The 121,896-nt window shown below is 43.1% G+C and overlaps 1 protein-coding gene and 1 long non-coding RNA gene across 3 annotated transcripts; one reads left to right on the top strand and one right to left on the bottom strand.

The window, feature by feature from the left end:
* Positions 1–4,431: 4,431 nt before the first annotated feature.
* Positions 4,432–83,200, bottom strand: ITGA6 (integrin subunit alpha 6). Of its 2 annotated transcripts, XM_045480209.1 has the most exons (26): positions 82,793–83,200; positions 44,437–44,561; positions 42,930–43,009; positions 41,241–41,496; positions 38,910–39,041; positions 35,586–35,796; positions 34,669–34,862; positions 34,430–34,518; positions 33,613–33,731; positions 30,665–30,763; positions 29,914–29,975; positions 25,707–25,867; positions 25,174–25,317; positions 23,449–23,564; positions 23,132–23,321; positions 22,960–23,043; positions 22,783–22,862; positions 22,556–22,633; positions 22,367–22,469; positions 20,887–21,060; positions 19,035–19,133; positions 18,824–18,934; positions 18,626–18,724; positions 11,974–12,099; positions 8,649–8,778; positions 6,413–6,523 (listed from the first exon to the last, which is right to left on the bottom strand). In XM_045480209.1, exons 1-25 carry the CDS (start codon positions 82,972–82,974, stop codon positions 8,671–8,673), a joined length of 3,222 nt encoding a protein of 1,073 aa, XP_045336165.1. In that variant the 5' UTR covers positions 82,975–83,200; the 3' UTR covers positions 6,413–6,523; positions 8,649–8,670. The 2 variants fall into 2 exon arrangements, with proteins under 2 accessions (XP_045336164.1, XP_045336165.1); XM_045480208.1 differs by lacking the exon at positions 8,649–8,778 and having other exon boundaries at positions 4,432–6,523.
* On the top strand, positions 5,607–7,108 carry LOC123599081. The gene is made up of 2 exons (XR_006712960.1): positions 5,607–5,718; positions 6,416–7,108. It is a non-coding gene; the product is annotated as an uncharacterized LOC123599081 (long non-coding RNA).
* Positions 83,201–121,896: the final 38,696 nt, after the last annotated feature.

The raw sequence follows: 121,896 nt of genomic DNA, 5'->3' as shown, positions 1-121,896 counted from the left end.
AGGTTGAGAATGACTATTCTAAATTTTCCGGGAATGGGGTTGGTTCTGAAGGCAAGTTCTACCCACATAGGATCAGGTACTCCTCTTATGTCAACCATTGATATCTTAATGCAAGATTTTAAATTCTGTTACTTCTATAAAGTGAGTTCATCTGTGTTTGACAGCACCATCTGTTGTTTTATCTAAACATTTTTCTTTCTTAGAATCTTTTAAGTATTGCAGTATTTTATTACACTACTGGTAAGAGTTAAAAGAAAGGGAAAGAACACAAATTGATTCCTACTGAAAGCATCCATTACATTATTTTACTCTTTGGGAATAACTTTTTCACAAATTCTGATTATGATTTTTGGTCTATTCTATACAAGATCTGGTAAGTAATATCATTATGTAGACAAAAGGCAGTGGATTTTATATTTAAAATTATAAATTAGCTATCATGCCATCCAACCACTTTTTTGATTAAGTATTAGTTATCATATGGTAAATTCCACAAGAACAAGAATCGAGTCTGTGTTACTTCTATATCTCTATCGCCTTCCATAGACGTTGGCCTGTAATAGGTACTTTAACAGGTTCTTTATGACTATTGAATATCAAAATAAATGAATTATAATAGCTTCACATGACGAAGAAACCCAAACTATTGCATACTTCTACCCAAAAATGACTGTAAAAGAAATCATATTTTTGTTAAGATCCTCTCCCATTCTTAGAGGTCAGATAAAAGGTATGGGGAGGACTGTGGTAATGATAGAGGATTTGTGTGTGCGTGTGTGTGATTTTTTTTTTAAATCAAGGTATAGTTAACACATGGTGTTAGTTACAGGTATACAACATAGTAGACAAGTCTATACATTATGCTGTGCTCATCACAAGTATAGATGCCATCTGTCACCATAAAATGCTATTACAGTATTAATGACTGTATTACCTGTGCTGTACCTTTCATCCCTGTGACTTACACATTCCATAACAGAAAGCCTCCATCTCCCACTCCCCTTCACCCATTTTCTTGTTTCCTCCCCACACCCCCTTTCCCTCTGGCAACCACCAATTCTCTGTGGTCATCTGTCTCTGCTTTGCTTTGTTTTTTATATTCCACATATAAGTGAAATTATATGGCATCTGTCTTTCTCTGACTTACTTCACTTAGCATAATGTGCTCTAGGTCCACCCATGTTGTCACAAATGGCAAGATCTCATTTTTTTTATGACTAATATTCCACAGAACGTAAATACCGCATCTTCTTTATCCATTCTTCTATCAGTGGACACTGAGGTTGCTTCCATATCTTGGCTATTGTAAATAATGCTGCAGTAAACATAGGGGTGTCTGTGTCTTTTTAAATTAGTATTTTTTTCTTTGAGTAAATACCCAGTAATGGAATTACTGAATCATATGGTATTTCTAATTTGAGGAACCTCCATACTATTTTTCACAGTGGCTGCACCAATTCACATTCCCACCAATAGCACATGAGGGTTCCCTTTTCTCCACATCCCCACCAACACTTAATTGTTTCTTGTGTTTTTGATACTAGCCATTCTGACAGGTGTGATAGGTGTGAGGTGATATCTGATTATGATTTGATTTGGATTTCCCTGATATTTAGTGATGTTAAGCATCTTTTCATGTATCTGTTAGCCACGTGTGTCTTGTTTGGAAAAGTGTATTTAGGTCCTCTACTCATTTTTAATTGGATTATTTCTATTTTTGGTGTCAAGTTGTAGAAGTTCTTTATATATTTTGTATATAATCCCCTTATTGGATGTTTCATTTGCAAATATCTTCTCCCATTCAACAGGTTGCCTTTTCCTTTTGTCGGTTCCTTCACTATGCAAATGCTTTTGACCTTGGCATAGTCCCAATAGTTTATTTTTGCTTTTGTTTCCCTTGCCTGAGAAAACCTGGCCAGAAGAATGTTGCTAACTAAGGCTGATGTCAAAGAGATTATTACCTAGGTTTTCTTCTAGGAGTTATGATTTCATGTCTCCCATTTAGGTCTTTAATCCATTTTGAGTTTTTGTGTATGAACTAGTGTAAGAAACTAGTTTTCCCAGCACCATTTATTAAGACTATCTTTTCCCTATTGTATATTTCTGCTTCCTTTGTCATAAACTGATTGGCTTTATTTCTAGGCTCTCTCTTTTGTTTCATTGACATAGGTCTTTTTTTGTGCTTGTACCATAGTGTTATGATTATTATAGATTTGTAGTATATCTGGGATACATCCCTTTAGCTCTGTTCTTCTTTCTCAAGATTGCTTTGGTTTGCCATCTGTTGTTTTAGGTAAGCTTCCTATAAGAGGTCTCATTTGTATGTGTATCCCCAGAGTCTATTACCATCCTTAGAAGTTTTACTTCCAACTGGAAGAAACCGTTAAACGACATCTATCTCCATTTCACAATGAGCGGGTGTTAGCATAATATTCACTTAAATCTTTATTCTACTGGTTATTGGTGAATTCAATGCTTATCCGCTAAGCTCTGGATAACAAAAGAAGTAATGTCATCCCGATAGTTTGAGACTTTTTTGTGAATGTTCTAGAAGAATGAATAGTAGGAAATTTTATCTGATCTCTGCTAACATGGGTCTGTTGCTGCCCATTTGCATGCAACAGACAGCCTGAGAGATGGCATCAGAAGGGCAGAGACTGATGCCCATGAGCTCCACTGACTTATAAAATTTGCACTTGACTCCTTTACTCCAGGGTCTTCATTAACCATTCCCTGGCTGGTTATATACTTTGTGGCACCTTCTCCACCCTCACACTGTGCTAGACCAGTTTTCTCACTCTGATTTGTGTTTTATAATTCACTTATTCTTGGAGGATTTAACCATGAATCCTTTCACAACTGTCCCTCTAGATAGGTCTGTTGTTATCGCCTTTGCACACCTGGCCTCAGCCACTGGTACTCAGCACTCAGTGCTCCCCATTCTAACAGCTGGGCCTTTCAGAGTCAGCAAAACCTTTTTTTTTTTTTTTTTAAGAGAAAGAAAGAGAAAGAAAACATTTGCCATTTGACCAGAAGCAGGAACTACTAGAGGAACAGAGGCCTACTAGCTTTTTTTTGCGATAGCTACTGTTTTGAAATCATTCTGAAGTTCATTTTCTTCATCTCTTTGAACCTTGCCTTCTCCTTGGTGGTTGAGCCACGACTGGACCCTACCCTTAGGTGTTATAGAATTGCCTGTAATCATTTACTTTATGCTACCCCACCTGATCACAACTTTCATACATTCCTGTTTTCTTAGCCTTCAGGCTGTATTCATGTGGAACCCAGCCACCTATAGCATTTCACTCTTTTCTTCAAAACAAAACAATCTGTTAATCCCAGTCTGTCTTCCCACATTGTCCTTTCATAGGTTAGTGTACCGGAGATCACTTCTCAATAAGATATTTTCATTTAGAGTAGAAGGCTTGGTCTTATCCTTACTCCCCTGGTCTGGACAATTTAAAGCATTCCCACTTACATCTCAGTAGTCTCAACCCCAAGGGCATGACCCAGCGTGTGGTTGTGGCAAGTAATCTGTAACCAACAACAAAACGTCAGTGTTTGTAAATGGATCCCATTACTCTACAACTGTCATTTCTAGGCATTCCTGTATGATTTTTTAAGAGGGAGAGAAAGGGGTAGAATCCCTGGCGTCCTATAAAGCATTGGCATGATGTCCAGTGCAAGTCATTTATGCCATCACCCTAGCCAGGCCACAGCTACTGACACTCTGAGTGATTACACACTGTAGTAATTAATCTGGGCGGATCCTTGGGACTGTGAATAAGAGGTTCACAGCCACTGGTCTGTCATTAAAAACTACCACATTTCTTTGGGTGGTAATACCTGTCTGATCTTCAGAGAACTAAGACTACAATTCACTATATAATACCAAATGGAAAACTATTAATTTACTAGACAGTATATTTTGCATTGGAAAATTATTCAGGCCAGTGCATGCTGTGTTATCTGAGCACTACATACATGCCTTATTTTTATTTATTAGATTGTGATAAACCAGCTAGAAAAGTTCATAAAATTGCTTAAATCTAAACAAAATCCTTTGGTGAAGAAAATATTTTCAGACTGGTCAATTCTGCCAGATCAGTCCTTGGTGATCAGTAATGACACATGTCACATCCAAAATACCTTCTAAGAAGAAAGCAACTTTGCCCTAAGAACTTTTACTCTTCATTCCATGGTATCATTGCTAAACGACATCTCTCAACTTGTAGGCATCTTGAATAAACCATCTTTAAGATCATTTTCTTTTGACATCAACTGAACAGTAGAGCCCAAAGGAAAAAAAGAAAACCTTCAATCATATAAAATAAAAACCTCAAATACTTCAGTTTGGCTCCATGGAATAAAAAAAATCAGGTTATAATTTTAGAGTTTGTTTCACATATATAATGTGGTGTTACTAAGCAATGAACACTTTCATAAAAAATTTATTTCACACTTTTATACAAATATCCACAGGTATTTTCTAATCATGAAATAATTTTACAGTGCTAGTTAGTATTAAAATGTATCAAATGCAAACAGACCAGTGACTTGACTTGAGATGACATTTTTAACAATAAACACCACTACATTCTTGTTTCATTGTTGTTGAACCACCCTTCCACCTCCTCCCTCCCTTTTATTCATTTTTTTTTTTATAACAAAGGTCTGTAACACTCAAAATACCAGCTTCTTAGCAACCTAGAAAGACAGTGCATTAGGTTACAAGTTACCTAAGGAAGAAATTGAGATTTCAAACACTGGTATGACCGATTTTAGAGAAATTTTTGTAAACAAAGTATCATTTGTAAAACTGTCTTTGTGAATGAAAATCCCAAAGTACAACAAGAGTATCTTAAGGGCATACGATTTCTGAAAAGAAAAAAAAAAAAGCTCCACAGCAAAAATGGCACATATAGCTGTATTTTGTTCTTTTGAAAGATTGAGACACTGCTTATACTATATGCAAACAAATTAGCACCTGCTTGCTATTATTCCCCATATAACAACATTTTGAATTTTTTTTTTAAATCAGCTTTACTATCTATTCAATCTCTGTTGAATGTATAAAAATGCCACTTCATTCTTATAATTAAGCCATTTAAAATTGTGGTTAGTGCAGTCCCAAAGTAATTTGGGGGAATACAGATTAGGGGAGGAAACAAAGTTAAAGACAGAACATTGACTCACTGTTTCCAACATTTAAAAACTTAAAAGCCATGATGTTCTGACTTTTGGTATCAGATACTCAGTAGTCTCACGCTGGATCAGTCTGGATCTGCCAGAGGCACCCACCATTTCTTTCAAGTCCTGATTATACAATACTTGCAGTAAGGACTAAACTGCACTGAAGTTCAGCAAACGAACACATTATTTCCAAGGGTTCCTGAAAGTTACAGCACAAAATGCAGGACACATCACACAGGGCTCCAAACTCAGAAATATCCACTGTGTGGTAAGGATTAAACCTCTATGGTTAATTCCTATTTCTTAAACATTTTGGGTCTGGAGGAAGGCGTGTGAGGGCTGTCATGAAGGGAGATGCAGTAGGAACTTTATAAGGAATGTTGTTGTTGTTGTTGTTTTGCAGTAAATCCAAACCAGTGACAATCCAGGTTCTAATTCTGATGGTTTAATCCAACTGGAAGAGAATCTTTGGCCTGTCAATGACAAAATGGTTTATAAAGAAGAAAAAATAAATACCATATACAAGTAAGTATAACTAGCATTCAAGTCTGTTGCACCTGTGTGTTTTAGTGAAAAGGAAGCATGAAACCTGTATGTTATCTAGTGTGAGTATTCACACATCTAGGAAATGGGAAAAGATGGCAGGATGGCAACATCACCTATTGCACATTTAAGAATAGCACTTTAAATCGAAATACAACTCCCCCGACGGCATAGTCTTGTGATGAGGGACAGTTAACTTGCGAGTTCTCAAGTCCTATGGGAACAATGTGTGCAGAGGCAGCGCCAGGTTAGGACCAGTCTGTTAGCGCCGAGACGGGGAGCCCTCTTCAGCTAGGCTAAGCGGGAAGATGTCACGTGAGCGCCACCCGGCGGTCCCTGTCCCGGCACGTGTAAGTCAGCCACACCAAAACAACAAAGGCAACCCGGAAAGTTAAATTAAGGCAGTGAAAGAAAAATCCATTCCAACAGTCTTAAATTTGGCCGTGCAAAACCGGAGCCTCAGGCTACATGACCACGTCCACAGTTGAAACTGCTCAGTTCGTACTGTGTGTAGTCTGTCTGAAGTTAATATTCCAGGGATGGAGCAGCCTTTCAAGTCCGTTTCGATTTGAGTTGGGAGGGGGAGGGTGCAGTTTGGGAACTGTGAAGCTTTTTCTGGCCCCCTTTAAGAGTAGCTTTCATTTTCATTCCACCTTGTGATCCACTGTTTTTTTTCAAGGGTATCATTATATTTTTCATCTTTGATCTCCCGCTCTTCCTTCCGGATCCTCACAGCATGGTATCGGGGAACGCTATCATCGTACCTAGAGCGTTTAAAGAATCCGCACTGACCAAGGGGAAAGAGAAACAGAAACAAACTAAGTATCTCAAGAAAAGCAAATGCACAAAATGGGAATGTCTAAGCTTTCTGTTCAGCTACGCCTACCTTTGGATGAAGGGGAAAAAATAAACATGGTTTCTTTTAAGAAGGAACTAGTAGGTCCAAAAGACATACCAGCAGTGGGGATAAACAGAAGAGAAGACAGCTGTAACATTGGAAGAAAAGTCCGTTTTTCCATTGTGTCTCTACTAAGAGTTATGGAAAAATGCTTCCATTTTTTATAATCACAATATTATATGTTAAAGATCGAATTTTCAGGTTAAAAAGATTGGTCTTTAAAAATGATATTCTAATAAAGGCCATAAACCAAAGATTATTCATACCCCTTTCCCACTAACAAAATGGAATCAGATCACAAATATTTTACAAGTTACTATTTAAATATGCCAGTGTTCAAATGGGCCAATTTAAGAATCTTCTCTCCTCCAAGGCTCAGCACATATCTCTCATTAGCTACCAGGCAATTTACACTGCCTGGATTTCCTGTTGTGCTTATAAATTGTTTCATTAATAAATCATGTAGTAACTGTGTCCTGTAATAAAATCAATTGTGTACCACAAAGAACTTGAGGACAGTAGCACTACATTGAATTTCCGAGCACCCCTGATTTTTTTGGCAAAGGAAATTTAACACTTAAATTATTAATGAATGTATATTTTATTCATTTTTTAAAAATATTCAATCTAATCGAAAGTAGATTTTTATTGAGAACATATGAGGAAGTTTTTTACTCAAACTGAATTTTTAAAATGAATAAAATATACGTTTAATGAAACAGATGTGTTTTCAATTTAAAAATGCAGATAGAGGGAAGATGAGGAAGACAGTTGGAAGGGTCAATTTGTATCACGTAACAGGAATGGAACATTTAGATGTTATAAAAGTGTCAGAGGGCAAAGTAAAATTATATCCAGGCATCACTAAATCAATAGGAAAAATTGACCAAGACATTTTGTTCTAAGGCCATTTCTACATTGGCCTCCATAATTATTCTGTGCAAAAAGCCAAAATACCTATCAGTGACAAAATGTGGCTCTTCATTTAGACAAAGGAGGAAATCAAGGGTGGTATGTAAAACTGAAATGGAAATGCTGGGGTTCATCATGACAATGCCATGGAGAGGGATTAGGGATTATGGAGTAATTCTATCCTCTCATGCCCAGAGAAATGGAAAAAGGAATTATCACCAATTCCTGTTTCCATGGATCTACACACAAGAGAAGCAAAATACATGAACTTAAAATCAACCAAGAACCAAAGTTGAATAAAATCTCTAGGAACATGAAACAAGATCAAACTCCATTACAACAACATTGAAATAGTAACTGTCCAGATCATTTCTATATTAGAATTTTGCATAATGAAGGTCACTTTAGTATAGAACCATCTTCTGAAATTGGCCATCATGTCCACCATGTCAACAACAGTCATAGTTTGTTGTAATGGTCTTTGACCTGTAGTAGATAAGCAGGAAAAGGAAGTTGCATGCTTAGCTAGCATAAAACAATTTCTGAGCAACAATAAAAGCATTCCAAGCCTTCCCCCATCACTTTATAGCAAGATCAAAAAAGACAGTGAGAAAGCCTTCTCTTCAGGAGAAACACAATGTTTCCAACATGCAACAGGTTAATTAGGCAGTCAACACAAGCTTCTATCTCTGGGAAATTCCAAAATGGACAAGAAACCGGTCACGATTTCTTATTCATCTTTGAAATTCCAAGTGGGATGCTAGGTACTGGATTGACAACACATGGCAAACTGGGCTACTGTGGAGGGCTAATGCCTCCTTTTGTGTGTACATAGATTACAATCTTCTTCATTGCTGTGGGTGATGTTTGACAACAACACAGAATAACTCACCTGCAACAAAAGATTCTTTGTGCATTTCTAAAAAATAAAAAAACCCTGAGCTTTCAAGTGAAATAGAATAAATCCAAGCAAGGCAAGCCAGTGTGGACATTTGGAAACATCTGTTAATGGGACACACACAGCAAGCTGTTGCTCTTAAAGTTAGCCACCACAACCATAGCACGTCCCACAGCTAGCAATTAAAAAACATTGATCAATTACCAATTACAGAAGTAGATCAATACTATGCATCAGAAGTAAGCCTCTCTTTATCAGATGGCTGAGCATGGATCTCAGCCTTGTGATATGTGGCATCATAATGATCTTTCTTATTTCTCTTGAAGAAACCACACTATAAGGAAGCAAGGTATTTAGTCAGTTTTACAGTTTTGTATATAAGAGCTAAACAAAAGCAAATCTCAGATGTTAACCTGTTTTCTATTTATAGCTTGTTTATTTACAAAGAGACCATGATGGATCAGCCAAAACTGGACAGCCACCGCACTATGTTACACGGACAGCGACCAAACCAACTCGATTCTCATGGGTCTCTGGTCAAATACTTAGATGACATTACTCAGCTGATTTTTGTATTTGTAACAGAAATCCTGAGGACAAAAATCATTGTAACGATTATGAATATGAACTCTAAAACAGGCAAAAGATTGACTTTTGCGTTTTACTTAGACAAAGGTTAAGGAAGTTCTCTAAAATTTAGCACAAATCCAAATAAAAAAAGATGCTGCATTTTTCTGCCTTTCCCAGTAACTCGTATGGAACAAATGCCATCTACTTGAGGCCTTTGGATTTGTGGGTAAATCACAATATAAATTTGAGTTTACCATCATGAAAGAATGATTGCTGTCGTTTTCCCAAATTCTGAACCACTATGAAACCCTTAAGTGGTAGGAACCTATGTTCTTCAGGTTAAGTCACTCTAAATGAACACAGAAGTGTAATTCCACTTTCTACTATAATTTCCTTCATTCAATGATGGAGAAATTCTTTGGTCTACTTGTTCATAAGGCTATGGAACTGCCCTTTGAAACATAGCTTGGTCAAATAAACCTGCCCTCCTGGAAAACTGTGCTTCCTAGCCTGGCAACTCATGAAAGTAAAAATCTAGGTCTGTTTTGTATAGCATGCTAACTACTAAGTACATGAGAGTATTCAAATTTAAATGAAAAATACCTCCATCGCACCAGCCACATTCCAAGTGCTCAGTAGTCACCTGTGTCTCATGACTACACATTGCATAGTGCAGCTGCAGAACACTTCCATTATCACAGGGCGTTTTATGGGCAGCATGGATCTAAACTGTCTATCCTGGTGTTTACTTCTGACTCTCTCCATTTAATATAGTGAACACACCCAGCCAACTTTCAGTCACACATGCCAGGCAACAGGGTGGGGAGAAGGAATGAGCCAGGAACCCAAAGTCCTGGTCCTGCCTGCAGTTTGGCAACATTCTTAATATCCACAGGCATGAGCATCCTTGTTGGCACAATTAAAGCGAGTGGACCAGCCTCAAGGACTTTTTGTCTTTACCTTCCAACAAAACCCTATGTAATATCCTGGAATTTAAAGCAGATATCAGAACTACTCTGGTTGAAGTGGGGATATTTGCACTAACTCCCCTGCCTCACTTCATCTTGGCACCTATGTGGATGTGCAAAACTCACTTTAAAGGCCACTGAACTAGAGTCCTCTCTGGCCCTCCAGTTCTAGGATTTTAACACATAAAAACAAATAGTTCACTTTCAGAAAGAAGAGTATCCGTAAAGTAATAAAAATGATCTTCATGGAGGGGACATAGAGGTTGTCTGAGTTGCACTTTCGAGTTCTGGATACTTTAGAGCTACAAACAACCCATGAGATCACACAGTCCAATGTACGTACTAAAGAGCTAAAACAAACCAGTGCCCTGGGGAGATGAAATGATTTGCCTAAAATTATATAGCTTGGGTTTCTTAACTCTCAACCCACTGCTATGTCTCACCCTCATTAAAGACTGCCAATAAGACCTGCTCTGAAAAAGACTGTCTTTGTGACCTCCTCCCAAGAGTACACGAAGGCCATCCTCAGATATCAAACCTCAAATTCAGTTTTTGATACCAAAATAGCTTCCAGAGCATCTCCTGTGGCTGGCTGTGCTGACCAGAGAAACCTACTGCCTAAAGTGAACATCAGAGGTAGGATTGGCTAATGTCCAATTCAAGGAGGAGTCTTGGCATGAACAATCACGAAGCTTCAATCACACATTTGGAGGACACCAGAAAGTTATCTCACACTAGGAAAAGGAAGTTACTTGGAAAAATAAAACAAAAAAGAAATGTCCAATATTTGAAAGTGACAATATCCTGACTCCTTGTCAATTATACTTGGATCCAAGGGAAGGATATAGATGGTTTGGTCCTGGAGATTGTTGGTAGAGGTTCATAATCATTTGCCCAAAATCCCGTGGACCAGAATTTTTCTGGAAACCCAGAAATTTTGGCATCTTAGAAAAGTAACATGCTGCATACATAATGCCACTGTAATCTAGACATTAGTTTCACAGAACTGCTAAATAAAGGATAAAGGGTATATACTGCCTCTCTTCACATGTCGTCTTGTTCCCAAATAAGTCGTTACAAATTTTCAGAGTTTTTTTGCAATTTGTAATTGTCGATAAGGGACTATGAGCCTCCCTTACTCACTTAGAATCGTCTAAAATCTATAGGTCATAATCTTTGGCAACGAAAGTATGCATCCATCCCACACACATATTTTTGTAATGTAGACTATTTACTGGAGAAATCAAGGGGAAGATACTAAACTTAATTTGCGGGACCAAATTCTCATGAAGAACATCAAATTAAACCCAGATCTTCCTCATGTTTGATAGAGGCTATGAGGACTCCCTTGCAATGGAGTTATTAATTTCATGTTTTTAATGTTTATTTATTTATTTTGAGAGAGAGAGGGAGAGAGAGAGAATCCCAAGCAGGCTCTGTACTGTCAGTGCTGAGCCTGACACAGGGCTTGGTCTCACGAACTGTGAGATCAAGACCTGAGCTGAAATCCAGTGTCGGATGCTTAACTGAGCCACCCAGGTACCCCAATTTCATGCTTTTCTATTTCTAATCTGGCTGCAACTGTAAGTAAGCGCCGTTTATTCACAGAAGTTGAAATTAACAAGGATACACGTTCAGGTTAATGGGATATCCAACAATTTGGTTTAGATTCCTAATTTAAGATGAAGAAAACGCTGAAGTAGTAAAACTTTTAAATTGTTACTTTCCGAACAGCTAAATTATGTGAAAAGCACCAAGATTTTTTTTTATTTAGGAAGCTCCTCATAATGTACAAATGACATACCTTTAAATCTAAGGTGCTTGGTAGATATACAGGTTTCACTGTAAAATTCTCAAGGTTGCTCTATGTTGGCAAAGCTTTATAATAAAATGTTGGGGAAAGGGAAGCATTACAAAGAAATGTACAGACCATCAGTGTAAATTCACTGTTTTCAAAAAACATTAAAACTCAAATGCCAGCCAGGACTTACCTTCCAGAGTAAAAACACTAGGAGAGCAAGCATCAAAATCCCAGCAAGTATAGCCACTAGGATGATCCACCAGGGTACTCCTGAATATTGAGCTACGGTCTTTGAGGGAAACACAGTCACACGAACCTATGGGGCACAAAAGCAAGCACCACTGTAAGTGGGGTTCATAGTTCTAATTCTGTTCCAGACACATTTTGAACAATACAGCCTAATTAGATGCCTTTGATCTAATTGATATGTTTTCTCAGAACCTGGAAAATGCTGGACTGTGTTTTGACAAAGTTTTTTTTTTTTTTTTGCTAACCCCTCTTTTTAAAACTTTTATATTGAATCAAAGTAGAGAAAATTGTATAATAAACCATTTATTCATCACCAAGTTTCAACACTCATCAATACACAGCCAATCTTGTTTCATCTGTATAGTCTGGTATCTTTTTGAGAATGATCACCTTCTCTTTTCATTTTCACTAATGGAAATAGAAGGGCCCAAAATGGCTAATATAGGCCATAATTAGCCTATATTCCTCAGATTTAAAAAAAAATGTTTATATATTTATTTTGAGAGAATGAGCAGGGGAGGGACAGAGAGAGATGAAGAGAGAGAATCCCAAGCAGGCTCCACACCGTCAGCGTGGAGCCTGATGCGGGGCTTGAGCTCATGAACCTTGAGATTATGACCTGAGCCAAAATCAAGAGTTGGACACTGAAGTGACTGAGCCATCCAGGCACCCCATTCCTCACTCAGATTTGAAAGATGATGTGAAATATGGAGCTGCATTGCTGATACATTTTAACTTTTCGTTAGGATGTCCAACTAAGGACCCTAATACACAGTAAGGTTTCCTGCAATGGCCTTGTACGTGTGTTCTACAATAATATATTTGGACAAAGTAAGCCCTGGGTTTGTTCTTAGAGGGCTTAGAGCTGTAAGCTGCAGCTGGTGAGAAGCCTAAACTCTAACCATCTGATAGTTGGCAAATACCAATTAAACAGAAATAGTGTCTATTCAGAAACCTAAGAAGTTGCTTACAGCAATTTGCAACAACTCAGTTATGTGCGTTTAGGATTCAGGTGGATTTCTGTGAAACCAGGAGACTATTTTTCCAAGCACGTAAAAGACCTGGTGATAGCTACAAACAGGATTTTGTAAACGGATTAGAGAGCTTCCAGTTGGGTTTCTGATATTTCTGAATTACAAGAATGTAAGGTGAAGGGTAAAGAAAAAGTGTGAGTACTTGGCTTCTGAGAAGTGTTTTCAGTCAAGTACTCTGTATTAGTATCGAATTCCTGATGCTGCCTAAAAGTGCTTCTATGTCTGTCTACATTGTGCTTCCGTACTTACGTGATTCTCTTTTTAAAAGAAAACCTCTTCACTAAAATACTTCTTTCTACTTATAATAGAAAGTAGCTTCTCAGCCTCATTTACAGAATATACTTTAAAGCAAGAGAATTGCTTTTCCTTGAACATTTAAGAGGAAAGAAGTCTGTTTTCAGCCTGTTACACCAACTCTGACACCTCTCCCAGCTACTGTGTTTCCTGTTATGCTCTCAGTGAGGTTTCTCTCAAACTGCCAGACAACTGTGGGGGTGGGGGGCGGCCCTTTGTTCAATCCTCCCTACCTTCCATCCCCCTTCGGAAAGGCATCCCAGCTGTAAGCTAAAACCACCCCTGATTACTGGGTCTAACACAGGCGTATCCATTTAGTGGGAAGAAAGAATGGTGAGAGACCAGTGATGAAATAGCGTACTCGATGTGACTGGTAAGCCTGCCTACTCTAAACCAAAACAAACAAAAAAAATTAGCCTATGCTGGTCTCATTTACTTGGGGGCCAGATGACAACCTGGAAGGACCATCCTCATTTTTAAGAATAAGTTCTGATAGGGGCGCCTGGGTGGCGCAGTCAGTTAAGCGTCCGACTTCAGCCAGGTCACGATCTCGTGGTCCGTGAGTTCGAGCCCCGCGTCGGGCTCTGGGCTGATGGCTCAGAGTCTGGAGCCTGTTTCCGGTTCTGTGTCTCCCTCTCTCTCTGCCCCTCCCCCGTTCATGCTCTGTCTCTCTCTGTCCCAAAAATAAATAAACGTTGAAAAAAAAAATTAAAAAAAAAAAAATAAATAAAAAAAAAAGAATAAGTTCTGATAAATCTGGAAGTGGAGAGTGGAGACTGGTCCGTGGCAGGGGACCCAGCCCCACAATCGCACTGGGTATCAGAGTGCCTTTTAAATGGCTGATAATAGGGGAAACCACTCCTATAAATGGCAGCAATCCAACAGTATAAGAGCTGAACAAGGTAATTTTTGATTTGGTGGGGGTGGAGTGTACATCCTGCTGAGAGGTCTAGCCCCGAGTCTGACTACCATTCAAACCAGATTTTGGAGCCTTTCAGAAACTGTGAAACAACTCAGCGTCAAAGACTGAAGACTGAAGCCAGGGGCAGGGCTACACTTGTAAAGGGCAGATGTGCTCTGCAAACCCAGGCTGTGTGTAAGGCCACACTGCAGTCCAGGAAGGTGAGAGAGGCGAGTCAGCAAGACTTTGTTTTTTCCCATAAACTTTCACCTAAATTTTGTTTTGTTTTTAAGACAGTCATTCTCCAGCTGGGACTGGGAATCAAGGGGGAGCTGACCTCAGAACTGGGGAAGGGGAGACCAGACGTGAGCTGTGACCTCCAGAACTCTGGAAAGCCTGGTCAGATCTTGCCATAGCAGCTATTATTGATGGACAGTGACAGGTTAAGGGGAGTGGAAATTACTCCAACTCCAAAAACAATTGGGGGAGGGGGGGGTTGTTCTTTAAAATCTAGGCATTTGCACATTTCACATATGCATGTGAAGATGAGGCTTGAGCTCTGCTGACGCATTAAATTCCATCATGAGTGAGCAGTGCTTAGACCCCATTTGCCTGCTCACTGCCAGAATGGTTCCCCTGAATCACTCTCTGACATAGTACTCTCTATTCTTAGAACATCAATGTAAGAAATCACATGAAGGGATTTTCATATCTTTCACAAAACTCTCTATTAAAGACATCATCACCTTTCATGCGCGTTCCTCATATCAGAAACCCATCTTGTAAAAGGATCCAGATCTCATATTCTCTGAATTTAAAGCCAAAAGAAGAAAATCACATTCCCCTGAATAACGATATGCCTTTTACCTATTTTCGGCAACGAGGAAGCAGATACTCTTTTCCAATTTCCTTAGGAATGAAGTGGGGGATATATAAATACAACCAATAAACAATCTCTTCCTTCCTTGACTTAATTCAACAATTATCTCCTGGTTCACAGTCCCCTAGACCATGAAATTCTTAACAGTCAACACTGTATCTTATTCAACTTTGCTTCTCTTGCATTTGTTCAGGGAAGGCACGTAGTGTGTGTGCACAATAAGTACTTGTTAACTGGATGGATTTAATTGATGCTAAAATGTAACCACTTTATCTGGTTCAATTAGGTGACCAGCTCTCTGACTTTATTATAACAATGTGCTAAAATGTATTGAGAAGCAAACAGAACACTCTTAAAATTGGTTGGGTTATAAGGAAACTAAAAGGTGTTTTTTGTTTTTTTGTTTTTCTTCCTTTTCTTTCCTTCTAGCCAGGACTAGAGTGAAAGCAAGGAGAAGTTTTAATATGAAGACCAAAAGACAAGACTGAATTACTCAACCTCCTTTGCTTCTATCTCCAAAGAAAAATGATCTTCAGGCTAGAAAGGACAGATGGACTAAGATAAAGGTGAAACTGAAACCCACAATAAGTGAGGGAATAAAGAGAAAGGCATCCTGACACTTGAATTAAGCTCACATCTTTAGGCCCAGGAAAAGTACACCTAAATACTAAAGAAAATACTAAAGAAACATGTAGATGGATATCTGAGCTGCTGTATTTCAGAAATCAGAGTCAATAGAAGAGGTACCAGAAGACTAGAGAGAAGAAAATGTCTCCATTTTCAAAAGAAATGCACTCTAGATACAAAACAGTAATACATTCACAAATCCACCCATTATTAAATAACCAAGGAGGGTCACAGCAGACTCCACTTCCCATTAGCATGCACGAGTTCTCCAAGCCCTTACATGAAATGCCCCAGAGAACCGCACTTTCATTTGTGACCCAGCCACTAGACTGGGTACCAGCACCCTGGTCCCATCATCTTCCAGAAAACAAGAGCACTTGATGGGGGCCTGTGAGCCCAAGGTCTGGTCTCACGTCACATGGCGGTCCTGTGACCTGAGGGAGAGACAACCTTCCTTGGCTTGTTTTCTCATGGGAATCTGATATCTGGAGACTTACTGGGAAGCAGGCGTTACAGAGTCAAAGAATAGGAGCCCTGAAACCAGAGACTTACAGGTTTCAACTCAGGATCCCAACTGTGCCTGCTTCCTTTTTGGTAAAATGGGTAAGTCTACCTTGTCATTCTTCTGAGGTTTAAATGACTGTACATAGGTAAAATGTCTAGTAAGTTGTAGACATTTTATTAATGCTTTATGATGTTTATCCATCCCCTCTAAAGTGTTTCTTCTTTTTCCAGCTCTAAAAACTCAGTGATTCTCAGGGTTACTGTTGTTTGTTTGTTTTTTTAAGTGTTTATTTATTTTGAGAGAAGAGTGCACACAAGCAGGAGTGGGAAGGAGAGAGAGGAGCGAGATTCCCAAGCAGTCTCTGCACTGTCAGCACAGAGCCCACGGCAGTGCTCGAACTCCCAAACCAGCAGATTATGACCTGAGCCGAAACCAAAAGGCAGACGCTTACCAACTGAGCCACCCAGGTGCCCCTCAGGCTTACTGATTTAAAGTTCTAGCAAGCTATCGCAGCTGCCTCCAGTCAGGGTAGAGAAGGGCTTCTCAGGAAGGTTATGGCTCCACTGACCGTCCTCTATGATGCCTTATTGATAAGAGGCAGAAAGGTGGGCTGGAATAACATGCAAAGATAATCTAGGGCCAGGGTGACGTATGTCCTCGTGAGCCTAGGACAGTCCTAATTTATATCCCTTGTCCCAGCATCCTGCCCAGTTTAGCATTTGCCCCAGACAAAAAGACAAATGTGTTCTAGTTTGGATGATAGGTTTTAACAGCTAAAAATCACTGTATTCAGAAACTAGTGCTCAGGAGAGCTCACTGCTGGCTCAAAGGACTGAAGCCAAAACACTTCTATAGGCACATCAGTAGATCAGTTTAAGAACAGTAAGTCACAATCTTTTTCTCCAGTCTCTTGTAAAACATCCTGGTCTATGACATGCAGTCACTGTATCTTGAGAGCATGACAGAAGCCCCTGTGGGCTACAGACCCCCACAAGAAACCCTTTCCAGTGTGCCCCCGAAGCCACTGCTCCCAGTCCCGTGAAGCATTTTTCTCAATTGCCTGGGTGAGGCCAGAGAAGGCATGCCTCTCAGCTTTGAAAAAGATAAAACCTTGCAGGCATAGAACACTACCAGGGCAAATGATCAAGACTCAGAACTACTCTGTGAACTGAAATGACAGACCACAAGCAAATCACATAAAACGTAAGGACACATTTAAAGGCATGCATTTAGGGGCGTCTGGGGGGCTCCGCCAGTTAAGCTTCTGACTTCGGCTCAGGTCACGATCTCGCACTTGGTAGGTTTGAGCCCCACGTCAGGCTCTGTGCTAACAGCTCAGAGCCTGCAGCCGGCTTTAGACTCTGTGTCTCCCTCTCTCTCTGCCCCTAACCCACTCTGCCTCTGTCTCTCAAAAATAAATAAACGTTAAAAAATATTAAAAGGTATACATTTAGATTTTTAAAAATTGCTCAAGGACAGGATATGGGAGCTATAGCTTGACAGCACATTCTTTTGAAAACACCGGGAAGTTTCAGCAGAACACAAACCGTAGCCGCTAGAAGTGCAAACACAGTCTCCCATGTTCACCATAAGACCAAGTTTTAGGCTGACAGAAGCGTGGGGCCGAGGTGTCTGGAGTTCGGGGCCTCAGGGTGAGGCGAACCAGGCAGACAGCAGGTCCACACTCTGCCCATGTGGGAGTCACACTGCCGGACCAGCGCCAACCCAGGAGGAGAGGGCCTGGCATGACGGGTAACTGAAGAGGTGGATGCTTCGCTCTGAACGGAAGGAAAGGCATGTCCAAGGGGCATCTACGTTTCCTTCAGTTATTCCAAAGGCTGCTACGTGGCTAAGAGAGAGGGCTCATTTGGGACTTGTGCCAAGGTGCATAACCAGGGACCGATTTTATAAGATTCACCTCTGGATTCACATGTAACGAGATCTTTTCCAATAACTGCAGCTGGCCACACGTGCCATGAGCTGCTCCATAAAGTGGTGGTGACCATCAGCGGGGACACTCCCAGCGATGACTACGGCATCAGGGATGGTCTAAGACTTGGGGTTTCTACAGAGGTGGGAGGTGCACCCATTCTTTCACGGGGCTAATAGCTCTCCAGTCTGCCACGTGCACTGCAGAACTAGATGACCCCAGAGGTACTTCTTTTTCCAATGATTCTATTAAAATACAGCTTGGGGTGGCAGCACCTTAAAGCATCATCTGACTTCTCCTGAAGGAGGGGTCACGGTGCTGTGAGCGAAATGAGTGCCACGGTAGCATGTCCTCAGGCTGGGGCACAGGGCAGAGACAGAGTGATTTTCTCCGAGTTCAGGCAAGACAGGGGGACCTCTCACCTGAGTGCCTGCGTGTGGCAGTTTGATATTCTCAGCAGCGGCAGCGACATCAATGGAAGCCCGGACGAGAATGTCCAGGTAGTTCATTTTGGAATATTCCTGTTTGGAGACAAAGTTAGCAAATGCATTAAGGAAGTGAGAGATGTCCTAAGAAACAACAAATGACTTGCAGGGGACAGCCTCACGGCAGGACCAAACCTCTAGAAACGTGCTGTTCCATAACCTCGAGCGAAGGACAACAGAGGCCTTGCTGTCCAGCCCTCGCAGCGGACAGCTTATGTTCACACAGTTCACGTTCATGCTGCAATTCTGGACAGGACATAAGAGGGGCAGTTAAAATCCAACAGTACAGGGAAGACCTTCCCGCCACCATCTGTCAAACAGTCCCGGCTCTTGAAAAAATACTTACAAGGGTCTGATATTTTCTTTCAGCAAATAAAGAAAATTTTCTGCCATCATCTGTCTGTTTTTCAGCAATTTCCCGTTTCCTTCTTGAGTTGTAAGACTCCTGAAAAGAAATTATATCCAAACTAGTTCTACTTAATGTAATTCTTTGTCCCTAGCATACAAACCCTTGAGCCCTCCCTCCCAAATAACGCCAAATTCACGTAATCAGCAATTAACGTCTGCCCGTCTCCTGTCATCAAAGGCACAGAAATAATTTAAGTGTAAAGTCCACAAATGTTCCGATCTCATTGCGAGTTTATTGACTAAGGTCCTTTATTCCCACTCTGACTTCAAAACTCAGGCAAAGAAAGAGGCTTTCAATGTTCTTCTGTCTCCTCACCAGACTGAGTACCCTGAGTTCAGGCATCAGATTTCATTGCTTTATCTTTAGCACCCAGCTCAGTAACTAATGTATGGTACAAAATCAGCACATCTTGAATAAATAAATGACACTGAAGAACAAGGAAAAAAGCAAAAGAACTAGTCAGTGACTTATTCAAAGTAGAGTACTGAAAAGTAAGCCATGTAAGAATTCTGTTTCAAAATAGCATTTTCCTTAAGACAGGATTGAGAGTAATGGGCCATCTTGGGTTTCCTTTTTTTTTTTTTTTTTAATTTTATTTTAGAGAGAGAGTGATCTGGGGAGAGGGACACAGAGGGAGAGAGACAGAATCTTAAGCAGGTTCCACTCTCAGCACACAGCCCAACATGAGGCTCGATCTCACAACCCTAGGATCATGACCTGAGACAAAATCAAGAGTCAGACGCTCAACTAACTCAACCACCCAGGCACCCCCGGACCATCTTGTTTTTCAAAGTTGATGAACAGAGGATACTTCTATAAGCCACCAACTGTTAACACTAGTCATACCTGAGTCACTCTACAACTTAAAAGAAACAGACATGCAATAACAAAGCAGATCCTCCAACTGGAGCATAGATGATAAACCCGTTATATGCACCAGTACTGTGCAGTTAAGAACACAGGCTCTGAAAACAGGCGGAGCTGAGCTTGAATGCAGAATCTGCCTCTTAACTGCCGAGCTGATTCTTAAAACGTTAATCTCTCTGAACCTCAGTTTCCTCATCTATGAAGTGGTAGGGATAAGGAAAATACCTTAAAGGCCTATCAAGGGAATGAAATGAGAAAAAGCAAATAAAATGCTTAGCACAGTGTCTGAGACACAATAAAGACTCGACTAAGTATTCACTATTTTAAAAAATAAGAGGGGTGCCTGGGTGGCTCAGTCGGCTGAGCGGCCGACTTCAGCTCAGGTCATGATCTCGCTGTCCGTGAGTTCGAGCCCCGCGTCGGGCTCTGTGCTGACAGCTCAGAGCCTGGAGCCCGTTTCGGATTCTGTGTCTCCCTCTCTCTGACCCTCCCCCATTCATGCTCTGTCTGTCTCAAAAATAAATAAACATTAAAAAAAAAAAAAAAATAAGAATGAAAGCTCTGAAGGTCACTTGCTAAGGTGCCAATATCCTTTGTAATGAGTTTGGTTCTCCCGGGAGTTAACACTGGCTGGCCAGCCCCCAGAAGCATATCCTAGTTCTCTTTATAGGTCATGCTGGGCTGTAAAACTCCAGGAAGCGTCATTTCCTTCAACAAGTGCTGAATGACCCTGCCATACGATCACTAATCAGCAGCAACCCTCAGCCTGACTTGGATACTCAACTGTAACAGAGAAACTGACACCAGAGAAAAAGTCAACATGCCACTATGTCAGTTTCCTAAGGAAAAAGATGATTTTCCCCTCAAAGGTTAGCTTCTCTATTTACACCGATGGAGACAGGAGATAAATCCATCAACATACCTTTAGTTTCAGGGAGTTTATTTCACTTTGCGGCTCACAAGCTATCTTTTCCAAGCCTTTGGATTCTACTTTCACCAAATAAAGCAACCATTTGCCATTGCTAATTTCTTTTGGCCACTGGATATTCAAGGTTGCTGTGCCGAGGTTTTTAAGAGGTTTACCCAAGTTAATAACCTGTTAGAAAATAATACGTATTATATATCTCAGTGTAATTCTCTCAACATAAAATTAAGTAGCAGCTCCTGTTGCCAAGGGGAAAAAAAAAAAAAAAAAAAAAAACCCAAAATATCTGGCATAATCCTACAGTGAAAGTATAGGCTCCAAAAATTGAGACTACCGATATGGGGTCCAAAAACAGAGAATGATGCCTAAAAAAGGTAAAGAGAAATGATTGCTCATTCCCACCCAGGAACTAGCGTGTGCAACAGCATCTGTGGTGTAGATACGCCACACCCTCAACACACTCGGGAAGTCACCAATAACCTGCTTCTGGGAAGCCCCTCCCACTGTAAACATGAAGCAGGCTCTGTCCTCTACTACCCAGGAGAGGCTTGGGTAGCAACGCAGAGTCTGAGTAAAAACCATTATGACAGCCGCGAATCAGGAGTCCGAGCTGGGGACACAGTAACTTCCTGCAGCAGAAGCCGAAAGAGGCACGAGCTCTCTTTGTCTGTGCGCGGGGACGGCTGCGGAGCCCAGAGACGCGGCTCTCAGCCACCCCTGCGCAGGCATCATCACGGCCACCGCCACCGCCACCACCTGTCACAGCTGTGTCTATGATGCTGAGACACACACACACACAACAGAATTCAACCCCTTCATCCTGCTGGGGACAGGGGTGGGCACATTTTTGCCATCTCAGTCCCAAATCCACGGATGAGGTATGAGCCACCTCTGTCCTACGCGTTTCTGTTCATCCAACCAGACTTAGAGGCACTGTGTGACTCCTATTTTGAAATGCTTCAGAGCAATCGGTAGTCTTCCTCTCTGGCACTGGGCTTGTGAAATGTTAGGGAACATTAGCCACACACAGTAAGAAAGATATCCTTATGGTGGAGGAAGAAATGAGTCATAACACATTCTAAAGCCAGATATGAAGTACTTTGAGATTTTTGTTTTACAGACAGACTCTGGGGAGGGGCGAGGTGTTCCTTGGTCTCTACACCACTTACACATTAAAACTCTCTAAGAGGAAAATGGCCAAACTGAACTGGATTTTGAAAGTCCTATGTTGAATAGACGGTTGTGTTCTTCATTGTGGAGAATAAAACTTTTACCGTAAGCCAGTCTGTTGCTTAAAAATTGGTGAACTCACTTTTAACTGAGCATTTATCATCCTTATTTACTAATATTGCTTAATATTGATATTACATACTAAAATCCATATCCACATTTATTAAAATTACATCACATATCACCATATATAGTATATGTTAGCTTTTAGTATATATAATACGGAAGACCAACTGCTTCAACTCACCCTGAACTCATACTCTATTAAACTTCCCACCTCATCTTCAGATTTCATAGCTTGCTCACCAACAACTGTTCCTCCAAAATACACCTGGGAAGGTTTAGCAACTCTGTTAAATTAAAAAACACCAGTTTTAGCAGGATTGTAAACGGTTCTTTTAAACACTGATTTGTTATGCTAAACACAAACACTTACCCAGAGACCGATAAAAGCAGTTCAATAACCACTTTTGCTGTAGCTGTAATTGAAGCCAAATTATCTTGATTGCTTGTTCTGAAAATGAAAAGGAAACAATAGGGTTTCATTTTAACCGTCAGTTTTCTCATTACAATTACACTTCTTTTAGGAGTTCGAGCAGAGCTGGTTCTTTGGCTGTGTTTTCATGAAATAATTCTGAATGGAAAGGTTGAAGAAACGCTTACGTTTCCAGCTTCAGATTAATATCCAGATCTGTGGTGTCAAAGGTAACCTCAGTTGTACTTAAAATCAAATAAAAAGTCACCTAAACAAATAGAAAGAGATGTTACCAGAGATCAAGCATGTCAACGCTGTAATGGCACGTAGAACAGTACAATACAGTATGTAAAGGCATCACCTACACTGGAATTTCTTTTAAAAGGATTTCCAAGTTCACAGTCTGCTTGTGAGCCGTTCTGATTGGCAACACAACTCAACTGTTTCTCCTGTAACAAAAAAACACGAGATCACAATGCATTCACTTGCTGCACAGCTCTGGGTGTTTCCTCCTCACAGCTCTCCAAAAACACTTACAGGGAAAGCCCTCAATTCTCTGTAGGCCGAGTAAGTCAGAGTGTCCGGAAAAGTTGCAATGAGTTTAGCTTCATGAGCATCATCGCCGTCTTTTGTGGGGTTCCTTGGATTGGAAGGGCTGTTTGTCACTGTGATTTCTAAAGCAATGTCCTTCTGGTCTTTTAGAACTAGTTCTGGGACACCTTTTTGACTATTAAAAAAACAATGCAAAAAAAAAAAAAACACAAAAAACAAGAAAAATGACAGAGCCCTCAGTACATTTTCAGTAACCCACTGCAAAGCAGTCATTTTTGCTAGGATGACAGAGCGATTCTTACATTGGTAAATAAGAAAATTTGTCTTGATTTCCTTCCCGGGTACAAAATTTATATTCTAGTTTAAGGTTGCTGTTACATACATTGTCGGCTCCACATCCCTCTTTTAAGAAGTGCACCTGTAGGAAAACAAAACCATTGTAATTTATGCCATTTAGGACCTTCAACAGTGACTGGCTGTTTCCACACAGTCCTTTCCCTGTGTGACAGTTACCACAGCACAAGCTTCAAAGGTACTTTGCCATGCGTCCAACGCCCACACTGTACTTTAACAGAACCACGCTTTAAGAACACTTTGGCCATGGCATTGAGGTGTAGTAAAGAGCGTGAGCCCTGCAGCCACACAGGTCCATGTTCAATCCTGGCTCTGCCACTCACTTAGCCATGTGGCTTGGGGGAATTCACTTAACCTTTCAGAGGCTAAGTTTCACCTTAGGTAATATGGGGATACCACCACCCTACTTGCTAGGGATACTGTAAGAATTACCAACAATAATGATGATGCTAACACATGACTACATATTTTAACTCAATCCTCACAACAGACTTAGGAGGATATTGTTACGGGCTCCACTGTACAAATGAGGAAGCAGAGTTTAAGATCAGGAAAGCAAATGGTACAGTGCCTACGGGTGCTCAAGAATCACACTGATAAACAGGAAAACAGCCTCCCTGCCTGTTATGTTTAACTGGACTACAGAGCTAGGAATAGACACAAGAAACATTCACGTGATGATAACATCCAAAGTCTACGAAAAAGTATACGATAGTGTAAGGAACCACACTTTGTGACAATGAAGACTGGCAACGTGTAGACTGAAGCAGGTCTCCCTGCTGAAAGGCTTCACCCGTGGGCCACCAGAACCAAGAGCCTCAGAGTGGATGCTCCAGCACCAACTGGATTATGACAGCAAGTGCACAATGACAGACCAAGATGCCACAGCTCTCCAGCCTAACCCTGTATGGCCACTACCATAAGCCCTAACAAGTAGACCCCACCTCATATGAAGCATCGGCAAGCCACGTTAATTTTTCTTCCCAAGATTACATAGGCTAGGCTACATTAGCCACTAGATGACTATTTTATGGCTAATCTTTTTCTGCCTTGCTGAATTGTTATATGCCTTGACTTTTTTTGAGTTTATTTATTTTTTGAGAAAGAGAGAGAGACAGAACACGTGCATGTGCGAGCAAGCTCAGGGGGAGGGGCGGAGACAGAGGGAGACGGAGAATCCCAAGCAGGCTCAACAGGGCTCGAACCCATGAACCGTGAGATCAATGACTGGAGTGGAAACCAAGAGACGCTTAACCAACTGAGCCACCCAGGTGCCCCTGTGGTGCTTGATTTTAATGTTCAGACTAACAAGTTTGTTTTCTACATTTTAGTGTTCTCAATGGTAAAATGCAATGTATTTTTCTTTGTACATACGGCTACAAGAGAAACTTGAAGTGAGAGTAAGTTCTGCCAATTATAGTCTCAGTAAGTTCCAGTGGCCAAAAATTATTCAGAACAATACTCTGGTTCCAAATTGTATTCCGTATGTTTCTATTCTCACTATTAATTTGGGAAACAAATCTCAACCAAACTGTGCATATATTAAAAAGCTTTACTTAATACAAAGGAATAGATTTTAAAGCAAATCACTAGTCATACTGCCTTCAAAGACATGTGATGTAACATAATAACACGGCAAAAGCTTTGGCCATACAAAAATCAGAAAGACTTACATCTCTATGAACTGTCTTGGGTTCGTTTGAATTCAGAATCGGAAGAATTTCTGGAAGTGAATTCACTCTCCTCCGTGTGGTTGGCTCCTGGATCTCTACTGAAGCAGTTATGGGAATGGGGCGTAGTTTATCTCTGATATTTTCCTGAAAAGTATGCAGAGTTAAGCATGGTGTCAATGCTCCTGGGCAAACAATGATTTCCTTTTTTATTATTTTTTAATTTTGTTATTATTTTTTAAAGAGGGAGAGAGCACAAGTAGGGAAGGGGCAGAGAGAGAGGAAGACACAGAATCCGAAGCAGGCTCCAGGCTCTGAGCTGTCAGCACAGAGCCCAGTGTGGGGTCGAACCCACGAATCATGAGATCTCTACCTGAGCTGAAGTTGGACACTTCACCAGCTGAGCCCTAAGCACCCGCAATGCTTTCTTTCGTACTGAATAATAAGCCGCTGGCATAAATTTCAGAAATCTACATATGCCACCATAAGACCCAACTTCTGTCCTAACAGCAGACGTGACTGTCTGTGGGCCTCACCTGCAGCCAGAGGGTCTCCTCCATGCACGCACTCTGCTTCTGCCTGTTCAGAGTTAGCTCTTGAGTATACTTGGGCTCAGAGCCTTGGTTTCGAAACTGAACTCTTGATGACAGCCCAGATTTTCTTCTCTCCTTTTCCGCCTCAAGTGTACCCAAAATGGCTAGATAAAATGAACAAAATCATATGAACTTTAAGTGCATCCACGTACAGTTCAGCCAGAAGTATGGGGAGTTCCCTTTTGCGTTTAGTTCCTTGCAGAAGAATACTTTTCCCATTGCCCTTGGGGCTCTTCATATTTCCTGATAATGTACATTTTGACTGATTTATGGTGTTTCAAATCAAGCTGTCCTTTCCTGCCCACTGCTGTTAACAGTTTATCTGAAGTTACATTTCCACTGAGCCACCTGGGGGAGCTCGAGAATAAGTCAAAACCTCTGAGCAGCATCCAAGGATTTCCGGCTAAATTTCAACAACTCCTAGAGAACTAAAGATAATGGGGGATCCAACACTCCTTAAAGGCAGACACTGATTCCCATTCAGCTGTCTGTTGCTTATGTGGGTCCATGTCTGCATATTAACAAAAGGTCTCTGAACCAGGTCTCCTCAGGTCTGTTGGGAATTCAGAATCTCAAGCCCCAGCCAGACCTAGTTAACCAGAATCTACATTTTAACAGGACCATCAGATGGTTCTTATACATGTTAAAGTTTAAGATGCACTTGATAAAATGTTGACCAAATGGGAATAATCGATATTAGAGAAGTCTTTTAATAGGAGACTTTTCACTTAAAAGAATTAAAAGATAAAACATATTCCTTTTAGAAGCTAGAGGGCCCAGCTACTGTATCTCCCACAACCAAAGTTTCCAACCTCCTCGAAGGCACATCCTGTTCCTGATTATCTGTACCAATGGAGCTCAGAGGGCAAGCCAGGATTTGGACGATCAAAATCTCATTTCTTGACCTCAGAATGCATTCTCTGCTGGTTTGCTGGATGTAGCTACTGTGTTTCTTTATGGGACAATATTGAAATAACTTACATTCGTTCATTAATCACTCACTAACCATCAGGAGGGGAAGAAAACCAAAGTGTGTACAGGGCCACAGAAGGCAGCCTCAAGAAAAGAAAAGAAAACAAAACAAAACTAAACTTCTCCAGAAAATGTAGAAAATGAACCACCCATGTTCTAATATTCATGCTGGAGTTCAGAAGAGGCCTCAAAGAACATCTATTTTAATACCCTTTTCTTGCAGATGAAGAAACGGGACGCCCCCAGAGGTAGGAGACTGGCCCAGGATCATACAGTGAGGGACAGAGGCAGCTCCAGCTTCTAAGTCTCTGTCACAAACACACAAGACAACTGCTTGATGAAGGCCTCTTAGATGTCCAGGTTCCCACTTCCTCTAGGCCTCTGCTTCAGTCACTCTCTTCTTCTGCCAGCTGGACCCCTCCCTCTCCACTTCCCCCCGACTGCCTGGCTAACTCGACTCCTCCTTCAGATCTCAGCGTGGACATCAGTTCCTCCAGGAAGACTTTCCCGGCCTCTCCAGGGGGATCCGACAGTATTCTATTTCCCCAGCCAGTGCACTTAGCTACTGTGCTGTGATCGCCCGACCGTCTTCCCCAGGCAAAAGCGTAGACAGGGACCACATCGGTCTGCCCGCCACTGTGTTCCCCAGCAACAGGACAACACCTGATGTAAGTATGATTTTTAGAACAGACGAACAGAAGCGGGAGTGACTGGCACAACACCAACATGCACACCAATGCACACACAGGCATGTGCACAAACAACGTGACGTTATTCTTATGCCGAAACAATAGCCAGTCGGATGTGTGAGACCAAAATTTAGAGACACTGACACTTTCAATAGTAATTTCTGCCAAATGGAATGCGCCTCCATTTTAGCCTTGTAGCCTTGACACCATCCATTTATCAATGACCTGTTAACTTCACAATGAACCAGATGAAGGCTCACATGCTGAGTGCCCCTCACAGCAAAAGTAGGGGAGGGTGTGGGTGCATTAAAACCGTTTATCTACCAGGCCCACTCTAACCTTCCCTAACCCTCCAGACAGTTCACATCATCTTAAAATCCTTGCAGGCCACCTTTGCTGACCTTTTGAGGGGCAAGCCAAGTAGAATACTCATTAAGGCTCAATTATAAATATCTGTATGTATGGAACACCGCATCTGAGGACTATGGAGTTAAAACAGCCTGATCAAACAATAAGCTCACATTCTCAGACACTGGGAACAGATTTGAGATATATCAACTCATATAGCTTTGTGGAAGTTCTATTTGATTTAGAATTACAGGAAGTACAGGAAATGAAAAACAGGGTCCCTCTAAATGTCTTCACAGAAAAAAGTTCTATCCATATTAGGCCGTCGGTAAACACCTGGCTAATGGAGTTGTTCATAAACACTTGGTTAATGGAGTAGTTGCTGAATATGAATTGCATACCCAGGGCATCAAATGCTGCACGAAAGCTAGAATGAAGTTCGTGACTGTATAGAAATGTTTGATGTGGGAGGAGATGGGGAGTTCTTGAGGAGGTTTCACGTCTGTGGTCAGAGATGTATGGGAAAATGACTGACTGACTGAGAAAGATGTCTCCCGATTTCCTCTCCTCCTCTAGTCAGAGAATTGCAATTTCTCCTGGTCTCTCTAGTCTACTCCAAACCCAGAGGTAAAATGCCTGTTATCCAAACAGACAAGTGGTGAGGTACTGCATTTGGGTAAAAATAACACAAAAGATACTGAAAGGATGACGGGGTGTGAGAGACCATAGAAGATGTTTTCTTCTCAGCGGGCGCCAAGCAAAGAATCGTTTCCAGTACTGAATAAAATACCAGCCACGTCAAAAGGCAAAGGGCACAGGCTATGACACAGCCACACCAAGCACACTTCAGGCAAGGTCTGCAGATCCCAGCGAGAGAGGCTATGGCGGCAGACAGCCCAGAAGAGGGGCCTACAGAGATCAGGGAGGTAAAGAAACTGCCTGAGGATGGCTCAAAATATGGAAAGACGGAGGCTTAACATACAAAAAGGGGGCCTATGACAATGTGAGCTGGGTGGAGACAGACATGTTTGCCAAATCCTGGGACATCGTAAGGGATATACCGTTAATAAAGAAACGGAGTAATACTTTAGGTAACAAGGAGGAAACTTAAGAAAGCTCATTAGCTCCAGTAAAAAATGAACGCCACCCTGTCCCTTCAGAAAGCTGCCCCTGGTAGCATGCTACGCCCTCACCGCAGGCCTCGGGGACTACCGCCTGACCCAGGATGGAGGTCACCGTCACTCTTTGTACCTGCTCTTTGGGAAATGGTTTTCTTCCAATTCCCGTGCACCCGTCTTGCCTCTGGAGCTGCAGCAGGTGGCTTACACCTGAAAACTCATGGCTGTTACTAAAACATAGCACAGAAGGCTTTGGTGACGAGCACTCCTGTTAGAGTACCATTAGCCTTGTCTAATCCTGGGGCAGAAATCCTGTTTGGATTGTAGGGAAAGGGAGCAGAATAATACCTTATAAATGACAAGCAGCTTTCACCACAGCATCTCCTTTGCTGTCACCACAATCCTCTGTAGTAATTCTATTACAGGCATTTTTCTTACTGACAGGAAAATGCAAACTCAAATATTAAGAGACTTGCTCTGTGCGGCACGGTCGGCCAGCCTCGGAGCTGGAACCAGGAGCAGAGCCCAGGGCTCTGAATTCTCATGACCGGCCTTCCAGCCTTGCAGGAATCTGCACTCAGGGACACAGCGTGGGTGTTCCAGGCCGTGGAGGCCTCCGGGAGGGGACAAAGGAGTGAAAAGAGGCTAAGGCGGCAATTCTGTGCAACGCTCAGGCTGTGGCTCTCACTCTTCTCTAACCACCCCCCACCACCTCACAGCCACAAAACCAATTTTCCACATGGCTCTTCAAAGGCAGAAATGGAGGAAACAGTTGTGGTAGCAAATGACTGCTCTCCCAAGGCATCCTGTCCTAAACCATCTGCTCTGGAAAATCCAAATGAGGACCAAATGGAGTGTTATTCCCTCCTGATTAAAGAGAAGACAACAGATACGCTGAATTCCGTAAACACGAATTTATGAACCCAGCTTGGCCACTGCAGTTTTTATTTTTCCGTTATTTATGCAGAACTTTCACCCTGGCAGATAGAAAATACAGAATTTTTAAATGTACTGGGTACTCACATATCGAAGGATTGTAACCTGTGGGTTTGGCAGTATATTCAAAACAGGCCTTCACCTGGAGGCTGTATAAAATCAAACACATATTCCTTAAAAGATCCATTACTACAGCAGAAAAAAACTCCATGTTCCCCAACTCTCAAATACCCCACTGCCCACCGATGAGTAAAATGTTATATATTCACTTGAGAATCCCTGTCCCCTTTGCCCATTTCTGTCTACCCTTGCCTATGGCTCCCCAGGGCAATCGGGTCATCATAAAGCAGGGCTGTGAAACTGAGGAGGTCATGGGCACCTGGGTGGCTCAGTCGGTTAAGCGTCCGACTCTTAATTTTGGCTCAGGTCATATCTCACAGTTCGTGAGATCAAGCCCCACATCAGGTTCAGCTTGGGATTGTTTCTCTCCCTCTCTGCCTCTCCCCTGCTCATGCTCACTCTTAAAATTAAGAAACTTAAAAAAACAAAAAACAGGGGCGCCTGGGTGGCGCAGTCGGTTAAGCGTCCGACTTCAGCCAGGTCACGATCTTGCGGTCCGTGAGTTCGAGCCCCGCGTCGGGCTCTGGGCTGATGGCTCAGAGCCTGGAGCCTGTTTCCGATTCTGTGTCTCCCTCTCTCTCTGCCCCTCCCCCGTTCATGCTCTGTCTCTCTCTGTCCCAAAAATAAATAAACGTTGAAAAAAAAAACCAAAAAACAAAAAACAAAAAACAAAAACACAACACTAAGGAGGTTACATACACAAAGCCAAAGCTCTCACCATATCCCACTAGGTGCCCCACAGAACATTTTCTGGCGGAGATCAATCGTGTTCGGTGTTACGGTGAGGGTTTTCTGAATATTAATCACAGGCCGGGACCTGAAAACAAAGGAATAAAAAAACACAGGCTTAGCCTTTTGCTACCTTGAGTGGGAGATGAATTTACATGCTATCGGCTGCCTACAACATCTTAAAAACCAGAGGGGGGGAAAAATGTTCCCCACTGCCAAAGAAAATAACAGACACCATTGAAAACCTGATGACACAATTTTTTTTTAAGTTTTAAATATAACATTTTATAATTATAAAATGTTTTATAGTTTTAGCAGAGTTTTTAAATGGTAAGTAATATGTGTGATATGTAAAAGTTCTAGAATTTTCAGGTAAGTGTTAGGTCTCTGTCCCCATCCAAACCCCCAAGTGGCCCGGTATGTATGTCCTTCCAGAAACCTATTTGGTCTTTGTGTTTCTGTTAAAAATATTACCTAAAGTTAAATATAGAAACATACATATGCTTTTCTTCAATGGGAACTTTACTTGCTTCTTGTTCTGAATGTTGCTTTTTCTAACATTTCAGAGGCCTTCTCCCATCTATCCATAGATCTAGTTTACGGTTTCTCGCAGCTGGTGGTGTTGCTCTGTCCCCACACAACATCATTTATTTAACCAGTCCCTAATGGGTAGACATTTGATGCTGTTTTTGGGCTTCCGGCTCTGACAAACATCCTTGTACCTGCTTCTCGGCACACGTTTGAATTTACCTGTAGGATAAACTCCTAGTGGAACTTCTGAGTCAAAGAATACGGACATGTTTTAAATTTGCCAAAATACGTTCAAAAAGGTTAAAACCCCATATACACCCAACACCTGGGATGCAATCAGGGTTTCGACATACATGAATTGTATTATTACAGGCAATCCTTAGCTCTCGGATACCCATCCTAAAACATTTGCCCTTCCTTGCTCCCATCCCCAGCCTCAAGCCTTTGTCCTCTTGCCACCAGAATGGATCACAACTTTTCTGCCCCAACAGTATCTCTGTAAGCAGAAACTTCAAGCCCTTTGCCTTTTTTCTGCCCTGCCTTAACCCCGACCTCGCAAATGCTCAAGAAGCTGTAATCCCACACCTTTGGTCCTTCTCACCATATGAAAACATCCTTGCTCTGCCTTCCATCTTCCCCCCTACTCCCCACAGCCAGTGGGGTCACCCCCAGCCCACGTCCTGAGCTCTGCCGCAGGTACGAGAAATCCAACTAGACGGTGGCTGGGAGTGTAAGTGGATGGGGAGACAGACCCCTCACACTTCCATCACTCCTCAGCCAGAACTCAGAATGGGTTCCATGGTTTTATTACCACATGGATCCAGTTAGACTGACTTCGGCAGTCTTCTGGTAACCTAGCCGTCTTGGGTAAGATGTTTGATAAGCATTCCAAATCCCTTACAGATAACTGGAACTTCTGGACTCCATCTATCGGTAGGCTAGAAAAGGCATGAGAACATTCGTGGGCAAGGTGGAAGCCTATATAAAAGGACAAATGCTGCCCACATTCTCATTTGTAGATTTCCTTTTATCTCAATTATTTACCTTTCTATTGTTATTTCAGACAGCTGCTGGTTTCTAAGATGCCAGATATATTTCTAATTAAATTCTAGATATATTTCTAGATATATTTCTAATTAAAGTTTTGAGAGCATATTTAAGAGACAAAAATCCACAGAATCTTATAACCAATTGCTACAGATGCAAGAGTATTTCATGTATGATAGTATTAAAGCTTTAATGTGACATAAATATCAGAAGGATATATTTTAACATACCTTCTGCCTAAAACATTTTTATTTTTTAAAGTTTATTTATTTATTTTGTAATGTTTATTATTTATTTTTGAGAGAGAGAGAAAGAGCATGAGCAGGGGAAGGGCAGAGAGAGAGGGAGACACAGAATCTGAAGCAGGCTCCAGGCTCTGAGCTGTCAGCCCAGAGCCCGACGCGGGACTCGAACTCACGGACCGCAAGATCGTGACCTGGCTGAAGTCGGACGCTTAACCGACTGCGCCACCCAGGCGCCCCCAAAATAAATGATTTTTAATGCTGATTCCCAGCAGTGAAAAGGGGGACTCAAGCAAAGGTGATGGGCAAACTACTGTAGCCCTTCTGGAGGTCATTTTGGTGAATCTGAATCCAAAGTCTGAAAACACATATGCCCTTTGACTTTTGAAATTCACTTTTAGGAATTTATCATAAGGAAATAATTCAGGACATGAACAAAAGTCAAGATTTTACCAGCTTTGTGTATCATCAAAAACAAACCTGGAAAGCAACATAAATATCCAATGACAGTATGGCAGTTCTTAACTAAATTAGGACCCAGCCATGTGACGCCTTATAGGCAGCCATAAACTTCATTTCAGAAAAGTGCTCAACGAAAGGGGAAAAAACACCTGTACGTTATAAACTCACTTACATGGAAGAAGTCCACTAATGCATTACAAACTGACAAAAGCAGGTTATAAAACAATATGTACGTTATGATCTCGGTTTTGTTAAATATACATGTATGTTCATAGCAAACAAAGGACTAAAAGGATGTAAACCAAGATTTTGGAGCTTACTAATGGGTATTAAATACAGGGGATGCTTATTTCCTCCCTTATAAGCTTTGTCCTGTCAAATTTTATGTTTCAGTTTTTACCAAAAAATAAGGTTTTAAAAATATTTATGAAGTAGAATTTTCACCAATTCTGACTTTTTCCTCAATTCAAAATTAGCAAGATTTTACAAAGCATGTTTTGTCACATTGTTATACCACTGTCAAAAGAAAAATCTTCAAAATTCATACAAGCTTTTGACTCTGAAATTCAGGTATTACAATTTTCAATTAAAAGGGTCAAAATCTGAGTGTAACCAGATTACTGAACATGCTTCACTGAAGTCAGAGATCGCATACCTGAACACAGTTACTGAGTCTGAGAGTGAACCAACAGCAACATCAGGGTAGGAATTTCTATCAAGGTCCATATTTCCGGCAATTGAATATCCAAAATAAGGTGTTTTACCCTCAAGAATCTGAAATGAACAAGGCATCAGGATGAACGACTGGCCCACCAAAACGAGCTTCTCTGTGCTTTCAAAAAGCCACATGGTTTCTTTTAAACTGAAGTTCAAGAGTTCGCTTATAAATGATACTAAATTATAAATGAGTTATAACTAAGTCTACATGTTATCCAACACTTCATATATTTTATTTCATAGAAGTCATCTGATTTACATTATATCTCAAAGGTTTTGAGACAAGTTTTGATGAGCTTCTTTACTATATACCAAACAAACCTCTCTGCCTGCCCTCCAAATGTCTTATCCTTCTCAAAAGCAATTTTTAATTTTTGGAGTCTCAAGTCTCCATGTAATCACAATCATCTATTTCACTTGCCCCATTTTTACCTCCATTTAGTATGCTGCTAAAGGAAAGATATCCTATTTCCATCTATTTGTGCTGTCCCGGCAAAATCATCTTTTCCTTTGTATTACTTCAACTCCTAATTTATCTAAGAAATTTTACAATTTAAATAAGCACATCTACATCATTGCATTTGTATCTATTTCCAAGCTATCTTCTAATAGTACATTTTTTAACTACAAAATTCACACTATTATAGATTTGTAAATAAAACATGAGTAGCGCGAAAATGCACATAAACCCAAATGCCCTATTACAAGGCAAAAAGCTAAGACCCTTATTGTAGAAATCCAGGCTGTCTGGTTACCTGTGTTGGCTTGGTGTTTATTCCGTTCGGGGACCCGTGATAGATAAAAACCTTTCCCAGATCATCATAGGGAGCTCCAACGGCAATATCTGTTGAGGACATCACATTTCAACAAACGCTACATTTTAAAAATGTTCCAATACAACATTTCAAAATAAGATGCCATAAGCACTCATCATCTTAGACAATCAAATAATCTACCTATGAGCAGCATAACTGTTTCGCAATCTATTACCTACCTTGGTAGCCATCTTGATTAATGTCACCAATATTTTTTACTGCAATGCCAAACATGGAATCTTTGGTCCCATTGAGACGAATTGGCTTCACATTATTCCACCTGCCTTGCTGGTTAATGTAAACATACACCGCACCTCCGACCTCTCCATCTCTATCAAAATACTGTGGGGCTCCAATAACTATATCTTGCCACCTAAAAATACAACGAGGGATAAAACAAACATCAGCTAAAATACCAGCAAGCCCACAGAGAATACCTCCAGCCCAGGTATTAGGGACACAGAGATAGGATGTGGAAAGGGTCTCAAATCTGGAATTCATTTCTCATCAATTAAAACATTTTAAGGTATTTTTATGTAATGTTTAGGTAACATACTGTTTAGGCATGTAAATGTTTACGCTTAGGTAAAACATTTTACATGGTAGCCCGTAATAAATGCCCAAAGAACCTGAAGACAGTCCCCAAGTTAGAACGAGCGTGCACAGAGACTCCCCTCCACCCACCACCCGAAATGGCACCACCAGCCATAACTATTACTCTGTCCCCAATCCAATCCCTACTTTCAAAAGGACATCCTAGATGCTCTGACAGCCCCTGAAGAAATCACAGAAGAACGATGTAGGTGTCATTTTTCAAGTTAACTTTTCTCCCCCCAAATTTTAATTCTCACAGACCCAAAACGTGAGTTTTGATCTGAAAACTGAAAACTGAAATGTAATCCTACACCATGGGGAGGGCAATGAAGGTCTGCTGCCAAAATACAAGTGACGAAGATGTGACAGGATAGTAAAAACCTGGCAGCAAAAACACTCTTTGGAATCCACTAACCTGAAAGGACGGCTCTTCTCAAGACCTAAAGAAGCCAAAGAACCAACGATTTCTTGGCAAGCGTAAAATAATCTAAGACCCTCTTACCCATCTTTGTTAAGGTCCACCACTGCCACGTCATAGCCGAATGACGATGCCAGACCCTCCCCGTCGAAAATGTGCTCAGGGAGAAGATGTGCAGACTTCATGTCTCTTTTCAGCAAAACCACAGCTCCACTGTGGTTGGCTCTTGGAGCACCGGACACGAAAGTGAGCTCATCTTTAGAAACAATACCTTTTCCTGAGTCCAAAGAAAAGCCTAGAAACACAAAATAACAGTTCACATCACCCCGTATTTCAGGAGGTATCTACCATTGGTAACTCCATCACTACCTTTTCCTCTGGCTTCCAACCCTCTCCTTCTGAGCCTCTCTACCAGCTTATCACATTTACAATGCGAAAGAGTTACAGAGGTAAGAGGTCTGACTCAAGTACAAAGAAGTAGGCTATTTCATTGCTCTCTCAGGAAATATATTAAGACTTTTAAAGGAAACCACCTATGCTATTTAACATCTGTGTAACTTGAATCATGAAGCATTCATGCATCTGAAGAAGCTGCTCAAACCCCATTTTAATACTGGAACTGTGGGCCAAAGGAGGTCAAGCTAGATACTAAATTATCACGGGAAAGGATACACAGAGATACAACCAGACACAGCATACCTGAGTGCATGTTATAGGGCTCTGCTATAATATAATGATTAGTAATCTCCTTGGTAATCAGGCAAGAACAAATGCTAACGTCATTCGTATACCACAGGCAACATTTCAGTGTTTTGAACCAACTTGATTCTTGGACACAAACATGCAAACAAGACCATGACCATGAGATATAGTATTTGAGAACCCAGTATAAACAATAGAGGTGAGCAAGCTGTCATTGATGACAATTACATACTCGTTCGGAGGACAGAACATGTGAGACACCTGATTATAAAGCATCAGGTAGGATGTCAGATAACAGACTGAGATCTGGTAGCAAGTGAGTTTGTAAACGCCTCCATCAAAATCACTTGCATTAAGCAAATCTTGCTATGTAAAGGTGAGGCAGATGCAGAATGGTGTAAGCTCCCCCTTTTTAGTGGGATTTATAAAAAGCTTCACCACTACTGTTGTAGTTCTCAAATTGTGAAGTTTGAGTGGCAAAATACAATGAGCTCCAAGTTTAGAAAAAGGTGATGTAACCGAATCCAGCTCTGAAAACCATCCGGGAGCAGAGCCTCAACAGTGGCATGATCTCATGTGTGTGCTCCACTGAAAGGAAATAAAAAATAAAAAGATGGATGCTCTGTATGGATCAAAAAAAATTTCTTAAATGACCATGACCAAGAGAATTTATTTGTCATCTCAGAGGTCACAAACCTAGGTAGCTATTCATCATCACATCAGGGGACACGTTGGACGGCTCCCTGGGAGGCTGTGTTTTGTAAACAAACTGATCAGGATCTGCGTAGGAAACGCTGGTCAAAAACAGCAGGCCTGGACACGTGCACGGAACGGAAGAGATTGAAGGGAAAAGCAATTACGCTCTGTAAGAGGCACGAGAGCTTCGGCTGCTCCAGCAGGACGATGAGGCCACCAGGCCACCACCGCATCTAGCAAGCCACCCTCTTTGCCAGCTTCCTGAACCCCAAGCTGATCATTTTATTCCTTAAAACCACAGACTCGTTGAAATGACAGAGGCACAGACAGCACGGACAACAAAACATGTTAACGACACAAACTTGACTGTTTCCCCCGCCAGACACCCACATTGGAGGAAATCCATTCATCAAAGTGGCAAATGTGCTTAATAAAAAGTGCTGAATCCTTTCAGATGCTCCAATAGCATCTATGTTTACAAAATCCATGGGCATCTATCTTAAAGACTAGACCACTGGTTTCTTGACCATGAAGTCAAATTTTCATTTACAATTAAATACTTCTCTCTCTCTCTCAAAAATAAACATTAAAAAATTAAAATTAAGTACGTCTCGTCACAAATAACCCCTAAGTAACACGCTTGATTGGACAGCACATATATTCGAATAAAATATGGGTTTGTTGACAGTATTTATCCCGAAAAACCGTATTTAATATCGAGACTGCAAGCGGCACCTGCATTCTTTCCTGTCCTGCGAAGCCATGGACGCGGTGGCACTCAGGCAATCCAGCCGCTTCCCACCCTGACCCTGTCACTTCCATGAAACTTTCTCTCCTAGGCTGAGGGATCAGTAACTGTGTGACCTTGGACTAAGAAATTAATCTTCCTAAGATACACTTTTCTCATCATCAAAAGAGGGATGATCATACTTATTTTATAATGTTTTTGGGAAGGTCAAGTAAGACCTGTAAAGTAGTAAATACAGCACATGACTTAGAGCACATGAACCACACTTAACAATGGTAAATTTAATTTTGCTCTGCTCTCTTGTATGCTTTCACATCAAATTTTTAATTTGGGGGCAGGAGGGAATGTCTGAAAAGTTGTTTTTTTCTCCTAAATTAACAGGATCATTCATGTATATGTACAGAATTAGGCCATCTTAAGCATCTGTTTACTAACACATCGATAACAACTATTCTTTGTGTTTACTTATCTTCCATTGTTCCAGTAACATCTCTAGCACAGGGGGACTTTAAAAAAAAAATAGGTTACTATTTAGGTTTAGGAGATTTTTTTACATTTTTTTCAAGAAATGTGCAGTAATTATTCTTTATGTCAACTCATACCAAGAATTAAAGCTTTTAAAAGCCTTTGTGTAATTACCATAATGCACACGAATGATTTAGGACGCCCATTAGTAATGCAGACAAGCCTGAGGAGTTAGGGAACTGGCACTTAGACACGATCTGGGTGTCCTCCAGCAGTCCTGCCCAGCTTCCGCTGGAAAGCTGCCGTGCCACCCACCAGGGGCCCCGTGACATGGGGGCCCCGATCCAGAAGCCGGGCCAACCCTGGAAGATCGACAGTCACAAAGGAAGGACGCGGAGGTTCTGACCCGCCACTGCAGAGTAACTTCATAAACGGAGCTCTCAAGAGTATCTCTAGAAAGAGGATACGGCTCAGCTGACTGCTAACATCCATGCATTTTTTTCCCCGCTGCATGAACAGCCTGTTTCAGGTTACAGAGGCCGATGCTAGCCCAAGAGATGGGCTTGAATGCAAGAGGTTTCCCATCTTGAGGGAGCCCAGGTCAGAAGGGAAGGGTCCCAGGCACCAGTCAGGTTACCTCAGGATCACCAAAGCTTAAACCCGACTGCCCATCAGAGCAGCCACAGGCCCCTGGTCCCGCCTGGCCCGTCCTCAGCCTCCAAGTCCAGGTCCAGGGAGGGCGCTGTCACACTGAGGCATCTGAAAAGACAGGCACGCCAAGCTACGCTCATTCCTACCTAAGTAACTGTTAGCAGGAACAGGAACTAGACTTTCGTCATGGTCAGTCTCTCCACCAACTTCGTAAGGCCCATCTTCAAAGATGTTCATGTCAAAAAAAGTGTTATTCTTTTGCTCTACGCGAACAATGCCTACAGGAATGAAATGGCAAAAAAAAAAAAAAAACAAAACAAAACAAAACAACAACAACAAAAAACAATGAAGATGAAAACAAAATCAAAGAGATGGTTCCTAATAAACATGCCTCATGTTATCACAGTCAGTATAGGAAGAAAAGTCTAGAGGAAGAAAAGGCAAAGCAAAGGGGGCTTTTGAGGTTATTAAAGTTTAAAAAATCATGTTTGTGTGAATTTTTACAAAGAAATTTGTTCTAGTTATTAAAAAAAAATGCACCATGCATTTTTAGGAATTATCTTTATAATGCCACCAACTAGATGGAAAATGGAATGTTTACTTAACTAAACCTACAGAAAATAACTTTTTAAAAGCTATAGGAGCCTGATGTAGCAATCCTATACCAATTTACCTACTTTACTATAGTGTAAAAGTGACATGTTTTGATTCTTTCTCCAAATCACTTTCATGTGATGGACGAGACTGGATTTCATCTTTCTAAAATTTTCACAATTAGCAATTAAGAATTAAGAAGATTTCATATAGTAAACCTATTACATGACTTTTTAAAAATGGTAACATTTCAGGCCACCTGGATGGCTCAGTCAATTGAGCATCTGACTCTTGATTTTGGCTTGGGTCATGATCCCAGGGTCGTAGAATCAAGCCCCTCATCAGGCTCTGTGCTGAGCGTGGAGGCTCCTTGAGATTCTCCCTCTCTCCCTCTGCCCCTCCCCTGCTCGCATGTGCTCTAAAATTAAACAAATAAATAAATAACGTTTTAAGTCAGGGTTTATAAAGCATATAAGACATGTTTCCCATAAATATATATATATATATATATATATATATATACATATATATATATATATACACACACACACACACACACATAATTGGTGGGTGTTTTTGTTATTTTACTATGTATGGCATCTCTTCTTGCTACAACAGAACTAATTCTAAATTCAATGTGTTATTTTCATTAGGTCAGTATAACCTTACAAATACCGTCATGTTGGGGGTGGGGAGGCCAAAGGAGATTACTCCCAAAGGTTAACATGGATGATATAAAGAGGAAGGTGTCCTCGAGGATTATTTCTAATAGGAATTCGAACTTGAGCAGGGAGCAGGGGGGGGTGGGGTGGCATCTGGGTGGTTCTATAGGTTAAGCATCTGACTTTGGCTCAGGTCATGATCTCGAGGTTCATGAGTATGAGTCCTGCCTCAGGTTCTGTGTTGACAGCTCAGAGCCTGGAGCCTGCTTCAGATTCTGTGTCTTCCTTTCTCTCTGCCTCTCCCCAGCTCACACATTGTCTCTCTCTCAAAAATAAATAAAAACATCTAAAAAAATTTTTTTAAAAAGGAATTCAAACTTGGGAGGTTTTTAAATGCATCTCCTAAGTGTTTCCTAACTTAGTGAAAATGTTATAACATAGGATTTATTTTAATAAAAAGAAGTCTTATGTCTAAATCATATACATTTTTCTTCATTATGCATTAGAGTTAATTGTCCTTTGTAACATACTTGTTTTCTATGCCTGCCTAATTTCTTCAGAGAAGTTAAACTTTATATAGGAGCTGACCAGGTTCATCCAGTCAAAACTGAGGACCGTTCTCCCTTCCCTCCCTCCCTCCGTCTCCTTTTACCTATATCACAATCATCATTAAACGATACCACTAAACAACTTTCCTGTAAATTATCTAAAATTATCATCTCAAAATTCCCCTAGTTCATCTACCCTTCTAACTTTTCTGCTTTATTAGTAAAACACAGCCTTTTAAGATAATATATAATGAAAGATATATCTGTATTAATACACTGTTACTTATATAGGACACCAATTATTTTGTTTTCAGATCACAACCTTAAAATGCAATGTTTACTAATATTAAAACATAAAACTTTTACCTTCAAGAAACAGGAAAACACAAACAGAAAAAAAAAGCCCACTAATGCTAATTATTATATTCTTACAGAAAAAGGCTAACTGCTTGTATTAATATAAATTGCTGAGAGAAGGAAAAAAATATCTTCAAACATTTCCACCACTGTTTCTGAAATCATATAATTGAGAGATTATAAGATCCTACCTTACCTCTATAATACACAAGTGTCTTGTAACACATTTGGTTTCAATTTAAAATGTTCTCAATCATGGTGCATACAGAACTTACGTAGTCAGTCTAATCTCTATTGCTATAAATACATGTCCTACCTTTCCAGTTGTAAGTGCCTGGGGCTCCAAACACAATGTAATGAAAGTCTTTCGTGAAAGTAGCTGCAACTCCTTGCTGGCAAGAACCAAATTTTTCATGGCCTCTCAATCGGCCATCGCAGAAACTCCAGTCTCCTCCATCCATGTCATCCTCAATCCTGAGATTCTGACTCAGGACGTAACACCTTCCAAAGATGTCGCGGGATTCCTGCTTTGTATTGACGTGTTGCCTTTTTTCATATCGGTGAGCACATGTCTGCAAACAGATGGAATGAAGCAGCCCATTCATTTCCACAAAACTTAGGTTTATTATGGACAATTTTATGAATTTGTAATAAAGAGGGATTAATTCTAAATGGGATGTGAAACATGTCCTCATCCTGGGCCTGGATCCCAAACCAGCAATTGTTCCCCCAAGTGGCACTAAGAAGACCGTTATCTAGCATATAGGAACTAGGACTCCTGTCTTCTTCTCACCTGGAGAATAATGCTCCAGTCCAAATACTGAATGCCTATCTGTAATCCACAGGCAATTTATTTGTAAATTTACCGGTCACATAAACAATGGGAAATATCTTATTTCATTTTCTTAATTTAATTGGCTTTAATGGCCGTATGAAATTTCACATCAGTGTGTTTGTGAAAATATGTAATTACATTCCAGAGGAGGGAAATCAGACGTATTTTCATAGGGATCAGGCAAACACAGCTAAGACAAAAACATTTCCCTTTTACCCACACTATTTCCTTATAATCACTCCTAACTTATACTCTAAACTCTGAGATTAAGTTTATTTTAAAAGGCAGAGAGAATTATACTGCCAGAAAAGATGAAATAATCCCTATAATTTTACAAGATATTCATGGCTACCCTCCATGTAACAGAGGATGAATAGACTTTACAATATCCAAGTTGATTTCCTGTAAGGATCCCTTAGATATCAAAACTTAGTGTTCAGTAAAATTCTCATTTTTTTTTTCAAAACCCTGTATAAATTTGTTACAGCAACCAGATTTTGAAACAGACACGCAAGGATGGTCATAAGCCAGCCTGGAAAGCACCACCTAGGCCATCTCACAAAGCCACCTAACAAACCTCTTTTCTTCACTACACTTGTATTTGACTTGTCAGAATAAACAACCAGGAAGTTTTAAAATTATCTGATCTTACTTTCCATGACCATTCCCACATTTTTTTTTAAATTTTTTTTTAATGTTTATTTTTGAGACAGAGAGAGACAGAGCATGAATGGGGGAGGGGCAGAGAGAGAGGGAGACACAGAATCGGAAGCAGGCTCCAGGCTCTGAGCCATCAGCCCAGAGCCTGACGCGGGGCTCGAACTCACAAACCGTGAGATCGTGACCTGAGCTGAAGTCGGACGCTCAACCGACTGAGCCACCCAGGCGCCCCATTCCCACATTTTTAATAACTCCTCTGAAAAAGACACATAGTTCCTGAGACAGAAACCATGTCTAGTTTTGTGTTTTAAGGACCATCAGAAATCACAGGAAAAATAATGCCTTGATTTCTTCTTGACACCAATGCCTGCTTTAAAGCAGTCAATCTTCTAGAAGGTACAACTCTGTGTGGGCAGGGGCTCTGCCAGTCTTGTTCACTACTGTACGTCTCATGCTGGCACGTAACAGGCACTCAGACATTGTGGAATGAACACGCTTCTCTACACTTACCACAACTTTGCCCCCTGGACCTTGGCTCTGGACGGTGACCCCCATCCATTGATCTTCCTTGCTTTCTGATGAAGGGTCAGCTGTGGAAAGCAGCGCAGGTGAGATAACACAGTTAGGACCTTCAAAGTGACTGGAGCAGTCAATAAACAAGAGATGAACACAATACAAGACGGTTTCTAAATTGCCCAGATTCTGAGTCTTGCTACTTAGTAAATTCATGTACTCAATTCAGAAAAATTATTTCTCATTTTAAGAAAATGGGTAAGTGGTTATTGGAGAATCTTCTGTAAAATTCTTAAATAAAATATATAGCTCTATTTGGTAGCCCTACATCCTCTCTGACACCTAGGGTCCTGAGTACAGAAAGGCATTTGAAAATTATAAGGCTAAGAAGTAGCCCTCCCCATATGCCACTTAAAGCAAAGATATATTTAAAAAAGCAGTGATGCAGAAATCCAGTTTCCAAACTCCAGCTATCATCCAAACTAACACAAAATGGGCAGTTCTCTACATAGTATCAAATTTGTTACATAACAGCATGAATCATTCTCTTCATTAGAGATAGGAAGCAAGGCCTCAGATTCACTTTATTATCTATCAATGTCAAAAAAGAAAATAGATATATTTTTAGTCCCTCCCCCCAGGAAAGAGAGATATCACAAACACCATCATGTATGTTCATTTCAGTATCAATCTAAACCTACTGTGTGACCCTGTCTCCAAACTGCTGCCTTCCTCAATGAGAAGGCAGGTATGATTTTTAATCTTGAATCATTACAAAAATGCAAACACTAAGTCACTTTAAGTAGACAGAAGCCAAAATGTTAAAGGGTGATTAAGTCTAAATTACCCATGGGTTTTTGGTTTATTCTTTATACGGGTTGGTGTCTTTTTTACAAGTTTCCCACAATTAACATGTATCATTTGCTAATCAGCAAAAAAACAAAAACAAAAAAACAAACGTTATTTCTAAAATATGTAAAATCAAGAGAAGCACCTAAACGTGAATCTGCAAATCAACTTAGACCAAGTATGTCAAATCCAGCTCGCTTGAGCCTTCTTAGTACACTAACTGCTCTGCTCAGCATGGAGGCCTCACAAAACAAGCCGGTCTGAGCCAGCAGGGAAAAATTACCCACGATGGTCAGTTTTCATTTCAGAGAGAGCTGATACTTAAAACAGACTTTCTCCCACATAGTTTAACAGCAAGCGAGAACTTTTGGCAGCTAAGTACAAGCGATGTCCAATTTTCTTGCCGCTGTGAATTCAGTTTTAACAGCCTCCTGTAGAACCTCAACACATCACTAGGTGGCGACATCAATACACCATATCAGTTTAGAGAGCGGGATTAGGAAGGGCAGCAATTTCAAGCATCCCACCAAACAATTCAAGACATGTAATGAAAACAGGCCCTCTCTCCGAGAATACTTGGACTTCCCTCCCCCCTCATGGAAAGGGCAAGTGGGATACGGGCGAGCTGGCCAAGTGGACACAGTACAGAACACACCATCATTATCAAATTCAATCCGTGTGCAAGGCCCCCGGGAGGTGATGTCGCAGCTGTACAAGCCTCCTGTTCTGTTGGCCCTCTGCAGTGGAAGGGCCACGGCCCGCGGGGCCCCTACGAGCAACCTGTTGACAAAAGAGAGAATTGGGGGATTGGAGTTTAAAACACACTTAACATTTCAATCAGTCAGAACCAAGAGATGTGGGAAATCATTCTTTGTCAAGAGTTCCCAGATGCCCTGCTGGCTTGGGCGCTGGGGAGAGTGAAGGTCGAGTCCCGTGACCGGCTCATGCAACACACACATGCACAACTAGCCAAGTTAAGCCTCAGAAGAGGGGTTGTTCAAACAAGGCGAAAAGTATCAGCCATCTGTCATAGTATCAGCACCTCTCTGCTGGGTAGGATTCTGGTGTTTTAAAAGACACACTTTTCATAGATAGAACATGACCCCTAAACCTAAATCAAGGACATATGGAACTTAACAGACAAATGCTCCCACACGGGAGGGGGGAAAATGGTCCCGTTAAACTTAACAAGCAATAATGTGTCAATTTCTAACACTGTGCCTTCCTGAGGTATTTTTCAAAGGTAATTTTAACGGTACCCTAAATCTTCAGTATACATACCAAATTAATGAAACAAGGAGGCCATTAGGCTGATGTGGCTCTAATGACGTGGCAGCCTATGTAAGCAAAAAATATCTAAGCCTATAAATGCCTCAAGGTTATAAAATCAAACCCAAGGACAACCGATCACAAACAGCCAGTCAGGCTTTAAGCTACAGCTGATTAAATAATTTTTGTTTGATTCTTTACTCCCTGTAAGTAGGTCTTTCCCCTGGTTCCTGTTGGCAGAGCACTCCTAACCACTTCCAACTTGCTGCTGCCAGATTCCCATTGATTTTTGCTCAAATAAACTCGAAGTTTTTAAAATAGGCTTCAGCTTATCTTTTAACAATACTGATTTAGATCCTAAGCTCGCCCAAGTTACAACCGGCCTGAATTTATTTCCCTCTGTCCCCTTCTCTGCCTTTCTGCATCACTTCTTACTTTTGGCACTCTTGAATCAGACAGGGTCCTCCACATTCATCCTATCAGCCTGGCACAGAGACCACAGGCAGGGTCTGGGCAGTGCCACCTACATACTAGGTATTGTAATGCTCCTTCTTCTTCCCTCCCACCCCAGTGTTGTTAGCTCCTATAAGAAGGGGCCTTATCCCCAACCCACAATCCTTAAAGTCTCAGTGTCACAGCCAGGAGGGATCTCTAGAGTCCTAGTGTCTTTCTGCAGGGTTCCTGTTGCTCATGCTCTTTACTCACCATCTTTGGGTCTGACTGACTCATGGAACAGCTAGGAATAGAGACAAAGAGAAGGAACACACCTGACTGGACAGAGAGAAGCAAGGCTGGGGCTGGGGGAGAGGGCTAGACACACAACAGTGAACAAACAACCCCCAAGCAGAAAATAGGCCACTCCTGGCCTTTAAGAAACCCACAAAATTCAGATGCAAAATAAAAATAATAAATAAATAAATAAATAAATAAATAAATAAAATAAAAATTAAAATAAAAAAAAAAAAACACCTACGAACAAAAGTCTCTACCACCTGTCTCTATGATCCCAATAAAGGATTTAACAAAAACAACAAAAAATCTAAACCAATACAATGCAGCAGGTGCAACAGAAGGAAATGCCCTCAAAAATGGAGGGGCCAGACTTTGTCCAGGGAGGGCGAGTGCAGCCAGGTGTCACAGAATGAGAGCTGGCTCATGCAGGAACACACGCCCTTAGCGCTGTCCTTCCTCCCGGAACCCTGGACAGCAGGCACAGTGAGCTTCCACCTCGAACCCCGTCCCACATTTGAAGGGATAAACAGCATACACCAAAACACAGAACTGGAATGGAGACTTAGCAGGACAAAGGCAGGGTCCTTAGTGCCTGGAAGTTTCTGGCAGAGAGTCGAGGCAAGACCAATGGCCACAGGGACTGCCCCACATACATATTCCATGAATGTTGTCCCAGATCCCAGGAGCTCTGACAAATAACTGAGAGGTGAGCTGGCCTCGACCGTCAGTGAGCAAGCTCAATTACCTGGCAGGATGGGGATGGAACCCTGACCCAGGGACTGGGTGGGACTAGCAAGGCGCTGGGGTCAACAGCGCTGAATCACAGGATGTGAGCACTGGAGGCACCAGAAAGCATCTAGCTCCCTAATTTTACAGAACAGAAAACAGAGGCCTTTGCAAGGAGGGTAAGCAGTCTGCCCCTAAGATCTCACAGCTAGATATAGGTATAAGCATATATCTATATAGATACACAGATATAGACAGGACAAAAAAATTACTTTGGAGCAATGTTTTTTCCCATTCCTGTTAGATGCTTCCTAGGAAATAAAACCCAGGATTTTCAGGCATTTACAACTTTGCTGAAAGGGCAAAACCTACACAAATGAAACACTGAAACAAGAATTGCTCTGGTAACTGACAGATGTAAGCAAAATATGGAAAGGCTGAAGGAAGGCGGAGTGAAAGGGTTGCTGGAATTGGGTGGGGTGAAGGTTGGGAAGAGGTTATCTGTAAAGGTAACCAACTGCAACGGGAAGGCTATAAAGAGCAGCCGGGGAGTTCCAAGGTTATTACAGCGTCTTCTCTGACCACTTCCTCTCCTCCTCATCCACACCCGAGGCTAAGGCAGGTGCTGGGCTTGTTATTTCACGTTCACTCATTCACTTATTCATTCCACAAACATTTAAAAACCTTCTAGAATGAGTATGGGTTGCCCTCGCACCCTCCCCCCCCCCCAAAAAAAAAACTCTGGCCCTGAGGGAGGCAGATTCATAAGCAGGTACTAAACCAGAGGGAGGCAGGGGCCATGCGAGGGCGGGACCGGTAATCCTGCGCACGGTCCAGGGCGGGGGGGCACCAAAACCTGCCTGCGGGGAAGGGGGTCACCCAGACCACAGCAGAGCTGGGGGTGCAGATGAGGGGCTTGTCACCTGCAGAGGCTGACCGCAGGCAGGTAAAAGGAGCCAGAGGAAAAGGAGGGGTGGGAATCGGTGATGCCACAAGATGGGGCTGGGGAGGCGCAAGCTGGTCAGTGGAGTTGGGGGTTCTGGGGTGAAGGGCCAGAGGCACACACACCCGCGGAGCTCCTCGGAGCCCCAGGCTGCCGTGCCCTGCAGAGGATAGGCGCTTGCGGACTTCCTGTTCCACGTACATGGACAGTCCGGAGTAGGCCTGCCACCTCCCCCAGCCCCCTTTCTCCTGGCAGAACAGTAGGGCCTCTCCCTCCTCAGTACCTCCACCTTCCACTTGTCCCCCTTATCCAGAGTGGCCAAGACAAGCCTTTAGCAGGCATGTGAGAAATAGGAGGGCTTTCACTCCAGTTTGCCAACTGTGACAGCAAAATTTCATGTGTGCTAAAGACACCAACCTCTCACAGGAGGGGTCCACCCATGTCGCTCGTGGCAACTGCCGCAGATGAAAGCCGACATACAGAAGAATGGAAACAGCAAGAAGGTCTGAGGGTGTGGGGAGGGGCAGGAAACACAGAAGAGAAGTTGGCAAACGGGAGAAATGGACTCCTGGAGAACAACGTTAAGGGTCACGTCGCCCCCTGGTGGCCTCTGCCTGCACGTGTTCCCACCACAGTCCTTCCTCCCAGGTCCCCGGACAGCTGGCACAGTGAGCCCACTTCAGAACCCATCCCACCCTGGATGGAGGGAGGCTGAGTGCTCTGGGGACCCCAGCACACCCCCTCCAGCCTCGGGCCCCAGCCAGTCAGAGGAAGAGCAGACAGCAAGCAAGTACTGGGGCGGAAGGGTGCCCCTGCTCTGGCTGCACCTGGTTCCCTGGGCCCACACTTAATCGGAAATCCGGGAAAACAATGACTGGCGTGGGGGAGGGAAGGGCAGGTGGAATTGAGTTGGATAAAATGAGAAGCACAGAAAATGCAAGGAAGCACCTTGATGGAAAAACACAGTAACTAACCCCAACCAAATTCAACAACTGGCAGGCGTCTCAATCCTCAAGGTGAAAGCGGTCTTCTCTGGATCAGGAAATAAGCAAACTCTTAATTCTGCTCGAAACCAGCCTTTATCAGGAGGTCACAGCCCATAAGTGGAGGCTATGTCTGGCAGGAACAAATACTCAAAAAGAGCTGTGTCCAGTCAAACGATACCATCCCCGGTGCAAGTCCCGTCTAAGTCCTGTAGGATGGGCACTGGTCTATAAGCCATTCAAATACAAGTGGTCTCCTGAGCTAGCCGACTGGTGCAGCTCCAAAAAGGGTGGTGTTCATGTAGAGGAACCCTGAGGTCACACCAGAGTCCACAGTTTCTGCTCAAAGCCCAGTTTTCTTCACTTTGCCCCCAATGCCCCTAGAGGCTGCTTCGGTGTAGGCAGCACACATTCTCTGGGCACGGCCAGAATACCCACAGCAACTCCTAGGACTCAGGTAGTAGCTGCTGGTCTGTTGAGTTCATTTCCTCTTAAGAAGCAGTGATAGCAGCTACTGTTATTACTAAGCCACATATATGGAGGAATTCAAACCTGCAGCGACAATTCATATTCAAAGTGGCAGGGGCCAGCGGATAGAAGTTATGGTCTTCAAAGGGAAGTGGTGGAAATTAACAGAACTGGGTCTAAGAAGCCTATTCCCATATCAGGTCAAAAGAAAAACTGTCAAGGAAGGGCAAGAATCTAAGTTTTAAACTAAGATTGTTTTAGGCGCCAATAGGAACAGGAAAAAATACTTCCCAGATTGCTTTCCACAGGGCTAGTGAAACATCACCTTTACTATTTTGAAGCTGCAATCACATAAAAACTGCCCTGGGATTCCAACATATTGGAAAGCCACATTTAAAATATAAAACTCAGAGACGCCTGGGTGGCTCCGTCGGTTAAGCGTCGTCCAACTTCGGCTCAGGTCATGATCTCATGTTCAGGGGCTCGAGCCCCGCTTCAGGTTCTGTGATGACAGCTCAGAGTCTGGAGCCTGCTTCAGATTCCGTGTCTCCCCCTCTCTCTGCCCCTCCCCCCCTCTCAAAAATGAATAAACATTTTTAAAAAATTTTAAATACACTACTCAGGGCACTTGGCTGGCTCAGTCAATAGAGCGTGGGACTCTTGATCTCTGGGTCATGAGTATGAGCCCCACATTGGGTACAGAGATTACTTACATAACTAAAACTTTTTAAAAAACCCACAAAATTGAAAACCTGCAAAACCACATCATCATTATCTTTAAAGATGAGAAATAAAATCTGAAATAGTAAAATACAATATGAAAGGCTAATAATGACACAAGTATGACATAAAACTGAGGGTATGGTATTAAAATTCAAGGTCCTTTTGGAATCCAGATCAGAAGTCCTAGCACAAAGATTCGGGACCCACTGTCATGCCATTAACCACAAGGTTATTTCAAACTTCAAGTACTCCTATTTCATATACGCAAGTCCTCCCCCAAACAGAGCAGGTATACTTTTGTATAACTACTTCAACCAAAAGATCTAAACACTGGAACACTTTTAAAACTCTAAGCACAATAGCAGCTTTGCTTCATTGCTTTTGGCAATAACTCATTTCCTCGAGGATTAAAGATTCTGCCTCTAGCTATGCAACTCTGTCCCAGGAAACATGAAATATTGCTTCATTAGAACAAGGACACTATTATTGCTTAACTTAAAACACAGCCTTCTTAGTTTGTTCAAATTAAGCATTAGAAAATTAGGAGACAGCCTTACCGTCGATTTGTGTCACCTCTGCATTTAACCCATCCTCAAACTCAACTTTTAATTTTTGTTAAATACAAATGACAAGAAACCAAACAGAAAGAACTTATGATGGAAAGCAACAGATTCCAAACTCATCCCAAGCCCCAGTCTCTAGGTATACCTCTTTAAAAAAAAAAAAAAAAAAAGTCTGTATTTACTTCTCCATAATTCCATTACTTCTGCCTATATTTTTATCTCTTGATTTATCAGCTTTGGACAATAACTGTTGACCCCACAACATGAAAAGGGAAGAACTTACACTACTTGGGATGGCACTTTCCCTCCTATGTTTAGTAACTATATTACCTTAGTTCTTGTATTTGTTACCCTTAACATTTTCACAATATACTTGACCCTCTATTTTCCCTTCACCAACTTTCAACAAAATCTGTCTCCATTCCCGAATTGGGGAGACGAAGGCTTCAGCATTCTGACCCTTTCCCCCAAACTTTCCCTTCCAAGTCCTACCACCCATTAGCTAAACTTTTACACTATTATCAGACTATATTACCACTTACATTTTGTCTTGTGTAACCATAATTCGGTCACCTGTTCTTTTACATAACCAGGTAAATATTCAGCGTTGAATCAAATCACACAAATTATCCTCTTTCTTCTATCTGGGACCTGGGTCAGAGTCCTTGGCCTCAAAGGAAACTGTCCCCAGCACCAAGGTCAATTAGACTTCTTACATTCTACCAATGGCTTAGTGTACTTCACATTTGAACCATGACTTTTGCTTTTCTTGGCATTTCTCATTGCCCTTTTCCTTACCTTGTTTGCTTTTTTTCTAGCCTCCATCGTTTCTAAGCCCCCAGTCATACCTTGTATTAAATCAGGATTGCTTCTCTGCTCAGGTTTCCTCCTCAGAGGCCTCAGACCTCCCATCACTACACGGATTATTCCAGGGCTGTGGTACTGGGTTACCCTAGGACTGCCCTCCTGGGCTGATCTGCTTTGGAAAACAGATTTCCCTCTAATTCTAATTATTTTCTTAAAAACCATCCTACAGGACAGTATATGACAGGTAAACTTAGTCCCTCCATATACAAAAATGTCATTATTCTGCTCTTACCCTTGATTGATAGTTTGGTTGGTTTTTCTAGGCTGAAAAACATTTTCTTCAGAACTTTAATGTTACTGCTGTTATTCTAGCACCCAATGAAAATTCTGAGGGAAGTCCAGTTTTGACTTCTTTGAACTTTTAGGTTCTTCACTTACCCTGGGCCTTCTCAACAGCAAAACACACAACCACCACCATGTATCTGCACGTGAGCCTTTATTCGTTACCTGTGCACTGACTGCATGGCCTCGACCAATGGAATTAGAACATTAATTTCTAAGAAACTCGTGGGATGCCTGGTGGCTCCGTCGGTTGAGCATCCAACTTCAGCTCAGGTCATGATCTCACCGTCCGTAAGTTCGATCCCCGCGTCGGGCTCTGTGCTGACAGCTCAGAGCCTGGAGCCTGCTTCACGTTCTGTGTCTCCCTCTCTTTTTGCCCCTCCCCTATTCATACTCGGTCTCTGTCTCAAAAATAAATAAACATTAAAAAAAATTTTTCTAAGAAACTTGTACGGTACATTTATCACTTTACAGGTTCTATTTTCTGTGCTCTTTCTGGAACTTCCTAACTAGTCAGGTGTTAGGCCTCCTGGATTAATCTATCTTTTCTCTCATTTTCTTCCTTCTCTAAGGCTTTTCACCTTGATTTTCCAATAGTTCTATTGAAAACCCTGAATTTCAGCAGTTATGTTTGTAATCTCCAAAAGCGCTTACTTGGTTCTGATCGTGCCTTTTACATAACAATGCACTCTATTATTAACTTGTGGATCAGCATGTTCTCAAAACTCTAAGCATTTTACCTAGGTTTTTCCCCCCTCAGGTCTCATTCTGTTCCTGGATTATCTGTTTCCCAGTGTTTTCCTGGGTTTACTGCAGCCATTCCCTTTTATGTTCTCACCACATGCCTCATGATCCTTGGTTCTCATGTGTTGGTGTTGTCTTAAAAGGTCCATTTTTGGCTTGGTCTCACCCTGAGAAGGAATTCTGAAGGGAGTCCCGGGTGGGGCCTGCAGGATTCACTATTGGCTGAGTGGGTGGGGAGCTGCTGTCAGACTACAAACCACTCTTCAAATAAATGCTAGAGGAGGAAGCCTTGAATTCTTGGGGTGCCAGCATTCACACCAGAAGACCTAGCTTTGGGTTGTTTTTGTTTTTGGTTTTTAATAACACATAGCTTCCTTGTCTACAAGAATCTGTTCTTTGTTTTTGACTTGCAATCAAGCTCTTAAAACCTGTCAACAATCCCATCCCGCTGCCCCCAAAAGAGTGCTATGGGGTTTGGTTTTCGTTCTGGCCACAGTGTTAAATGCCAACAGACTATATACTCTGCACAGAGTGGGGAATGATGGTGCTATCTGGCATCTGTGGTCCTGCACACAGACCTTCCCTTCCAGATAGATACCTCATTCCCCAGTCCCCGCCTTACCTGAGGATTCCAAGGGTGGTCCATCACAGGTGGACCACCCCCCACCCCCCAGTTCCCACGTGACGTGCTCCAGACTGCGGTTCCTCCCCTTGTCACAGTCATAAGCCAGAGCCCATCTGCTTCCTGTCTCTCAGTAACCTAATCTCACCCATTATGGAGCCTTGAGGAGCCTGGAGGGAAACCCTGTATACCCAGCCCACCATCTGCAACCTTAACTCAAAATCCAATAGTTTCTTGAAGGAATCAGGTCTTCATTCCAGCCTTGTTTCCTGGCCATCTGCAGAGGTCTTTCTCCCAACTGTTCCCATAACACCTCTTTTTCATTACAACCCTCTCTCATATACTGTGTATACCTACTTAGAAGACTCCCTGCATGGAAAAAAAAAAATTCAAAACAGGTTTCCTAGCCAATTTGTATATGTAAGCTTTTATGAATATAGAGGATAGTCAATTGACCACATCTGATCATTTATACATTTTAAATAACACATTAAACATCTAAAAATAGTTTTACTTGTATTTCATGAAGTGATTTTATTCAAACTCCATATGCTTCTTTGACATTACTTTCTGAAAGCCAGGTCTAACCCAGTTTTCAGGAGCATTCCCAGGACATTTTAAAGTTTATAACAACATCCAAGACTTGCAATTATGGTGTCAAATCCTGAGGAATTATTACTAAATGGGAGCTAAATTTCTTTGCCTCCTTTTTAAAAGCAATTTATTTTATTTAAAATATTTTAAAACCAATTTAACCTCTATCCGCATCCACAATTATAACTGATTGAGGTCCTTTCAGGCTAATGTGTTTATAACAAACAGAACTTTGTTGTTCAAAATAAAGTAATCAAGAGGGCAGTTCTCACAGAACATCTTTATAAGGGTTCACATAGAAGGTGGAATCATTTGGAGGTGAAAAAATAGATCTTTCATTATATTCAAGGGTGCACAGAAAACAAATCTTCAAGACCCCCCCAGCCGGAGAGCTCCCCGTGCTGTGGACAGGCATCTCAGAAAAGACCTCCGGGTCACGCATTCTCTCCTGGAAGGGGTAGTCCCGTCTACACAAAGGCTGTGTTGTATGGAGTTATTTTTGGTCAGCAGACTATCCACAGTGTGGTTAAAGCTTTCAGCACTTAGCTCGGCTGACCATATCCCCAGGTTTTCCCAGGACACTCCTGCTTCACACCTGTTGTCCTGGACCCCCCCCTTACTCCCACAAATATCCCAGCTTGGTAGACCAATTATACAGTCACCCCAGCCTCAGAGAGAGTGCTAGCAATAGCACTGGACTGATGCAGCGGCTTGAACTTAAAAATGCTGTGCTTAAAACTCCAGCTGTGTGGTTGGATCTGACCATGGCTTCACAAGCACTTGGTGAGATGTTCTGGCCTGGGAGGCCCTATGTTCAATTCCCATATATCTGGGCTACCTGGGGACAGCTTGTCTGGTCCCCAAAGCTCCACTGGCCTTAGGAGAGCTTCTCTCCCCCAACCAGGTTGACTCTCCAGGTGTCCACTGATAGAAGCACTGTCCTGCCTCTGGCTGGAGGGAGAAGTACTTGCTTCCCAAGGACTAGTGGTCAACAGGGAACGTCCATACCCCTGCACCACCACTCGCAACCCAGGTAGCCTGCCCCGATTGCTGAGGCGTCTCATCCTTCTTTTTTTTTTTAATTTTTTTTTTTAATGCTTATTTCTGAGTGGAGAGGGGTGAGGAGCAGAGAACAGAAAGGGAGACACAGAATCCAAAGCAGGCTCTAGGCTCTGAGCTACCCGCAGATCCCAACACGGGGCTCAAATCCACAAGCCGTGAGATCATGACCATATCAGACCCTTAACCAACTGAGCCACCCAGGTGCCCCCCCCCCATTTTTTTTTTAATGGTTCTTCCCTCTCTTTAAAGACCCTCCTCCTCCTCTCTCTTCTCCATCTGGTAAAGAGAAGCAAAGGCATTAAAGCTTTTATCTAAACCCTGCAACTCTGCCTGAGTTAGATTCCTTCAGGGGAGAGAGGGCCTGCTTCTCTCTCCTTTGCAACTAGAAAAAAATCAATCATCAGACTAATACCTCTTGTTAGGCTTTTCAACCAAAATGTATGTATATGTATTATTAAAGTTATGAAACCTTAAGCAAGTTTCCTTATTTTGGTGACTGGTCATTTGGAGATTTAAAAATACATCTGAGAACTCTGCATTCACAAAAAGTTCTATCCAGCAGTCATGAGCTAGAAATCTCTACCCCCACCAGCCCTCTGTGTAAGTTGGGCTGTGAGGCACATGGAGCTCTAGAAAAGCACAGATCCTTCTGTTCTGAACCCTCGGACTCACCCCAAGCTCCTAGGGCAGGCTCTGGCTCGTGGCAGTGCACCATCAATATTTACTGAAGAAGCATCATGGCTAACTGCCGCAAGACAGGATGCATAAGAGCCACTCTCCGCTGCTCTGAGAAGAGCAAACAGACTGTCAGAGGTCGTTACCACCAAGTGACTTGGTGGCAACAGCCATCTGTGCAATGAGACCTGGAGTTGAGCAGGTGTACTAGTTTTCTATGGCTGCTGTAACAAATTACCACCAACTTGGTGGCTTAAGACGACACAAATGTAGCATCTTACAGTTGCACAGTTCAGAGGTGAAAATCGAAGTGTCGGCAGTTGCTTTCCAAAGGTTCTAGGGGAGAATCTGTCTCATCACTCCAGCCAGCATCTTATGCTGCCCGCATTCCTGCACTCATGGCCCCTTCCTTCTGCGAGGCTGGCAGTAAGTGAGATGTGCAGCTCCCAATCTCTCTTCTGCCTCCCTCTTCCACATTAAGAGGAGCCCTCCGATTACACTGGGCCCACCTGGGTAATCCAGGATCATCTCCTGAATCGTAAAGTCATTTGATTAGCAACCTTAATCTGCAACTTTTAGTCCCCTTTGCCACTTAACCTAATACGTTCACAGGTTTGGGAGTGGAGGGGTTAGGACACAGACTTCTTTTTTTTTTTTTTTCAACGTTTATTTATTTTTTTTGGGACAGAGAGAGACAGAGCATGAACGGGGGAGGGGCAGAGAGAGAGGGAGACACAGAATCGGAAACAGGCTCCAGGCTCTGAGCCATCAGCCCAGAGCCCGACGCGGGGCTCGAACTCACGGACCGCAAGATCGTGACCTGGCTGAAGTCGGACACTTAACCGACTGCGCCACCCAGGCGCCCCGGACACAGACTTCTTCATAAGCATTATGCTCTCTACCATGGCAAGAAAGCTGAACAGCCTCTTCCCTATTCATCTTCACCAAGAACTTGAATTTCGGTGATAACCCAAAACATTTTTGCAGAGGTTAAGTATGTCTCAAGAGCACAGTCTAAGTTAAACTCTTCCCTCACTCTGGACCCTTTAACTGGATGGGGCTTCTTTCAAACCCCTCCAGCACATGCTGTCTCCTGGCTCAGGACCTTTGCACATGTTCCTCTCTCTCCCTGGAATCCTCCTACTCAGACTTGAGGTCTCTGCTTAAAAATCTCTCTATACCTTCCAGACGAGGCCAGGTGTCACCTCTTGTAAGTTCCCATTTACCTCTCCTTCACAGCAATCACCATGCTTAGTAATGTGACCACTTGCATACTGTTCACCTCCCTTACCTCCAGGTCAGATCTATGGGGACAGGGGCCACATTTCGTCTGTTCACTGCTATATCCACCCCCCAGCATCCAGCTCAGTGCCTGACCCTTAAAGGACACTCAACAATTTTTTTAATAAATGAGCCCTGTTTGGGGCACCTGGATGGCTCAGGTGGGTAAGCATCTGACTCTTGATTTAGTCTCAGGTCAAGATCTCATGGTTTGTGAGGTTTAAGCCCCACATCGGGGGATTCTCTCTCCCTCAAAAAAATAAATAAATAAATAAATAACTTTTCTTAAAAAGTCTTAAAAATAAATAAACAAGGGGCGCCTGGGTGGCTCAGGTGGTTAAGCATCTGACTTTGGCTCAGGTCACAAACTCACAGTTCGTAGGTTTGAGCCTGGCATCGGGCTGCGGGCTGTCAGTGCAGAGCCTGCTTGGGATTCTCTCTTGCTCGCTCTCTCTCTGCCCCTCCCTCACTCGTGCTTTCTATCTCAAAATAAATAAATACATACATACATACATACATAAGCCATGTTCATACAGTAATTTACACAATTAAAAGTTCACTGTTAACAATTTCAACACAGCAGATCTAAAATCTGAGAAACCTTCAACCTTCAACCATTTCTACAAGCAGCCCTCTAAAGGCAGGGGACAATGGGGAGATCCTTTTTTTTTTTTTTTTTTTTTTTTTTTAAGTTTATTTATTTATTTTGAGAGAGACAGGAGAGCACGAGCAGGGGAGGGGCAGAGAGAGAGAAGAGAGAGAATCCCAAGCAGGCTCTGCACTGTCTGCACAGAGCCCGATGGAGGGCTCGATCTCAAGAACCATGATGAGATCATGACCTGAGCCAAAACCAAGAGTCGGACGTTTAACCAACTGAGCCACTCAGCCACCCCAACAATGGGGGAGGATCCTAATACCAGAAAGCCAAACACTCCTTTGAGGGCTCTAGTTTATTTCTGAAAAAAGCATTTGCACTGTGAATTTTTAAATGTAAAAGTTAGACTAATAAACATTTAAAATATATATATATATATATATATATATATATATATATATACACACACACACACACACACAGAGAGAGAGAGAGAGAGAGAGAGGGAGAGAGAGACATTAAAAACTAAAAAAAAAAAAAAAAAAAAAAAAAGGGAGGGGTGCCCGGGTGGCTCAGTCAGTTAGTTAAGTGTATGACTTCAGCTCATGTTAAGTGTATGACTTCAGGTCTTCAGGTCATGATCTCACAGCTCGTGGGTTCAGGCCCAGCGTCATGCTCTATGCTGACAGCTCAGATTCCGGGTCTCCCTCTCTCTCTGCCCCTCCCCTGCTCGCACTCTGTTTCTCTCTCAAAAATAAATAAACATTAACAAATTTTTTAATGTTAAAGTTAGACTGTATTAATGGGACACTGTTTTAAGCAAAAACGTTTTGTCTGTAAACCTTTGAGTGAAATGACATGGAAATGCTGGCTGCCAGTTTCAATCCTCTGTTCGCTCCTTCATTCATTCAGCAAATATTTCCTGAGCTCCTCACTGAATGAGTGCTCTGTCCTACGCGGTGACTGACCCACTTCCCCACCTCAACTGGACCTATTAGAGGAGTCAGTGGTCCCGTCCAGTGATTCCTACTGACTAATGCATTTGCAGAGGAAATGGGTCTTTCAAAACGGGACCCTTAGCAACACCTTGCACAGTGAGCCGTTTTTCCCAGATGCCCACACCACATTTGGAAAGTCAAAAGAGGGTCTACAAGGTATCAAAACATAGCTTTAAGTAACATAAATGCCTTCAACTAGAACTCACCCAAAAGGACAAACACCAAAATAAGCCCATTTGATGGGTTTTGAGAGAAAGCTTTAGAAACTTCTACTTGTCAAATGAAATCTGAACTCTGTTTCTGGTTTTAAACATGCAGAACTCATAGCCCTAATGTTTTTGAATGCCTTTAACTCAACCCACTTTGGATTCTCCACATGGCTGCTTGTACAGATGAGAAAATACAGGAGAATCACCTATTCCTATATAACAGTCCCCCTTATCCGCAGTTTCTCTTCCTGCAGCCTCAGTTACCCGTGGTCAAACGCGATCTGCAAGCAGGTTAACCTCCTTCCAACTACAATCAGAAGGTCAAGAGTAGCCTAACACAGTCTCAACAGCATCACAGTGCCTACATCATTCACCTCACTTCATCTTATCACGCAGACACGTTAGCTCACCTCATTACACAAAGGGGGGGGGGAAGTACAGTATCTTAAGAGAGACCACATTCACATAACTTTTATCTCAGTATACTGTTATAATTGTTCTATCAGTTATTAATCTCTTCCTGTGCCTAATTTATAAGTGACAATTCTTCATAGGTAAGTGGGAATAGGAAAACACACAGTATATATAGGGTTTGGTAATATCTGTGGTTCCAGGCATCCGCTGGGGGTCTTGCAACGTATCCCCCTTGAATAAGGCGGCACTGTGGTATATGAGGTCACCATCTGGAGCTGGTCCTGTACATTCATCACTTCCCCCTCCACACCCACCTAGACTCCAACCAGATAAACCCTCTGGGTGCATTCTTTCCACCAGGCTGGTGTCTCTGCACTCTGCAAATGCCATCCATTCCCGCAGAACGTCTGCCCTATATCTTCACTCAACTCGAGCATCCCCTCACGAGTGAAGAAAGCCCTTTCTGCTTCCTCCAGTGCTGGCCGCCATGCATACTCTCTCTGAACCCTGGTACCCCCTGGGCATAGCCACTGCCAACCAACCCCCACCAGTCCCTGGTTTCCTGGAGGAGCTCAAGAAGCCCAGCTTGATCTCATTTGATTCCCTAATTTTAGGGCAACAAGGATGAAGGTTCACAGAGGACCTGCCCAGGTGCCATGGTCAGTTATATACAGCCCTGCATTTAAGAACGGAATGGTGAAAACAATTAACCACAAGGAGAGAGGAACTAGAAGGTCAAGGGTAGCAGGCCAAGGAAACAGACTACCTCTTTCCGAGTCCAATTCTAAACCACATTTCTTTACCTCGTTTGAGAGGAAGCCCCAGAATGTCAAACTCCTGCAGAATCTTAGTGAGATTAAGCACCAGGGGGCTCCTCTTGTCAGAGCTTTAAACAATAATTCTAGGAGGGTACCATGCAGAGAGGGCCCCTCCTAACTGCTTTTCCCCCAGTTTAATGGGAAGTGTCTGTTACCTATATATTCTTCACTTTGGGAACTGTGTCCACTATGACCAGTCTTGTCTTGCCCTGCAAGAGCTCTGAACTGCGGGCTCACTTTCCTTATTTAGGAGGAGAGGGACAAGAGTGTGCCTGTGACTTCCCCTGTCTAGTTCACCTCTGACCCTCAAATCTTGTCCAAGCAGGAACTAGACGTGCCTGGATGAAGAAAGGGCTCACTTTCCCTCCAAACCCACGTCTGACGCATCCATCCATTCTCTTAGCTCTGCCTCCTCATCTCACTCTGACCCACTTCTCGGGGGCCCCTCTGCTATAGGAGCCACCCTCTGGTCACAGCTGGACAAGTGCAGTATCATTCCACCTGGTCTGTTTCTACTCTTACCCAACCCAGTGCATCCTCCACAGAGCAGCCACTGTTTTCTTCTTCTTCTTTTTTTTTTTTAACATTTACTTTTGAGAGAGACAGCACAAGTGGCAGAGGGGCAGAGAAAGAGGAGAGACAGAGGATCCGAAGCAGGCTCTGCGCTGACAGTAGCAAGCCCAATGCAGGGCTTGAACTCAGAAACCGTGATATCATGACCTGAGCCGAGGTCGGACGCTCAACCAACTGAACCACCCGGGTGCCCCAACCACTGTTCTTTCTACATCTTAAGGCACATCACATCAGTCCTCCACTTATCACCCTCCCATCGGTCCCCATGGCCACTCACATGAAATTCAAATGCCGCCGTGATCTGCAAGGTACTATGAGAACTGCCCTTCATCTGCCCCTTCTCACTCCCCACCCCTACACTGGCCTGACTTCTGTCCTTTAACACATCAACCTCGTTTCCATCTCAGGGTCTCTGCCGTTGCTTCCTTGGGCTCAGAACATTCTTGCCCTGGGTCTTTGCATCTCTCAGAGCTCAACTCCAGTCACCACCTCAGAGAGACCCTACCTTGATTATCTAGCTAGAGCTCTCCCTCAGTCCCTCCCTACATTCACCCTAATAACCTCCACAGTCCTTACCAGTGCTTGAAATTATATTCATTTTTTGTGTCAACTTCCCACCTTTTCTCCAGAATGCTACCAGTCCACAGGTGCAGGGGTTCTTCTCTTGCTCCCTGAATACAAAACCTGGAGCAGTACCTGGCACAGCCTTGGCCTTCAATACATGGGTTGGCTGTAACCCTATGTAGACACTGTTCATGCATCCCAATGCTTTTCTTAGCAAGGGAGGCAGCACACCTGAGTAGCGGGAACCCGCTTGCATGTGTGGGACACTGTAATTTATTAAAGTTATTCACATATGCTTTTATTCGAATGTTCCATATAGGTATCTGCATCCCAGAGGTGAAGAAACCGAGGCTGGGACACTGTCTGATTAATACCTTCCTCCATGCTGCCCGCTGCCTGCGACAGCTGAGAGCCGCCCCCTGCACCCAGCCAGCCCCTAGCCATTGGGCACAAGTTGCCCCTGCTGAGCACACAAAGGCCTCGGTGCCTTCCCTCATGACTTCCCTGCCATCCTGCCCCACTCCAACTACTTCCAGACTCCAGCTCCAGGCTGTACATAGAAATGTGCCTTCAAGATTCTGCACTCATGTGTCACCCTCCCCACAGTAAGCTTTCCTAGACAAGGATTTCTCCCAACCTCACTTTAATCAGGCTATAAACTCCTCAAGGGCAGGAATTTGGTCCCATTTTGTGTGTGTGTGACCTCAAGAGTGTTTGGCCAAGAAAAACCAAAATGCTATTTAACTGTACTAACTGGCTGATCCAGTTGGGCAAGTAGGAGTTAAAATTCACAGTGCAACAAATCTGCTCACCTCCTTGCTTCAGGTTTTCCCGTTTACACAGAAAGGTGATTAAAAGGCTGAGGCTCCCTTTTGAACTACAATCTCACTTTCAAAAGACTGGATTTCTAATAACCTTCCAAGAAATCACATAAATACACACCTGACCTGCAAATTAGGGCAAACAAGCTATTATTAAGAACACATTGGCAGCCATCATCTCTTATTATATACGAGGCACTCTGAGTTCATGAAAAAGCAGATACCATTATCACCACCCATTTTACAAACGTGGATGCAGGTTCAGAGAGGGCAAGTAACTTGTCCAGTGTCACACAGCTGGTAAGTGGTAAAACAGGAGTTGTGCCCCATACTCCCTAATCTTGCTCTAAACCACTACACCCTAGGTCTCCTTTCTGCTTGACTGGATAACATCACCAAAGCACTGTCATTTATTTACCTTTACAAAAAAGTACGTTATAAAAGGATGGCCAGTTATAACTAAGGTCTATAAAACAGCGCTTTGAGAGCCATGCCACAGAGGCCCAAAGAATACTTGTTGCCTTTCTGTGGGCCACAAAACCAATAATCTCATCCTGGCCATCCAAAACTCTTACAAGAGACTTTTTTCCTGGCTCCTTGGAGACACATGCCGGAACTAAATCCAGTTTCCAGCGACTATGAAGCTTCCATGATGTGTGAACCTGAAGGTTCTAGTTCCTACCTGACTGGGTACATTTTCCAACAGGTATGTCTCTGACCAAGAACAAGGAGCTCATGCAATAAAGAAACACACAAAGCACAAAGGGTTTTTATTATCCCCAGCATTCACCTCATCTTCCAGCTCAGAAACCTCGACCATCTACCGGGGGAATAAGAGGGAAGTCACAGCACCGATTTCAACTACTTAAATGGAATGCCAACGAGAGTGGTCCGATCAGCAAGAGGGAGACGGGGTGGGGAAGGATTGCTGGTTCCATCCCTGGCATCAATTTTTGGAGTGTCTTTGGTGCAACACTGGCTTCTGATCTCCCAGGAATAAGGATTTAAATAATCTGAAGGAAAAATATAATTAGCACCCAATAAGGTAAAATCATAAAAGACTCTATTTAAAATGTCCAAGAATTCCACATCAACAAAAATTGAGAAAGTATAGGTATCGATACATAACCAGCTCATTTAAAAAATAATATCATTGGGGCGCCTGGGTGGCGCAGTCGGTTAAGCGTCCGACTTCAGCCAGGTCTCGATCTCGCGGTCCGTGAGTTCGAGCCCCGTGTCAGGCTCTGGGCTGATGGCTCAGAGCCTGGAGCCTGTTTCCGATTCTGTGTCTCCCTCTCTCTCTGCCCCTCCCCCGTTCATGCTCTGTCTCTCTCTGTCCCAAAAATAAATAAACGTTGAAAAAAAAAAATTAAAAAAAAAAATAATATCATTAGCGAAAAGAGCTTTTCAGCAGATCAAGCAAATCATTACTGGTATGTCATCACTCAAAGAACTGTAATAAAAACGCTATTATCCGCTGCAGTAAGAAAAGGGAAAATGAAAGGTCTCCGAGCAAAACTATTCCTTTAGTTTTACAAAGCAGCTGCCTGACCTTGTCAAACGTGCCATTTGATCACTTCCTGTGCTTCTGAATTTTCAGATACCTGACTTCCCAGCTGCCAAATCGAGTCACATTTGTCCTTCTGGTGACTTGACCTTTCAAGGATCCAAGTCTGAGAAGCTGTACGAGCTGGGCAGTGAGCCCAGCCTCCCATCCCCAATCTTCACACACTGCTTGGCACACAGTAGGTACACAGTAAGCTCAGTTAAATGAATGAAGTTTATTTTAGAAGTAATTTATTACATGTAATAATTCTAGACTTGAGTATGTTGTTACCAAGCAGGTTTTTATATGCCCAATGTACCATGCATCAATCGTATCAGTGCTAACTCTTGGGGGGGGAAAAAAGTCATTCTTAAAAGCTGGTACCAAATAGTTACTTGCAAAGGAAAAAGTGACTTTCAATTTCCATCATTCTTCAGTAAAATATTAATAAAAACCAGGGAGACAAAAGGTATATTTAAAAAACACACACCTGGTTAGTCACCATATCCATTTTACTATTCCAATATCTCAGGAAATCCAAATGTTTCAATGTTTAGAAAAGGAAATTAATATCACATAGTTTATTTTCTAAATGAGCTAACTGAAACGACAGGCTTAGCTGGGCCAGAGGCTGCCGGCTGTGGCCCAGTACCGACCGGTTCTCCGCTCTTCCCACAGTGAAAGGATTACCGAGGCACCAGGCCACCCTGAAAAAAGGCAGCTCGTGCCAGCCTCCCTTTCCAGCTGGACGTGCCACAGAACTCGGTCCTGCTAAAGGGGATGCAAGACAAGGTATCACATTGCTGCTTCCAGGAATCTCCTTTAAGAGATGGCGCCCGTGTGCCTTTGGCTCTATTCTTTGTCCCCTCGTTTGTCCCCCTAGAACTCAGACGCCGCCCTCCTGGATTACGAGGTTGAGGCTATGCATGGTGCAGTAGCAGGGAGAAGGAGTTCCGGTTCCCAGACACCTCAAACCAGCTACCCTGATTTTTATACGCTATGGCAAAACAATCAACACCAAAAACAACACAAAAAAGCAATGCCAAAAGAGGTCTTTCAGGTATAAAAAAAAAAAAAAAAAAAAAAAAAAAGATTTAGAAATAAGGATACTGTGAACAAAAAAATACCATTTCAGAAGTGTATACAAGATTTATAGAAGGTACACTGCTAAACATTTATGCTGTTTACCACTCCTCGCCTGCATTTAAAGATATTTAGAAGTATTTAGTGACCAATTAGCACAGATGGTGGCAAAGTATTGGAGAAGCACCCAGAAGCCCCCTGTTGTATTAGGACACCTCCCCTTTAGTGGCTGGATTGTGGGGAAACATGGCGGGAGCATCCAGGCAGAGCGGCCAGCGCAGTTGTCAAGGGACACTCAGGGGGTTTGGGACATAACTATTTGCCAACTAGAAGCATTTCAATAGCCTAAACAACAAGTACTGCTTCACCGGCATACCCTGGCTGAGCAACAGTTCTGCTTGGACCTGCTGCGGTCAGAACAATAGGGCACATGCTTGTAGCAGTTACCGCCTAGGGACGGCTCACACCTTCTGACCTGTCCCGGAGCAGACTGCCAAGGCAAAAACCATAATCGGAAACACTGAGGGAGTTACCAGAAGACCTGATGGGTTCAAATCCTGGCTGTACCACCTGGCTGTACAGCTGGGTATCATCTGTGAAATGGTTCTAAATTTTCTCATAGAGTGTTGCAAGGATCAAACAAAATAACATCAAATAACCTTGTAAACTCTGATGCAGTGATGCTCTTATCAGTATTCAGTTAACACACATTCCAACATGCCACTCTGATTTGCAAATATTTTTTAACAAGTCTAAGTACAGGGGAGCACAAATGCTGAAGCCATTAGGAATCCAACAGTTTGAATGTAAGACTGTCAATTGTAGGGGCACTTGGGTGGCTCAGTTGGTTAGGCACCGGACCCTCACTCGGGTCATGATCTCACGGTTCACGGGTTTGAGAGCCCCATGGGAGTCTGTGCTGACAGCTGAGAGCCTGGAGGCTCCAGGCTCTTCTTCAGATTCTGGGTCTTCCTCTCTCTGTCCCTCCGTCACTCACTCTCTGTCACTGTCTCTTTCTCTCAAAATTAATAAACATTAAAAACAATTTTTTTAAAAGACTATTATAGTTGTTGAGAAGATTCCAGTAACCCCAATAGCAGGGTAGTAGTCTGTGACAGTATCAGATGGTAGGACATCATTCGTGATAGGCAGTCACGAAGAGCAGCCAGTCACTCCTCAAGAATCAACTATGTTCGGGGCTCCTGGGTGGCGCAGTCGGTTAAGCGTCCGACTATGTTCATTAAAACAATGCTGGGCAAACCACCATGCTGGGAATTGACCCTTGACTTAAGGTAAAGCAAAGCAGGGTATAAAGTTCTTCACTATAGCACTGCTTTTAACAGCAAAAAATTAGAAATTACTTGAACATCCAGACTGGTTAAATTAATCATGGCTCCCTCTTAAAACTGAATACTATGCAGACTTTAAAAATATCAAGGAGGGGTGCCTGGGTGGCTCAGTCAGTTGAGCGGCCGACTTTAGCTCAGGTCATGATCTTGTGGTCTATGAGTTCGAGCCCTGCGTCGGGCTCTGTGCTGATAGCTCAGAACCTGGAGCCTGCCTCGGATTCTGTGTCTCCCTCTCTCTCTGCCCCTCCCATGCTCATGCTCTGTCTCTCTCTGTCTCTCAATAATAAATAAACGTTAAAAAAATTTTTTTTTAAATACCAAGGAAGCTCTTTATTTACATCACACAAGCTCTAAAACATGTCAAGAGAAAAAAGCAAGGTGCAAAAGAATATATACAGCATGTTACCATATGTGTAAAAAAAAAATGCATGTATTTGCTTATAAATGTATAAGTGCCTGTGCAAGGATTCACAACAAGCTGGTTAAACAACGGTTGACTCTGAGAAGTACAGAGTAACTGGAGACCAGGGGTGGGAGGGTGATTTTCACTTCACATCTTTTTGTAGCTTTTGTATGTGTACCTGTGACTATATTACCTATTCAAAAATAAACTTAAATGTGCTTTTAAAAGTAACGTCAGCCGATGAACACTGGGTCACTGAAAATCCTGCAGAGTAAAGGACAGAGATGGTCACGGAGGTTAAAATCCGTGCCTGGAAGTCATGAAGAAAGCAAAGCTCAGAACTGCAGAAGACAAGCTCACACATGCTATCTTTATGTAGGCAGCTGCAGGCAGGCAAAAGTCAAAAGCTGATTTTTACAGCCCATGCCAGAGGCATGAGGACACAGCAGTAAAGAAGCATATAACCCGTACTGTGCTGGCCATCTGGGCATTACAATCAAGTCCACATGGAGGGCAGAAGTTGAAAGATACTGAGGAGAGGAAATCCAAACAACTGAGAAGGTGGACAAGCTTCCCGCCATGGTCAAGTGAGCTAGAGAGTAAAATGCATGGACACCAGAGAGGAAGCTGCACACTCATCATAAAAGTCCACACTGCTAATAGCATTCAGGGGAACATGTCAGCTACAGAGGAACATCGACACAATTCTCACTCCTCATATCCTCCTTTAGAAGGGAATGAATCTACCGAGTTCAGAGGCATCCCAATACACAGAGCTATTTATAAATAGCTGCTGGGTTTAAATGCCTTAGTCTCCCATGCTATGGACACTACCCAACCCTCTCCGCAGTAACCACCTGCTAAAGGGAGGAGCAGGAATGAGTCATGGCCTGAGTCAGGCACCTCACCTTTCATCTAATCTACAGCATGAATGAGAGGAGTGTAGGCGACCAGGACTCCTGGTCCAGGAACATACCAGAGGGTGTGGGGATCCATACAGGGAACACATAACTGCTTCTGGATTTGTGGTCAAAGGCAAATCCAGGCCCAGCTCCTCATCAAGAAACGCTTAGCTCAGACTCAAGATGGCAGCTCTTTTTGATGAGAAAAGATTTTCAGAGAGGCTTGGTAGGACTTGAACAGATCTGCTTAAGCTTCTCTTATAAAAACATAAGCATGGACTACACAGACCCCTGCTTGGGGGTGGAGGTGGAGGACCGGGTTCAAGTGTACAAAGACTTCTGGATGGAGGAGGGACACAGGGGCAGCTCCACCAGTGGCTGGCTACATGACCTACAACAAATTCTAGGCCTCCATTCCTTGATCCATAAAACAAGGGAGATGGTCTACCTTTCTAGATCATTTATTGGGTTCCTTGCCAACTTCTGTAGGTGATAAATAATTCCAGTGATAAAGAAATCCACAAAAGCATTATTGGGTGATATTACTAGAATATGCCCACTCTTTGTGTGCAGATGAAAACATCTATGGCTTGTGCATAGGCCTAGATTTCTTTTAAAGCACTTTTCTGTTTTATTTTGAGGAATGACGTGTGCCAGGCTCCACATTAAAGCCCCAGGAAGGCACAGGTAAATCAGACGCAATTCTGAGGGCCCACGAGTCAGAACCATCAGTGAGTTTCTATTCTGACAGCTCCCAAATAGCTTACTAGAAATTCCATGATACACACATCAGTAAGAATAAAAAGAGTTTATTAAGCTAAACAGAATAGAGAAATTAGTCACTAGAAAAATCAAAGAGATGAAGAACAGAGAAAGAAAATAAAGCTGCTCCCAGGTAACAGATGAACATGGCTCTAGGGGAAGCTGGGGGTGGGGAGGTAGGAACAAGGAAAGAATGTGCAAGACAAGCTAATGATGACCATACTGCTAGGGACAGCTGTTAGTCTAATCTGATGTTCCCTGAACACACACACACACACACACACACACACACACACACACTTCCTTTCAAACTTCAACCGGCAAATGTGCCACTGTCAGACCAAACCTCAACTCTGACCTGACCTCGGGGTGCCACTGAAATGGAGGTTTCATTCCAAAGCTGCTGAGTTAGGAAGAGCAGCAAGACGTAAGTGACAAACAAACGAATACGGCCAGGCTTGGTATTTGCTGCGATTTTCTCTTTCACTCAGTTAGAAACTGAAAACCAATTACTTTGGTTTTTCAAACCAAAGTACTTTGGTTTTTCAAAGGGCAGGTGTTGAGGAGCCTGGGCGTTCCACACGCGGAGCTGGGAGCACAGCTGTGGGTCCAACTGGAGCAGCCCTTCCGAAACTGGAAAACACACACTAAGCTACGCAAGGGGGTTTTTAACTTCTACCGTAAATTTGTTACACTTTTAATTCCTTTGCCACTAATCTACATTAGAATATTCTATCAGATGACAGGATGTAGCACAAGTCTCTATTTAGTTATTTTAAGTTTAGCGGGTCAATATTTTCTGGCCTCATAACATGGACAAGCTGATTTCTGGTGGCTCCAAAACAAGTTTAAGAAGTACCAGGCGCGTCTGGGTGGCTCAGTCGGTTGGGCAGCCAACTTCGGCTCATGTCACGATCTCATGGTTTGGGGGTTCAAGCCCCGCTTCGGGCTCTGTGCTGACAGCTCAGAGCCTGGAGCCTGCTTCGGATTCTGTGTCTCCTCCTCTCTCTCTGCCCCTCCCCTGCTCGCACTCTGTCTCTGTCTCTCAAAAATAAATAAACATTGAAAAAAAATTTTTTAAAAAGAAGTACCAAAGTATTCACAACCATGTGATTATATTTAACACTGCCGAAATGTACACCTAAAAATCGTTAAGATGGTAAACAAAAGAACAGTACCAAGATGAAAGAATCATTCTTTTTTTAAAAAAATTTTTTTAACGTTTATTTATTTATTTATTTTTAATTTTTTTTTTAATGTTTATTTTTGAGACAGAGAGAGAGCATGAACGGGGGAGGGTCAGAGAGAAGGAGACACAGAATCTGAAACAGACTACAGGCTCCAGGCTCTGAGCTGTCAGCACAGAGCCCGATGCGGGGCTTGAACTCACGGACCGCGAGATCATGACCTGAGCCCAAGTCGGCCGCCTAACCGACTGAGCCACCCAGGCGCCCCAAAGAATCATTCTTAAAAAATGGTCATCCCACTTCCTGTTCTCTAGAAGTCTTTAATATATTTGGGAAATTAAATCAACTCCAAGAGCTCAACCAGTACCACAGGGTACCCATTTCCATGAAATCTGAGCCAAAAATGGACAAGCTATCAGCCTTGCTCTTAAGAAGCTCTCAAACCAGTAGGGATGATATCCATCAGGCAGACATTTATATAGAGAGTGCCTTCCACACAGCAGGGGATCTGGCCAGACCAAGTAGGCAAACAGGTGTTGTCTTATGTGCAGACAACCATTCACCAGCGGAGGCTAACTCATGCTGACCTGGAGAATTCTAAGACTCGGCTGAAAGAAGTGCCATGCTCACTTGGAGTGTCCACAATTAGCAGGGTAAAAGGGCAACAGTGGCTGTATACTTGCTATCCTTATTCCAGAGAGACACTTAAAAACCTAGGACACTGCTCTATTAAGGGCAAGATTATGTGGCCCATGATTAATTCCAAGAACAGCCTGCTTCACCAAAAGGTAGAAGTGTAGGGCATAGCATTAGAGGGACTAGGCATCAGGCAGCTGTGTGCCAAGGCCCTCACTGCCATTATCTAGCTGTCACTATTCTAGGTCTCAGCTGTCCCTCTATACACAGGAGGCTGGTGGGTGCTTCTCAACCACTTCCAAGAAAGCAGTGAATGACCAGGGAGAAGGTGAACATGTACGGGGGCATAGCCCAAAATGCCTAAAAGCTTAAACTGTCTTTAAAGCCTCATGTTTTAGGTTAAAAACTTACATATATTTCATTCTGCACTAGAAAGAGATAACCTTTTTTTTTTTTTTAATAACTCACCACCATGCTGCCTCAGGGAGATGTTCTGTAATTAATTTGTGGCACACCCCAGGGCAATAGAGGATAAGGTCCTGATGAGTCATCCTCTTGCATAAATTCAGAGACAGTCTATTGCCTTTTAGATTCAGATTTACCTCAAGCTACCTAGTTAGCCTATACCACTTGTCTTGTGAGAAGAGGCTGAAAATTGGCAGTATTTTAGACCCCAAAGGGTTATTTAGTCTAGTTTTCTACCTTCTTGACAATTCAACGAGGCCCTAAGTCACTCTGGATACACACCGTGGTACACTAGATACGTTAACCAGGATTACAAAGACAATCAACCAGGCCCCAGGAGCAGGAAGCAAGGCGACAGCACTCCTGCTGTGTTCCTGGCTCACTGCCACCCTGCACAGCACATCCCTGCCTGCTGATGCCCTGATGCCTACGGCGGGAGGATGATGGACACATGGGCACTACGCCATCCTAGACCGTTCCAGATCCTGGAGCTGCATATACTCCCATATGGGTGATGTTCACTCAACACCTAATACGAGCCTTGTAAGAATTGAACAAAATAAAAAGCTGCAGTTTTCTGCAGCTCAAATATAGCACGAGGAACTAGAGATGGCTAAAGGATTTTGATGTGTTGCCATTTTCTCTTCCTTCTTCCAAGTCCCATGTTTCCCTTTCTTCTCCTCAAGGCGAGACTATAGTTCCTGTCTGCCTACGGACAGCCCCCAACTCCGGTGACAGCCCTGCCCGTGGGGCAACTTCACCTTTGACCTAAGCCCCCAGAGGAGCATCTGCTGCCTGCCAGACTGTCGAGACAAGATCGCTACAGCAGCCTTTACTGCTAAGGGGCCCACAACAGTAAAAGATGATGTTGACTGGATGTGCCAGGCACTATGCCAAGAGCTTTATCCTCACTGCATTCCCTCTTCACAACCCTATGGGGTAGGTACCATTAGTACCTCCCCCTTCCTGAGGAGGACAAGCAACCCGCCCAAGGTCAAATCCACAGAATGTGAAGAAGCGGGGATTCCAATCCCACATTCCTCTATCTCTAGAATGGAGTTCTTACCCCTGCAAGGCAAACTTCTACACAGGTATTGAGTAACATTGGGCTAATGAGCTACTGTTATTGATGAGAAATGAGAAGCAACCAGAAAAAAACCTCTCGCAGCCTCCCACCAGGACAAGAACCCACCTGCCTGCATCTGTACGCCCTTACTCTGTGGTGTGATGAGCCACCTGTGCTGTGGTCCCAGCTAGCACACTGACAACCCTCCTGTCTCCTACGCTCACTTTGCCTTTTCTACTCAATCATCCTCATCAATGGCCCAGCTCACTATCAATTGCTCCCACCATAAAAATAATAAAATTCCCTCTTGACCCCATTTTCTCCTCCAGTTCTTGCTCTGTTCCCCTCTTCAACAAAATTTTGACTTCCTACTTTTTGTCTCCAACTCCTCTTCTATTCTCACTTAGCCACTCCAGCCAGGCATGGCTCCCAGACCTCCACAAGTGCTCTGATCAGATTGCGGATGGCCTCCACATTGCTATCCCAGTAATCAGCTCGCAGTGTCATTGACACAACTGATGGATCATCCCCTCTCCAACATGCCTTCATCACGTGACTTCCAGGAGAGCACATCTACTCCTGCTTACTAGCCATGCCCCCCTTCTCCCTAACCCCAGCACAGGAGTACCCTAGAGCTCTGCCCTTAGACTCTACTCCCACTCCCTTGACCTCATTCATCATTCAGTCCACCAGGAGGCCCAGGACTGTACTGTTTGTATCTCCCACCCAAACCTCCCCAACTGAACGTCACACTTCTTCAACAGCCAACTCAACACCTCCACTGGGGTGTCTCAACCTCTCAAACCTAACGTGTCTAAAATCAAACTCCCACTCTTCCCCCAAAATCCATTCCTCTTATGCTCTGTCCTAAACCATCCTAGGACAACTTTATCCTTCCAGGTGCTCAGCCCAAAAACCCTGAAGATACTGTTTTCTTCTCTCTCTTGCTTCGTCCTATTGACTCCATTTTGAAAATAGATCCAGAATCCAATCATTTGCAACCACGTTGGTCCAAACTACCATCATCTCTTATCTATTATTATAGGAGCCTCTTAATTAGTATCATCACATCTATCCTTGCCCTCATAGAGTCTATGCTCAATCCAGCAGCTAGAGAAAACTATTTAAAATCTAAGTCAGGGGGCGCCTGGGTGGCTCAGTCGGTTGAGCGTCCGACTTCAGCTCAGGTCACGATCTCGTGGTCCGTGAGTTTGAGCCCCGCGTCGGGCTCTGGGCTGATGGCTCAGAGCCTGGAGCCTGCTTCTGATTCTGTGTCTCCCTCTCTCTCTGCCCCTCCCCCGTTCATGCTCTGTCTCTCTCTCTGTCTCAAAAATAAATAAATGTTAAAAAAAATAAAAATAAAAAAAATAAAATCTAAGTCAGAACATGTCATATTCTTCTCAGAACCCTCCAATGGCTTCCCACCTCAGTCAAGAGTAAAGCCAAAGTCTTTCAATGATCTATGAGGTTCTGCACAATTTGCCTTCAAGGAAAATACAGGCTTCCTTGCTGTTCTTAATTTACTAGGCATGCTTCTGCCCCAGTATCTTTGCACTTGGTGTTCTTGCTGCCCAAAACACTCTTTCCCCCCAATACTGTCATGGCTTGCAGTTTTGCCTTCTCAGTGAAGTCCTCCCCGGCTGACCTACTGCCAAACAACCCCCCAGTTCCTTTCTCCACTTTCTTTTCCTCTGTATTGCTTACTACCTTCTAACATAATACCTCTATTTGTCTGTCTCCCCCAACAGAACTAAGCAGGGATTTTATCTATTTAATTTGCTGCCATAGCTCCTGCACTAGAACAGTGCCTAATACATAGTAAACGCTCACTGAGTATCTGTTGAACTTACAACTTCTATAGCAAAACCCCAAAAAAGTTGATTATGGTTTCTCCTAGACGTCCAGAGCACGTTCCCCTCTAAGTTTTTACTTGCCCGTCCTGGTAAAGTAAGAAAAATAAATCCCTTTAAGTTGAAACATAAACTATACATTTATACATAAATGTGCACACATAGAAATAAATGAGCTTACAAAAGATCAATTTCTTACCCTACAACAGTGAAAAACCTTCTCAGACGGCTTCTGGATCATGGTGCTGCCGAACTTGGGGGATTCTCATCTTGCAGCCCTCACCTCCTGGGATCATCCTGAGTGAAGAGGTGTCTCCACGTCTCCACCCTCAGTTAATAATCTCTGTAGCAGCCCTGGGCCCTTTGTAAATATAAGGCTTAGAAAATACATTTCTTTATGAACTGGCTGATAGGATATGGTATCTGAATTGGCTTTACCATGTCCTAAGCATTAAAACTCTTTTCCAGCTGGCCCCCAAAGCCCTCCCTTGGGCTTTGGACCATCTAAATCAGTACCTGCCTTCTCCAGGTCCTCTATCCTTGAGCCTCTAAAAGGCCCAACAGTGTCCGGGCCTACCTCTTGCATTTGTGGGTTCATGTGAGACCTCTTCATTACCCAGCTCTTTAAGTCACCTCTCAACTTTTTCTGAATATTGTCCTAAGTGTTGGCACCTAGGCCAGGTCCCACTAGCAGCCAGAAGGCCTCAAGGGCAAGTGCCATTTTCCTAGAATTAGGTCTTTACGTATCCACCTGATCACATCTGAGTCTCTTTAAGCTTCTCCTTGTTTGAAAACTCTTAGGTTTATTTGTGTCACAGCAAAGCTGGATTCCTTAAGCCCCAGTCAATTGGTTTTCAACACTTCTCTTCACCCGACATATTTTTTTTTTTAATTTTTTTTTTAACGTTTATTTATTTTTGAGACAGAGAGAGAGCATGAACAGGGGAGGGTCAGAGAGAGGGAGACACAGAATCTGAAACAGGCTCCAGGCTCTGAGCTGTCAGCACAGAGCCCGACGCGGGGCTCAAACTCACAGACCGCGAGATCATGACCTGAGCCGAAGTCGGCCGCTTAACCGACTGAGCCACCCAGGCGCCCCTCACCCCACATATTTTAAACACCTTTTCCTACTGATCTCCAATCTCACCAGAGCCTTGCAGAATTCTGAACATGTCCATTTCACTTCAAAATACCCTCATTCTCGGGGCGCCTGAGTGGCTCAGTCGGTTAAGCGTCCGACTGCGGCTCAGATCACGATCTCACAGCTCGTGAGTTCGAGCCCCGCGTCGGGCTCTGTGCTGACAGCTCGGAGCCTGGAGCCTGCTTCGGATTCTGTGTCTCCCTCTCTCTCTGCCCCTAACCCACTCGCATTCTGTCTCTGTCTCTCTTGAAAATAAACAAACACTAAAAAGAAAAAAAAAAGTTAAAAAAAAACAAAAAACAAAACAACCCTTGTTCTCATGAGAGGGTCCTACACTGCCAGTTGGAGGGGGCTCAGATCATCATCTGACAGATGGATCAGTGGGAAAGGGACCCAGGAAGGGCTGCTTACTCTCCTCAGCAAGTAGAAAGAAAAACAGGACTTCAAAATCCCACTGCTATCAAACAAGTGGTCCATTCACACCAGGAATAACCATCCCACAGCCCTGGCTGTGACTCACCTTGATGAGGATCCTCTTGCTAACTTTAGATCATGCTGCTTTATCAATGGCAGTATATCCTAAAGAGAAGGGCTCTAATTCTGCAAAGACAAGAGGCTATTTGGCTCAAGAGACTTCTAGTTCAGTGACATCCTACCCTTATGGGCCTGAAATGTTTACCATCATTTGCACACTTCCCCCCACACCCATGCTTAAAATAACCTCAGTACAAATCGATGTCCTTTACAAAATGAAGAAACTACAGTGACATTGATATCACCAAACAAAGCAAACAGAGACCTTGGGTAAACAGGCATTACTCTGTGCTCCGTTTATTCTTCATATCATTAACCAGCGTGCCCCTTTCACATTATTCCAAAGTTTATTTTTATTTCTATGCTTCCAGGCTTAGAAAGCATATTTTGCTAAAAGGTTTTCCTATACTATATCTGAAGTGGTTCTTCAAAAAAAAGTAATCTTTGGATTGTACGACACGCAAAATATATGTTCCTGGTTTGCAAATAAACATGCGAGCGGACATCTGTGGCTTCATGGTACTTGCTTTTGCCTTCCACGCTTGCTTCAGTAACGCTCGCCCCACTCCCCCTAATTCAGAACAGCCTTCTGTGCAATTTCATTGGTTTTAGAGTCTTAAAACGTTTTCTGAAGTCTTTCTCCCAATTTGGGATTAGGCAAAGTGACAACAGTAACTGACCCTAGCATCCAGCATGTGTGTGGGAGAGAGAGAGAGAAAGACACAGACACACAGCGAGAGAGCAAATTGGGGTCTGACCGGGCTACCCTGTGGCCTGTGAAAGAAGTCATTCTACACGCACACCAACTATGGAGTAAACTGACTTGGGATTGTCTTGCCTTCTTTACCTGTAACCAGAAAAGCCAGACAGCAGCAGATTAGATGGTGATCATTCCACCCTGTTATTAGGCTAATAGGCACGGATACTTATGAAGAACCAATCTACCTGTCCTAGTTCAGGGCTAATTAACAATTAGTCTCTTAATTTAGTTCCAAGGGATCACTCATTTCCAATTCCAAGTGCCAGCTTAAGAAACAGAAATCTGCTAGAACATTACTTCCACACTTTGTCCGTGCACCTTCAACGTTAAGCAGCTTCACTGTGAACAATCAGACCCAACTGTGAACAATCAGACCCAGCTTTGCACAAACAGATCCAGCTTTCCTACCATACATTAATGCCAAAGGACCAGGAAAATAAATCATCATCAACCCTGCCCTGGGGGAAGTGCAAATTACCCAGTCTCCCAAGGATAAGGATGAGGGGGTACTTCCAAAGTCAGAGGTCTGAGAAGATCTGGAAACCGAACAGTTGGTGTTCCTTATTAACTGCATCCTGCAACGTCACAATCCACGCTCCAAGGGTATCCTGTGCACAAAGTCACTGCCTGCCCAGCACCTCACTGTCCCTGCACCAGTCTGCCTCCTGATCTCCTCCACATAGTGAAACCACACCGGTATTCATCTACTGCTTGGCAGCTACCAAAAGGCTACGAGGCACAGTTCCTCGGAGATGTACTTTCCAAACATGATAACTACAGAATGGAATTAAAGGGAGGATGTACACTTAACCATGATCAAACTCAAACCCAAAAGGAGAAACCACATGCTGCACAGGCCAAGAAGGATGCAAGATGTAGATTGAGAACCAACCTGCCCAACAATGTGCCGTGGTCACTTCACCTCCTTACAGCCTTGGTTTCCACATTTATTTAACAAACACCAAGTGCTTATTCTGGGCCAGAACTAGTCTAAGGTACAATTATCCTCCTTTACAATTGTGTAAGGAGAGCATAGACAGATTAGATATTGTGATTTAAAGTAAGAAATACATATGTTTGGGGGTGCCTGGGTGGCTGAGTTGGTTGAGCATCTGACTTCAGCTCAAGTCATGATCTTGCAGTTCGTGAGTTCGAGCCCTGCATGGGGCTTGCTGCTGTCAGCATGGAGCTGGCTTTAGATCCTCTGTCCTCCTCTCTCTCTGCCCCTCCCCTGCCTGGGCACTCACGCTCTCTCTCAAAAATAAACATTTAAAAAAGCAATACATATATTTGGTCTTTGTCCATGGTTCCTTTTGGACCACACTTTAAGGATGGGGGCTGACTGCCATGAGAACCAACTGCTTGATTAGAGGGTTGGAACTTCCTAGTCCTACCCTCCTGACCTCCAGTTAAGGAAAGGGGCTGGAGGCTGAGGTCAATCACCAATAGCCAATGACTTAATCATTCATGCCTATGTAATGAAGCCTCCTTAAAAACGCAAAAGGATGGAGTTTGGAGAACCTCTGCTTAGTGAACATGTAAAAATTTAAGGGAGGGTGGCACACCTGGAGAGGGCATGGAAGCTCGGTGCCCTTTCCTCATCCCTGTCCTATGCACCCCTTCCATCTGGCTGTTCTTGAGCTGTACTTTTTTTATAATACACCAGTAATCTAGCAAGTAAAATGTTTCTGAGTTCTGTGAGCCATTCCAGCAAATTAATTGAACACAAGGAGAGAGGTCATAGCAACCTCCAATCTACAGCTCATCCATCACAAGCACAAGTGACAACCTGGACTTGGGACTGGCATCTGAAGTGGGAGAAGGCAGTCTTATAGGACTGAGTCCTTAATCTGTGGGATTTGATGCTATCTCCAGGTAGATGGTGTCACAACTGGATACTGTAGGATTACCCAACTGGTGGTGTGTGGGAAAAAAGCCCATACGTTGGACCCGGGTGCAGAATTATAGCTGTCCTGCACAATGTCATAGCTAGTAAATGGCAGAGCAGAATTTCATCCCAGCTGACTCTAGGCTCCAGCTGGGAACTAGACTATAGCTCTAGGATCTGTTCTTACCCACTACATTATGCTATCTTCTGTGTAAAAAAAGGAAAGCTCATCTGGCTCAAACCTAGAAAACTTTAAGAGCAGATTCTTGGATCACATCCACATACAGTAGACCTGGGATGAGCCTAGAAGTATATGTTTATGTAAGTTACCCTGATGGCCAACAGGTTTAAGAATCCCTAACATTCTGGGGCACCTGGGTAGCTCAGTTAAGTGACCGACTCTTGATTTCGGCTCAGGTCATGATCGCATGATCTTGAGATTGAGCCCTTCATCAGGCTCCATGCTGAGCGTAGAGCCTGCTTAGGATTGATTCTCTTTCCCGCATGCATGCGTGGACGCTCTCTCTCTGCCCTTCCCCTGCTTGTGCACACACACACGCACACTCTTTCTCCCAAATAAACTTAAAAAAAAATCCCTAAGGTTCCTTGCAAATATAAAGTTATTTGATTTTCAAGTTGTACACAAACACAGAAGGGTAAGAAAGAACAGGGGCTGGCCTTGCCCCTGGTGTCCATTACTGCAGCTGAGTCTTGACCACCCTCCCAAGAAGCCGTCCAAATTCTGTTTCTGACACTAGGTCCCAACCAAATCACAACTGGGATCTAGACTATAGCTCCCACTGGAGGAAGTTAACAGCTTCCCCGCCACGGCCCCTAGAGTTACACATATCCAAGATTCCCTTACTAGCCATGAATAACTAAAGCTTTAGCCATCAATTCACTAGTACCCTCACATGCTTACTCCCATTTGACCCATGCATATCCTTGCCAAGTGCTTTCAGGATCTTGTTCTACAGCCATCATCTCTATCTAGTCTCATTATAACAACCAACAAATCCTAAGAACCCACTGCAGTGTGGGTCAGCCACCTTTAAGGCAAAAATCAAATGTAATTTAAAATCACTCCTGAAAATCCCTTAGCTGGGACAGGAATCCTTGAAAATTCAAAAACCGAGAATGAAGGTCTTGGGTGCCTATTATGCCTATTATGCTTCCCTTTCCTTGGGGGTAGCAGAGTCCAAGGGCTACTTTGAGCAGGGAATGGCAAGGGGTTAAATAAAGGGATTTCTTTCTCTCTCTACTCTGAGCTGAAAGAGTGGATTTCACAAGTTACATTGACAATATGATAGGACTACATGGTATTTTCAAGGCATATGCTAGGTGCTATCAGGCAAAGAAATGAACATAAAACCCCTGCCCTCACATTACCTATAATCCAGCTGGGGAGACTGGTTCATCCTTTGAAAATGGTAGATAACAGTTAAACACAAAACCATCAGAACTGTCAGACACATGATACTAAGTGCTACAGATATTCAAAGAAGAAATTGCTATAGTGTAGGTTGGGCTCAAAAGGCTTTCATGGAGAAATTTAAACTGGCTCCTGAGATATGATTATGTTCTTTCTTACGATGGGCTGCCTGAGAACCAATCAGTGTTCCACATAAAACTGACCTGGTCAGCTAAACATACAATAGTATTTTCTATTACGTCTCCACTATCCCTCTTGAAAGTGCCAAATAATTCACAGGCCAATTCTGTCCACAGTAGTATGTGGAGCCCAGGTCCCGGGGTAACCATGTGCGATAGCTCGAGTTCGATTTGGTCACCAAAGCTTAAACTAAATCTTAATGTTATTGCTATGCTAAAACAGAGTACAATACAACTAAGAACACACAGTGACTGCTTCTTTACAAATGTGGAGAGTCTTACAAGAGCATTTAACCTGACTCTTAACAAATTATTCATACCATGGGTACTCTGATCTGTTTTTCAAACCCTAAGTCATTACCTGGTTGGTCTCACACCAATCTGTGTTAAAATTAAACTGGTCTATTTCTCTTTCTTGCGGAGTCCTAAGATCTCTAAATCTCCCTGCCCATTTTGGAGCTTTCTCTAATCTCAGGACTCAAGGTGACCGAGCACAGTCCCTGGATGCTGGCCCTGGGCCACATGGCACTGTGAATGCACTCAAGAAAGCAAGCGTTAAGGCACACATCTTGGATGCAACTCTGAGCCCTGGCTGGCTCCAGTCATCCCTCACTGGGCTTTTTTCAGAAAGGGAGGGAATAAGAGGCAAAGAAAGAAGAACCCGGAAGCTGATCCAAGGCCAGCTGGATAAGGGTCAATTAGAAGAGAGTCCAGGCACAGATACTTAAACAGATAGCCCCGATTCACATGGGAAGCAGTTTAATAAATCAACATAACACAGTGCGTTTCCAAAACTCAGATGCCGGCCAATTCCTCCAGGTCTGAAGGACATTTCTGACTTTTCCTTTAGGAGATGGCAGGAGCACAAGTCAGAAACACCAAGTTCAAATCCAGATTCTATTCAGATTCTGAACCAGTTGTGAGACTTTAGACATTTCCTAACTTTCAGCTTCAGTTTCTTCATCTATAAAGGGAGTCAGTCGGACTAGATGACCTCTAGTTAATGATTTTTAAAGCAGGAGCATCACTAGTCTGAGAAAAATCAAAAGCAAACATCACAGAGTCAGAAGGGACAAGGGGCCTGGAGAGCCTCTGGAAGATGATGAGGATCAAAAAGTTCCCCAAAAGAAGATAATGGACGAGGAAAAACCCAGAACTGCTCTACAAGAATTGCACTTACAGATTTCTTCCTTCTAGTTTCTGCTTTATAGTCAAACATAGATCCGTCTCTTCCAAGAAGAGCTAAGGGTGATGATTCATAGAACGGACATACCCACAGGTGTCATCCTGCACCGTCTACCTGGCAGGGGTGGTAACTCAACCTTAAATATCTAAGAGAAACGAAAGATCCCAAGCAGTGCAGACCCTGACCTCGGTAACTCAGACGACTATCTCATCATCGTTTGGAGTCTCAAACTTCCTTAATGCACAGCCTAAAACCGTGACTGAAGTTTTATAGTCTCTAGGTCAGTTTTATAGTCCCCAAAGTCCTGGGAACACCCAACACGTCCCAAGGCTCTCAGATACGTTATTCTGTTATAAAATCTTAACTTGAGTTCAAATTGGTGTTATTTAAATAACACTGTAGAAAATTTAAGTCACAAAAATCTATGACAGTTTCGATAACAGTGCATTCATCTGATATTCCCACACATCTTTTTTTTTTTTCTTTTTTTTTTTTTTTTTAATTTTTTTTTTTTTCAACGTTTATTTATTTTTGGGACAGGGAGAGACAGAGCATGAATGGGGGAGGGGCAGAGAGAGAGGGAGACACAGAATCGGAAACAGGCTCCAGGCTCTGAGCCATCAGCCCAGAGCCTGACGCGGGGCTCGAACTCACGGACCGCGAGATCGTGACCTGGCTGAAGTCAGACGCTTAACCGACTGCGCCACCCAGGCGCCCCTCACACATCTTTACTTCTGCCTCAATGAAGTCCCTTGGTCAGCAAATCCACTTTTTGTTATCAGTCTAATTATGATCAATTAAAGTTAAACTGCTTTGAACACAGGTTTCATAAATGTAACTTAAGAGTTTACAATATCCATTACGCCACCTACAATAATAAACTTTGGCTTTGCTCTTTGGCAGTCACAATCAGAATGGTTAACACCAGTCCAATAGCTGGCACATAGTAGGAACTGAATTAGTGCTTCTAAATTTATCAGCACTAACAGCCACTTAGTCAGCAAGTACCCATGCCAGGCAGGAATTGAGCACTGGGTGCTATCTCTTAATCCTTACAATAACCTTATTAAGCAGTAATAGCTCCATTTTACAGGTAAAGAAACTAAGGTTCAAAATAAATTAACAGCTGCTACATGGCCCAGAAGGAATATGAGCTCAGGCCTCTCTCACTGGTTCCCTGAAATACTCCTACTGAGCTTTTCTATAGAGTCCAGAGTTTAGGACACTGGACCAGAAGTTGTGGGGTCTCAATCTCACTGGCTGTTATTTACACCCACAACTGTTACAGTCAAAGGTGACAACTGATGTGATTATGGCCTGTGTGTGGTTTTCCCGGGAGGACCAAAGCTGCTCCTGAAGCTGGAATACTTTACCAAAAGAAGGGGAGAGGACTCTAACAGCAGTAACAAGTTTTAGCAGGCATGCTGCGTAGTGACAGAGATTCCTGGCTAAAGTCACATTTTGCAAGTCTCCATCCCAGATATTTCCTTGCCCCAATACTTCCCCTTCACAATGTTTGCTTGAACAAGTATTCCAAGGAAGCCATCACCTTCAGTAGGCGTCAGGTCAAGAGAATACCAAGCAGAATGTATTCCCTCCGCTGGCCCACAATCATTGCTGCACTAACCAGTTCAAACTCTCCATATGGGTGGAAGCACATTTACACACTAAGTATTCAGAAACACTAAACGTCATCCATTAACTGAGGTAACAGAAACCACCTTTCATTTCAGATTTACAGCTTGACAATTATTTCTACTAAACGAAGGCAGAGTATAAGTAGCTGGCCAGCCCTCAGACCACCAGCCCTGGGCCTCCCCACCCCCTACTAGTTTCTTTGCTTCACTAGCAGGTGTTATCAGAAAATCCTGACTTTAAGATTCACCAATTCTGAAGTTCTTAACTCAGAAATCAAAAGGTTTCCTCCAGCTCTAGAATCCCATTCGTCTCTCATAAACACAGTCTTCTCTTTACTGGGGCTGCACTTTGCTTTCTCCGGTCTGTTGGTCCTGGAAGGGCCTCAGTTCCACTAAAAGCCTTGAGGGAGGAGGGACCTTCTGTGAGTTTATTTTTCGGTAGTACAGATCAAGAATGAAGGCCCACAGCGATTAGGGCGGACTAAGCTCCCAAACCCTCTCCAGCCTGAATAGTTTGATCATGTGGGAACCAACACCGTCTAAGAAAGAAAAGGAGAAGCTAAGCAGTGCCAGTCTCCACTTTCTCCCGGGAGGAACACCGCTATGCAATGGTGGGGGAGGGGGGTCATTTCCAAACCTTGTTTGCAAAGCCCCAGCCCAGATCGGACATTTTGCTTTAACCCTTCAGCTTGGGCCTGCCCAGTGCAGGGGCCCAAAGTGTCTTGAGGTATCCCCCGCCGGGCGCTTTGGGGCCTGGGCGGGGGACCGGGAACACCACTCATAGGGGCTTGTTTTCTCAGCTGATCTTAGTCATGAGAACAGGTGCTTAGTCAATTTCATCTTTTTTTTTTTTTTTGGAAAAAAAAGTTGGGGTGTAAGAGTAGCTCCCAGAGGAGCGCCCGCCGTTCAGAGAAAGCCACGCAAGACAGGATAAAAAGTGGCTTTCCAACTTCTGCCGGGCTCGCGAATCTTCAAGGAAACCAGGTAGTGTGTGCGGTTGGGAAAGGCCTGGATCTTTCAGAACAACGCTCCCAGCAAGCCCACAGCAGCGATGCAGCGACCCCACACCCCGGGTCACCCTCGCCCCAAACATACACGTGAAGCTCAGCAAAGCGTGCCACCTGCCGGGTTCCCAGCAAACATGCCCGGAGGGAAGGACCTCCGGAAAGCACTTTTGTTTAAAAAGAAAAAAAAAAAAAAAAAAGTAAACTCTCCCGGGGCCGAGGACAGCCCCGCCTGGCACCGGGGCCGGGGTCCGCGGGGCTCGGCCCTCGGGTCCTCCGGCTTCCAAGGCCAAATGGGGGGAGGCGCCGCGACGGGCGGGGCGGCGAGCAGCGGGCCGCGCTCCCCCGGGGGCCGGCAGAATCCCGGGCGGGGCAGACGCACGGGTAGGGCTGGCTGGCGGGAACGCGGCGCGCCCTCGCCCCTGCTCGCGCGCAGGCCGGCGCCCTGGCGGGGGTGGGAAGTCGGGGAACTTACAGCCGCCTGTCCTCGGGCTTCTGCTGCCAGTGCATGGCCAGCGAGAAGCCAAAGAGGCTCCCGGGGTCCCCAGTTTTCCGGATCACATTGTCCTCGCGGGTGTCCAAGTTGAAGGCGGCGCCGAGCCGGGGCAGGAGACCCGCGGACAGGTAGAGCAGCCACAGCTGCCCGGCGGCCGCCATGGGCGGGCGCAAGTGGAGAGGAGCAGGAGCCGCGGCGGCCGTCCTGCGCTCGGGGCCGGGTTCGAGGCTGCCGCGCTGCTGTTGCTGCTGCTGCTGCTGCCGCCGCCGCCGCCGCGGCCACCTTAGTCTCCTCCGGCCACCGCGCCCGGCCCCACCCCCGGGACGAGCTGCGCACTCCGCCTGGCCGCTCCCCCTCGCGGGCAGCTCCCGGTGGCTGAATGAGCCCGTTGTTCTCTGGAGACTCGCAGGCGTTTTATCAAGTGACGAGGACGCCGGCCCCGCCCCTCCCCACCCCTCTGGCCCCTCCTTGCGCGCCCGCCACCCGGCCCGCAGCCGGCACCTTCCCGGCCGGCCCGGCTGCGCTGCGTCCCCGCGCTGCCCCTCCCCGGCCGGCCCCTGGCCGCTCCGGCAGCCGCCTACCTGGCCCGGAAGCCGGAGTGGGAGACTGGAGTTGGGGGGTGGGCCTTGAGCTCTCGGCCCAGCAGCCCCGTCTGGGGGGTCCTTCGGGAAAGAAGCACTGGGAATTGTGGTTGCAATTCGGCGCCGAGCCAGAAAGGCGTTTACTATCTGTTAGCAAGGAGACGTGCTGGTGTTGCGCCGGCACTGATCGCCTTAAGCAGCGGATTCTCGCCGACCCAAGCCCACGTGCAAATGCGCACTTCATTCAGTTCACAAGTGTTTATGGAGCGCTTAACGCGTGCCAGATACTCGGGGAAGGGAGCTGCATGGATTGTTTTCAGCCCTCAAAGAACTAACCGTCAAAAATGATCATAGCCCAAACTTTGATGGTGCTATACAATTTACAGCTCACAGCTATTATCTCATTTAACCCTCCGAACACTCCTATGAGATGGGTATTTCTTTTGCAGATGAGAAAAACTCAAGCTCAGCCTGGACCCAGAGCACCCAGGGAGGGATCTGACCAGGTGAAAAGGAGAGCTTTTGGGAGAAGTCACACTGGTATCAGCAATTTGAAACTTGGTTTGTAGGTGCTCTGAAGCTGAGAAGAAGCCCCTCAACAGTAAAGGATGGGTGTTTAAGGTGGTACAGACAAGGGCTCGGGAGCCCTTCTCTCCTGCCCCCCAAATTGCCGGGACTAGGTCCCCACCCAGAGTCAGCTCTGAGCTCTGTGTGGGTGGCCTAAAGGCTCCTGCCTCCAGAGCATGGGTGGGGCCTCCAGTGAGGTGTTGATCTCTGGGGCAACTTTATCCCCAGGGATTCTTAACCAGGGAAAAGAGAATTCAGAGTTACTGTGAAATTTGGATGACAAAAAAAATGTTTACATTTTTGTTTTCACTAACCTCTAATTGGCATTTAGCATTTCCTTCCTTTATGAAGGTAGGCAACGCACCACAGGGGCTGTAGGATAAGTACCTATGCTTTAGTCTCCAGTAGAACCCATAGATTTTTTTACATCACATCATAGTTACAATATCTTCAATTACAGTCATTAGATAGACCCTCCACTAGATCTTGTTGTGCAATAGGTCAATTAAAAAGTATATAGGGGCGCCTGGGTGGCTCAGTCGGTTAAGCTTCTGACTTCTCTCAGGTCATGATCACATGGTTTGTGAGTTCCAGCCCCGCCTGGCTCTGTGCTGACAGCTCAGAGCCTAGAGCCTGGAGCCTGGAGCCGGCTTCAGATTTTATGTCTCCCTCTCCCTTTGCCCCTCCCCCACTCTTGCTCTCGCTCTCTCTCTCAAAAATAAATAAACATTAAAAATTTTTTATGAACACATCAGGAGACTATAGATGCTGGAGAGGATGTGGAGAAACGGGAACCCTCTTGCACTGTGGGTGGGAATGCAAACTGGTGCAGCCGCTCTGGAAAACAGTGTGGAGGTTCCTCAAAAAATTAAAAAAAGATCTACCCTATGACCCAGCAATAGCACTGCTAGGAATTTACCCAAGGGATACAGGAGTGCTGATGCATAGGGGCACTTGTACCCCAATGTTTATAGCAGCACTTTCAACAATAGCCAAATTATGGAAAGAGCCTAAATGTCCATCAACTGATGAACGGATAAAGAAATTGTGGTTTATATACACAATGGAATACTACGTGGCAATGAGAAAGAATGAAATCTGGCCTTTTGTAGCAGCGTGGATGGAACTGGAGAGTGTTATGCTAAGTGAAATAAGTCATACAGAGAAAGACAGATACCATATGTTTTCACTCTTATGTGGATCCTGAGAAACTTAACAGAAGACCACGGGGGAGGGGAAGGAGAAAAAAAAAAAAAGAGGTTAGAGAGGGAGGGAGCCAAAACATAAGAGACTCTTAAAAACTGAGAACGAACTGAGGGCTGATGGGGGGTGGGAGGGAGGGGAGGGTGGGTGATGGGCATCGAGGAGGGCACCTGTTGGGATGAATACTGGGTGTTGTATGGAAACCAATGTGACAATAAATTTCATATTAAAAAAATTTTTTCAAGTATATGTACTGCTACAACGTAAGTTTCTTAACATTTTGTTAATTGTATCTCAATATAATTGGCTTCCTTTGTAATCCCATGTATTTTATTTTATGCATTTAAAAACCTTGTTCTGAAAAGGGATTCGTGGTCTTTGGCAGCCTGCCAAAGGGGTCCCATGGCATGAAAAGGTTTCAGAAGTGCTAGCCTGAGGCTCTTGGAATGCCTTGGGGAGGCTGTCTTGGAATCTGATGTCCCTGCATTGGAAAGGGAAGGAGAGCACAGCCCCAGGGAAGAGCTGGAGCACTGTGTGTGTACGTGGGGATGGGGACAGGGATGCCCCTTCACCTCAAGGAGTATTTGTACCAAGGGAGCAGCCCGCACCACACAAAACTGCCTGAACACCATCAAGGGTCCACGGGTGGTAACAACTGCCAGAGTGTGTCCCTCAGGTAAGAGGGGCGTGTCCTATTTCTCTTCCAATCAATAACTCCAGTCAAGTATTGTCAAAAGTGGGGTGCAGAGGACTTCAACAGGAATTCCACAGAGGGGAGGGACACAATTCGGTCCATTAACACTTGGCTTTTCCAAATTCTAGAGGCCACCTGCTTTTCCTTGGCTTATGGTTCCTTCCTCCACCTTCAGAGCCAGCAGTGTAGCACCTTCAAACAGAGTCTATCTCTCTGACTCTGCTTCCATTATCACATCTTCTCTAACTCTGACTCCCCTGCCTCCCACTTTCCCAAAAGGCCTCCTGTCATTAACACCAGGCCCACCAGATAATGCAAGATAGTCTCCCCATCTCAAGCTTCTTTATGACATCTACAAAGTTCCCTTTGCCATGTGAAGTTACACAGTCACAGTTCTATGGACTAAGACGAGGGCATCTTTGGGGGCCAGTATTCTGCCAAAAATAGCCACTCAGCTGGTTAGTCCGTGACCAACAAGCTACTGGGCAGATATCTTCCCAATAGATATCAAGCATGTGCTGGTTACAGCACCTTGCGTCTACTGAGCCCCTTGTGTAACTTGAACTCCAGTGCTTGTAACCACATCATTGGCAAGGAAGGATGATGCCGCAGATGGAGGGTCAAAACATAGCCCAGGATTCTAGAATCCTGGAAGTTTGGTCCTTCCATCTGGCAGGTACCACATCCCAGGTGCATTCATTACCCCATCAAATTCTTGTTGCTTTTCATGGTGTTTTGAATTGAGTGAATAAACCATGTGATTTGAGCATCTCAAAAAAAAGTGGGGTGCAGTGAATTCAAATTCAGTGGGCAAGGCCGAAGATCACACTGTTTTAACAAATGCGTAATAACCGTGGTAAGATTGAGAAACTGTTGGAAACTAATTGAGAAAGCTAAGGAGAACATCTGTATTATGATGTTTCATGCAAGATAGCCTTTCTTCTTCATGTTGAACACCTACTATTCCAGAGAAACAGATCGGAGCTATGACAGTGAGAGTACAGTGAGCCTCACTGCAAGCTGGTATTCAGGGAGAGCCACTGATGCAGCTGTACTGGTTGCACTTGTTTTTTTTTTTAAGTAACACTTTGTTTTTTTAATTTTGAAATGCGACTCGATTTGACACCTGACACTGTCCAGCGTAACAACGCTTCCTTCCTTCTCTAAGCCATTGCTCATGCAGTCCTCCCCACTGCCTTGTATCATCTTTAATACATATTCCACTACCATGTTCAAGGTCCAGTTAAGGCCCCACCTCTGCCTTGTGTATCTTCCTCCCACTCCACTGAATTTCCATCCTCTTTGTCTTCTATTTTAGAAATTTAATATTTACACGGTTAAATGTGGTATTATTTTATTCTCTAGTGGTTTCATTTTTAAATCTTGGGTAATGATTAAAGTCAAGAACTTGAAAAGGGCAAACACATTATACTTTTTCATCTTCTAAACTATCTAATACAGGGCTTGTAGTATAGGCATAATAAATGCTGATTCTCTTTAATGTACTAACTCATTCTCAAAAACATTTAAGTAAGTTTTTTTTCCTGATAGTAAATTGTTTCATTTATTTTTTTTATTTTATTTATTCTCAAGTTAGCTAACATACCATGTAGTCTCGGCTTCAGGAGTAGATTTCAGTAATTCATCTCTTACATATATCACCCAGTGCTCATCCTGACAAGTGCCCTCTTCAATGCCCATCACCCATTTTCCCCACCACCCCAACCCCCATCAACCCTCAGGTTGTTCTCTGTATTTAAGAATCTCTTATGGTTTGCCTGCTGAAATACTTCTGAACTGGTTGATAAAAACTCTGCCCTGAGCTCCCCAAGTTCAACTGCCCCTACCCTGGCCACTTTCCTAGGACCCACCCCCACAATACAGCAACTAAAGGTTTAAACCCTTAAGCCCTTGTGTTGCAAGGGCATCTGGTGGGGTGTGCCTGTGTCATAGCAGCTGTTCACCATACTGGAATATCACTCCTTGCTTCCAAGGGTAATTCTGTGCACCGTTTGCTGCCTCCATCCCAAGATATGTTTTAGTAGATGATGTTTGAATGGCCAGTTATCTACTTGATCTCAAATATTGATTGTGCTCAAACTGACATTTTAAATAATGTTAAACTTAAAATAGCAACGAACTATAGAGTGCTATGGAATTGAATGATGTGTGGGAAAAGAAAGGGATAAGGAAAAACAAGGATAAGAGACTTGTTCTGGAGTGTGCCGAGTGCCCATGACAGATGGAAAACTTTGAACCACACTCCTACCTTCCACCTATCTCCTGCCTAGGATGCCAAACATACCTGAAGTTGAGTCAAACTCAAAGACTCTTCACAATAGTCTCTTTGAAGGCTGTCAGCTTTTCCTGATTAACTGTAACAAGTTTTGTGAATCAGTTGTCATTTCCGTGATAAATAGAGTTAGGCTAATGTAAGAGAAGTCTCAAAAGGGAGATGTAGACGACCTTCACCATCTGCTGAGGACATTGTCAGTTTCAGGACCAAAAGAAATGAAAGAACCAAGAAAGCTAAAAATTATGAGGTAAAGACCTGGGGAAAGAGGTACATAGTTTTAACGAAAAAATAAATCTGGGACAAGAAGACACTTGTCTGGAAGCAAAGGGAGGAAGTTAGCTCGATGATAAAGATGTGCTGACCGTATAGGGCATGAGGTGTGTGCATACACATATTGCAAGAATTGCTCGACAAATCCAGTAATGACAAACTCGGGTCATGTTCCAAAAAAGGCCGATTAGAAAACAGGAATACCTAAGAATATGACTATAAGATCATAGGAGATACTTCTACAAACCGGAAATTTTAAACAAAAAGGCAATGAAAGCTATGAACAGACATTTGCTCAGATGAGAGCTTTTGAATTATGTTTTACCAATACACTTTTCAAAAGAAAATTATTTGTTCTATATCCTACCTTAGGTAGGGGAGCGTTCAAGTAATTTTAAACTGTGGGTTTAATTTTAACTGTGGAGAACTCTGAGAAACTCCCATCATGCCTGAAATATTTTCCATTTCCTAGGACCTACTGTAATACTGTAATCATTTTGCTATCAGGTTCACAGTTGTACTGACTTCATCATCACCAACTGCAGAGAACATCATGTTTGCTGCTTTTAGGCAACATGGAAACTAACTATTGAAAACATCTCTTTATTCTCCTTCTGTAGTTGCATTATACTAATGGTTTTACATGTTTCCTGGAGCACATGGTCTGTGGACCCCGTGCTACAAATTGTGCCTCTGTGTCCAGACTGGCCACATGACCTCATGTCATTTAATCTCTCTATGCCTCAGTTTCCCCAGCTCTGAGATAATGATAGCATCTACTCCCAAAGAGTTGCCTTGCCTTAAGGATTAGTAAGGTTGATGGAATCTGAAGCACTTAAAATGTTGTATTAAAATAAAAACTTTCACCTGTGTACAAGCTTTCAAAATTTGGCCTTTACAAGTTATGCGTTGACCCATGATACACATACAGTTTTGTGAGCTAGATACATACAGTAAACTTTTCAAATAGGGATTCTACTATTCAATGGCAGATTTTATGTTTCAGAAAATGAAAAAGAGTTTTCCATGTTGCTTTTTTGTCTCTTTATGTAAGCGGTCAGAGATTTTCCTTCCACAGTAAAAATGTTTTTTGTTTGACATTTTATTTGCTCTAAGTCACAGCACATTTTCTAGGGGCAAACCTACCTCTGGCTGGAATCAGGAGAAACCAAATTTCCAGCTATACCTTAGTTTAAAACCCAGACCTATTTTATTTATTTTTCCAGACTTTATGTACATTTTTAGTGAAATAATCACCACAATAAGTTTAGTTAACACCTGTCATTTCACAGTTCGATTTTTTTTCCCCCTGGTGATGAGAACTTTTAAGATTTACTGTCTTAGTCACCTTTAAATATAAAATACAATATTATTAACTAGAGTCACCATGTTGTGCATTAAATCCCCAGAACGTATGTATATTATTAACTGGAAGTTAATTTGTACCTTTTGAACACCACTCCCCCACCTCTGCTTGTGCTAACCACCAATCTGTTCTGTTTCTATGCGTTTGGGTTTTTGTTTTCTTTTTTTTAGATTTCACATATAAATGAGATGATACAGTATTTGTCTTTCTCTCTCTGATTTATCTCACTTAGCATAATGTCCTCAAGTTTCATCCATGTTCTCATATATGGCAGGATTTCCTTCTTTTTATGGCTGAATGATATTCTGCTATACATATATATATATTATATGATATATATATATATATATATATATATATATATATATATACTCACACCATGTTTTCTCTATCCATTAATCCATCAGTGGGCATTAAGGTTGTTCACCCAGATCTATTTTAAAATAAATTTCACTTGAGTATTTCAATTCACTTACAATGAACTCGTTACAATGGTCACTTTAGGTGGGATTCTTTTCTTACTGTTTGTTTTGAGGGAATTTTTCTAAGCCAAGAAGCCACATTTTGCTAGACAGCCAAAAATAAACTAAATTTTTTTTTAATTTTTTTTTCAACGTTTATTTATTTTTGGGACAGAGAGAGACAGAGCATGAACGGGGGAGGGGCAGAGAGAGAGGGAGACACAGAATCGGAAACAGGCTCCAGGCTCTGGGCCATCAGCCCAGAGCCCGACGTGGGGCTCGAACTCATGGACCGCGAGATCGTGACCTGGCTGAAGTCGACGCTTAACCGACTGCGCCACCCAGGCGCCCCAAAATAAACTAAATTTTAAAAGAATCAAGTGAAATATAAAACTGAGCTCCCAAGGCTGAGGCGAAACCACCACTTGGAAAATTTGGTTTTCCATCCCACCATCATCAGAAACAAACATGAAGTTAAGTGTAGCTCATGCCATATGCAATGTAGTCTTTTTTCTTTTAATTCAGTTGTAATTAATATACACTGTTAGATTAGTTTCAGGTGTATACTATAATGAATCAACAATTCTATACATTACTCTTTTTTTAATCTTTCTTAATGTTTATTTATTTTTTTAGAGACACAGAGAGAAACAGAACACAAGCAGGGGAGGGGCAGAGAGAGAAGACATAGAATCTGAAGTAGGCTCCAGGCTCTAAGCTGTCAGCACAGGGCCTGATGCAGGGATGGAACTCACGAACTGCAAAATCGTGACCTGAGTGGAAGTCGGATGCTTAACAAACTGAGCCACCCAGCACCCCATGATAAGTGTACTTGTAACCCCCCTCACCCATTTCACCCATCCGCCCCTAATCTCTCCTCTGGTAACCATCGGTTTGTTCTCTATATTTAACAGTCTGTTTTTAGTTTGTCTCCTTTCTTTGTTCTTTTGTTTTCTTTCTTAAATTCCACATACGACTGAAATCATATGGTATTTGTCTTTCTCTGACTTATTTCACTTAGGATTATACCCTCTAGATCTATTTATTGTGTTGCAAATGGCAAGATTTCATTCTTTTATATGGCTAAGTAATATTCCATTGTATAAATATACCACATCTTCTTTATCCATTCATCTGCTGATGGACATTTGGCCCTTAACGTGGCTATTGTAAATAATGATGCAATAAATATAGGGGTGCAAATATCTTTTGAAATGTAGTGTTAGTGTTTTCATATTCTTTGGGCAAATGCCCAGTAGTGAAATTACTGGATCATATGGTATTTCTATTTTTAACTTTTTAAGGAACATTTCTACTGTTTTCCACAGTGGCTGTACCAATATGCATTCCCACCCACAGTGCACGAGGGTTCCTTTTTCCCCACATCCTCTTGGGCAATATTTCTTGTGTTTTTTATTTTAGCCATTATGACAGGTATGAGGTGATATCTCGTTGTAGTTTTGATTTGTATTTCCTTAATGGTAAGTGACACTGAACATCTTTTCATGTGTGTGTTGGCCATCGTCTGTCTTCTTCGGAGAAATGTCTGTTCATGTCTTCTGCCCGCTATTAACTGGATTATTTATTTTTTTGGTGTTGAGTTGTATAAGTCCTTTATCTATTTTGGATATTAACCCCTTATTGGATATATCATTTGCAAATATATTCTTCCATTCGGTGGGCTATCTTTTTGTTTTGCTGATGGTTTCCTTCACTGTGTAAAAGCTTTTTCTTTTGATTTAGTCCCAATAATTTAATTTTCCTTTTGTCTCCCTTGCCTGAAGAGACATATCCAGAGAAATTTTTCTACAGCTGATGTCAAAGAGATTACTGCCTATGCTCTCTTCTGGGAATTATATGGTTTCAGGTCTCACATTTAGGTCTTCAGTCCAATTTGAGTTCATTTTTGTGTGGTGTAAGAAAGTGGCCCAGTTTCATTCTTTTGCATGTAGATGTCCTGGTTTCCCAACACCATTTGTGGAAGAGACTGTCTTTTTCCCACTGCATATCCTTGCCTCCTTTACTGAAGATAATTGACCATATAATCGTGGGCTTATTTCTGGGCTCTGTACTCTGTTCCATTGATCTATGGGTCGATTTTTGTGCCGGTACCATACCGTTTTGATTACTACTGCTCTGTAGTGTATCTTGAAATCTGGGATTGTGCTGTCTCCAGTTCTGTTCTTCTTTTTTCAAGATTGCTTTGACTATTTGGGATCTTTTGTGGTTCCATACAGAGTTTTGGGGGTGTTTGTTCTAGTTCTGTGAAAAATGCTGTTGGTATTTTGATCGGGATTATATTGCATCTATAGATTGCTTTGTGTATATGGACATTTTAACGATATTTGTTCTCCCAATCCATAAGCATGGAATGTGTATGTGTCTTTCCATGTGTATGTGTCATCTTCAATTTCTTTCATCATTGTGTTATAGTTTTCAGAGTACCAGTTTTTCACCTCCTTGGTTAAGTTTATTCCTAGGTATTTTCTTATTTTTGGTGCAATTATAAATAGGACTGTTTTGGGGCACCTGGGTGGCTTAGTCAGTTAAGCATATGACTTCGGCTCAGGTCATGATCTCACAGTTGGTGGGTTCAAGCCCTGCATGGGGCTCTGGTGTTGACAGCTCAGAGCCTGGAGCCTGCTTCGGGTTTTGTGTGTCCCTCTCTCTCTGTCCCTCCCCTGTGCTCTGTCTCTCTCTGTCTCTCAAAAATAAACAAAAAAAAATGTTTCAAAAAAAATTAATAAAAATAAAAGGGACTCTTCTTAATTTCTCTTTCTGCTACTTCATCATTAGTGTATAGAAATGCAATGGATTTCTGTATATTGATTTTCTATATACTGAAAGGCCAAACTTAGAGGAGACATTTAAAAAAATTTTTTTTAATGTTTATTCTTTGAGAGAGAGAGAGACAGAGCATGAGTGGGGGAGGGGCAGAGAGAAAGGGAGACACAGAATCTGAATCAGGGTCCAGGCTCTGAGCTGTCAACACAGAGCCCAACGTGGGGCTCAAACTAGTGAACCAGGAGATCATGACCTGAGCCAAAGTCAGATGCTTAACCGACTGAGCCACCCAGGCACCCTGAGGAGACATTTTTAAAATTGATTTCTTTAAAGAAAAAATTGTTTTGCTTTCTAGGGGAGCCTGGGTGCCTCAGTTGGTTAAGTGTCTGATTTCGGCCCAGGTCATGATTTCACAGTTATTGGGTTCAAGCCCCTCATCAAGCTCTCTGTCGTCAGCATGAAGCCTGGAGCCTGCTTGGGATTCGGTGTCTCCCTCTCTCTCTGCCCCTCCCCCACTCGTGCTCTGTCTCTCTCTCTCTCTCTCTCCCTCTCTCAAAAATAAATAATAAACATTAAAAAAAAAAGGAAAGAAAAAAATTTTGCTTTCTACAAAAAGAACTTCAATGAAAAACAATAACAAGCTGATTCTGAGTCAGGACTTAAACCAGTGATGTCTGGAGTGTGTCAGTTCAGATCAAGGCAAGCACTCAAGAGTGGCAGCTTAGCCTCACCTACTTCCCTGCTGAGGGGCTGGAACGATTTCCTCTGCTTCTCAAGGGCTCGGTTTTCTAATCCACAAAATGTCCAGCATTCTTGTCTCCCTGGGTTGTTACACGAATTAAATGAATTATGGACGTGAGGTATGGAGCACAATGCCTACCAGTAAATACATAGTGAGTAAAATAGTAGCTATGAAAATGAAGAAGGAGAAAATATTCTAGAAAATAAAACAAGAGCAGGCTTCAGGCAATGGGTATTAAACACAGGGCAGAGGCTATGTACATGAGGTCACCTGCACCCCACAGTCACTTCATGTAAATGGTCCGGATAAACCGTTCCTTCCCTTTGAGCTTGGCCAATAGTCCCTGTCATTGCACTTCCTCAGTGCCTGGCGTTTGGGCGCAAGCACGTCCACGCTTCACACCAGCTCTGGGCCACTTGCACCTCTTGCCGTGTTTGCGGAAGCAACGATGGGCCCCAAACTCCACACCAGAAGCTGGAAGGGGAAAAACAGCTCAGAGGACCAGCCGGCGAGGAGGCCGGGCGGGAGAATGAGGTGAAAGTGGAAGGACAGGGGCGCCTGGGTGGCTCAGTTAAGCATCCGACTTCCGCTCAGGTCACGATCTCGTGGTTCCTGAGCTGGAGCCCCGCATCGGGCTGTGCGCTGACAGCTCAGAGGCTGGAGCCTCTTCCGATTCTGTGTCTTTCTCTCTCTGCCCCTCCCCTGCTCACACTCTGTCTCTCTCTCTCTCTCTTAAAAATAAAACATTAAAAAAATTAAAAAAGAAAAAGTAGAAGGACATTTCCAAACACATTCTTATCTCCTTCCTTTCACAGTCTGTCCAACCAAGGGAAACGTTAGTGATAAAGATCCTCCAAAACCGTGGCCGACTTAACAAATCACTGCTACTCTGTTTGAAACTTTAGCTTATTGAATACATCTTGCTGCTAATGTTAAAGCAGCTTATACTACTGAAAAATCAATTGGCGAGGTAGTTAAGAGTACCTGCTGCTTAATAGAGAAATCAGACCCTGAACGTCAAAATTTCTTCACAGTTGAATCTGGAAAGCAAGCCATTTGCACATGAATAATTAAGAACTCACTATTCAATAAGTCGCTTCTGTTAGCACATTAGCAAGACGTTTGAACTCAAGGTAATAAATTCTGCCCTGTGAACGTACCACTGTATAGAACAAATAACAAAGAAGGAAAAGAATGCAGAAATTTGGACCACCTAATAGTCGAGAATGTTCCTATAACAATGGCTTTGCTGTCCCAGATCACATGATTAAAAGTGAAGGGCCTAATGATTCTGCATTATACAAGGTATTTCTGGGCAGTCCTGGTGAAAAAGGAGAAAAATGGGCTCACTGGCACTTATATCACATTTCATCTTTCAAAAATCTTTAGAAAGTCAGTGCATTTCCAAAAGGCAAAGCCACTGTCCTAATTTTATATCTGGAGACTTTAAAGCAGGGACTTTTCCTAAGAGAGAATGCCAGGGTCTCTGAACAAATTAAGACTCAGGATATCTCGACTTCTGATTTGGTAACCAACACCACACCTTTATAGTCTCCTTCAGCTTTGGCGGACAAAGACCAAATTTCCTGCCTCCCAAACCAGGAACTGTAGCAGGTCACCAAGAGTGACCTGGGGCGCCTGGGGGGCTCAGTCGGTGGAGCCTCTGACTTCGGTTCAGGTCATGATCTCGCGGTCTGTGAGTTTGAGCCCCACGTTGGTCTGTGCTAACAGCTCGGAGCCCGGAGCCTGTTTCTGATTCTGTGTCTCCCCCTCTCGCTGCCCCTTCCCCGCTCATACTCTGTCTCTCTCTCTCTGTGTCAAAAATAAATAAACATTTAAAAAAAAAAAAAAAAACAGTAATCTCCGCCCAAGGTGTTCTCCGGCAGGAAACCACCACCAGGAACATTGTATCAGTTAGGTTGGGGTGTTCAGACATAAACACATGTGCACGTTCTTCCTGCTTACAGAAGGGTGGAAAGTGTAGAAAGGCTAACCAGGGGGATTCACTCTCTACCCAGTCCAATGAACCAGGGTGAATTTTTTTTCAGCTTTGGACCCTACTAGTAAATAGAGCCTCCACGCCATTGCTCCAGAAGTTTGCTTTCCCAGAGTAGCCAATCCACCCCCAGTTGCTATTGGTTACCGAAGAGTTTGGGTAAATGCCACACTGGTTGAAAGGAAGGTAAGAGGGTGTGGGAGACAGTCAGCTCTTTGATTTTGAAGGGTATTAGAATATCCTAATTTACACTCTGTAAATAACCAAAATATTTTATTTCTCTGAGCTTTCTTTATGTGCTGGCTACAGTCATCTAGCAATGTCTTTAGTGGTTATAAATAATTTCTAGCTCTATTTTGTAAATAGTTCAAACGCAGGAAAAATAGTTTTAGTGTTATGTGTATTTTTAAAATATATTCCTTAGTTGAAATCTTTTCAAATGTTAATTAAAAGGATATAGATGTATATATTCTATATATATATATATTCTATATATATATATATTCTATATATATATATATATATTCTATATATATATATATATATATGCTAGCCATTAGCCACTTACAATAAATACTCAAAAAGGAGAGTAGCATTAAGTAGACACCCCGTCCATCTGTTCAGATTCCATCAACGGTATGCATACATCTCTCTCCCACTTCATATTTGTGATACTGTGTTTCATCTGCTTACAAAACTGTCTGCTACAGGGGTGCCTGGGTGGCTCAGTTGGTTGACTTCAGCTTAGGTCACGATCTTGCGGTCGGTGGGTTCAAGCCCCGCACTGGGCTCCATGCTGACGGCTCTGAGCCTGGAGCCTGCTTCCGATGCTCTGTCTCCCTCTCTCTCTGTCCCTCCCCTGTTCACACTCTGTCTCTCTCTGTCTCAAAAATACATTTATGGAGCTTATGACCTAAGCCGAAGTCGGACGCTTAACCGACTGAACCACCCAGGCGCCCCTAAAATGAATTTTTTTTTAAACTGCCTGCTACTAAGCTTAATTCCTTCAGTGTGGAGGTCGGCTTTATTCCAGATTTATTCATCTTTGTATCCCTGGTACCAATAACTAGTCCTGGAACACGGAAGCTAGAAAAAATGACTGACTATGGTACCTAAGCATTTTTTTTTTTTTTTTTTTTTTTTACAGAAAATGTGTCACCCTTGTATTATATGCTGCAAATGGAGCATACCCAACAGTATACTTTATTCAAAGGGCACATCCTCCCTCCTCAGATTCCTCTAAAGATCAGGAATTCTCATGGAAATGCAAAACGCCTTCCTCCAGTCAGCCAATTAACAAGGCACCATTCTGGACTCAAGGTCTCCAAAGCGCTAATCCCGCCAACAATTCAAAGACAGCTAGGAAAAAGTGAAAGTGGACTGCATAATCTGGAGCGGAAATTCTTAGCAAAGGATTTGGGGGAGGTTAGAGGGAGAGTGAAGAGGTGGGTCGATGGAAGAGGGGGGCGTGAAAGCTGAAAAATCCAGAAGCCTTTTGAACAAAGAAAGTAGCAGTGTCCTTGGAGGGCTAGATCCCCTAAATTGGAAAATCCATGGTTTCACTCCTTGGTCTGCTGTCCCAGCGTGCTCACAATGCTGCCACCGTCAGTGTGCCTCGTCCTTTAGTCACCAAATAAAAAGATGTAGTGACCTGAAGTAGGAAGGGCCCAGGTGACATGCTTCCTAATCTCCCCCGTCTCCCCCGCCCAGTCCACCCAACAGTGTGTGACTGGGACAGTCTCTGCACCTGGCCTTCTCCCAATCCCAGCTGTCCTTGCCGAACTGGGAGAAAGCTTAATGCCAGCTAGGCCTTCTCAGAAAAGGATTTCTGGGAGAGAGCATGCATTGAGTATACATGGCAGAGCAGCTGAGGCTCACAAGCTTGAAGCAATACTACAGATGTAACTTTTTATTACAAAAAAAAATCAAAAGACCTGAGAAAATAGGCTTCTGTTCGCCACTACAAGGATGATATATTATGGTTAAGAGCCACAACTATAGTTTACATAGAATTCTGGAGACACGGTTAGTGTGTGTGAGGGCATATGGTTACGGCAATAAATGACAAACCATGAGGTAAACAGCGGGAAAAGGCATCCAATGTGTGAGTCCCAGAGTTTAATACTTACAGACTAAATTGCTTTATATAAACATCAATTTTCTCTGGGATTTGTTCAAGGTTGATAATAAAATTGTCAGCCAAGAGTTATCTGTTTAGAGCCTGTGCAATTACTCTCAATCATATATTCCATTTAATAGATCTCTCAATTGTACAAATATTAAGAATTCAGCACATACCAAGGTTTACTCAATATTATTAAATACTCAGTGCATGCTCAGTGTATACATAAAGGTTTCTTGAGAGTTTTCTTCCATTTTTTTTTTCCATCATTGGGTAAGAGATTTGAGAAATGACTTGTAATACTGAATTCATTCTTAGAGTTCTAAGGTCACTAGAAAGTGTTTGAGGAAGACTCAAGATGGCCACACGTTTTTTGACATTCGTTTCATTGAGAGATGGGGTCTAACTCCCTCACCTTAAATCTGAACTGGCCTTAGAGATTTTCTTGACTAATAAAAATGAGCAGATGTGATGTTCTGAGACTTTCCAGGCTAAAGCGTAAGGAGCCTTACAGCTCATTCCTGGGACTCTTGGAACACTCATTCTTGGGCCCTAAGCTATGCAAGAAGTTCAACTTCTATGGCACAAGAACCACGAGACCGCATGGAGGGGGAGAGGTCCAACAGAGCCCAGCCTTCAGCTGTCCATGGCAAAGTGCCAGCTATGGGAGTGAAGCTATCTTGGGCTGTACAAACCTGCCCAGCCACCAGCCAAATACCGCCAAGAAATCCCAGCGGAGACCATGTGAAGAAAAAGCAGGGTTCAGCCAATCCCTGCCTGGAATCCAAACCCACAGAATTGTAAGATGTTCATACAGCGGTTATTGTTTTGAGACACTAAGTTTTAGGGTAGTTTGTGATGCAGCAACAGCTAACCACAACAGATGAGGTATAAAGTTCCCACGTGGGACCCTTCTGACGGTGAGCATCACCTTCTATTCAGCTGGTCCGTCCTCTGACATCTTTCTCAGTGGGAGCAAATCCACAGTGCTAGGCCACGGTTGGCAAAATTTTGGGGTCATGATCTTCGAGAAATGAGGGCAGTTATACTTGCTTAAAGGTGACTAGACAGAGTTTTGAGGGTGATGATTTCATGGCTCCATGACTAATTTTCAATCACTCAATAATAGATCCAAAGCATGTGCAAATAGGGTAGGCTTTGTATGGTTTCTCCCAGCTTCTAGCATGGGGGGTAGGGGAGGAACAAAAAGCGGCTCTGTCTGGTGTTGTGCGGTTCGTAAGAGCTTCTGCTGAGCCACTTGGTGCTCCCTGACCCAATTTTACCTTTAAGAGTCTTTTCTAGTGCCTAGGGCCAGTAGTGTTACATATATCCATTATGACAACAAATTGAAAATGGCACCGCAGAGTGTCAGGTAAGCAGGGAGGCAAATCCCAAAGTGTCATTCCAACATGGAGCGGAAGAATCCCAGCCGAAGGGAGGCTGCCTAAAACTGAAAAGATCCCCCACCAATGTCTGTCAGCCTCCCTCTTCATTAAAGGCCTTTCTCCCCCTCTCTCCAGCTCTAGTTTCATTTTGTGAGAAGGTTCACTGCCTTATGTGCCATGAGCAGACAAGCTTATCGAATGAACTGTAAATCTAATCAGTTTGGCGCAGGGGTTTCATGGGAGCCGTGTAAACAATAGCTGGAGTTGTGTTAAGCCTCACTGACTCCAACTGATTCCCAGTCTGGTTCATTTGTGCAGAACAGTTGGAGATACAAAGCCAAGCCCATTAATTTCCAGAGAGCAGTTGTAACAGAGGAACGAGCTGTCAATCCCCAGGAGGCTTTCAATCCAAGGTCTAACTCCAGGATTTTATTCAAGGTATAAGGTGTGTCTTTGAGTTACTCAGTTTCTTTCCATTTCCTCAATATTCTGCATTTCTAGGGAGATTCTGGCAATTCTCGTTGAAACTGAGATCCTGTGGAGAAATGGGCAAAGAACGTCTCCAAGTTCCTATAGCCCCTCATAATAGTGATCAAAGTATGGTCCTGAGTCCCCACCCATGATTTTTTCTTAACATGGTTGTGCCCCAGATCACCTCTGAAAAACAGACTTAATTAGCTCCGGCAGCTAATTCAGTTCGATTTCTCATTTGTATACTTTTACAGCAACACGTTCATTTTTTTAAATGTGAAATACACCCTCAAGACTGTAAAGTTTATATAGTTACAGTGCTGAAGTCACACCAATTTTCAATCTCTTAAATAGCATATGTTTAGTTTCCAGATGGAAAAAATGAATATTCACCACGGCTCCGTTAGGAATACCAATTTCCCATCACTCCCCAGCATTGGGCAACGCAGTTATAATACTGTGTTAATTTAAGGCATTTTCTGGTCCTCTGAGCCTTGTATTTACATTCTAGCTGAAACTGCAAATGGCAGTGAATGGAGATGATGATATTTGCCTTATCTCAATTTTTCTGTGAGAAGGAGAAAAGCACTTAAGCTTGAAATAAGCAGATGTGGAAACACTTCTCACTAATCAAAATGTTTACCACTGGGTTAGAAGAGGCTGCCTGTTTAGAGGCATTGAACCTGATATGTATCCTTAGCAAGATGAGTGTATTTAGCGTGACAGAACCTTGGAGCAGAACTTGCGCAGCTTAGTTCAGATGACAACAAGCAAAACCACATTTCTTTATTAGGCTTTTCACACTTCGTGAACTTGGATTCAAGAGTGTCTCTTGTGTCTATTTTACTATAGACTCCCACACCGACATACAGCTTCAAATCACCATAGCCAGAAGAAATAGAGAGGAAAACAAAACAAAAACAATGTCACTACAAGATTCAAAGAATCAGCTTTGCAAAAATATTTTATATTAAATGAAGGACGCTTTAATTGGAATAAATAAAATTAAATATCTAATATTCTGGAAAACAACATAAACTGTGCAACTGCTCTCAATTTGATCCCAGGCAGTTGAAAATATTCATAACAGGAAACTAATGAAATAATATATATGAAGATGACAGGAGATTGCCAGTGTGATTCTGTAAGGAGCTTGGCAAAACAAACCAGTCTCTAGTCTTTCTATAGTAAAATCATGGCCACATTGATTGGGAGAAGGTGACAAGAGACCCACCCGTATTTTCTTGAAAAAGACCACCATGGTTTAAAAATCACAGAATCCCACCTCAAACCAGCTTGAGCTATACAATCGGTATTCAACAAAGTTGTGGCACTACTTATCACAACAATAACAATTATGGCTTATTTACCATGTAATAGGTAGCTCCCAGCGAACATTTAACATCGATTCGTTTATTTAATCTTCACGAGAACCTGTATCAGAAATATTCTGGAGGGGGTGGGGTGCGCCTGAGTGGCTCAGTCGGTTAAGAGTGGGACTCTTGATTTTGGCTCAGGTCATGATCTTACAGTTCCTGAGTTCGAGCCCTGAGTCGAACTCTGCCCTGACAGCATGGAGCCTGCTTGGGATTCTCTCTCTCTCTCTGTCCCTTCCCTGCTCTCTCTTTCTCTCTCTTCCTCAAGATAATTAAATAAAGCTAAAAAGAAGTTATTTAAAAAAAATATATTCTGGGGCACCTGGGTGGCTCAGTTGATTAAGCATCGACTCTTGGTTTCAGCTTAGGTCATGATCTCGTGGTTCGTGGGTTCGAGCCCTGTGTCAAGCTTTGCTTGGACAGTGCAGAGGCTGCTTGGGATTTTCTCTCTTTCCCTCTCTGTCTGCCTCTCCCTTGCTCTCTCTCTCTCTCTCTCAAAAATAAATGAATAAACTTAAAAAAATTTTTTAATAAAAAATATTCTTAGCAGTCCCATTTTACGTATGTACGAACAGCAGGGTCACATAAGTCCCCCAAGTTACACAGATCAGAAGTGTCAAGGCCAGATTTTGATTCTAAGTAGGCCAGCTCCAGAGCCTGTATACATGACTCCAACCCCCAACCAATTCCCAGAATATGTGACTTTTTAAAGTTATCAATCAAGAACAAGTATTATCTTTTGATTTTATTTTGGTAAGAGTTGGAGTCATGGCTTCTAGACTTAAATCACAAGTTAAAAGTGGTCAATAGGGACAGTGTCCACCTGTGATGTTCTGAAGAGAGTCCCACGGGGTTCATTCTTAGAATCTATCTCATTCAGCATCAGTATTTATTAGTAGATGAAAAGAGACTGTGTTTCCTCAATTTCTGTATGCTAATGACTTCAGTGAAATTGTTAATATCTTGGAAGACGATGGAAATTCCAACTAACTCTCAGAAAAGGGGGGGAATAATTCTATAAAAATTATTCAATTCACTTTAGATGTGCCAGAGATGTTTATTAAATACAGTGCCAAATCAGCCACTCCACGTTACATGTGCTCACGTGCCCGGCATAGATGATTGGATGTGGACCAACACTTGACCCAGGGGTGTTGGACTGCCCTTGGGTCACAGTCTGTCCATAGGCTGGAGTGGGCCTATCAGATCTTTGCTCTTGGCAGTTCTCTAGAAAACAGAGTGTCCCAGTGGGCTACAGCAACTCAGGTTGAAAAGTTATGATGTAAGGAAAGGAAATGAGAGGCCATTGTGGACATGTACACATGCAAGCCAAAGCTATGGGGGAGTAGAAGCTTTGAGTGAGCAGAGCAAGATGGCCCATTGGGAGAGAAGGATGAAGAAGAGATACAGAGTGAAAGAGAAAGGGAGAGAGACGAACATGAGAAATCAGAGCACGGCTATGCTTTGTGCCTCTCCAGATTCTGGCGGTGCTCATGTTCCACTGTGGTCCACAGGAACTCTTACAAGCTCCATGGCATTAGAACTCAAGAGGGGCTCTGTTCCTTGCAAACAGAAAAACCTAACCTGAAAATCAGATGAGCGAAAAGCAATTCACTTTTGGACAAAATCTCTCTACTCCAAAATAGGTTAGGGAAATGTTGATGCACGAAGAGAAAAAGAAAAATGACTTAAAGAATAATTTTACCTATGTGAAACCATTTTTCAAAGAAACAATACAATACTGACCTATATGAAAAGGAATGTATTACATAAATCATGATTTTTTAAGAGGCAGTTTTCAAAAAACTTTCTGCTCTCTTTTAATCAAATCTTACTTAGCACACAGTGTCATTTTTGCCATCCTTTAAAATAAAAAAGATATAGGGGTGCCTGGATGGTGCCTTGGTTAAGTATCCAACTCTCGGTTTAGGCTCAGGTCACGATCTCATGGTTTCATGAGTTCGAGCTCAGCATGGGGCTCTGCACTGGCAGCACGGAGCCTGCTTGGGATTCTCTGCCTCCCTCTCTGCGCCTCCTCAACTCGCACTCTCTGTCTCTCCCAAAATAAACTTAAAAAAATAATAATAAAATAAAAAAAAGATACAGAGATATAGATCTCCTGGCAAGTGTTTCAAGAAATTTTAAATTATTAAAGTATGACTTATAAGTGAAACTGTAAGGAATTGGGGCTCTTTGGTCTAGAGAGAAGAAAGTTGAGTAATTGTTATTGTCTTCAAAGGTATGGAAGGTTTTTAATCACAATTATGTCTTGTATTCATAGAAGTAGGAATGAGCTTTGGTCAAATCTCTTCTGTCAAATAGGAGGAGGAGTCTGTTCACAGGTTACACAAGGCCAAGGACTGCCTAGCCCTGGAGACGTGTTCAAGAAGAAATTTAGAAAACACATGGAAGTCTTGCATGGTTGACAAACAGAACTCAGTAGCATCTTTGGATCTGAGGCTGCCAACAAAAATACCCAATGCCAATCCAGAAGTGCCATGGGGAGCCATGAGTCAGATGAGAAGGAATAAATAAATAGAGTATAGAAGAAAAAGAGAGAAAGAAGAAATAAACAGATAGGGACATGTGTCAGAGGAAGTGGTCATGTTAGCTTTCACCTTTCAGATGATGTCCAAAGGTCACTCTTTGCTCTCTTATTTTGTACAATATACTATGCAACGGGGTAGCTGTCATCAAATCACATCCCGGGTTAGAAGTAACCCAAGTTGAGCATGACAAATAGAGTGGCCAAGAGTTCAGGCACTTCATGTGTAGTCGTCCTTCCTGATCTTCACAAGACCTTCCTGGGGGAGACACCTGAGAGTCAGTCTAAGACTGACTCGTCAACTACCTTCAGGAACCCAACTGAGAGTGGACCCTACCAGAGTGGGAATGCCTTGACCACAATATCAATCATGGTGTCAACTTGGAGTGCCCATTCTATGCAGAGCTCTGCCCCTGGGCAAAGGTGTCACTTGAAGGAAAATGGGTGACACGGTCCTTATTCCTAAGGTACTGTGCTGATGAAGAGAGATGTGAAGGCAGCTTTGTCTCCATGTTGGATCATGGAGGACTAAATCCTAATTCCAAGTCCATGCTTATTTTATGAGAAACCTGAAGCATACCACTTCTCTTGGTTCTCCAATTCCATTCCTATAATACAGGGGAGGTTACAGGGGAGGCTGACTTTTCTTTGACGATATATCATGTTACATATGACGTACACATATGTGACTGAGTTGCTGTGTTTAATTAAAGTTGGGCTTTTTTTTTTAAGTTGTGCTCTTATTAATGAGAAAGAAACGGTATGGTACTCACTACTCGAAATTCTTGCTTTATGGACCGCTTTAGAGGTCATAAAGCTTTTGTATGAAAAGAAACTTGAGGGATCACATATAATTCAATCGTCTCAGGTATACAGAGTTGAGGAAACTGAAACCCATAAAGGGTTAGAGGCAGAATCAGGATTAGATCATGAGTCTCCCTAATCTCACCAAGTATTTTCCCTAGCAGGCCAGATCAACACAGAGGTGACATGCTCTTTTTTTCAAGCACAACCCCCCACACTAGAATTCCTAGGGCTTTGCATTGGAACATATCCATGGAAGTTATATTTGCCCAGAGATGCTAAAGTTGTGAGCAAACACCTGGCAGAGTTTGAGGTGATTTCATGACTGTGTTTTGCCATCACATTATACTGAGGCTGGATCTTGTCTGCTTTAATAGGGTTGCCAGTCACTTCCACTCAGGTTCCACACAAGGGCTTGCAGTCTCTCTGACTTCATACTACTTCTAATCCAGAAATGGAGAGAAATCATTCCTTCCCCCTCTTCTAGAGGTTCTACCCCAGATTGTGTCTATGTTCACAAGTTCATCCTGAAGTCAATCAATTCAAATGAACTTATTCTAATGTGCCTTAGATCATACTTGCTCTGGGTTGAGTGTGAATCTAGTTTCATTTTCCATAAGGGAATGAAATTATTCTAAATAAAAACAGTGTTTTTAAAAAGTTAGAATATGACTCACATGCTCACTATTAAAGCAACTGAGACAATAGAAGTGTATAAAACAGAAAGTGACATTTTCCTCCCTGTCTAATGCCACTCCCCTGAGATAATCATTGTTAACAGTGAGGTTTACATCCTCCCTTTTATGCATGTAGGAACATGTTTATAAATATTTGCCTTCCAAACCTTGCACGATTTAAGAAGCTCCTTATTAAAGATCATAGGTCAAACTCCCTCTTAAGAGTGTATTAGGCCCGACTTTGGGGACCCTGAAAATGATAATAATATAGGTATGGAACAGTGCAACCTGGCTTACTAGTTTGGGCAGGTTACTCTAAACATGCAAATAGGTCAAATTTGGTAATTTAAAAATAGGATGCCAGCTCTTACTAGAGTTAATAATAAGAATTATGGAACTGAAATTATTTCTCCGTGCTCTTCTGCTGAGTTGCAGAAAGGTTTCAAACATAGGAAAGTTATATTTAATACTAAATGGTATCTTATTTTACATTAATTAGGAATTGACTTGGCACAGTTTGGAATTCTATGTTTGCTGGTGATTTCTTTTGGTTATAGTAGTCACTAATGGCTAGGTGATGTTCCCCTGATATTTAGGGAAGCGGTTATGACTTCGTCTGATTTGAGGGAATATTCTCTCTAGTCTTACTATGACTAAGGCAGGTCCATGTCCAAATACCTGATGGCTGTGCCTGCACATGCCGCACTTGAGGCAATGTAACCTGAGGTACTATTTACGTGAGGGCTCCCAAGCTGCTGAGCACCTGGCGGCTGCTCAAGGAGAAGGGACACCTGTACTTGGGAAAGAATAGTAGCTCCCCATGGTAAGCATGGTAAGCATTTACCCCTTACAGGTCTGTAATTAGAAGTGGATAACACCTTTAAGCTGACTGCTGGCTCTCATGGTCTCAGACAAGCTATTAGCTTTCATTGAGTCCCTTGTAGCTGAATAGGACACATGGGGGTAAGGTACAGGGAGTGTGTATTTAGCACAAGTGCTCAACGAGGCTCTGTGCCTTGTGATCTGAGATATCAAGGAGTCCTGTTTAGCCAGAAGAAGAAAAGAGGTAAAGCCTAAATGATTGTCAGAGCAAGCCGAAGGCTTAGCAATTTGTGTGATTACCACTCACTTTCCCTATCAATGAGATACAAACGACTTCGACCTCTAATCTAAATCTCACCACAATTTTCTCTGTGCTCCCGAGTGCTGTTCGCTGCCTCAGTTTCTTGTTCTGGAAAGTAGGGTTAGCGGTGCCTGTCTCCAAAGGAGGATCGGTTGGTTCATGCCACAGATGGTGTTGAAAATATAGATCAACGGTCAAAAATCTATTTACAACAATCACAAAATGTTGCCCCATTTGCTCTCTTATTCTGGAATTAAAAAAAAAAATCAATTACTATTTGAAATAGGCTAGGGCAATGTTTCTCGAACTAAGATTTATAAGCTCTGAAAGAATTTTTTAATTCAGAGTTTTCTTTTAGATTATAATCTAAGAAAAGTAATACAAGAGTGTTCTGGACCATTGGGATGACCACTTATGACCAAACACTATCTTGAGTTCAGCATATGCATTTGTGTTTCCATGAGACCTGGTGCTAACCCTACAGTGTTGTACACAACATTGTACACGAATTATATGCTAGGCAATGTACTAAATTCAATGGACAACCACTATAGAGGATCAATGGATAGAATTGCAAAAACTAAAAATAACAGCAGTAACACCGAGGAAGCCTCAGATAATGGTCCTTCATATTGAAGATTGAAAGAATCAAGTCAACTAGTGAAATGTACAACAGCTAAACACATCTTTCTATTATTAAACCCAACACCAGCAATTTGGTTTTCATTAAATACCATCTATTGCTTATTTGGATTTTAGTGGTTTTATAATAGGATGTTTAACTGATAAATGCATTTTGGTATTATGCTTGCCTAATATTCATAAACCTAGAAAGGATATACCTAGTTTTACTTGTATTTATGTTTAAGTACCGTTACTTTATTATTATTATTTTTTATTTTAGAGTGAGAGTGTGAGTGGGGGAGAGGGGCAGAGGAGAGGAGAGAATTTAAGAAGGCTTAACGCTCAGCATGGAGCCAGACACGTAGCTCGATCCCACCACCCTGGGATCATGACCTGATCCCAAATCAACAGTCAGATGTTCGACTGACTGAGCCACCCAGGTGCCTCTAAGTAATGTTACTTTAAAAAAAAATTAAGTCATCACTTGGGCTTTTTTTTTCCATGAAAAGCAGTCTATAAATTAATTTAATTGGAGAAATACCTAACTAAGGTGTTAGCTGCAGTTTGGTTTGTTAAATAGGAAATCGCATTCTAATGCTAGCCGTTGAAAAGGAATTTTGTCAGCAACTCTCAAGCGGAGATTTAAAGCTGGTGGACCATCCTAACATTATTCAAAGTTTTCTTTCCAATGCACATTTATTAATATAGTCACTTATGCATCAAACATTGAATACCTCTAGGCAATGTTAATAAACTGAAAGAATGCCCAGTAGAAATGTATTTATCTGGGAGGTAAGAAGCCTCTTTGGGGAAAGAAACCCCAACTATATGTGTTCACTACCATGTCCAGCCAACTGGTGGAGTGACCAAATATGTTACTGATTCCTGTCCTATTTACCTATTCCTGTGATAATGCCATATTAGTTTTTTTTTTTAATTTTTTAATGTTTATTTATTGAGAGAGCATGAGCATGGGAGGGACAGAGAGAGGAGGAGACACAGAATACGAAGCAGGTTCTAGACTCTGAGCTATCAGCACAGAGCCTGATGGGGGGCTCGAACTCACAAACCATGAGATCATGACCTGAGTTGAAGTCGGACGCTTAACTGAGTGAGCCACCCAGGCGCCCCATAATGCCATATTGTTTTGATCAAAATAATTATGATACATTTTAAACGTGGGCAAATCCTACATCATTATTCTACTTTTTCAGGATTTTCCTAGATACTTTTATCATGGATTTTTTCTTCAGACGAACATTAGAACATTTTTGTCAAGTTCTCCCTAAAATCCTATTGGCATTCTCATTACAAATTTGTTAAAAATCAAAGCTTAATTAGAGGGGATTGACTTACTAATGGATATTATTATTATGTCTTTACCAAGAGAAAAATAGAATTCAAACCTCCTCTTACATGTCTCAAAAGGAAACTGGGTTTTTTTTCTACAGATAGGTATATTCCTATGTTGTTGATGTTTTGTGTGTATCAACATCTTAGTATGAACGGGATCTGTATTTTTCTTATATTCCTATGTATTGCTTACATAGGGGAGCAGTCTTTTTTTTTTCAATATATGAAATTTATTGTCAAATTGGTTTCCATACAACACCCGGTGCTCATCCCAAAAGGTGCCCTCCTCAATACCCATCACCCACCCTTCCCTCCCTCCCACCCCCCATCAACCTTCAGTTTGTTCTCAGTTTTTAAGAGTCTCTTATGCTTTGGCTCTCAATAGGGGAGCAGTCTTGATCTGCACAATTATCTTGTAACTAATCCCCCTAAATGCTTCTTCTTTCTGAGAACTGAGATTCTGAGAACTGAATTCTTTTTACCTGAATGCTCCCCATGGCAGATACCATTTTAACTAATGTTATTAACTCAGTATTTTTTTTAATATTTATTTATTTTTGAGAGAGAGAGAGAGAGAGCATGAGCAGAGAAAGGTCAGAGGGAGAGGGGGGACACAGAATCCGAAGCAGGCTCCAGGCTCTGAGCTGTCAGCACAGAGCCCGACGCAAGGCTTGAACCCACAGACTGTGAGATCACGACCTGAGCTGAAGTCGGACGCTTAACCCACGGAGCCACCCAGGCGCCCCTAACTCAGTCTTTAAATCTCATGCTTTGCCGATATTTGCATTTGATTCCTTACTACAGTACTTGTGATAGAAATACATTTGGAGATACAATTTTATTAATAAAACTGATTGTCAAGGATGATGTGTGATAGATCATTCCCAATATATTTATTCCAAAGTAACAAACAGAATTTGTTTTTCTGTTGCTTCCCTTGGTTTGGACAGTCTTTCAATATTTACATAAGGAGTACTTATGTCCTTTTAAATATCTATCTCTCACAAAACATTTTGTTATAAAACAGCAAAGTAACAGGTTCGCCACCGTTTAGTCAGATGCCTTACATTAACTTTGAATTTAGTGATAACACTGAATAATAACACACTGTTTCATATTTCCAAACAGTGACAGGTCAGAAGCGAAAATCTGGTTGCTAATCTGCTGTGCTGGTGCCATGTTAAACTCTGGTTTTGGAGCAGCAGAATTTTGGCATTTTTGTTCTGCTTGCTCACTGCTCTGGCCCAAGGAAATGAGTTGGATGAGTGCCTTTCTTTTTTATTCAGAGATGCCATAGATTAATTTTAAAGACTGCCTTTCATCTACATAACAGAATGAGTTCAGATAGCCTTTTAAGCTATTATCTGCAGTTGGGAACTTTGTGCTGGAAAGTCATCCCGGTTATACAAAAGAGGTCTGTTGGAAACACTGAACAATGAGAGTTTGACATTTTTCTCCTTCTGCCTCCAGAAAAGAAGCAAAGCAACTATTTTATTGCATTTATGTGTTTCATAAAAGAATGTGGGGTTATATTTCTATGCCAGCAAGCTTCATGGAAATGACAAAACTGTGCAGCTTGTTTAAGGGGACGCTCTCATTAATACCTCATCCTCACTGAGTTGGTTGAAAGAAAGGGGCAGAAAATTATTCCATGTGTCCTCCTAGGCACTCAAACTGTGTACTTGTTTAAGCGTAAGAAAAATAAGGAGTTAGGCTTCACGTAGGACGGAACTCAGCCTTATTTTGCAGGGGGAGGGCAGTCAGGGAGAGGGAGAATAGGAAACAGTATGCAACACATTTAGAATTTTGGCTGAAATGAGGCTATGTATACAAGTATTCTCAATAGAAATTGAACACAAAGAATTTCTTTTTGCCCTTCCACATAAGTGCCACTTGGTTACATTCTTTTTTTTTTTTTTTTTCCGTTTCCTCTCTTGATTTCATTGATTTCGTGTGAGCCTGCATGTGCATACAGTCTTTGAATATAAATTGCTTTAATTAAAAGCCACCTGAGCCAGGGAACTCAGTTCTCAGCTTATCAGGGTGAAGATTTAGCAGAAGGGTTTTTGCATCCTGGTTGCCCTTCCAAAGGAGCTGTGATTTTCCAGGATAATCTCTTCTTTGAACCCAACATGAAAACACATCAGAGCTCTTTTTGGAACAAAGAAATATACATAGGAAATAAAGACATTGTTTTATCAAATCCTCATCTTCTACTCTGACGTAAGCTGGCCAAGAAAGAGAGTGTCTCCTTCCAAGAGGAAAGTGGATCGAGTCTGTTTTCTCCAGACTGTATCCCGTGAAACTCAACTGGTATGACCACTTTGTAGTGTAGACAGATAGCAGATTATTAGGTTGTAATTTGAAGCTAACGTAATGTTATATACGGACTTTACCTCAATTAAACACAAAAACATAGAAGCAAGCATTCCTACTTTGCTTCCCTGGCGTTTCGTCCCCTCCCCGCTCAGTGCATCGACTGACAGTCCAGCTCATGTGAATCGCTGGCTGGGTAACCAGGCGGGCCTGAACGCCTCTATGCAAACTGCTTCTGGCGCATTATTATTCATATTTATTCTAGCTGATTCAGCCTCATTCTGGGATGAGGAGGAGTTTTGCTGTCTGAATCTGGGCTGCTCAGAATAGTTAGAAAAAAAGCAACAATCCCAACCTGCAGCCTGTCTTTCCATGAGACTGGCACAGCTTCAGGCCCCAAAAGTGGCCTAGGGGAGACTGATCCGGGCTACACGTACCCAGGGTACGCTTGTCTACTTGGTGTCCTCTGACCCCCGTGGAATGTTTGTGGTGGCCCTCAAGCTTGCCGCTGCAGAGAGCCAACAGACCGACTCCTTCCTATCCCTTTCAGAGCTCACTCATTACCCCTCACAGTCCCTTTCCACCCACAGACTCCATTGCAGGTTTGCAGTGACAAGGTCCTTGCCGCATCCTGGTGCCTCTGGGAGTCTTTCCAGTACCTTCCTTCAGGGGTCTCCCTAGCTTCCTCTCCCTTCCAGATTCTCTACTTGGAATCCACTGCTTGCTCTCCACCTACTAGTATGAACTTGACGCCAGCCTTACCCCTACACTCATTTTGGCCACAAACTCTAGCCCCATACAGCCATACACCTCCATCGCCAGTCTGAGGTCTTAAGACCCCAGCTCAGTCAAAGACTTGGGCCCACTCTCCAAGGCGCCTAATGAAGACATACCTCAGGACATAAAGAAGGTTGTGTGATGCACAGAACGCCCAGACTGTGCTCATTGTCTCTGAGTTTGTTCTCATCCTAAGAGTAAGAGAAGTCTAGCCATGCTACTTAATAGTCTGCTACCTGGGGACATTTAAGGAACATCCAAATCAAGTGTTGACAAAAGTCACATGGCTTAGTACACATTAAACTAGCCAAGCACTTCAACAGATACAAACAAAAGGGTACATAATAATCTGCCAGTTTGCGGGGCGCCTGGGTGGCGCAGTCGGTTAAGCGTCCGACTTCAACCAGGTCACGATCTCGCGGTCCATGAGTTCGAGCCCCGCGTCAGGCTCTGGGCTGATGGCTCAGAGCCTGGAGCCTGTTTCCGATTCTTTGTCTCCCTCTCTCTCTGCCCCTCCCCCGTTCATGCTCTGTCTCTCTCTGTCCCAAAAATAAACGTTGAAAAAAAAAATTAAAAAAAAAATAATCTGCCAGTTTGCAACGTTTTAATTAAAGAGCTATAAGTTTAAAATACCTCTTACACTTATTTAGGGCCTACTATATATACCACTGGACGAGGTGACAGATAACAGGTATTCATAAAGACATAGTCAGTTACCGCGAGGAATTGTACAATGCGATAGGGGAAATGAGACACGCAGACAAATGGCAATGGTGTGCACTGGGCACAGTAGGGACCTGCAGCAGAACTTAAGGGACTCTGAGTGGAGGGAATGGGTCATTCTCCAAACACTTATCAAAGGCCCACTATGTTCCCGAAACTAGGAATAGTGTTAAAATATAGTTCCTATTTTCCAGAAGCTGAGCGTCTACCAGCACAGAGCAAGATAAACAGAGAAATACCAAGCGATGTGATACCGGGCACACTAGGGAGATATATGAGATTCAGTGGAACTCAGAGAAGGGGCTCTAGCTGTAGGCACTCCAGAAAGATAACTGACCAACCAGAAGTGACTCCACAAGTAAACCATTGGCTCCACAAAAGGCTATACCAGCTGATTATGAAAGAATCTTGTCCCTAGCCCAGGCTGGATGGCTAGAAAGCTTCCTGGAGGAAGCAATGCCTGATTAGACACTTAAAGAACGAGTAGAAATTGACCAGGCAAGGGCATTTCAGACAGAGATAATAGTACACGCAAATGCTTGGGAGACTGAGCATGGTGCATATCCGGGAGAATCGGGGTGCCCTCTCCAAACACACCCCGTGAGCACCCAGGCCATGTACGTCCAGTGGGGCTTATCAGAGCGGGCCTTATGAAGAGAGTCAGCCTGCTTGTTGAAACCATCTAGAAGCCGTCAGAGGTGACATTTGACAATAGTCAAGATCGGAAACGACACTACATGCACGCACACACTCTCACACACACATGCACACACGTGCACACACATACACCACTGCTGTTAATAACCAGAAGCCCAAAATACACCCTGGATGACGAAGACCAACCTGTGAGCTGAGGATAAAAAGGGAGAAATAAAAGCCTGGTAGATAAACAAAAGCGGACTGCAGGCTACCTTAAGAAAGGCCTGAAAAGATTGCCCAAAGGGAGAAAAAAAGAGGTAAAGATCAAACCATAAAACTGTCCCAATAATAACCTAATGCAGGACTTAAGACTGAATGCAAAAAATGAAAAATAAATGGAAAATGAGTAAATCCAGCGTAATAAGTGCAGTGAGCATCCGTTGTTTCCCTGTCCAGAACCACCCCCATTCTTCTGTAATGAAGCCCCCCCTTCCTGTGAGGGCCTTAGATCACGTGGCTCAGGGGAAGCCGACCCTCCCAGCCCCTCTTCCACCCCAGGTATGGGAATGTGACCCAGGCCTATCTGAGGTGGTCCATTCGCTCAGACCCCAGTGATGGCTCACAAGTACACGTGTGATGGAAGCCTAACCAGGTGTCGTTGACAGGGCTTCTCTGGTGGAGTTTAATGAAGGACCTCTTCATCGCTGGGAGCCAGAAGCAGGTGGCATGTGAGCCTTAGGACGCTGGAGACCATCTTCACCAGTGGTTAGAGACGGGGTCTTGATGATGTCATTTCATCCTCTAGAGCGGATATTCATCCCAATAACAAATTCTTTGGTATTTGAGCTAATTTCTCATTTTCACTTGAGAGTAATTTGAGTTGGAGACTGTTACTCATAAACCAAAAGGTCCTGATTAATTCAAGGAGACTTTCAGTCACTAAAATAATGTTTTCAAGCGGCAAGCACTCTGGCCAGTGGCTAAGGACTTTCCTAAATGGCTAGACCTGGCACACACAAAGCTCTCACAAACGGATGCCATGGAAGAGAGAGCTAGGTAGGGTTCACAGAAAGCACTCAGTCCTGATTTATTAAAGAATTTCTGATACAAAAAGTTCATGCCAACAAAAAGCACTGAATAAGGTGTCTCTCAAAAATATTTCGCCTACATCGGAAACAATGCCTAATTGATACCTTCACTCCATAAACACTTACTGAGCAGGTCCGGGGCCAGGCACTGTACTTGGGGCTAGGGAGAAATGCGAGACAGTGTCCCTGCATAGAGAAACTCGCAGTCTGGGAAGACGGACATGGGAACAGGAGCAGAGTAAGACTATAATCCAGGAGAAACAAAGTGCCGAGGGAGCCCAAAGTGGGGAGCAAACAGCTTCCTTGCATCAGAAGGAAAAACAACCCTTCCATTTCAGGGGAGAACAGATCACCACAGCTTACCCATCGCATTCACTTTAAACACATTCATTCAGGAGGAGAATCCCTGAAGCTTTGAAATGTTTCCACGCTCTGGTGGAAGAAAGGGCACCTACAGTGGTTTGTTGAGTCCCTGCTCTATGCTGGCACAGGTACTTTGTCTATGTTAACTCAGAGCAGATGGCTCACTGTGACAGAGAAGTGCCTTGACATGTTCTGAGACCATCAAAAAAACCAATTCAACAGCTAACTAATCAGACAGTACTGCTCATTAAAATACTGTTGGCTCAGCCAAAATGTCAGGGGTCGCCAAAGAAGTCAGTAATCCAGATAATTAATATTTTAACGCAAAAAAATCCAAAATAGACAAAATATCAAAATTTTAAATAAAGATGGGGTTAAACCTTCACTTATGTGACTTGTCCTCATTTTCCTTCACTTCAGTTCCAGTCTTGCTCTGGAGGCGGTGGCTCCACGCACCCTGTAAGATTTGTCATCTCCTGTCTTCTGGTCCTAAATAGCAGAACAATCCTTAAATTTTTTTTAATGTTTTATTTATTCTTCAGAGAGAGAGAGAGAGAGCATGAGTGAGGGAGGGGCAGAGAGAGAGCAGGACACAGAATCCGAAGCAGGCTCCAGGCTCTGAGCTGTCAGCACAGAGCCCCATGCAGGGCTTGAACCCACAAGCGGTGAGATCACGACCTGAGCCGAAGTCGGGCGCTCAACTGACTGAGCCACCCAGGCTCCCCGCAAAACAATCCTTAAAATGGGTGTGGTTGTTTGCGTATATCTAGGAAACACCAAAATAATGTGAAGCCAGACACTGTACCTAAGAACTGTGCCTCCCTAGAGACAGAGGAAGGCAGAGCGAAGCACTCTGTACCCATCTAGGCTTGGTGGGAAGAGGAAAGCCAGGGTGGGTCATGGGGCCCCATCTTCACTACTTGAGATAAGGGCGAGGGGACTATCAGGCACCCTATCAGAAGGCGTTGCTCACCAGGGTTATGAAAACAACATCAGACCCTCTCTAGTTCCCTGACTAGCCAGATGGGCTCAGGAGTTTTGACCACAGTGAGTAATACAATGCAGGCCGTTCTCCCTGTTTCTGCTCTCAGTCCCTAATCCAGCCCCATCTTCCAGGTGACTTTGGGCCCACTATCCCAGCTGTAGAACTGTCCTCATCAAGCTCCATGCAAAGTACAGGGAATGAGGCAGAAGTAAAAGGAAGAACTAACGGGCTACCAACTCAGAATTAGTTCTCTGAAGAGAGATTGGGACCTACGATTGAGACAAATTCTGCTAGACCATCAATTTCCTTCATCTATAAATGTAAGGGACTATTTCTTGCCTTGCTGTGTGAAGGCATTCCTAAAGAACGATGACTATAAAACAGAAAGGACTTCAGATTTAAGAAATTATTCTCTATGCTTAACTGGAGAAGTTTCCCAAGTCATTCTTTATTTACTTTTTTTTTTTTAATTTGCTTTTAATTTAACAAAAGTTTGGGGTGTTTTTGGCATTCGCTGTGATTTGCACTGAACGAGGAAGCTTGCCGTTTCGTTATCTACGTTAAAAAAAATCAAAGTAGCTAACATTTACATGTCACACACCATACTACGTTTATATACATTATCGCTTTTAAAGGTAGGGTTTTTCTTTTAATAGTGGAGTTCCAAGAAATTAAAAGGACTGGGGCACCTGGGTGGCTCCATCAGTTAAGCATCCGACTTCGATGCAGGTCATGATCTCATGATCTCATGGTTCATGAGTTCAAGCCCCATGTTGGGATCTGTTCTGACAGCTTGGAGCCTGGAGCCTGCTTTGGATTGTTTCCCTCTCTCTCTGCCCCTCCCCCGCTCATGCTCTGTGTGTGTCTCTCTCAAAAATAAATAAATAAACTTTGAAAAAAATGTTTAAAAAGAAAATTAAAAGGACTTTTCTGTCTTCTGTTTATTAAAAGATTCATTTTCCATTCATTTATTCATGTGACACATACTTACGGATGGATAAATGAGCAAACAGGCTTTTTACTCTTTTTTTTAAATTGTGTATTATTTATTTTGAGAGAGATAGAGCACAAGCAGGAGAAGGGCAGAGAGGGAGGGAGAGAGAGGATCCCAAGCCGACTCTGCACTATCAGCACAGAACCCGACATTGGGTTCAAACCCACAAACCGTGAGATGATAACCTGAGCCAAAATCAAAAGCCGGATGCTCAACTGACTGAGCCAGTCAGGCGCCTCACCAACTTTTCACTTCTACATGTTTAAGGCCTCATAGGATTACTTCATGTCATCTTGGGAGACTTTGGATATTTTTTAAAAAATTTTTTAAAAGTAGGCTTCATGCCCAGCGCAAAGCCTATCATGGGGCTTGAGCCCACGACCTGAGCTGAGATCAAGAATCAGATGCTTAACTGACTGAACCACCCAGGTACCCCTGGAGTCTTATTGGTAAGAAAGAAAACCAATTTAATCATAATTTTATTATACCAATGCCAAAGTTAACTCAGTGTATGAACTCGTAGTATTTCCTCTATTGATACCTTGACACCGTGAAGTTTTAAAACTATTTTGACTCTTGGTAGTCTCATTTTTCCTGGAAAATCACCAAAATGCCCTGATGCTGTTCCTTCAGTCAAGTAACATTTAGTTAACCCTTACTATGTGCTAAGAGCTATATGCTGTTAGTTGCTGAATGTACAGGAATAAATAAGGCACGACTCTCACCCTTCAGGAGATCATTGTTAAGTACAGGAGAGGGACACAAATAATATAATACATCATGGTTTGTGACACCAGACAGGAATGCACAAAATGCTGTGGGCACATGAAGGGAAAAGGTGTAAAACCCATTTCATCATAATGAGCATTGAGGGGTGTTTTCAGACTCAAGAGAAAGATCTACGACCAAGGAGGAAAAAAAACCCAGGGAGAGCGGTGTTTGGAAACCTTATCAGGAAGCATGGATTATCACACTCTTGAGAGCCGTCCGTTTTACCCTAGTGTGCTAGTCTTTTGGAGTCAGATGGTGAAATCAATCATTGAGGCATAGGATTTCAGAGCCAGCTGGGAAGAACTGGCGTGATTCCACTTCTACAGAGTGGCCGGAGAGAGGCAGCTCTCTGGATAGGCATCTCACGCTATTTGCTTAAATCCCTTTCAGACTAAGCTATAGGCAGCAGCTGAATGCACTAGGACCCCCATTCCCAGGCCTTTCCCAGGTGTTCTGGTCAAAACCCACCCCTGGAAGTCATTGAGTCTGGGGGATGGAGGACAGAGAAACAGAGCACAACAGAACTTCTGAAATGAGTCGGAAAATGAATTCTCTCTCTTGCCAAGTCAAAGAGGATCCATTTAATCTACTGAGGCTGCAATAAGGGGGACAAATTTCTTGCAATTAGCCTTTTATTTTGGCCGCATCTCCACAAAATAAAAAGAACTGACATCCACGTGGATTCAAGTCACTTGGAAATAGCCCCCTACGATTCTTGCCAGTGCGTGTAACTAGTTTCCTATACATGTTATTTGAAGGCTATTGACTGTTGACACCTTATATAAGGAGTAATTTACTGCACCACAGAAGTCGCTAGCACAGGTAAATATCCAGCGGTGAGAAATCTGAAGCCTGGACAAATGTACTGAATTGTCACATGGGAAGTTAGTGGTAGAATAAAGTGTACAAGACCACACCTGAGCTCTGGACTCTGATCTAAGGGTTTTGGTCAGAAGCTGTCTTGCATATATTAAGGCCCTCACCCATATAATAATACTGAAGAAGAATGATAGTGTTTACATTTGTGAAAGATCTTCTACATATTAACAAGTTCTTATGTACTTTCGCTTTTTCTTGGCAAGGCTGGTGTCTCTTCCTAGCTATCGGCTCCGTCCCTTATTGTGCTTCAGATCGTTCGAATCAGGGTGAACAGCCCTAGGGCTCAGCCTGAGAGATCTATTCACATTCCCCAGTCTCCTCACATCTGCTGTGGAAGATCCACCTGGAGGCCTCCCAGGGCAAGTCCCCCTGAGAGAAGGGGAGAGAATACCACCCAAAGAGCTCTGTGAGCTCCCACCACTTCCAATGCGCTTGTGTTCTGGGCTCTGGCAAAGACCATCGCTGGAATTTAGCAAGAAGCCTGCAGAATAATTACTATTGCTGTGCGGCGGACAGCTGTTAAGGACTCATTAGGGAGTGTCAGTTTTCCAAGGCAACTGTATTTCTGAGAAAAGGGCCTGACCTTGGGGCGGGGGAGCCCACAAAACCAGCAGCTATTTCTATTTCAAGAGGACAAGCTGTCGAACCTAAAGTGACAAGAGAGTTCATAAACCCCTTAATCGCCCACTTCTGGCACATTCCATCCACTCTTATGACTAAGATGTGGATCAGGACTATAAAATAAGCACTTGATGAACATTCCTCTTCCCTCCTCCAAACACATGCTAAGAACATAGTAAATTGCCTTAGGAATCCTTCATAATCATGGAGGAAGTTGGGGAGACTTGGTTTTGAAAGATGAGACCAACCAGTTATGGCACATACTTGGATATTCATTAATCACCTCATATTTGGAAATGCCAGTAAGTGGCTGGTACTTTGGAAGAAAAGAAAGAGGCATCAGATAACATCCCTGCCCTGAAGGAGCATACAATCTGGAATGAGAGCTAACCCCTTGGAAACAAAGACCAAAACAAGACTGAGCTCCACACATAATTCAGAGACGGTCTCTTGTGGCACATATAGAGTTTAGGGACCAGAGAGGTCACTGAGGGCTGGAGTGTAGTCCCCAGCCTCCCTTTCTTCAGGCCCTCTGTAGACACTTGCTTCTCAAGAGTCTGTCCCAGTCTTCTCGCTCAGTCTGTCTCTTCAAGTTCAGTGGTTCTCCAGAACCTGTTTCAGGGCTCAGTTGCTTTTGGATACGTACACAATTTGAATGAGCATAACTCAGCGGGTCTCTATCTTGGAAGCACATTAGAATCACCTGGGAAGCTTTAAAAATTACCCGGGTGGCTCAGTCGGTTAAGCATCCGACTCTTGATCACGGCTCAGGTGGTGATGTCATGGTTCATGAGATGGAGCTCCACCGAATCAGGGTCTGTGCTAAGGAGCCTGCTTGGGATTCTCTCTCTCTCTCTCTCTCTCTCTCTCTCAAAATAAATATATAAATAAAACTTCTAAAAAAAACAACAACCTATCTGTGCCCAAGTCCTATCCCCTACTGACTGAAACAGAGTCCCCAGGTAAGGCGTTCAAGCATCCGATTCTAATGGGCAGCCAGGTTAAGAACGACCAGTTGAAGCAGAGGTGGCATTTGCAGACTCGCAGAGGAAAACCACAGGAAGGGCCAGGTGGAGCTGCCCTTAAGGACGATCAGAACCAGGACATTGAACACTGTGAAGATCCTCTCTGCCCCCTTCTCCCTTCTCCCACATATATCTGCTGCATCTTCTCAGACCAAGTCCTCTGTGAGATGGGAATCACTTCTACTAGCAGCTCTGACTCACACTTCAGCACCTAAAGAGGACAGGGTTTCCCTCTCTCAATTCCATATTGAGCCCCTCCACTCCCCAAGTTAAAAACACAGAAACTCTGATTGGCCCCACATGGGGCCATGTGCCACCCCTTGACTTGTGTTGAGATATTATCATTGCTCCAGCTTGGCTCATGTTCACATTCCTACCCCTGAGGAGGGGTGCTAGGAGACTAAATAAAGCCTCGCTATTCAAAGGAAGGGCCATGGACTGGCAGTGTAGGCATTACCTAGGTGCTTGTTAGAAATAGAAATCCTCGGACCCATCTCAGATCTGCCGCCTCAGAACCTGCCTTCCGACAAGATCCCCAGGCGATCCATATGAACACCAAGGCTTAAGAGGGACTGCGCTATGCGCTGTATCATTTTTTCAGGTTGGCAAGAGTACAGGTGTTCCTTTCTCTTGGTTTCGCATCACAGTGTCAGGAATGGGATGCCACCACTCACTCACCCTTTTCTGCTTCTGACGGCAGCAGTGCCAGCATCCGGTCTGGCCTGATTGGCAAGAAAGCTAATCAAGAGCCATGCCCTATTTCATTTTCCCCTCCTTAAATCTGGCCCTGCAGGCTTGTGGGATGGGGTCTGTGGTTCGCTGCAGTAGCTGATATGGAAGAGGATGTGCTGCTCCGGGCCAAGTAGGGTCCAGCAGCTGGTGCTTATCAGCCACACCCCAATGTACACACAGATGTGTTCATGCTGACCTTCCTGGCTGAGGATGTGTGGGAACTCGGAGCTTCCCATGGGAATGGATGACAGAGCAAGGAAATGAGAAGGTTGATGTAGGTGTGGTGGCACCCTGCCAGTTGCCCCTGAGAATGGAGCCCAACACCTCTGCTAGTTGGCGAGAGGGATTTGCCTCTGGAAGCATGTGGGAGGCACAAACACAGAATCTAAGTGTCTGGTCACTCCCTTTGCTTGGTGATGCTCTCGGTCCTCCCTGGAGGATACCATTTTCACACTCAGTGAGCTCTCGAAGCCCCAAACCCACCTTCTCTGTCCAGGCAGTCCGCAGTTTTTTCTCTTACCTTTTTCTTTCCCTGTCCATTTCCTTTCCGACTCCCCGAGGAAAGGGCGAAAATCAGTGGTCACCCAATAAATATTAGTTGAAGAAATAAATAGATGCATAAATTAATAAATGAACTTTTTCACATTTTTGGAAAAGTTGAGCTCAGCTTTCATCGGCTTTGATGGATAAATAGCTTCAATTCTGGGAAACTATATAGAATGACTACATGAAAATCATCATTTTTGTTTATAGCCAACCTCCACAAACAAGAAGTCCTCTATATATTTGTGCTTGAGAGCCTCAAGTTTTTATTCATCCTAATATGAGCTATAGGAAAAGCCTAACTTTGGTCTCAATGGTTTCTTACCAGCAGTGCCTTTAGGGGTGGAGACAATTTCCCTCCAATCATCCGAGTACTTTCATCCCAAGAGAGATATATTTCCATCCCCTTATCCCAGAGCAGAATTAGAACTGAGAGCTGGTCTATCTCCTTCATTTTGTAGACGATCAACTGACCTCTAGGAAGGGACTAGCTCTGTGTAAGGCAACACAACTAGTAAGAGTTTCCTGAGTTTGGATCTGGTTCTTTCTCCTTTCGCACCACAACGTAGCCTACTGATGGCCATGCTATCAGCCCTCAACTTAGAGGCAACCTGCTGTCACTATCCTGTGACTAGAAGGCAGCCTACGAAAGGACCCCTAAATGTTCAACCTAGTGGCCCCACCTCTAGGGGGGGCTGTGGAAGACAGACCAAATAGGATTCCAGTGGCCAGTTTCACACCATCCCCACAGTTACAGACCTGATTTTCCAAAGGCCCATTTTTTTCTGTCTCCTTAGCCAACCCAAGCAGCAGTGGAGAGGATTTTGCTCAGACTTTCCAAAATAACTTCCCTTTGGGCTGAGACCAAACATATGTAGCTTCAGGCCAAAGGAATATGGAGAAGTTTATGAGCCACTAAAAATAGCCAGTTACGACAGAAACTCCCTCCTCCTTCTGCCATTTTCCCTGTTGGCTACACAAATACGGAGGCAGACTCCAATCAGGAAGGGTGGGAAAAACAGCACATCCTCCAAGCCACAGTGTAATCAGATGGGAAATAAGGAAGAGTCGTGCCATTTCAGGAATGGGTCTGACCCAAATATCACACCTGGACAGTAGAGAACCCGTTGGCATATCCTCTGGCTCTGAATTCTTCCTCCCACAGCCAGAGAAGGACAGAACTAAAC

Source organism: Leopardus geoffroyi, chromosome C1 (genome assembly GCF_018350155.1).
Source record: "Leopardus geoffroyi isolate Oge1 chromosome C1, O.geoffroyi_Oge1_pat1.0, whole genome shotgun sequence".
Classification (NCBI taxonomy): domain Eukaryota; kingdom Metazoa; phylum Chordata; class Mammalia; order Carnivora; family Felidae; genus Leopardus; species Leopardus geoffroyi.
The sequence above is the reverse complement of the archived record's forward strand: the minus strand, read 5'-3'. Positions and strand labels throughout refer to the sequence as shown.

Coding starts and splice junctions, on each gene's coding strand:
- ITGA6 (XM_045480208.1), bottom strand. CDS start 82,974: ATGGCGGCCGCCGGGCAGCTGTGGCTGCTCTACCTGTCCGCGGGTCTC. Junction 19,134..20,886: donor TAAACTCCCTGAAACTAAAG/GTATGTTGATGG, acceptor ATTTCTTTTCAG/GAGTCTTACAACTCAAGAAG. Junction 18,725..18,823: donor GGAACAGCACGTTTCTAGAG/GTTTGGTCCTGC, acceptor GTCTCCAAACAG/GAATATTCCAAAATGAACTA.